Genomic DNA, 133,557 nt, shown 5'->3' with positions numbered 1-133,557 from the left:
ATGATACGCAGATGGCCAATGCTTCATCTACCAAGGCATGTTGATTGCCATCCAAGTATAAGCTTTCACATAGCTGTAAAGAAGGATCTTCCTCACACAGTCCAAGGAACTGCTCACAAAGGCTCTATTTAATCAGCGCAGCTCCATCTTAGTGGCATGGGCACAATAAAACAATCATCCTTTTAAGAAAAACTAAGTCCTGGAATTGAAGAAACCCAGTGGGTGCTGTGAGGAACGCAGGCGGCGGCGAGTAGTTATGCTTTCTGGACATAATTTATCGTGAAAAAGAGTTGCTGTCTCTATCAGTACAATTGCACAGCCCCAAAGAAATCACAAGAGCATATTTTCTGAATAACTTCAGTCATTCCCTAGTCTAATGTTGCCAACAAAGAGCTTGATAAAACAAGTTCTTCTGTGAGCAGCTGAACTAATGAAACTCAGTTTCCTATGGATTTCTGTTACATACCCCCAACACTACTGCTGAAATTAACCTACTACAGCCCAGTGTCCCCTCCCTGTTACACCTTTGGGTTTACTCTGCACTCCTCAGCCCTCCTCTCTGCCACAATATTCTCAGGTTTTCTTATGTTTGCTCGTCCTTCGAAAATAGTCACATCCCTGAAAAACTGTTTGTGCGTGATACCTTCTAGGTATCCCTCCTTTCTTGCCATCACCTATTCACCACAGTGGTCTCACTTATTTCTGTTTTCCATCTGACGCCCTACAGTTCCCCTCCAATCCCTTGCAAGTGTCCAGTGACATCTCTGACTCTCACAAAACCTTTATTTTTCCATTGCTTTGGCGCAAGCAAGAAACAGCCCGTGCTGTAGCTGGTTTAAAGCCACTCACACAATAGGGCAGATGGGTTTTTGTATGCTGGGGCAAACAGAAAGAGCAATGGCTGAATGATCTCAGCTTTACCTTGAGGGGACATTAATCAAGCCTTTGGAAAATTTCCACCCGTCTTCATGAAATTCATAAAAATGGTAATGTCTTTGAGATGCTTTCCTTTCCTTCCAGATTGGCTGAAATTTGCTGACAGTTTGAAAGTTACAGGGAGGAGCAGGGGGGACCAAAAGATGGACAGACAGCCACTGCAACTGTATAAGCCTCGTTTTCTTGGGAAACCAGACTAAAAATAGAAGAAAAATACAGTGGCTGACAGATTTAATTAACATAAACATACAAGGTTTTTAGTCCATTAACCTTCTTACTGGTCTAACTATTGCACGAGAGGTTCAGTTGCCTTTTCTGATAGAAAATAACTCAGCAGTGCAACGTTCTGGCTGCGAAGAGTCCTGCAGACTCTGAATTCCTAGGCAAAAGACACCCCTTCCCGCTGCTTCTTGGCATTAGTCAGGAGTTGCCTCTAACAGACACACAGAAATCTCTTAAGCTTGTCTTGTGGGTTTTTTCCCTTCTCTCTCTCTGTTTATTCGTATTTAACTTGGAAGAGCTGCAGACTGGATAAGGACATTAAGACTCACATTTGAAACAATGCGTTATGTATTAAGGGTATAAATCAAAGCCATGATGTCAGTGGAAAGACTCTCATTAAATTCAATCAGTTTGGAGTGTCAGTTAATAGAGCTTTGAAACTCTTGGTGAGAAAGTGTCAGAGCATCTCATGTGACTGAGGTCTTCCAGGCATCTCAGCTGGGCCACCCTTTGTGTGCTGGAGCCAAGCAGAGCATGATCCATGCAGCACAATGCAGTGACTTGCAGGAGCACTAACCTGAAGGAAGACCTCCAGTAATATAGCTGCTATGGCTGTTTCTAGCATTAGTGCAGACTGTGGTACCTCTGCTTTCAAGGGATACAGTCTAAAAAGGGTGTATGCCCTGATACCACAAAAATTAATAAAAATCCTCCTTTGCTCAATCTTGCCTTTGGGATTAAACTTCCCAGGTTTACCCATTTAGGCGGTAGCTAGGATGTCTATCCAAATGCTGCCTTGGATTTTCAACACCTAGACCACATATCAGGTACATTTTTCTTCGGTAATTCAACACAACCTTTAAGACACTCCCTTGTCTGTTAAATGACCCACTAGAGGAACCCATCCAAACGAAGTGGAATTTACCCAATGGAAAAAGCCAGTAGAAGTCCCATCTAAAATTCACCTTGAAACGTCCTTGATAAGTGATGAGCAGACCTTGTTTAGGCAGGGGTACGAAATTAATTCCATCTAAATATCAGAGGTGCTCATTCTATGGGATGCAGACATATCACACACATACACGGATCTAGCAATTTTTGGTTGAACTGTTATTAACCTTTTTGGTTCTGTGATGGCAGTAGGGCAACTGAGAGACTGCACTGATGATTGCAGCAATATGCAAGGACAGCAGAAACTAAAATCACTATAATTCATTTGAAGGTGCTTAATCTTCTGCCCAAGGAAATTAACGTCATAGAAAAAGATTATCTGAAATAGGATACTGCTGGGAGAGCTCAAATCTTTTTTGATCTGCTGCTCTGCTCCAGGCAGGCTTTTTTTCAACCCATGCAGTACAATCACACTGAGGAATTCTTGAACATTTTGTGACTCTAAAATTTGTCCCATTATTTGGTTTTGCAGATGCAATCACCTTACAAAGGCCCTAGCCTTCCCCGGGGGTCTGGGCAGACCCAACAGCCCTACAGAGACTGTGAGATTCACCCTTACAGCCTCACCCTGCCAAACGTTCCAGAAGCAAACAGTCACCTCCTGCTCTCATGCACCAGCACCTCCATCCATTCCCAACATGCCGGGGCACCTGCTCGCACCCCTCAAAGCAGAGTTCCTCAAAGCTTCCTCTCTGCTGCTTCTGCAAAACATTTCCTATGGGGAAGGAATGGACAGATGTCAAGGCCAGCCCATGACAACAGCTTTAATTTCTCCTCCCTCGCTGCCTCTTGCTCTGCTACAGTCAGTTTAGCCTTTCCACAGCTGTTAGTTTCACTGACTGCTACACCTTGTCATATATTCAGACTATGAAATATTGAAGGCAGGCCTGCCTTCTTGGCTATTTGCCAATCTTCAGTGCACACGGACACCACAATGGCATGAACACAGGTCAGCAGCGAAGTCAGTGACATGGGACTGGTTGGGAATGGAGCTCACGTGAGATATGTGAGAAATTCAAGTTCTTGCAGTGATTTCTGAGATGATGAATAAACTCAACCTCAGCAAAACCACCTTCTGCTGTGAGTAGTTCAATGGCACAATAACTTCAGAAATCATCTTTGTTTTTCTCTTATCTTCTGATATTTTCCCGCCAATCTGATATAAAAACTTGCACTTTATTTCTACAAACTTCTTGATGCGGGCAGGAAGAAAACACAAACAGCTTAACTACTTGCGAGACCTGCCTGAGGGATGAGGCAAAGGAAAATCAAGAGCTAAACTTAGCTATGGAAAAGGAAACAGGCTATAAAAACTGTTGTCAGGTGCAGAGGAACCTCTTGGGAGCTGCAAGGGTTTGCTCTTTCTAGAAGGAGAAGTACAACCAATTAGAAAAATAGCCATAATATTATTTATGTTGAGGGAAATGGATGAATCCTCACTTTTCCAGGTTGCAGAGACCTGGGAAGAAGACAGCTGTATGTTTTCAGAGCTTGAGTTTGGGTAGTTATGCATCAGAGAAAGTTGCTTTTTTCTGACACTGTGAGTATATCATAAACACTCATTTTCCACAGACATCAATTACAAGTATCTTCCACCTTCCTCTTTCTCAGCATGTTCCCTGGGTTGTGAATAGTGAGGGCAACTATTCAAGAAGAACATGGAGATGGCAGACACGTTTGTGTAATAGCAGCTGGAAATTTTCTGGTTGTTCAGAAGGAATCTAAATCTCCCTGGAAGGCACCAAGATGCTGGGAAGGAAAGCAAGACATGTCAGTGGACTAGAGAGGAGCTGGTTGCTCCCAGAGGTGTGCCATCCCAAAAGCACCCCGACAAAGCTCCCAAATGATTCAGCAGCCAGAAAATGCCAAAGCTGTCTGAAAAGCTGAGGACAAGGCAGCGTAGGGGGAAGGAGACATTTGCACCATATGCAAGTGGACACCAGATGAACGTTTCACTAGAAATCTCACCACATTTCTCCTTGATGAATGCTCAGACCAGCTCTACAGGAAATGCTGTCAGATGAAGCAGCCTCCAACTTTAAATGACTTTTACTTCAAAATCCCAGGTAATGCTGGCAGCACTAGAAAGCCCCTTTGACAGCCCTCGCCGAGGCAGAAATTTTTATCTCACAGGAGAGCCAGGAGCTGGAGTTCCTGAAAAAACAGACCAAAAGCAGTTTCCTTGTAAACAGCAGTAATATCAGAAAGACCTCAAAGAGAAACCAGTGGGCCAAGGACCTGGTCGCTGGGCTACACTGCTCCAGGGGAGGCTGCTCAGGATATGAATCATGGAAGCAGGGCAGTCACATCCTGTTATGAGACCGCTGTTTATTTTTCCTGCTCCTTCAGCCCTGGACCTCTCTGCTGTGCCTGCCACCGAGGCTGCCAGTTGTGGAGGTTGTAAGGTGGATGCCTGTCAACAAGAACTGAACTATAATCACCGATTCATTTCACAGAGGCTCCTGAAGCAGCCATCAGCTGGCAACCGTGTTTGGAGAGGAGACAGGAACCTGCAGGTCAAAAACTTTTCCTGATACTGACTTTTTTTATCTGACAATGGGAGTACAAAGCATGGGAAGGTACTGTTGTGATTTGGTAACCTCTCCATAGCCACTGGCCTTACCTAGAAGTAAATGGTTGGCCAAAAACAGCAGCTGGGGAAAACCAGGCTCCCTACCTCGTACACACCAACTCTGAGGTAGTTTTGGTATGTAAAAATCAGTTAATAGAGATTAGTTCTGCTTTCATATCAGTCTTTAAGATTGTATGATAGACTCTGGAGCAACAAACATATTAATTTTACACCCAGGAACTTCATAGGTGATTTTCTGGTGGAAGACAACAGGACAGTGACAAGCACAGTATTTAAATTGCATGATGCAAAGGTAGAACTGTAGCCCTGACTTGTGCTGTTCATCTCATGCTCCTCAACCAAAGACTAAACGAGGAATCCCTGACTAATTTAAGCACAGTAGGAACTTTCCCAGTGCCTTCCATGGAAGCAAAGCTTCGTGGCACAGCTATATTAACACCTTCCCAGCCACTGCAGTTTTACAGGATGCCAGCAGACCTAACATGGGTGACACTATTTTTCCAAGGAGTGCCCTTGTTAACAGTGACACCATGGCTTGTCCAGACAACGCAACTGTGCAAAGGTCACCTTGAAAGGAATTGTACTGATGATCCCAGTGCTTCTTTCAGCTAGAAGGTGCAATTAAAAATGTATTACTTTAAATAACTCTCAAGGTTGTGTCCTCATTGCTGCAGGATACTGGGAAGGCAAATATTTAAGGGACTTCTCTTTCTTTGTCAAGATCTTCTTAAAAAATGCTATTAATGCTTAAAAAGCTCTCCTTTGTGAAATTAGCCATTTAGAGCAGAAAGGTAGTGGGACTTGTACAAGCAAGCATGCTGCATCAAAAGCAAGACTTAGGTTAACTGGCACACACAGCAGAGCACTGAATAAGGCCAGAGTTTCCATAAGGAAATAATTGTACAAGATACCCCCTCTGAAACACATTAAGATCCAGTCTTCCTGCCACGGACATAATTTCCCCTGACCACAGCAGGACTGAGCCCAGAGGGTGCACACCTTGCAAAGCGCTTCTGCTCCCCTTGCTCCATGAAGCAGGATCAGCCCCAGGTCCAGGCATTCAGGGACCTCCTGTGATGGCTGTGGCTTCCCATGGGACCCGGGGACCCAGCAGGCAGAGAAGTGGCATAGCAAAATTAGCAAAATAATACATTTGTATCAAGCCAGAAGCACCTTGTCCCCACAGGACAATTTCACAGGTATTTTATAGAGTGTCTTTTGTCTTTTTGTCACCATCGCTGCCAAAGTGTCACTCTGATGTTTTCTACTTGAAGCCTGGTTCAGCACAAACCGCACAAGGCAGTTTTTTATCTGCAAATTGACACCTGAAGATCTTTTCAAGAAGGAGAAGCTCTGAGGCTGGAGAGCATGCTGCCATCACTTGCCCAAAATTCTTCTTTGGGATGTATAGATACACCTGTCCTCTGGGGATACTCTATCCTTCCCAGGTGGAGATCATAACACAAGCACAGCTGGTAAACTAGTAAAATTAAGAAAAGCATTTTTTATCCTACATGCTCCAGAGAATGCTCTTGACCACAAGCAGGGGTTGAGCAGCAGTTTCTAAAATCAAAGGGTCACCTTTGTCAGGAACAGCACCTTCACCCACGCTGTCTGATTCCTTGGGTCAGTTAAGACTCTGTGAGCAGAGCAGTGAAATCTTTCTAGCCCTGTCTGTATCACAACAAAAAACCCCAGTGACTTCTGCCAGGTCACCTTCAAGTCTGGAAAGGCCAGCCCAAGATGGCGTGAGACATTTCCATTCCCAGTGGACTGCACGCTCGTCCAGCCGTTCCCAAATTCAGGGTCACGACTCCATATGGGCTGCAGGAATTATGAGAATATTTACAAAGCTGCCTAAAATTTGGTTCATCCAATATCTATGCTAGTGATACAGACCCAGAGTTATCAGGAAAACTTCTGCTTGCCATCCCACTGGAAGCACTGTTCCCTTGTTTTATAGTCTTGTTGCTGATTTTTAAGCAAGGTGAAGAAACAGGCAGAGTAATGTTGCATTTCTAACACCTGTTTCTCAAAATCTGTGTTACTATGAAAAAAAATCCCAAGGTCACCCTAGACTCACATCAGTATTTCCTTTATCTCAGCAATGATATCAGAAAAGAGAGTGAATATGAGAAAATTTGGCTTCCTTGGTACTGTTAATATAGCTGAAGAATTTGGAAAGTGGAAAAATAGTACCTATGTAAGTGGCTTTACGGGTAAAACAACCTCCCTCAGACAAATGACAAGGAGCATAGATGTTATTAGAAACAAATAAATACAATTTCCTTATCAAGGAGCTGTAGAACTCCTCTACGAAGCAACTATTTAGGGCCATATGACAGCAATCTACTTACATACCAGCAATATGCTCTGGTAGGGTGCAGATAAAACAAACATTAGTTAAAGATCAACATCTCCCTGCAGGCATTTACAGATTCAGCCAGAAATTCTTTATGTACCAGGCCTGTTAGGAAAACACTCTTTTTTAAAAAACATACCCTGAAAACAGCTTAACATTAAATAATCCCAAAGCCTGTAGAGCTGCTTTTCACTCTTTGGTTTGCCTTGGTAAAGTCTCATTACTCAGCTTGCTCAGTATAGATGGATGGTATAGAGAAATGAGGAAATGGGAAAAAAAAAATAGAAAAAAAAAAACTGGGATGAGAAGGTTATTTATGCCAGCTGGCTTTGTCGTTCCCTAAGAATAACAAAGCAGCAGCACTCCAGGAACAGCAGCAACAAGACCCTAAATCCTTCTTGCTTTTGCTGTGCTCTTCAAAAAGTTGTCATTGTCTTTAACAAACACAGCTCCAAAACGTTCAAATAGAATCTGTCCCAAAACGATTCACCCACTTTTCTATGTCAGGTATATAGCTATATGCAATAACTATGCTACAGTTAGTTCTTTTCACATGGGGATCTTCCTGGAAAACAGGCAAGCGTGATTATACTTCTTTCATGGATGCCTGAAACCACCAGGATGCTTCCATGTGACCTTGCTAAAAGGACTTATACCATGCTCCTTGGAGGGGAAGCAATAAGGGATCCTCGGTGCAGTGCAGGACTTTGTCTTTCTTTATGAAGGGATTTGTCCATGAAATTCACAGAGACATATGGACACCATGCTGATACTACAGCCAGGAGGCCTCATTCTTCACTTTCTTCTCTAATTTGAAATAATTCACAGCAAATTATACATCCTAGAAGGTTTTTACTGTACTTGTAATTTTAAATCATTTCAAGCATGTGAATAACTGACAGATTCAGAAAAGGGCTGAATGGTGCAGGGAAAGAAAGGCTCATACTACTCAAACAGGCAAGAACCATCCTCACCAGTACCACAAACTCAAAGTCAATTCAGTGCCTCATCTGCTATAAACACAGATTCAACAGAAGTTCAGGAAGAGTGCATCGGGCTCAACATGTGCCCCAGCACAAGGTCCAGGCACAACTCTAATGTCCTTCTGGGTTTTAAAACTCACTCACAACAGGGCAAGACAGAAGAGCAAGGTTGCAGCCTCTTCTAGGACAAGCCATCCTGGAATTACCCTGGAGACAGGCTGCTGCATACCAAGCCAAGGCTTGATGGTACTAACTGGTCCAAAAATGAAAATATAGAAGATATAAATCAAAGGTCAGTGACAGCTTTGGAAATCAGCTAGTCCATTGCATCCTGCCAGCCCGAAAATCTGTATCACCTCAAACCCAGAGGAACTGTCAAAGTCATTATTGAATAACTAAGGAGAACAAAATATTGACTTCAAATCCTTTGTGCTCATAAATTTCAGGTTTAATTTTCCAAGCTGCAACAGCTTCTTTGCTTATGCAAATGCAATACCTCAGGAAGTCTTTCCCCACCAGTTTGTTCATACCAGTGGTCATTCTGGTGGCCACAGAAAGTACCCCTGTTACATAAACTTCCTTTGGCAAAACCCAATTATTTTTCTTTACTACTGTGTCCATCCTTCAAAAAAAAAAAATCAACCAAAACAATTATCTTCCCATTCATTTTGTTTCATTCTGGTCTTCATACACATTTCTGTCACAAACACACAAAATGAACAGATAACAAACTACTTAAAATCCAGGGTTGCATGAACATTGCTGCAAATCTTGGGCCCAAAGGCTGAAGTATTGCTCCAGCAAAAGACTCCTGGGCTTCTATTGCTAGTTTGAACCACAACCTGCAGCATGAAGGTGATAACATTAGTAGTGGAGACTTGGACAAAATTTATCTATGAGGAAGCACAGATGTAATCTTGCTAATGCAAACAGATCTTCTCGTATCGATGGTAAATTTAATCCATGATACTAATTTCATTCCCCTTGGAGGTCCAGAGAACCATCTGGTATAGATCAGTCTGATTCCTTTGACTTCAGTAGGATTATAATGCTCAAAGCCAGTTAAAGATCTCACCCAATGTCTAAGGAATATTTACTCACTTTCACTTAAAGCTGGCAAATACTGTTAGCTTTAAGTTTCCAACCAAAGGCAGAGGGGAGCTGACCAAAAAACACTTTTTCTGAACAATGCAAAAAGGAAAACCAGATATCATTTCAGCTCAGCCTGAAAAATATAGTTCAAATTAAAATTAAAAGGATTAAACTTACAAATGCTTTTAACTTTTCTTCAAAAAAAACCCCCAATATAATGGGGGAACTGGGCATGAATCCCTGTGCTTAACGGTACTGTGTCAAAATGGAAAGGCAAAGTTTTGTTTCGAAAACACTGAAATTAATTATTCCATTTAGGGAACATCAAAGACTTTTTTTAAAAACAAAACAAAACAAAACAAAACAACAGGGCAAGTTCTACTCTATGTGATGTGTAATTCTTCAAAAACTCTTTTTCAGGCTCAATATGACCTGGCCAGAGGGGCAGAAATGTGTCCTTTCAAGCAGAAGCTAGTTTGTATTTTTTTGTGACAACAGCAGCAGCAGCAAGGGAACCTCACAATCTCATTCCTCTCAGCTGCTCTGCTTTCAGAGTCTGTTCCATACCTCTGATCCCCTTTGTAGCATGAAATAGTCTAGTAGCAACCTAATGTTAGCAAATCTAGGAACTTGGAGAGAACCTGGTTTCCCACAGCTGAGCTGTGGTTGATAAAGACACAAGACACAGACCCATTCACCTGCAATTGCATAGGAGTGTGCATGCTTAGCTGTTGCATTCATCTCCTACATGACCACTTGTGTCACCAGGTACTTGCACACACAGCTCCAAATGCCACCACAGGACATAGGAGCCTTGGCACATCAGTACACAGCTGGCACTGAGCGTGTAGCTCAGTCTCCAGACTAAGTCACCTGGAGGTACCGGTCCAGCCAGTACCAAAACACAGACTCCTGAAGGTTCAGCAGCATCAGGAATAGACTGTTATGTCCACTGTGAGCTAAAGGCTATCCAAAACCTTTTAGTTGCTGAGAGGGACCAGAATGCCTGGCTCTTTCATCTGTTTCTGACGCCTGACACGCAGAGATATGGTGCTGCTTCTGAGAGAGGAGACCTTTGAAAAGTTCAGCTGTTGAAATCGCACCCATTCCCAGTCCAGCCTACCTGTGGTGTGCCATGCTCTCAGCTTCTGCTGTCTCCTCTCCCCTGTGTCACAGCCAACATGGTTTACTGTATCCATCTTCCCTCCCTCCCCACGCACCTTCTCAGGCCATGGCCAGATGCTTCTCCAAAAACAGCTCCTGCCTGCTCCCCAGTCCCCCCCTTCCCTGCTCCTTGTCTCCATCAACTAACATCCAAAGGATAGGATGTCCCCATACATCATGGTCAATACAGTTTGTCAATATAAAAAAAAAAAAAAAAGCAACTGCAGTTGTTTAAAATGAGGCAAAATTTGGATAAAACAATCTCTCACCTTGTGGAGACTGCCATGGATTCTCTTGAACCATTGAGAGCTCTTGACTCCAGGGAAAACATACCCAGTGCCCAAATGACTGGTGGCTGCACCTTGGTATTGCTTGACAAAGGTTTCACTACTACCAAAATAACATTTCTTTTGGTACATGCTACATAGTGTGACAGCAATCAGAAAGAGGATACTCATACCAGGGACTGTGCAGACCCTGGGGGTGTGTGTCCCTTAAAACCAGCTGAATTCAGCAGACACAAAACCCCCAAGTGCAGCAATAGCAGCTTGGCACAGCCTATTTCTTTTTAAAAGCAGAGTTTATTACCTCCTCACGGCTGGTGCCTGGGTGGTATCAGCCATCTGGAATTTGAGCTTCTTTCTAGGAACTTCATTTTACTGGTTACATTTTCATTTGCTCTTCAGAGTCAGCAAGCAAATGAAAATCAAGAGTGAAGTCTGTTCCAGGATCCTCCAAATGGTGCTCCCCATTTGACTGCTACCCTCTTCTGTCTAATTTTGTTGCCAGGTGTTTAATGGATTGATTTGATATTGCCTTTCCAGAGCTGTTTTCTGTCAAGGAATTTTAATTTGAGGTGACTTGTGCAGAGTCACAGCAGACCTGATCCTGAGAAGTGCTCGGTATCAGCATAGTTGGTTCTCCTGGAAGAACAAGACCATCATTTTTAATTTGTGAGGCAGACAAAGACAAAAGCACCAGCCATTTGGTCCTAGGAGACTGTGATTTTCAGCAGAAAACAAGTAAAACTTGGCATCGTCTTTGGGACGTAAAATTGACATCTATTTATCATCAAATACATTTCTAGCTAAGCTAAATGGGAATCATCCGATTCAAGGAGAACAGATTTGTGTTAGCTGGGCAGTCAAAAGAGACCCTCCTAAAGGTCCCTTCCTTTTTTGGGGTTGTTTTTTTTTTTATTTTCTTTACCGACAAGCTTTAGAGAATGTCTCAGTCACGGCTCAAGCCATTTTATGATTATTTTCCAATATAAAGAGATATTCTGAGTCCCAAATGCGGGGACTGGAAGGGAAAGGAAATCTGATTAATCAGAGAGCTTTTGGAGAGCACTAGAACAAAAGAACCAAGAGGGTTGTCACCCTCCAAAGCTTTCAGATGGATAAACAATCTTCTAAAGCAATATAAATTCAGTGTCTATCTGGTTCCATAAAATACACCTGGATTGGGAGCATTAGTTTCACTACCCAGCTTTCAGACATGGGTGGCTACTCCAGCAGAGTGCAAAGGTTACCCGGCAAACATCTGCCCGCCTGGGGAATAGCATCCCCAGACACACCTGATCTCTGTGCACGTCAGACACTGACCAACTGCAGAATCGATCATTTTCCAAGAGGCTGAAGCAATGAAATTCACTGTCTTAGTTGTCGTATCTACACAAATCTCATGTCTGTAGTATTTTTGGTCTTTCTTTTACCATAGTCTTACACTTTGCTTCGCCTGTGAAGACTGCATCGTACATACTCTTACCACCCTCTTACCACACTTTTATGCAAAGGGAAGTAAATGACATTTCCATGTGGTTTGCATAATCTTATCTGTATTTATAGCTCTATGCGTTTTGATGCAAGTCTTTCCCTATCCCTTTCCTTTTCCTAATACAAAGAACCTGTAAGGAAGAGTCCCAAGGAAAATCTGAAAATTTGTTATAGGGACTCACATTTATTATGCCCCATCAAGACGTTTCTTATATAAGGCTGAGTCACTCATTAGCTGAATCTTTGCAAAGAAAGAAGAAAATAAGAAGGTTTTTTTTCAACAAACGTTCAGGTCTGCTTTCTCTGTTATAGCAACACACGTCACGGCTTCACCAGAATTTTGATTTAATTTCCTATGACTTCCCTATTTTTTTAGTATTTCATTTATCCAGCAGCATCCTTTGGGTCAGCATTTGCCTTTTCACTTTGACTCATTTAAAAATAGAAAAAGCTATGTACCCGGAAGTTTCTGTACATCTTCTTCCATTTCATATGCTCTGAGCATTTCATATTTATTTTTCAAAGCCCCAACAACACATATGTCACTGAGATGCGTTTGTCTCCCTGTGCATACAAATCCTGTTGTTTGAGAAGTTATTGCTAGTTTAGACTTCTAACTTGCATTGCCTTATCTGAGCCATTACCCCACTAGCTGCCTAGCCTGCCTGATTTGGGGAAACAGAGCAGACTTGTGCAACTGCTAATTTGCTGTGAACCTGAACAAGTCTCCCAAGGGCTGCGATTCCTGCAGAGCTCCTCCCCAGATCTTCCCTGCTGGGCTCTGTGAATCCAACACATTCGAAACAAAATGCTAGGGCATTTCTGTTTCTGATCAAACTTTATTGTGATCAATTACTTTATGTGGAATTAGATGAAATTGTCATCTTCACACTACCCTTAATATTTTTTTTTCCTCTTTTAGGTTCAGAGCACACATGTTTTCCCAGGAGAAAAGAAAGTCATGGTCCACATCATCATTCCCTAGGCTTCACTGGCAAATGTTGACTATGATTTTGGTGGGTACTGTCTAGATTTACCAGATTTCCACAAGAACAGGATTTAGGAACCCATGTGACTTCAGCTACCCGTGGAAAGATCATCTGGAAAAATAACCTGCCTTGGCCTTTTATAATTATATAGTAAAATAAAATATAAATAATATACAATAATTTATAATTATATAGTAAAAATCAATGCAGTGCCTTTGTCCAGTGGGAAAAAAAAAATGAGTATTTAAAGATGTGCTGGTTAGGCGACTGGCAATTAAATTATACTTGGTGTGGTGAAGTGTAATTTATATCTTCCAAGGATTTGACGCTTGTGTTTGTGCATACACTGCTCAGTAGACAGCAGTACAACTCTGTGCAAGCCTCAGCATGTGGCAGCTGCCAATGTGCTTCACATTTATTTGGAGGGGAGGATCTCTAGGTTTAGGCAGAGAGTTCAAGCCCCACATTTAGTGTGAACCTCACCCTGCAGTTGGCTCCCACACCTCTGAGATTTCCATCTATCATATCATATCCATCTTTCCCCGGACGAGAAGATGTCCCAAAGTGGCTAATCACTGTCACGTCTGCTCTCAGTCAAGAGCCAGTCAGGGATTACACACATCTACCTCATTTAGACAATTGTATCAAGTATCTCTGTTAATGGACAGACACCAAATATTTGGCTCCAAAGAAAGAGATGCTTCTGGCAGAAACACTCACAGCGAGGCCACGATTTCAGAGAGACTTTAAGCCAGGATGCACCAGTGGTCCCCTCCTCAGCCCAGTGGCCACCACTCATTCCTGCCCTTCACCTGCCCTTTTGCTGGTGTTGACCCAAGTATTCCTGCAGTCTCACAGTCCACAGGGTGAAAGAAGTGATCCAGTGAAAGATAAGCTGACAACAACAAAAAGTAAAGGTAAGTCTCAGTATGGATGGGTGGTCTAGTCCCTACCACTGCACAACCCACCAGCATATCCAAGGCCACCATGGAGGAGGTGGCAGGGCAGGACTCTGTGGGTAGGGGCAGGAAGGCAGTGGGATTGCTCCTTGTGGTGACAGCTAATGCCAAAGGACATTGTTGGAGAGCTGTGGCCACAGCTGAGGAAGATGAGCAAAGCCTCAAGTGAGGGGTGAGTCAGGAGAGCACCAGCCAGATGACACGTCGAGATGAGTTCTCAAAGGCCCTAGCACATGTACATTTTTTTCCATTTAGGTCTCACATGAATATCTGTGACTTTTTTCTACTGTGCATGCTGTAAATAAATACTTCTGCTTGTGTTTTACCTTAGTCTTACTGAAATAACAGTGATTTCACTGTAGCTTGCAGACATTTCTTGTCCAAAATGTGTAGTGAAGTGTAGTGAATCTGCAAGCGCTAGATCACCTTCAGAAGTGTCCAAGCCCTGCAGGGTGTTTTCCAGAGTATCCAAAGGGTACAGCAATGTGCCCCAAAGAAGCTGCATGAGATGGTTTGAGAGATGGCAATGGGGGTCAGAAGAAGAAAAAATGTGTGCAGTGCCTGTCTGGACCCGGAGCATCCCAGGGCATGTGACATGTCAACATCTTACACAGAGGCAAGCTGCGGCAGGAGGGATTTCAGCCTCTTATTATCAACATGTCAAGTTGAGCTGAAAGGAGAAAGAATACACCAAAAGTTTATTTTGAAAATGAAATTTGATCTGCCCACAGCCAGTTTTGCACTTGCTTTTCTGTTGACACAAGAGGGTCAATATTTGCTATTCTCTGGCTCCAGTGGGCTTGCCACAAATACATATTTGCATGAAGCTCAGCACTACCAAGGTTTCTTGACAGTAAGCCAGAAGAGCAAAAATGTACTCAGAGGTTTTATAAATGAGTGGGAAACCCCTCCCCAAACTACTAATTCTTGTGGACAATTGTTTTGAGGTACTTGCCTCACTTAAGTACTCTGTAAATATGACTTCCAAGAAAAAAAAATGCTGTATTTTAGCTGTAGATCAGTCTGAGTCACACCATAGCTCGAGTGTTGAAATGAACTTTTGAAAAGATCCCCATGAATACAATTCTGTCAAGCAGCGTTGGTGCTGCAAGCCAGGATCAGCTGAAGAAATGTGGATTACATCTGCCTCATTGAATCCTGTTATTATCATTATTACTTCACAGCTCATTTTTCCTTTCCAGCACGAGGCTCTCCAAGTGCAGGAATTCGCTGAGCTCCTGGTAACTTGCCACACACACTAACAGAGCTGGCATTTATCATCACGGCTTCTCGAAGCGACATGGCAGCCACTGTGCTTGCAGTCCCTGCCCCTGTGTGCAAAGCCCCCGGCCTCACAGGCGGGCATGGCGAAGCCACACACTGAATATTGCCACATTGCTCATTTCCCTCTTCCCCAAAACCCATTACCTGCGCCTTGCCTCTTTTCACTTGCCCCCCTGCTTTGGTGAGACATGCGTGCATAAGACAACCCTCTCCGCAGCAAAGGCCGGCGGTCTGCTCTCCCCTCCTGCTGCCCATTTTCCACGGGCACAGCTCCGTTTCCCTGGTTGGGCTTTTCCATCTGTTCCCACACCCTGTGTTAGCAAACACTGGTGCTGCAACTGGACCAGCTGGGGCTGGTACTGGAGGCAACGTAAAACTGTAAAAAGCAATTTTGACAAGCACCAGAAAGATCTATTTATCATGTCCTACACTGGGCATTCCCCATGGCTACCACCTTTTCTGCAGGTTTATATAAAAAGGAAAACCTGCAGCCCCTGTCAGTGTTGCCCTCTCTCTCAGCTGGCGAAGTTTGTGTGATGTTAATGTATAATTGAGCAGTTAGGCTTCTTGAAAGCTTCACCAGCAGCCTCTCTAATTCATTTTTCCATTTACAAAACATATGTTTTTTAAAGGTCATATTAGCACAGGCTGTTGGTGTTTGCAGCACATCTAATTCCACAGAGGTGGTGTTTGGTTTGGCTGTGGCTACCCACCACAGAGTTTGCTAATTCTTATATTTTCTCCTGGTGTATTAATGAGCTAATGGCTCACCTTCTTATTGTTGGTGCATTTGCTTTAGCATGCTTTGGAAGGAACTACACAGCTCCTAAAAAGTACTAGAGAGACCTAAACTAGTCATGAAAGAGACTACACACTCAAAATCAGCTTATTCTTTCTTTGCCCTTTTAAGAGCTTCTTTGACAACTCCTGAAGACAAGACAACTCTTCCCCCTAACTTGCAACACATTGAATTTCTTTTTTAGGCATCCAGAATTGGAGAATGAACACTCAAAACTGCTGTGTCCTGTTGCTCATCTTCTCTGTTCATCTCTAGAGAAGAGTGAAGTGTGGGCAAAGAAAATAATTATGAATACAGGCAATTTTATATGACGACTAAGATTTAGTAGGACTGAAAATATCTTTTAGACTTCTAGCCTTCATAGACTGCTGTGGTTTTTCTTTTCACCATGAACTTAACTTTCTTATTAGTTCCTTGTATTTCTGAAGTATCTGTTGGAGAACTCAGATGAAGTAAGTTTGTTGACTACATGTGCCCAGCAATCAATACCTAGGATGTCTGTGATATTTAAATCCCCACTAACATTAATAGGGCCATATGTTCTTGGAAAGTTTGCCCACACTCTGTAAACTTAGATAAGCGACATAGTGGTAGGTTCAACAGTTTCAGGCTGAGGAACTTTAAGAAAGGCTACATCCGTTCTGACATATTTATGAAATGTTTAGCTTGGGAGCTTACAAATAACTTCAGATACATGTTGTACATCTCAGAGATGACCAGCCGTATCTCACACCTATCCCTGCCTTTGCTGATTTTATAACCCATGACCAGAAAAGACGAAGTTATACCAAACCTTCTGCTGGAAAGGCAAGACACGAAATTGGACTCGGGGTGGAATTTAGCACAATACTCTTAGGTCTGATGGTCCTTACGTAATGCTGAAGCTGAGAAACCGTGTTCTTGGCTCTCTGATGTTCAGCGTTCTCCCTCTGTAAAAACGGATTAATATTACTTACCTATCCCACAGACATGTTGAGACAAATTGTCTACCACATTTTGAAGTCCGCATCTGGAAGATGCTTCACAAAACCAGACTATCATTAAAAGCACAGTCCTTTTGGAAAAGCAGTTAAAAACCATAAGTTGTGCATTCAAGTGTATTCTGTAGTCTTTTTTTCCCCACTGCTGGTCTTCATTGTATATTTTTTGTATATTTTAAGAAGGACATGGCTGCAAAACAAATAACATCTGCCCAAGAAATCTTCTTTCAAACAATACAAAAAAAAATGGGCAGATGAAACAGAAGGAGGTTTTTGCCATCTCTCGGGTCTTTCTGATCAGGTACAAGCCTAGAAGACAATAAAACAGAGCACCATAAATCACAGAAATCTGTGTGGTATTGTCTCATTTGATGCTTACTGCAGAGAACATGCATTTTACAGTTTTTAGTCATCATCTTTGCATGAGTAATAATCCATTTTGTTACTAAGGACCTCTATTGGTGGCAAATTAATGTATGGGGATTCATTAAGCATGTTTTCCTTTGAATGTGTGATTGTTTCGCTTCCCGCCTCTCAGAATACAAACACTGCTGTGCATCACCGCAGTGCAAATCGGTAGGGTTCTTCCAATCTTACAGGCACAACCAGAAAACAAAAAATGGCACTAGTTTTTTTTAACACAAGTTAAAAATATCTCAAAACAAATTTCTTTGTCACACAGAGCTGGATTCTGATCTTAGGAAAAGCATGAAAGAGGAGTAGTTCCATAGAAGGGAAGGAAATTATTATGTACATCCCCTAGCAGAAGTGAGGATTTTGGTCCTCGGAAGATATTAAATATGCATGAACCTCCCTCCGCTTCCACCTCTTCCCTGCACTGCCCCACCACCAGCCCAGGCCCCACTGGCTCCACCTTGATGCTTTTCCAAACCAGCAGCTGCCTCTCAGCTACCACCTCTTTGGCATCTTTTCACCTCATTTTCCCTGGCCACACACACACTCTCAATTAGGGAGATCTTTACTTGATGTTATATAGCTACAGAATCTTTCTCCTCCAAAGGAAAGCTAGAAAACGTAATTGGTATATTTGCCCCTGCTTCCCAAATGAATATTGAAAACATCTCTCAAATAACCTCATGGTACAACCTAAAAAAAACCCTCTCGTGCAATTTTAAGTTACTTTATGCCTGACATGGCTTTTACTTTTTTAAGCAGAAAGACAAACCATGACAATGAGCTGATAATGCAGAGTCAAACGTAGCTTTAAATTTCCTGGCTTAACTGTTGGTAGTTTGTGTCAGAAATTCAGTACCTATGCAAAGAAAAAGGAAAAAAAAAAGAGAAAAAAACCAAACCAAAACAAAACCCTTTCAGCACATTTCGTATAAATCTTGTAGTACTTACCCTGAAGATCAGAGCAGTTCCTTGGGTGAGTTTGTAATTAGAAAGTTTTACAAGTGCATTTCATTTACTTCAGAGAGAACAGCAGCTCCACCAGAGCCCTTCTGGTCTGTCAACTGCATAAATATCTGCAATTAGATTTTTTCTTTTTACTAGACAAGACATGTTATGAATCCACTGGAAAAGAGCAGTCCCAGCCCCAGTCAATATATTCACTTGATGCTTATGTAGCATGCCATTAATATTTTGAAATCACTGGATCTCAGATCTTTTTATGAACAAAAGACAAATGACATCTCCCCATCAGCATCAACATGAGACATCAGGCTTTTCAAATACAATAATAACAATTTTCAAATGTTATTCCCCCATCCTCTGTTTCTTAGAATATCTTACCAGTGACTGTACTGATGCACTTAAAACTACTAGGGAAAATTGTTTCTTGGCTGTCACTTTGCCAAGTTTCACTGTGAAATGTGTTTTTATAACTCCTTTATGAAACTCTGGAAGTTGGGATCAAAGAGCAAAACCAAATTAGGAAGGATAGTGAGCTGCAGTCACAGTCCAGAAAAGCAGTTCACTGTGGTTGTAGCTCATCTGACCCTGCCTGTTTGGGGCCTAGAGAAAATGTATTAGCTGAAAGACCAGGCAAGAAGCAATAAGGAAGCTTTCTTGGGAGAGCAGAGCATCTGTGCGTGCCTGCCTGTGCTTCACAGCTGCCTGCAAGCTGAGGTGAGGATTTTGAAGAGCAGCAATTGCAATTTTGTGATAGTGCTCTATGGCACAGCCGTTTTCTTTCATGTTAAATTCAATCTGAGGCAAGACACTGAAGAGCCAGCAACTATGATACCGAGTGTTAAGTCCTACAGGTGTCTTTAAGAATATCACTGTCACTTGCTTTTTCAGGAAGGCTTATACACATTAACAAAAAGCAAACTGTTTCACTATGAAAAACATCTATGCCACTGTTTGCCTAAACCCTATTATTTTTAACTTTAAACTCCCAAAACAGTTCGTTGTCTTAGAATGTGATTGACATGTTACAATGAGATGCACATGCAATTATGAAAAATTTACTGTTTCTTGATATATACCATTGCTTCATTATTTCTAGCTGTGGAACTTGGACCGACCTGGTGGAGCAAACAGATTTTCCAGCAAGTAATTGACTTCAAGAGAAGGCCTGGAATAACTCTGGCTGTCTGTTACACAGGGAACGAGTCTCCTTCCATTAATTAATCACTTTGTGGAGAATTTTTCTTTCTGAGTAAACTCATTATTTTTAAACATATGACATTTAGCTGTATAAATAAGCTCTAGAACCGTGATTTAAAATGTGTGCTAACTGCAGACACAGCATGCCACAGACAGCAGAGCCTCCTCTGCATTTTCTGGAGTGACTTCATCTTTGATTACAAAGAAATGGGGGCAGGGAAATGAACCAGCTTGTGGTTTCACCCACTTATTACCAGTTTTATTTACTTGCATGACTGTTGCATTTAAAGATGCACGCAAGGAGACATCAGCTGTGTAGCCAGAGAGGACCAAAGTGTATCCAAAGAAAAAAGAGGCATACTCAAAAGAGGACAAAACCCAACCAAATCCAAAATAAGATGCAACAAAGTAATCTTGCTAACACAGAGATGTTCCCTCAGGTTCAACTGGACTAGTTCAGTGAAAGTCATTCAAAGCTTATTTCATTTTAAAAGCTGGTTTTCACACTATAAGGCTTGGTCAGATGTTCTTTTCCACATTTGGTTTTACCATTTGAGGATATTACTATCCACATTGCTAACAACAGGTTACAATCTCCTAGCTAATTTTATCTCAGATGAACTAGAGCTGGGTGGAAATCTGCCTCCAATGGAGAAGCTGATTTAAAAAAAAATCATCCTGCTAGTAAAACAGACACTGAGTGTCTGGTAACACTTTCTGGCTGCAAGTCTAAAAAAAAGCCAACAAAAAATTTTTTTCATACAATGAACTATTAAATGTGCAACTCGTTCCTGTATCTGACTAAGGGAATGGGATTAATCCTAGTGCCCTTTGCCACAAAATGTTGTGGTGGCAAGAAGTTTATGTTGAGTTCCAGAGATTAAATACATTGTTGGAGGGTAGATCCATTGTTTGCTGGACCATAATGGTCCAGATGCTGAGGCTAGAACCTCTGACTGCTGCAAGGATGTACACTGATGTGCCTTTTTTAAGCATTCACTACTAGCCAGTCACCTATAGGACATTACCCTGACCCAGCAGGGACATTTTTGTCCTGCTAGAGTTACTCAGAAGCACCAGTAAGTGAATACTGGCTTTAGACTCAGTCTGGACCACTTGGCTTTTGTCTTTTCTTCCTCTCTGTTTTTTCCTAGTCTTCTTACAAAGGAAGACTACATACCCAAACAGTCCCCCACACCTGTCCAGGCTGAACTGGACTCAAGGCAACTCTACTCCAAAAAACCAATTCCTGTCACTTCTACCAAAAAAAGAAACACCATCAGTCACAGCACTATTAGTACTTCGTTAGAAGTCACACAAGTAGTTTCCATGGCTGGTACACTAGGCCACAACAGACAGTAGTGCACGTGATTGGCAATGTGTGCAGACTCTTTATAGACTAGCAGACAGGCAAAGCACTTGACCCACTTGCTGCAAGTAGGCATGAAGCCATTAAAAGTAAAAAGTCTTAGCCTCCTCAGGTATTGACATGATGCTCCAGAGTGTGCAATTAGAACAAACATTAACAAAATTATGGGGTTTTTTAGGGGTCCCATTTTAAAGCAGAATTTTTCTAGCAATAGCGCTTCGACATCTCTCCTACATTCAGCTACACACACCATATTAAACTGGGCCCAAGCCAGTAACAACAGCAGAGCTGTCCCGCCTGGCAGTCCCAGCAGTTTGCTCCATCAGTTCCCACAAGCCTATTGAGCAACATGTATAGGAAGAGAGCTACAGCTGCAGCTCTGGCTGCACTTCACTCAGAAGGTATGCATTCACCATTCCAAATCATCCAGTGCTTTATTAAAGCCCTAACTAAAAAAGAAAAAAAAAAAGGAAAAAAGAGAAAGAACACAAAATTCATTAAATAAATTTGAACTTTTTTCAGTCACTGGGGAAGCTCTAGTCTGCATGATGACTACAAAAGCAATGCATCTAACAGCCTTGCCAAGCAATTTGAATGCATCTGTACGAGACGAAAATTCAAACCTTTCCTACTTGAGCTATCAATCAAAGTGAAGTTAAAATTACAGCTTAACAAGCAGGTATACATGGTTTAGTTAGCAAATGAGGCAAGCAGGGCACATTATTTTTAGTTGCAGTGATGAGGAAAAGAGTGAAAAATAGAAGGGAGAAGGAAGGAAGGAAAAAATGTGTCTCAGTTTGGCTCAGGCTTCTGAAGTTTTAGCTAACATTGGCAGCATTTGGATACGATATGTCTCCTAATGGCATTCAAGGAGTCTCTTGGACTGAACTATTGCTGTGCCTGTAATTATATTGCAATTTTTTTTAATAAGAATGAGCTAAAAAAGAGTGATTGAACTCCCCTCGTACTTGCAAATTAATTGTGAACAGCTTTATTAGGTGTGCCCACAGGACCAGGATGATCATAAAACACTGCTTTCTCACCAAAATCCAACATACATCAACACGCATTTTCTCCTTGACTCCAAATGCCTTCCAGCTGAACCCACAGAGGACTTTCAAATGACTTATGACAAAATCTGGATCAACAATGAGCTGATTTTCTCTCTTAAATTATGGAAAGAATCTGCCCAAACACAGCCATCATTCATCTTCCCTAATATCATACAATAACATGCCAGTTGCAGGACCGTTAATCGGACTCTTTAGCCTGGGCCCTTGGACCCAAAGTTAGCCAAATTTCCATTCTCTGCGTTGTATCAGCAAAAAAGCTTCCCGTAACATTGGATGATGGAGGAAGACATCTAATTTATCTTGCAGGTACACTGAACTCATTGCTTTATTAATGAAAGTCATAAATACATTCCTGCCTACCAAGAAGCCTTAATTCCACCAGGGTTATATGGTTGCTGTTGTTTTTCCTAAAGGCTGCTTGTAAAAGAGCTCACCCATACAGCTTTAACTCTGCCCTTGACATACGTACAACACACACAGTCACGACAGTGTTAGGAACAAACTAGTTCCTCCCAGTACTTCTTGCAACGTAGAAGATCATGACTGTGGATGCTAGAACTCTGTCCTGGCCTCATCTTTTGGCACATTTTGCTCTAGAATCTCAATCCTTTGCTTTGGCTAAGGCATATCCATCCATGACAGCACTGAATTCAGGTCACAGAAGCTGGACATTTTTGCTAGACTTTGATTTAAATTAGATTTGTCCCGGTAAACTGCTTATCATAAATAATGCAAGGCTGCCTTCTCAAAAAGATGTGGCAAAAACCTCTTTGCCAAAGACAAAAGGTCATCTGTGAAATGTAAGCTGTTTTTCATAGTAAAGTGATTTCTTTTTTTGCTCATGTTCAGTGGAAAAGGAAGAAAAAGACTCAAAGGCGCCACTCAATCTATTTCCAGGATAATCAGCCAAATAAAATTGGAAGCAAAGTCTCATGATATAAGAATTTTCTGAATGCCATTCTCATTGGTTTGCTGAATGGGGAAGGGGGGATTTCTTTTCATAGTTCTTTCCCAAAAGAAATAATTTCCCAAAGGAATTATTTAATCATAAATTGCAGCTAGTAACTCACTGAAGAGGGAAAAGAAACCAGTTGGTAGTGAAGAATCAGCTTTCTGGCCCCAGCAGAGAACTGAAACAAGAAGCTTTTTTCTATTACTATTTAGCCCATCCTGGGGTGTGACTCTTTAGTGCCTTCATGCCTCATTGGGATGTTTTGGTCAGTCTTTTAATTTTAAGAACAGTCTGATCCATTTTCCTGTTGCTTTCAGGGTGCACACTGCATTTTCTTGCTGCTTCTAGCACTCTCCTAAGTGCTGGGGGTGCTTTAGGTTCAAGACTGCACTTAAGGGAAAAAAAAGGTCACTGAAGCAAAATGGACAGCTTTGGCAAGCTTTTGTTCCCCACTGGGAATCAACTCAAAATTTTTGTTATGGCAGAAGTTTGAATGTCTGAGCATCTGGCATCCCATGGGTGCGAGCGGATTCAGCAGGGCAGGAGGGTCCTGCTGGAGAGGGTCTGGAGTACACATGGAAAAAAGCCCCAGGTTGTGTTTGAAGAACAGAAACATGGGCGGGCTGGATTGCTGGTCTGACAAGAGACTGTTTCGCTGAAGTGCAATGTGTGCAGAAGAGACTGGGGGTGGGATAAGGCCATTGTGTTTACCGACTTCGAATGGCTTTTGATGGGTTTTCAACATAGGGGTTGAGAGATGTCAGCCACAACTGGCAAGTCTCCTGGAAAAAACAAACTTGTCCAATGGGTGTTAGTATAAACAGGTGCTCTCCCCAGCCAAAGCAACCCAACAAGCAAACAGCATGGGCAAAATAGGAAAGTTTGAGAATGAAGTCAGAGGTATGAGTTGCTGGGGAATGGAAAAGTGACAGCTGAGAGCCAAGTAAACTACCTGAAACAAAGTCAAAGGCCTCCATTTTGCGACTCCTCAGCTCCAATCTATATAAGCATCATATTTAAAGTGTTTAATTATCTTCTGAAACCTGGTGAGTTCACAGCCTGGGTAACAACTTTGACAGCAATTCTCACAGCTTCATGGGCCTTTTGTCCTGCGTTGCCTTTCTCTGTGCAGGAACAAAGCATGTGTAAGCAGGATCTGGGTACAGAGAAAGACGAAGAGGGGAAATGAGATGCAGATTTTTGATAGCTTGGAGAGAAGCAAGAAATGTGATGGTCAGAGAAAAGAAAGGTTTGCTGTGGAAGAAAAAAGAAGGCAGAAGAAGAGCAGGCTGTTGGACACAACAAGAGTACCCTGAGATGTGCCCTTGCAAGGTGCTGGTTGGGGGCCTGGCAGCTGAGAGCCATGCTGGTGAACACGCTTTTGGAGGTGGATCAACCCAGGACATACCAGTGCCAGAGAGAAGCATTCCTCCGAGCAGGCCTGTGCTGACTCAAAGACCAATGCAGAGGCTGCCTTGGGATTTTCTGGCTGAATTGGGTCCTCATGGTTGCAGGGAAATTCTGTTGCTAAGCTGCTTCAGCCACAAATCTTGATAGTAATTGTTGTGTGCATCTCCTCTACCACATTTATTAGCCTGGAAAATTAAGAGACGAGGAAAACAACCAATGCCATGTGTCCTGGTTTGGCCCAAACCAGGCCAATTAGTCTTAGAGAAACCAAGGTCACTGCTAAATTCCTCACTGCTTACGAGTGAAGAGCCAAAGGGGGGTCACAGCTGCAGGGGGGAGCAGACAGGGCAGGTGACCCAAGATTGACCAACGAGGTATTCCATCCCACATACGTCATTCTCACTTTCCTATTTATCACTAACCCACTGCCTCCTGGAGGTGGGGCCCAGGAGGGAGGGGCCCTCCTGTCTCCCACTGATTGGTACCAGCTTTGCCAGTTTCCAGTTAAAAGCCTGCAGGTGTGATGGCAGGGAGCTACTGCATTTTCCCCTCTGCCCGTACTGGGGGGAGCTACTGCATTTTCCCCTCTGCCCGTGCTGGGGGAGCAACTTTGCCTGAGGAGGATTTCCAAGCTCTCAGTCTTGGTTTTGTATATATTTGTATATATTTGTATATATTTGATTATTTCTATTATTATTGTTATTATACTCTTTTTCGTTATTATGGTTTATTAAAACTGTTTTAACTTTCCAACCCATAAGTCTCTCTCCCTTTTCCCTTTCCCTTTCCCTTTCCCTTGGAGGGGGGAGAGGGTTAACAGAGAGCATCTGCCACCTGGTTAATAGCCAGCCCAGCTTTAAACCGTGACACCATGCTATGATCCACTGGGTCTTCCACCTTAACATGGAGCATCACCAATGCCAGCTGCAATGAACACAGGGAAGAAAATTTGGGCAGCTGCTATTTCCACTGCAACCAGGCTCATTTGTGCCCACTAAAAATATTACCTCTGATACCACAAGAGCAGTTTACTTGAACTCATCACAGTTGGAAATAGATCTGTCCCTCAGGAAACAAAACTACCACAAAAGAGTGGGGTTTTTTTTGCCTCTCTGCCCTAGCTGGATTCTTACTGTTGGATGTTTTCAGGCACTCCAGAATAAGCACTATTGTAACCAATTTCTTTCATATCATGAAGCCTGGTAACTCAACATTACTCGTTTTGCCAGGCTGTAATCACTTGGTTTGAATCAACTCTGATGGCTCTGTCCACCCTGAACTTTTTTTTGGAATATTTTCAGCAAAATAGTTGGTCTGCTTCCAAAGCAGAAGCTGTTGTTTGCAATTTTATGCTTATAAGATTCTTGCACAAGCAACTCTGAACCACATGCTCTGGAGCAAGGACTTAATATTTGTCACTGACATGGCCTTTGCATCTAAAGAGTAAAAACTCATGTAAAAAATTCTCCTAAATATGAGTCTTTGCGGGGGGGAAGAAAAAGAAACTGCAAAACCAAACCCCTCCTTTAATAGTTCACACATGCTCCATAGAAGCTTCTAGCACAAATGCACATTCCAAAGCTTCATCCATGTTTGGCATATTTCTGTTTTTTCTGGTGCTCTGGTGGAAAAACACAGAAGACCCTGAGGGGTCTGTGGCCACCAGACAACTAGGTAGAATGAAAGGAAAGAGAGAGGGAGAGATTTTGCTTACCTGAAGACAACACTGTGCTACAAACACACTGCAGAAATACACTAGATGTGTACTCAGCAGCTTTTACAAGTACGTGTAAAGCCAGTACTATGATTATGATATCAAGCAATTAACAGTGTTTAACACTCCCCAGTTCCAAGATGTATTTCTAGCAACACAGGAGTTAAACAGGCAGCAACTGAGCTGAAAACAGGGATCAGTTGTTCAGATGTAAGACAATAGGCTACAGAGGGAGATGGGTGTGCTGTGTGATCTGGACTTGGAGAGAATATCAGGAAGAAAACAAAATAAATAATAACGAATTATAGTGCTTCAGACTTTTCAAACATGGTACAAATATTAACTGATGCGATTAACTCGAAGGCAAATTCCAGATGATGACAGTGTAGGTAAAGAAATGAGCGTAGAGAGACATTTAGCCAGCAAAAAGAGAAATTAATTTGCTCTGGAGAAGGACTCTGTTGGCCTTGAAGGGTCAACCCGCTCTGGTGCATGCCTTCAGATGGATACTTCTGGGAGTACTCAGAAGCTGAGCACAGAAGTGGGAGGTTACAGGGGCCATAGGTCAGACTCTTTTACCAGCCACTGGAACAAGCAGGTTTCACACTTTGCTTTTAGAGTAAGCAAAAGGTCCTGGACAAGGAGGTTGAAGAACATTCACACTGCCATACCTGTACAGACAAATGACCCATTTGGTCTGCCATCCTGGGAACATCTATCCTGAACTCACAACTCTCTGTGTTACGGGAATCTGCCATCATTAATCCTGGATTAACTTTTTTTTTTTCTCACAGCTGCAGAAGGAAAGTTCTGACCTTGGTGTGCCGATGGAGTGGAAAGTATCACCGCCCTCCACTCCCCATCACCAGTGGACTCCTCTACAGCACCAGTGTTTTCTCCCACAGCAAATCTCCCTTTCTCCTCCCCTTTCCCTGACCTAACAATGACCTATCTATTAGATTAACAGAACTTCAGTGAAGTGTGACTAATCAGTTTGCACACTACATTGTTAAGAGAGGCATGTGCAAGTCAGAAGAATGGAATAACAGTATTGATGGGCTGATAATCTCAACACAAACAGGAAGAAAGGATAGATTCATTTGTAAAAACACAGTATGTTTGGAGCTGAGCTCAGTAAAAATTTCTACTTTGGTTTACTCTCACTTCTATCGTTTCACAGGTAAAAGTCTGCTTTTTTTGCAGCAGACATCTGCAAAAAAACCCCACTTCGATTCTATGCCCATTTTAAGATGGCTAGGAAGGAAGGTGGAGTGATGGAGAACAGACTGGTAGGAACTATAGATTTATATGGAGCATAATAGATAGAACTGTGTAATAACTGATTTGTCAGCTTGACAACTGTCCTGGGAAAATAGAATGGGGGAAAGATTTATTTCAGGTTGGCCTAAAATTATTTTCAGTTTTTCCCACCAAAATGAAAAAAAAAAAATCTGAAAAACATGAGAATTTCCATCCAGAATAGAAGCCTGAAGCTGACTTCCAAACTGTAGCTGCTGAGCAGAGCTGCGGTGCTGCCAGTTTTTGGCTTCTTGCCTAAAGGTCACGAGAAAGAATTTACATGGAAACCCATCACTAATACAAGTCATATTTTAAACATTTGATCAGCAATTAAATTTTGACTTCTCAAGAACTGACAACTAATTCACGCTCTGTCCCAACAAACTCAGTGTTATTGAAAACATTCCAGGCCAACAATACCAATAACGTCACCAGCATGGTTTCTGTCGTGCCAAGAGTTATATTAAAAAGAAACCCATGCATAACTGGGAACAAGAAACATATGTAGGTGATATAGACACACACAATTGTTTGGGGGAGGTTTGCTTTGTTTTGTGATGTCTTCAATTATGAATCCGCAGGGGATCAGTGCAAGTATCAAAATCATCATAATGAAATATTTAACTTCCTAGCTCATTCAGGCAACAATCATGACAACAAAATGCTGCCACATCCAATCTCTGCGAAAAAAACAAATGGTAAGCAGTCATTGCTGTGCTCATCAGGCTGCAACCTCCTCCTCTGAGTCCAAATATCAGCAGAGACAAGTGAGAATTATATACATGATCATAACAGCCAAGTCAAGAACTGAACATTAAAATGAGAGATAATTTTGCTTTACTAATTACAGTCACTTGTCATTCTACTGGACTTTTCACTTGAAGACCAAAACCTTATTAAAAGCATTAGTAAATGAAGTCCCAGAGCACTCCTATGTGAAAGACATCATAAAATCCTCCTCCTCACTTCTGAAGTCAGGAAACTCAAAGACAAAAGACAAGCTCTAAAATTCGCCCATGGGCTACTTCCAAGGCCTCCAACAAAAGATAAGCACGTTGTGTGATTGTGGATGATTTTGGCCCAATTTCTCTCTTCCGTGGTCTTAGAAATGACAACACAGTGTGCAGTTTGGAACTGGAAAATTAAAGCATCTACTATTACATTGAATGTCCCACTCTTACCAGAGCTTTTCTTGTTGAATAACCCTCTCTTACAAGAGTTTTGCTTGCCTCTCCCAAGTCCTGTCAAGGGCCAAGCCCCAGACAAAGGATTGCTTATATCCCGCATATTCCCTCCCATCCTCTTCATCTACTGGTGTCCACCTGCCTTGTGCTGCAAACAGTTGTCCAGGCTGGTCTAGAAAATTTAGACTGTAGGACTGCAAATGGCCATGCAACAAAATGAAAGTTTGCATTTGTATTTGGTACTATAAAATCCAAAATGGAGCAAGCGGAGTCTTAAGGAATTAAGCACTTCTAGGAAAGTGAATTACTGAATAAAGCTGCATTTATACCAAACAATGCTTCTAATCACTTCCTACTAATAAATATTTCGATATTAATTCTGAAATGTGACCCACATTTTAAAGGATGCTCTGCACCACGTAAGCAGTGGGTGGCACGCATGCACATACACCTGTTTGTACCCACGTATGTCTTTTAGCACACACATGCTTTCATTGAAATGAACGAAGGTGAGACAGGAGCAACCTGACGTGGTTGTATGCATGTACCAAGAGGCATTTTTGCTTTGGTATCAAAACCTGGATTTGGTGTTCTTCATTCTGCCAAGACTGTGGAGCAACACAGCAGAGGAGCTCTCAGAGCCTCAGTCTCACTCCCAAAGCCCAGACCAAATTACAGACAGCCATTGAAAAGTGCAACAGCTTTTCTGCTCGCACATGGAACATAAAACACATTGTCAAGAGACAAATCATGGAGGGCCCAGGACCCTGACTGAAAGTCTCTCTGAGATCACCTGGCAAATGTCTGCCCTCACTCCCGCCCCTGAGCAGAGAGCACGTTCCTGAAAGTTACAGCAAATACAGCATCCCTGGTCAGACACCAGTACCATCAGTGTTATTTGCGACAGATGCAAACCCCCAGGCCGGATTGCCCCCTGCCCAGTACCAAGGAGAAGAAGATGGCATCCCTCACCCAGGATGCATACAGCACTGGCTTGGTCCTGCCTAGCGCTGTGTGCCCTTGGCTGTCATTAACTTCAGAGAGAACCACAGGCATGCTGTCAGGCCCTTTTAGTCTGAACATGTGTTTTTTTAAAAAAAGCCTTTGGCTCTATTCTGGTACCACTGAACTTTCCCTTACTGCGGGACTGGCAGCTTTAGGAGTCTCCTGTTCTGAGGGGCAGCATCTGGACGTCCTCTATTGCCTTTACCTCCTCCTCCTCTGTACCAGGGGCTTTCCCCATCTTCTCAGCAAAGTCCAGTGCTACCCCTTCTTTGTTCCGATGTGATCAGGGGTTTCTTCACCCCCTCTTACCTTGGTCTTTATACAGCATGTTCCTCATGAGGAAAAGCAGAGGAGATAGCGGAGCAGTACAGGTGGGTGCAATAAGGGCACTGAGTACCCCAGTAGCCTCCTGTTCAACACAGTTTCTTCATCTGTGTCATTATCCTACTTTCACACCTGCCGGAGGCTTCCCCCAGCCTCTCTCTCCCCCTCTGCAGTGAGGATGGAGACCTCCTTTAGGACAGGAGGGCTTTGCCCTGGGGTCCTTGAGACATGAGGGGAAACGAGACAGAAAATAACAAAAAGTATCTGGGAATCTGCCAAGTGCCGAAGGAAACAAACAACAAATGGCAGAGGCTTTATAAAGAGCAACATAACTGGTCAGACTTGCCTGCTTTATTAATATTAGTGGTAAATAAACCCTGGAAAAGAAGATTGTAGGTTTGAAGACTATCGCAGGCCAAATTCAGAAAGGTGTTAGAGAATATTTGGTAACCTATCCCTCTTCCCTTTCTCCAAGCATGGCCTAGCACCCAAGGTTTGAGCACTCACTTAAAATTAAGACCACAAATTGGTTAACTTTGCAGAAATGCAAAAGAAGCACACAGCAAACCAGAGGAACACTGTATATTGTGTATATGTGGCAATAGGTAAGACTCAAAGGTAATAAGCCCCCAGCTGTTGACCAGAGAAAAGTAAAGCCCTGGGTGCTGCCAGGAGATAACAGGGTAAGGGTGCAGAAAGCTGATCAGATAGTGCTGCAGTCCAACACAGGGGAAACTGTTAAAAGGGTTGGAAAAATAACAGTACAGAAAACTTGTCCCAGTACCCTTCTCCTGGGCTTCCCACCTCCACTGATGATAGCCAGATTCATGCTTCTGCTGAGTGGAAGAGCCTGAGCTGCCATCTGAACAGTTTCCAGCTGATGCTGGAGGACATGTTTTAATAAATAAATAATTCATTAACTTTGACTAATGCAACCAGATAGGTGGTGCAGCAAGCCTTTTGTTTGCAATTAATGTGACGTGGCACCTGTTTAAATGACTTACATCAGGATTCAAATCCCCATGTATTGCTAAACCAATTGCACTCTAAATGTAAAGCTTAAGGCCAAAATTTCCACACTAGATAAAGTTAAGAGTGGGGAAAAAATTCTGCATTGTTCCCATGAACAACTGTAAGTTTACGTCCTCTTCAAAGAAGATACTTGTTTGTGGCTGGAGGGGCACAGCCTGCAGCCCACTTCAGCCAGATTACAAAACAGGGCTTTCAGTAACCAGGAGCACTGGGAATGTTCATAGGCTGCATTTTACAAAAAAACCCCTTGTGAATATTGACACTTACCTTTATTTTGATCTCTTTAGGTCCTTCTTATGTCTGAGCTGACCTGTTCACTCTGAATTTACCTGTTGGCCAGTCAAGCAAAAGCAGGAGAATAAACCATGCTCCTTCTCTGCAAAAAGAGAAAGTACACTCCCAGTTTGTCCAATGCAACAGAGGTAAGGGGACTCAGTGTAGAAGTATGCTGCTAATACCCAGTACCCAACTGGTCCTAAAATTTCTGCAGCTGAATTATTTTTTATTATTATTTTTTAAAAGAAAGAGAGGAGAGCATGATTTTATAATTTCCAGCATCCACTTAAATACACAGCACACAAACTTCTCAAAAAACAACAACTTTAAAGTTCTTTCCTGTCTACCACACTCTCACTTAGAGTGAAAAATATCTTTCTCATGCGCATCTCTGTTCTCCTTTTGCACTTCACAAGATTAAAAAAAGCTCTGTCCAGTTTGTTGTGCATGTTGTATGACAGGTGTTTGCAGGGAAAGCCAAAATGACCTCATATGTGCCAGTCCTTCCAATGAGCACTTATGCTGTGTCAGCCTCAGGTGGTCTTGAGTTATATATTCTGCCAAGCCACAGACGGACAGAGCACACCTGCAGTCTTTAATGTTTTTGCTTCTTGACTATCTTAGGACAGCTTTGGTTCACCCGTGTCCGGTGCTTATGTCTAGGATAACCCCGGGATCTTAAGCAAATGCCTATCAAACCATCTCTTCAGGTAGCAGCTGATGAGTGCCAATGTACAGCAGCTCGTGAGATATTATATCTCAAAGATTCACATATTCACTCCAGACTTGCGTTACATTTAATTGCAGTACTCCTTAGAGTCATGTACAATTTTCCTGCATGACCTACCTGAAAGGCCAAGGTAAAATTTGATATTCAGAATCCTAATGAGTTAATGTTCCGCATTTTTACATTAATGGCAAGTTTGAAAAGGTTAAGGCAAGGTAGGATTTTAGGAAATAATTGCTTAAAATAGTCTCTGGGTTATTGTGTTTCATTTGTGTAAGATGACTAGGCCAGAAGATAGACTTTCACCTGATCCTCACATTAATATTTTTATCTGATATCTTCCAATCAGCTGCTATGTGTTATGTATACATTTACACACACTTCATTCCAACACAAATTCTTCCATCACTGTGAGACCATTTCTAAGTCACTTTTGTTGATGTTCCAATCTGAAGCCTGTAAATCAACGTCCCAGGAAAAGATTCCATTCACATTCTCTGTGTTGACACTGTCCCCATTTCTGCTCCTGACAGGATGTCAGTTACTTTAAGTCTTCAAATACTCAGTATTTGCACTAGGATTCTGAATGGATACCGTGATACACGGGTCACTGCACAGTACGTTGCATTGACTTTGTCAGCAGTTACTTCTAAAGCCAGGCAAAATGCTGACTGCAGTACCTAAGCTTCATTTCACAGAAACTTCAAGGCCCTTTTTACTCTTGGATTTGAATGTGTGAATTCTACCTCTAGTGCAGCCTGGCATGACTTTGGACATTCCTGGATTAAGTCTTTCAGTTCTGTACTAAAAATGACGCAGCCTACTCTTCCCCTCAGGACTCATCACTGCAGTATGGGACAGAATTATTTACTTTGATGATTTTCTTATAGGAAATTCCCAGCCAGTGAAAAGTACAACAACAGAAGTGAGCCAATGAAAGTATAACTACAGTCATTTTTACCCAAATAACCTCTAGACCCAAAATATTAAGGAATACCCAGTCAATGCTCCCCTGCTACTGCAAAAAGGAAGTCAATAAATGAGGGCCATTAAGAGGATCAATAACAACATATAGGGAAGAGAATGGTGTTAGTCATCACTGTGTTGAAATGTTCTCATGCTTCTCCCTAAGGCTTCTAAGAGACACCTATTTTGCTGGTACTGAAGATCACGCAGAAGGCATCTGCATTATCAAAGATTTTACAAGAAGAAACCTGAAAAAATCTCTTCTCATCACTTGTCACAGGCAGGAAACATCTTAACTCCAGTAAAACCTGTAGGACAGAAGCATTTGTGTATTTCATCACATCCATCAGCTGTATATTACTTTAGTCAGGGAAGCCTGCCCTTACCTCTCGTCTGTCACTCTGTTCAATTTATCCAGCATGGGATCACTTTAGCTCATTTCTTTGGTTTTCATCACCTTTTCTTACTTGATGAAACTGAAGCAAAGTGACAGGTACATAGATACTAAACAGCACAACTGAGCTGGACCTCCAAAGGATTCAGACCTTCTGATAATGCTCATTTCATTTAGTCAGCTTGTTTGAAGATGCAGCCACCTGAGAAGCAGCCCCTGAGTTTCATCATGCGTGTCCTTGGAGATGGCACAGCCTTTGCTTTTATACAGTCCTAAGTGGGAACCATACAAAGTGATGCTACAGGAAACGATGTCCGTGACTCACAGCTTTCCCACAGTATCCACAAGATCTCACCAGTTTGGTGACACCTGTTGGCTGTGGCCCTGGGCTTGGCAGGGGGAGCTGGTTCTCAGACCTGCGACAATGCTGCCTGGCGAGGACTTCTCCGGGTGTCTCAGAGGCCAGGCACAATACTGGGTGGCTAATGGGGAGCTGTCTACATTTAGCCTGCATCTGGGGGCTAGACTATAGCCAGCTGTTCTATCACCCAGTGATACTGGGTTCTGTGATCTGTTTTCATTTCAACAGATTTAATAAAGTAACAAAACTAATACTAATGCTAAGTACACAGAGTTATACTCAGCCCAATGAATGCTAGATGTTGAACACTGTGTGACGGTCACAACGAACAGGAAAGTAGGCCTAGGGAGCAGAATGATGAGTAAATCCCTCCACAGATGGCGACCATCGGGGAGGGGGGGGGCCTGTCGTCAACAAACTTTCTAATTTCATAGAATCATAGAATTGTTTTAGTTGGAAAGGACCTTTAAGATCATCAAGTCCAACTGTTAACCTAGCACTGCCAAGTCCACCACTAAACCATGTACCTAAGCGTGACATCTACCTGTCTTTTAAATACCTCCAGGGATGGTGACTCCACCACTTCCTTGGACAGCCAGTTGCAATGCTTGACGACGCTTTCAGTGAAGAAATATTTCCTAATATCCAAGCTAAACCTCCCCTGAGCATGACATTTATGGTATGGAATACACCTGTGGGCCAGCCTGGGTCAGCTGCCCTGGCTTTTGCTCCTCCTAGCTTAAGCACCTGTCTAACTTGAAAACTAACAGCCTTGATCACCATGGAAACCCGCATACCATGGCTGGCCATGAGCTAAAACAAAGTGTCTTATCAACTTCATTCCTGCCATATTGGGTGCTGCAGTCCTCTCAAAAATGCAGCTTTTGGGAACACAAAATTGATTCTATGATTCTATCCCAGAAAAAACAGGACAGGAGCCCATGTCTCATGCTGAACTATGGGGTCCTCCCACCTCAATACCTTTAAGTTTCAGAAGCTGGTATTAAAAGCCTCACTTCTCTTTGTCCTTGCCACAGGGAAACCTTTTAGAATAGTTTTTGGCCAAATTCCAGAAAATTAATCCTATAACGGGACCAGCTACTTGAGGTAGGAAAGAAAGATCCCTGTGGTTACACATCTTCCTAAATTCCCCCAGACTGTGGCTGGGAGGAACTGCACAGGCATCCATTTGTCTCTAACAGTTATCTCCTCACCTGCAATTATAAGCCATTTTTAGAAGTTTTCTATAGAAAGGCAAATGAAGAACTCAAAAAAAAACCCCAAACAGCCAAACAAAAAACCCCCCACAAAATAAAACAAAAAACAACAACAACAACAAACCAAAACCAACCAAACAAAAAACCCCAAAAAACATTAACCCCACTTACCTGTGCTGTTTAGAGCTTCCCTAAATCTGTTCACCCCTGTGGGGGAGGTAAGCCATGAGTGAGTTTGGCACACCCCTGGAGATTTCATAAGGTGAGAATGTGGAGAAGTAGTGCCATTTTTCAAGTAGACCCAAGCGAGACCAGACACTTCGCTGCTGTAAATTGAGGTAGAGCTACTGATTTCAGTCAGTAGCACTCAGCCAAGAGACATGAGGTAAATGTGTTGCCATTGGTGTCCAGTCTATAAGTCACCTGCCGTTACCCCTCAGGCCTACACTGAGCTGAAAACAGATATAACAATATGGAGAAAGCGATATGGGAAAAGAGGCAGAAAAATATGATGTACAATCCTTTGCATTATATTACACATGCTCATGCTGACTTCAGGGGCACTTAGTGAAGCTTTGGCTGGGTAGGTCTCTGACCCCAGCAATAGTTCTCCTTCAATATCAAGCACATTGCAGAGCCCATTACACCACAGACTCTTGCATATGTATATAGTCGTCCTAAGTTGAATAGGCCCTCAACAGACATTAAAAAGCACTTGATAATTAAAGTGCATATGATGGTGCACAGTCCACCACCTCCCGGTCACGCACTGCCCATCCCGCCAATCATAAGCTTAGTTCCCAGCCCTTGCTTATGAGTCCCATGCCTCTACATTTTTCAACATACTGCTCACATTAATTACCCAAGAGCTCTGCATAGGTCTGAAAGTTGGTCTATGTTGAATCACTTACATTAATAGGGCTAACAGCACACACAGCTCAATTTTTTTGTAAGCTCAAAAGTGTGTTTCTGTGTCTGTTTACCCTCTTACACTCTTCGTTTCTTTATTTGCTACAATTAAATTAGCGAGTGAGACCTCCTGAGTCCCAACTCTGCAATTTTGACTGCAGAACTGGGCTACACTGACTTCACCAGCTTTCTCTATTGTCTGGCTGTGAAGGTCTGCTTATCTGCTCAGGCATCCACTCTGCAACCTTGGCACTTCTTACCACTTTCACTTACATGATCTATAAAATCACAAATGGGAATTAAAAAAAAGGCAGCTGTTCTGAGACCTTTGAAGTAGCTGAAATATATCTTACAGGCAGCAAACAGTTTTTGTGGGAAGAAAAACCAAGAAACTTGAAGAGACATTTGGCAGTCTTCTGTCAACTAACCAGGCACTGGGGCAGCATGTACAAAGAATACCCATCTGAGCTGAATTTCATTTATTGGTGAGCTTTGTTTTTACTAAAGAGAAAAAAGGGAATCTGAGAAAGAGTTAAGTTTCCTCTTGTCTGATTACTGCTGTCCTTCCATTAGTCATCGAAAATGAAATGGCTTGTAATGGGACCTTGTGGTTTCTATGGCTCTAGAAAAGCCATTTTTACAAGGTTGCAGCTAGATCACTCTAGTGAGTCACGCCTTATGAAAAAAAAAAAAAGAGGCAGATTTGAGAGCAGCCAGTTCCAGCGGTTGAGGATGTGAAGGGTCCCCCAGGGCCTCCCTCACGGAGGAGCGCTGCCAAGGGCTGGGGAGCAGGTCCACCCTGGTATCCTGGGGATACCGCCAGCTCATGTGCCCTCGGTGTCGGGGAGCACAAGTGGAGCCATGTTCACAAAAAGGGTGAGGAGGAACAGAGAGGCTGCTTCTCAGCACGTGCTTAGGTTTATTTGCAAGAAACCATATCAGACAGCACAGCAGTCGTTGTAAAATGATGTTTTTCTCTCTCTTACTTATGGTTTACTGTGGCATCCACAGTAAATTAGCCTAACACCCAGAAGAAAACAAAAAAGGTAAAAAATGAACAACCTGGTGGTTGGTGCTGCTGTTGCCACCACCACCATAAAAAGCATCTCAGAACCTCATGCTACCGAAAGGTTTTGGATAAGCAGTACAATCTATATCACGTGTATTGCATGCATCAAATGATGTGATAACATTTAATTGTGGTTGCTCCAAGTTGAGTGTGTTATCCATACCTAGCACAAATATCATTGCCTTTGTAAAAGAAATTTCTTTTTCTGCTACTTTTGTGTAATACCTACTAAAAAGATGGATTTTTTTTTTTTTTTTTAGGGGGGACTTAATACAATAACACTCCAAGGATGAACATGAAAGAGGCCTTGAACTATTTAATTATTATGGAAAACTTTAAATACTTTTATAGGAGTGAGCCACTTTAATTCAACCAATTTTTGCTGGTGACTGTGGATCAAACCAAAGGCCATAGATGCTAGTTCATAGTCATGCAAAATCAGCAGACGCAGAGTTGCTTGTATCATTAATCATAGTTATTACACATTTAATCTAAGTTTTGTTAATGGGTCATTCACAATATGAATTTGTTCTTTAGAAATATTGATTAAAGAGCTTTCACAAAAAAACCTGCAAACTACTCTTGTTCTGAACTCCCTACTCTATTGTTAAAAATTTAATAACCTCGATGTGTGGCGACTCACCTGTTCTATGGTATCTTTTCTGCTCTATGAACTGATGATTATTTAACTAGGAGTCTAGTAAATCACAGAATGGTTGAGGTTGGAAGGGACCTCTGGAAGTCATCTTGTCCAGCCTCCCTGCTCAAGCACAGTCAGCTAATGCAGGTTGCCCAGGGCTGTGTCCAGTTGGATTTTGAGTATGTCTATGGATGGAGAATCTACAACCTTTCTAGGCAACCTATGCTGGTGTTTGACCACCTTCACAGTTTTCTCCTGTTCAGATAGTACTTTCTCTTTTTAATTTGTGTCCATTGCCTCTTATCCTGCCAGTGGGCACTACTGAAAAGAGTCTGGTTCCCTCTTCATTCCCTCTCATCAAGTATTTACACACATTGATAGGATTCCCTCTGAGCCTTCTCTTCAAGCTGAACATACCCAGCTCCCTCAGCCTTTCATCATATGAGAGATGCTCCAGTCCCATAATCATCTTTGGGCTCTTCACTGGACTCTCTCCAGTATGCCCAGGTCTCTCTTGAACTGGAGAACCCAGAACTGGACACAGTACTCCAGCTGTGGCCTCACCAGTGCTGAACAGAGGGGAAGGACCACCTCCCCCAGCCTGCTGGCCACACAATGCAGCCCAGGATGCTGTTAGCCTTTTTTTGTCATGAGGGTGCACTACTGGCTCATAGGCAGCTTGTTGTTCACCAGGATCCCCAGGGCCTTCTTTGCAAAGCTGCTTTCCAGACAGTTGGACCCCAGCGTGTACTGGTGCCTGGGGTTGGTGCAGGACGTTGCATTTCCCTTTGTTGAACTTCATGAAACTCCTCTATGCCCATTTCTCCAGCCTGTTGAGGTCTCTCTGAATGGCTGCACGACCCTCTGGTGTTATCAGCCACTCCTCCCAGTTCAGTATCACCTGTGAACTTGCTGAGGGTGCACTCTGTCCCATCAACTAGGTCATAAATAAAGATATTAAACAGCATTGTTCCCTGTGTTGACCCTCAGGGTACAACATTAGTTACTTGACTCCATCTGGACTTTGTGCCACTGATCACAGCCCTCTGGGCCTGGTCATTTGGCTGGTTTTCAATTCACCTCACTGTCCACTTATCTAACCCGTACCTTGTCAGCTTGTCTATGAGGGTGTTACAGAAAACAATGTCAAAGGCTTTACTAAAGTTGAGGTAAGCAACATCCACTGCTCTCCTATCATCCGCCACACAAGTCATGTCATTGTAGAAGGATATTAGGTTGGTCAAGAAAGATTTCCCCTTCGTAAATCCATGCTGACTGTTCCCAATCACATTCTTACCATTCATGTATTTGGAAATGCTTTTCAGGACAATTTTCCCCATCACCTTCCTAGGGACTAAGGTGAGATCAACCAGCCTGTAGTTCCTCAGATGATTTTTCTTGCCATTCTTGAAGATGGAGGGATATTTGCTCTGCTCCAGTCATCAGGAATCTTTCCCACTCACCATGATCACCCGAAGATCATTGAGAGTGGCCTCTCAATGACATCAGTCAGCTCCCCCAGCCCTCATAGGTTCATCGCGTCAGGCCCCACGGACTTATGTATGTCCAGTTTGGTCAAGTGCTCCCTTACCTGGTGCTCCTCCACTAAGTGCAAGTCTTCCTTGGTCCAGATTTTCCCTCTGGTCTCAGGGAGCTCGGATTCCTGGAGGATGATTCTCCTTGTAAATACCAGAGAAGGAAGGCATTGAGTACGTTGGCCTTTTCCTTGTAATTTGTCACCAGTTCCCCTGTGCCATTCAGCAGCAGGCCCACTTGTTCCCTAGTCCTCCTTTTGCTGTTTGTGTACTTGCAGAATCCTTTCTTGTTGCCCTTCACACGACTTACCAGATTCAACTCCACGTCAGCCTTGGCGTTCCTAAGACCCATCCCTGCAAGACTGGACAGCACCTCTACACTCCTCCTGGGTCACCCGCTCCTGCTTCAACGTCATACACTTCCTTTGTACATTTGCATTCAGTTTGGCACTTCTTGCTCATCCGTACAGGCTTCCTGCCACTTTTGCTCTGTTTCCTACTCTTTGGGACAGCCCTTTCCTGAGCACCCATCTCTCCTGGACCCCTCACTCTTTGGGGCCATATTCCATAGGATTCTTCCAAGCAGATCCCTGAAGAGGCTGCATTTTGCTCTCCTGAAATCCAGGGCTGTGGTCTTGCTTTTTGCCATGCTCCCTGCTCTTAGGGTCTTCAACTCCACAATCTCATGGTCACTGCAGCAAGGCTGCCTCCTACTTTCATGTCTCCAACAAGCTATTCTTTGTTCATGGTACCAGGTCCAGCAAAGCACCTTTTCTTGTTCACTCCTTGATCACTGGTTTGTACAGGATCATACCTTTGCTTACTACTGCTCTGTGTTGATGGATATCTCCCTCTGAACATTGTTTTGAGTTTGCAGCACTGACAGTGAAAGCTGTTCTCACTAGGTACGAATGCCAGGAAGCCACATGCTGCATCGCTTGTTTCCTGACTGTACCAGCATAACTCTTAAAATGAGACTTTTGGCACAAATAACCACAATTGCACTGAAGGATATTCTATCATCACTGTTTAAAATGTGATGTTTAGTAAAAACTCTGCTTGATGTATCTTTATAATTATTCACACAAAAAAATAAAGTAAAAAATAGGTGTTAAGGCCCTGATTCAGAAAAGCACTGAATATTCCCTTTAAAGCTCTTTTTTATACCTGAGTTTGGCAAAATATTAAAGTCAGCATGCTCAAGCCCTCCACCTAACGTAAGGTTAATTCTCATAGAAGATAAGATGAATGTTTGCAAATACAATTTTACAGCCTTCATTCATCTCTACAGTGAGAGACTGAATACTCTTTAAAATATCAGGTCTGCAACACTGTCAACAGAAAGCCAAGAATTTGGCTGCCCAGACTGAAATAGCTAACAGTCTTCATTTCCAAGGATGGGTGCTCAGAGTTCTTAGAATACGAGACCTTTTTTAAAGGCGTTAAAGGCGAGTTCCAAAAAAAACCAAAGGCAATGAAAATCACTAAATAGCTTTGAGAAGCAGTCTGTAACTTTAGTGTTGCCTGATTTTTAACCATTGAAAACTGGAACCTTAATGTTATACTAACACATGTTTTTACATTTTCCCTAGAAACAGATGGAATAATGTTGCTCATGCTATGCCAACACCATGTTGTTACATAGTCTTTATTAAAATTGCTTCAAGGCAAAAAAGCTGTATGCACAAAGGCAAGGGGTGAGGAAAGTTGGCAACTCCTTTAGACTTTTAGACTTGAGTTTTTTAACTCTCAGCCAGCTCTGTGCATCATCAAGAAGTATCCATAGCTTCACAAAGGGTAGGGAAGCTGGGTGCAGTGCTGGGTACTGGGTGAACTGCGTCCACGAGACCCTTGCCCTGCTAAAGGCAGCCAAGACACTCAAATAAAAAGGGAGAAGAGGAGAAAGAAGAACATGTACAAAATGAAGAAAGCCAAGCTTAACAAGTTAAAGAAACAGAGAGAAGTATGAGAGAAATGAGATTTAAAGGAAATTATAGAATTGGGGAATTAACATCAGCTTCCAGAAAAAAAAACCAACAAATTTTCCTGCCTTATCTTGCTCAGAGATTAAGCCCAATTATGACAAATGGCATGTGGAGCAGATAGGCATCTCTGTGTGTGTATACATATATAAATATATCTTGAATATGTGCTTCTGAAGCATGATCCAAAGCCACTCAATTAGATGGAACGATTCCCATTTGGCTTTGGTGGGTTTTGGACCAGGTCCCCAGACTTTGTAGATTCAGCTTTGAAAAAAGGAAGGGACAATAAAATGCCAGATAAATTCTCATTCTGAAAAATCTGAGCTGATTTACAAGGGAAAAAAAAAAAAAACAGACAAAAAGGAAAAAAAAATACCAACAAAAAAACAAACCCAATTTTTAATCTTCCAACCACATAAATGCCTTCAATTAACTAACATTGATTTCCCTTTGTCTATATTGAGAATTTTTATGTCCCAAAAGGAAGCAGTAAAAACATTTCCAGGATAACCATAAAAATCACTGGAGAGAAAATAAAAGTTTTCTTTTCCATTACCTTTTCTGTGTGGTAATCAATTACAAAGGAATAACAGTGCAGGTTCAATTAAGTAACTAAATAAAAAGGAAGTAAAAGCCACAGGGGATCTTTATTTTACTTATGTTAAAGTAGGGTCCAACTCCAGGCCTCATTGACTTGTTTGTACCGTATAATAGGGTTTGATTTCTGTGAACCAGTTTGTCAGCATTAGCTGATCATAATTAGGAAAATGGGGTTAGAGAAAACAGAGCTACTGAAAATAGCTTTTCCCAAGTGTAGCCTTTCCTCCTCTCTGCTTCTCTCCAAATGGGATTATCCTGAGATCTCAGCGCATAGCAAAATAGAAATGAACCGTTTAGCAAAACAAAGGTCCTTCCCTTTGAAACAAGATGCAACTCAGGAAAACACTGAATGCTCTGTCCCAATTCAGCAAGTGCCCGAGCACGCGCTCACCTTTAACCACTTGCTTAGATCTTCCACTGACTTCAAGTTTAGCATCTGCTGAAAAAAGCTCTCCGTGTCTTGCAGAACTGCAAGTTCATACTAAGTGGTGAGAGATTCATTTAAAAAGGAAATATGATTTTTTTAGAACTTGAAAAAAATAGCTGTGGGTTTGGTTTTGGGTTTCTTATTTTGAAGTCTGAGTTCTTATTTTAGCCAAATAACTCATGACTTCATTACAGACAGTTAGCTTCACATGGACAAAAACGAGACTCCTGAAGACATAGGCAGTATTAAATTTGTGCAGATAGCTGAATGGAAAATTTCAGAGGAACTGTTGCCTACAGGATGCTTTGCCAATGGAAAGCAGGTTTGTGTGGCTCTTGGATTCACATATACATGTATGCCAGTGCATATATGCATGCAAAAATAAACACAGGAAAATTAGGGATTCCACTGAAAGCAATAGTAGAAGTCTATAAGACTCCAATAAAGCCATGGTTTCATCCACAACCTTTACGCGCGTTGGCTGGGACTCATCACCTCTAACCCTGCAGTCTCACGGTCACTTGTCCCAGTTACACCAGCCACGTGTGTGTGCGTTGGGGTGGCACCTAGAAGGGGAGGCGCCCCACCAGTCACGGGGGCAGGGTGGACTGTCCCTTTGGCACTGCATACCATAGTAAAGGGATCAAAACACCTTTTGACCTCCTCAGTCTGGTCTTGAACTCACAAGACTCCCATTCAGCCTCAGCAGGGACCTCTGGCATCTCTGTCCCCCCATGGTTTGCTGTCCCTCTCTGCAGCAGGGACCCCAGGGCTCTGCTCCCCTGCAGCCAGCCCTCCTTCCTGTCCTCCACAGCCACTAGCCAAGGAAGGCTGGAGGGTAAGAAAGCACCAGCACCCCTGTTATGGCAGCTGACCATCCACATCCACCAAGAACTCCACCTAGTTGTATAGAGAAAAACAGAACCTGTCCCATCACCTTTTATGAGCAATAGGCACAACCGTACATCTCACCAAGAGCTGCCCCTCCAAAGGGCATGGGTTGAAAAACCACTCTCAGAAATCTGTTTGCAGAAAGATAACTTGGTATTGCTCATAAATCAGGCCACTCGAATTCACTGCCAAGATATTCAACAAATTTCTTTTTTGGGCTGCTCATTTTTCGTTCCTTCAGGCTACGTTTAACCAAGTAATCTCCCCATAAATCCCGGCTCCCGCTGCCATTCGCAATGTAGTGGGTCTTGTTTAGAAATTCTTAGAATTGGTGCATTCCTGCTGCATGACAACCCTCCAACCTCTTCCCTTTCGAAAGGAGCAAAATGGAAATCGGTCCTTCTCCAAGTTTATCAGAAGGGCAGCCAAATGTTGATGTTATACAGTAAGATCTTGAAGTGGGAACTAGGCAACTATTTTAATCAGTGGGCTTATTTCACACCTGTCAAGGACAGTATATTTAGAGCTGGACAAGCTGTTTCTCCACTGCACCTATGATCTAAAAAAATGACCCAAGCACAGCATTTCTCAGATGGACTCTTATGCACTTTGGCAAACCCCTGTGAAAGAGAGTTTGTACAACACATCAGCTATCGACAGGGCCAGCATTTAAAAAGTGCAAAGAAATGTCCGTGCAATGTGGAGCTGGAGCCATCACTGTTGTTTAATCAATCATAGCTATTTAATCACGCCTTCTAGGCGCCATCAGATTATTTGAGTGAATCACTCAGGTCGAGGCACCAAAATAAAACAAGTTCTTTTATCACTGCTTATCCGCCCAGAGTAAAGCGTATGAAAGTGATGCAAGTGATGATCTTCGAGTGACTGACAGTAGACAGAGGAAACCTCTCCTGCTGCACCGAGATAGAGCATGAGCCAGAAAGAAGGAAGAGCTTCTTTAAGGTACCACCTCCCAGTCACGCCACCATGAAGTAGTGCAGCAGGCTGTCAGCATTTTCAGAAGAGCATAGCTCCCTCTTAGAGCATCAAAACAAGCAGAAGGATTTTGGAAAGAGCTTGCCTCTAAACTAGCTGTCCTTAACGCAATGCAAAGGTGAGAACAACCAGGTGGGGACCAGTCTGTGCTTAAAATCACTTTTGTTTTTAGCTGTTGAAATAGGAATGAAGCAGATGTGAAAACAGGATCCTTAGTGAGTGTTGGCAGCGTGAAGGGTCTGCAGCATCTGCAGAGATGACTGGGGTTTGTCCAGTTCTACCTACAGCAGGAAGAAAAGTCATCCCATGCCTCACTGCTTGGCTAGAAACATTTAAAAAGTGGATTTAGCCACCAGAAACAAACTGCTGCTACATTTGATTGCAAGCAGTTTTCTTTCTTTTTAATCAGCCATTTGTACAACAAAGGGATTCAAAGATGAAGGCATTAATGTCCAGCAAGTTCCAACCAGCTGAGTCAAAGATACCACCAATGTCACCCCATTACTCTCACCCAGTCTGACCAGTTGAATGCTGTGGGCTACAGCAGGAAGAGAAGATGCCTGTGCTATGATCACCAAAGATCTCTGCAGCTCCTGCGCTGCCTGCAGAGACTACAGCTTATCTGCTGCAGCTCAGGTCACAGAGCCGGCTACAAAAGTCAAGGTAAAATGCAGGTACTTAGAACTACATTCTCTTCTTCATCCCCGCACTAGTAGCCAGGGAGCTTGGATTTGGGACCTGCTGCAGTCAAAATCTAGAGTCTATGAGCCTTTCGGACTTGCATCCTATTGATAGTAGGGCAGTGAGAGAAAGGACCACCCTCTGCACTCATATCAGCAGATTCTCTGTCCCTTAGAGGACTTCTCAGCATGCCTTTACAAGTATATGAGTAGTAAGAAAACACTTGAAGTACAATGAAATCTGGACCAGTCTCCACCTGACAGGAGTCTGCAAGGACTTCAGTATACTTCCTACTTTTCCACTCTTCTACTTCTTTGAGTTTTAAAGGAAGAAAAAAAACTAAGGTAGGAGTTTGGGTCTCAAATATGCCAGTGAACCAACTGCTTAGTAAGGCTGAAATGAAATTACCCATTCACCCACCATACAGACACCGCAGTCCAGGGACTGCTCCAGACTCACCCAACACAGCCCTTCAGGGTGCCCCACACTACTCGCTGCACAGAGACCACTGTGGAGGGACCTTCACAGGTAACCACCAGAAAGAAAATGCAGAAGAGTAGAAAAAACAACCAACCAATCAAAAAACCCTCCCTCTGTGCCTCCTGCTCTCATCACAAGCCACCACACACTCTCTAACAGCTCTTATCAAATCTCAGGGAAAAATGCTCCGATGATCCTTAGAAGCTAGTCTTGCTCCAGGGTGCTGAGAACAACAAAAACCTGCCTGCCGCCCTGAGGTGAGGAGGAAATCCCATCCTGATCTGACTATCAAAGTCACTGGGAGCATGACAATCTGACAGGCTGTCAAAACACCTCCCCTTCCCTTCCCTGCGCAGCCCCTGCCTTCCCCTGAAGGGGAGGAGCAGCATTGTCCCCTGCCATCCCTTTGCCTCACCTGCTGTAGCACAAGCTTCAGCCTTGGACTGTCCCTGGAATATGTTCAACAGTGTCCAGCCCAGCAGGACCCTGGCTCTGGCCTCTTGGAGGGCTGCAATGCAAACCTGTACTTCTGCTGGTTTAACATCCTTCCACTCTGCTGCTTCCTCTCCTTTTCCTGCACATCAGCTCCATTCCTCCCACCATGCAGCTCTGTCTTTCCTTTATCTCCCTTCCCATACCCCATCTTGGTTTTTGCCCTCTTTGCCTACATGGGCCACAGTTCTGTAGTCACAGGAGTCACTCTTCACTGCTGATCCTCTCCGTATGAAAGTGCAACATGGAGTGACACCTACTTTTCAGCAACATGTTTTACTGCAGCTGCAAACTGCAGTTTCAAGATTAAGAACTGGGGTCCTAACCACCTCCTCCAAACACCCGCCAAACCTGAAGTTATTTTTAAAACAGCATTTCACTGGAAAGAGGTATAATGCAAGCTAGCAAAATGCCATTTCCTCCATTGATGTCTGTGGAGTTATAACATTCTTGCCATAATCTGCCTGCAGATGTACCGTAGGTATTGAGGAAGAGCTCAGAGACTCGACAGAGTCAGGAAATGACCACTTTCTGGGGTACAGAGTCAGCTTGTTTCGTACAAACCGTCTGGCTTACTAAGACAGACTTATCTTAGACTTGCCAGCCAAGCGATATGAGCTACTGATGTATGTCTGAAAAATATTTATGATAAAAATTATGGTTGCAAAAAGAATAGCAAGTAAGTAGCTGATCCAGCTGGCATGCAAATTGGGCACAATGTTTATCAGCACAAATACGTTCATCAGCACTACCACCTACTCCTTCTGGAGAACAGTAGGTACCCAGGGATCTTCATGACCATTAAGCAGTTGAGTATCTTGCAGCGCCAATAATAAATATTATTCCTGTCTTACATAAAACAGGAGATGGTGTTTAACTGCTTATCATACCACCTGACACAGCGGCATCAGGGCTTTTGCCCTGATGCCCTCTGAGATGGGAACTGAGCAACTTAAAGCCTTTGACTTAACTGGTATTTCATCAGACAGTGCAACACCTCGAGACTTCATTGAGCCCCTGGCACTGGGTAGAAGAATGTGCAGCAAAATCGACATTATTGGAAAACAGAGCAACAGGGCATCATTATAAAGGCATGGTGCATGCTCTCTGACATCCCTCCTCCGCCTAACCAAGCTCTGCAGGTGACTGGAGACACACTGCAGCAGAAGGTTGCATTGCAAAAGGGACCTCCCCAGACTAGTACATGCATGGCAATGCCAGCCTGCACTGAGTGGGCACTACGCAGGTGCAAAAGGATGTAGGGAATCAGAGGGGATAGAACTGGGACAGGGAGGTTTCGTCTGGGCATGGCAGCCTGCGTGCCCTACTGAAACTGCTCTTCTGCACATGGGAGGAGGAGGGAGGCTCACCACTGAGAGGTGTTTGGAGGGTAATGCTGGGTTAAAAACAAGGCAGTGCCGCCGGTGGGAGCTGCTGGCTCCACATGTCCTTCGGCTCTGCCTGTCACTGGGGCTCCCTGGCACTTCACGGGCTCCCCAGAGCCCCCTTTCTGGGGCGAGTCCTCTGCTGCCTGTGAGCGCTGCTGGGCTCACACTGCTCTTGGGTCTCTCCCCTCTATGCAGCCATCTGTTTTCACAAAATTCAAGGAATTGAATATTTTCCTCTTGTTTTAAGTGTGGTCAAAAGACAGTCTGACACAGCATAATCAGATAAACTTTTGTTTCCGTTGGAAACCAGGCTAGTAACAGCCTGGTAAGGACCCATAGTCTTCCATGGCCAGTGGATAAAGTAATTAATCTAGAAATTGCTGTATTAGAGCACACCTTAATGTTGCCGAGGGAGGAGAAACCAGCTCCCAGCCATCTTTCGCATTACCGTAGAAAGGTTGAAGGCAACATCTGATGAGAGCTAAAATGATCAGGATCTGCTTCAGCATCTGCCCTTTCCAGAAACGTCCTGAAACCCACTCTGCCAGCGAAGCCCAGCAGAGCATCGATGCTCCCTCACTAGCCCAGTAGACTCCAGTCACACTAGTTATTCACTGTAGGTTTTCCAGCCCTGTAATGATCCTACATTAGACTGTTTTAAAATGGCCAGATAACTACAAATCATATTGCCAAAAAGTACAATTTGGCTCTAAATCCATAAATGCTGCGTTCAGTTCCTTGATGGGCAAGGTCTGGTAGTGCGACCCGGTTCCTCGTACTCGCCCCATATTATAACAGAAAGAAAACCTCCCTGGCCATCTGATTCCAAACAAATGTTACTTCTTTCTCTCAGCACAACTTGGCCAGCTTTGGGATCCAAGATCGGCTTTGTGCCTACCCTGCTCAGGCTTTCTAGAAATGACTTTGTTCCAGTGCGGGTCACTCAGACTGTGGGATAACTGGAAACTTCAGTGTTCATTAGTTTTCATTTTCAGTGCTGAGTGTATTTTCAACGTTGACTCACAGAGTGATTTTTAAAGGAATAATTGCTTCCAGATGTCATGCATATTTTGCTCTGAAGGAATACTGCAATCTTTGTTAAGGTTACAGAGCTAGAAAGACTGTTTTCCCCTGTCTGAGTGGCTCTCTTGAGAGGATTTGGGAACATTATGTGTCCCACGTGGATGCTACAAATGAAGGTAAGAGTTAGACCCAAGGTTTCTGAAAAACACGCTTGGTTGGTATGACGCACTTTGTAAAGCAGAAACGTTGAGTGTGCATCCCTGATACAATTTTTGGTTTGCTCTGTAGTGAGAACATTGTGTTGGGGTGGTACAGGCCCACTCAAAATCAGACATTCCTAGAAGACCTAGATCTCCAATTTTACAGGAACATCCTCGGACTAGATGCAAACACGCATCTGATGATGCCAAGTCCTCTTTGACATCAGTGTGCAAAGGCTGGAAAATACAGAAGTTCTTGAAAAAGAGGCATGGGGAAAAAAATAAAACTCTGCCACTAGGGATATGGTCTGTCTTGACTGGTTTTAATTGCACTTCTTTAGTCAGCTAATTTCTGGGCTTTCTCTCTCACTCTTAAAATATGTGCACACATATCAGAGTAAGGTAAAAAATTTATATAAAATGGTTCAAAGATAAGGTCAGAGCACAGAAGAAAAACAATTTTAACCCTTCTGGGAGTCAGTAGCTACGCTATCCAAACTTTGAGAGCATGCTCTAAATTATTCCTGAGCAGTTTCAAAGTTGCATCTGTTTGGGTGCTGTGCTTACAAGAGCTGTGTTCTGTTCTGAATCTGTTATCCTAAATTCCCAGTTCCAGAAGGCATTATTTCCATAAACATAACTGCTTGTTGAAAGGCAGATGTGTCCTATACATCTGGCACAACATAAGCCTGAGCAAGATTTCATGCGAGGTCTGTTAAGTGGAAAGGATAGGAAGAGATCGCCTGCTCCAGGACATGTTGAAAAAGCATGTTTTGGACACAGATAGATCAGCTAAAACACCCATACAGAGACAAAAAATGACTGATGAAGACAGAATAGTTGCAGTTTGTTGTTTATGAAGTCCTGCAGGTTTGCTTATTTGCGAGGAAACTTTGTATGGTACCCAGCCGGGGTTGTCGCAAGTTGCTGGAAAATGCTGAACAGCTGAAAGTGAAATGTGGCAGTTTTGGGGAAAAAAAAAATCAGTTTAGAAGCTGATAACACAGAGTTTTAGTAAGATTTAAATGTACTATTTCAACCTTTCTGCAATGGAATGATCCATTTTCTATTTTGAAAACATTTTTTTTAATTCTATTAAATACAGTCAAATCCACTATGCATCATTTGATTAACCCCATGTACCAGTACAAGTTGGGGACAGAGCTGTTGGAGACCAGCGTAGGGGAAAGGGACCTGGGGGTCCTAGTGGACAGCAGGATGACCATGAACCAGCAGTGTGCCCTTGTGGCCAAGAAGGCCAATGGCATCCTGGGGTGTATTAGAAGGGGTGTGGTTAGCAGGTCGAGAGAGGTTCTCCTCCCCCTCTACTCTGCCCTGGTGAGGCCGCATCTGGAGTATTGTGTCCAGTTCTGGGCCCCTCAGTTCAAGAAGGACAGGGAACTGCTAGAGAGAGTCCAGCGCAGAGCCACGAAGATGATTAAGGGAGTGGAACATCTCCCTTATGAGGAGAGGCTGAGGGAGCTGAGTCTCTTTAGCTTAGAGAAGAGGAGACTGAGGGGTGACCTCATTAATGTTTATAAATATGTAAAGGGCAAGTGTCATGAGGATGGAGCCAGGCTCTTCTCAGTGACATCCCTTGACAGGACAAGGGGCAATGGGTGCAAGCTGGAACACAGGAGGTTCCACATAAATATGAGGAAAAACTTCTTTACGGTGAGGGTGACCGAACACTGGAACAGGCTGCCCAGAGAGGTTGTGGAGTCTCCTTCTCTGGAGACATTCAAAACCCGCCTGGACATGTTCCTGTGTGATATGGTCTAGGCAATCCTGCTCTGGCAGGGGGATTGGACTAGATGATCTTTCGAGGTCCCTTCCAATCCCTAACATTCTGTGATTAGCAAGATTTATGAAGTTTTCCGTTTTTTTTTTTCCAACCTGTATTAAGAAAAATTCGAAATTGCAAGCCTACTCACAAAATGAAGTTAAATGATCTCATTGCTCTACACCTAAGAGTGGGTGGTGTTGAAAACTACTGTCCTAATAACACAGGACAAGACTGACGGCACTAAAAAAAAGAGCTAGAAAAAAATACAGCTAGAAATAAACTGTCCTCTGCATCAGAGCACTCCATAATAGGTAGGAAAACATGTTCCTTTTCCTACAGAAATAGATTGTACACAACACCATAATTTTGTGTACAACACCTACTTCAAAATGGCCCAAGAAGCTGTAATACCTAAAATAAGAAAAAAAACAAACTTGTGTCCATGTTCAGCAAAACTCCAGATTTCATTCTAATACTATAGCATGTGAACAGTTAATAAGTAGATGCTAAAATATACTGAAGAATGCAAGGAAACATAGGTTTAACTTAAAGGCTTAACTGGGTAAGTCCCAAAGACACTTGAAAGTTTAAGTCCGTGTTTAAGAGACTTCTTGAATAGGGCCAATTAATTTTAGTCAAAGACATACAAAGCTGAAGCTCTGCAAAACTTATACTACTGATGGAAGCAGGCTGTAGCCACCAAATCTGCACCCCTAAATGCACATAGTATTTGGCCCTCTGAGCAATAAACAACTAAAATATTAAGAAAGTCTGAGAGATGATATACTAAGCATTCAAACAGTTGATTTTATCAAAGAATTATTGCAAATGGTGGAAGGGCCACCTGTTATCACAAGCTACGAGGTATGTTCCATCATATTCTCCTACTTTCAGCTCTTTATAACTTTGCCAAGATATAGCCAAAGTTTTTGATACCATGTTGATGCAATTAGATATTTCTTTGCAATCAAAGAAGACCTCTCAGTCATCATCAAGATGAGATTCTGAATGTACTATTTTGCCCACCTTGAAGTTGTTCACAATTTTACCCATTTTGTTGAAAAGTCTCATTGCTGCCAAAATATTAAAGCCCGGGACTGGGATTTGGCACAGACTACCACAGAGAGGAATGCCGTTTTTGGCATCCCCACAAACATTATCCCAAATCTGATCATGCCAGGAGCCTGGTGAAAAGCAATCACAGTTCACACATGTCCAAAAGGCCCTGTCCTCGAGGTACAGGGCTAAATCTTCTGACATCCAGCTGCACTGGCACACTGCACAGCTCTTCTCTGTGTACAGCATAGCCACAGACTTTGTTGTAATGCACAACACAAGGGACTGAATTTACGTAGGTCATAATTTAATCTGATTCCTTTCATTCTGATATTCCTAGTGCTTGGGTGCTTAACTTTGTGATCTTCAAGTTCTTTAAAATATATTAGCACATGGCATGAAGGATATCAAGCCACCCCCAAAGCTTTCACACAGAAGTATTTAAAAAAAACCCAAACCACTGTGTCACCAGAATGTTCCTCTAAACATTTGCATTTTAGCTAAAAGCAATGTAAAATAAGGGTAAGAAATCGTCCACAAAGAGAAAAATGAGTTTCCTTTTCCTTAACAGCCAAAGGAGCTACACGTCTGGACAGCCCATGTTGACCACAGCTCACGCCTGCATAACAGGCACTTGCTCTGCATTAGAGTTGCTTCCACAGGTCCCATAGGCACAAGCAGCGCCAGGAGAGACTATGCTGTGACTCAGTACGGGGGATACACACTGCTTTTGCACATTTTGAATAATACTCGGTACTATTTATTTATAGCTACACTAACAGGTGTTATTGCAGCAGCTGGAAGAGGTGCTATGTAAAGACCCATTTCAAATTAACGGTTAGGCTCATTTTAAAAGAAAGCCTTCACTTTAAAATGGGACTAAGTCTTGACAGTGCCCAAATCTTGCAACATGACTAACTTCAAGAGGCAGAAATCCTAAGAGACCTGCTATTTCACAAGATTCCCCATCCACATGCCTTCCCGCTTGAGAAGCAATTCAGAATCACAGCTATGGGGCACGCATCCAGCTTCAAAGATATGACATGGACTAATCTCTATTTTAATCCCCCCCCTTCTCTTCTGCTGGGTATTACAAAACACAAGTTTTTTGGCTTTGAAGCTTCTGATTTTATCATTCTAACTTTGGAGCTAATACCTCTTGGTTCAGTTGAGAATGAAACATTTAACGACCTTACCTGGTAATTAGCTTTACCTGCTCTTCTGAGTTGCATGAAGAACAAGGCGTTGCCCTGCCTAGCCTGCACAGGTCAGCAGTGCTGGCAGCTGGTGGAGAGCAGAGATCGCTGTCCCTCTGAGATCTCCCTCTCTCCAGCTGTGACCTCTAGAGTCCTCTTCTCACTGCACCCGAACATCTCAGAAATGCTCTAAACCTGCGTTTGCTAAGGTGGAAGCAGTGGTTTGAGCACTGCAAGACCACCAGATCAAACCATTGACATTGTCAACATCCAGACACCTGTTAAAATGAACAATACTGAGTTCTGTATGCTGGCACTCCATATTCCAGCTTGAGACTGATGGAATATCTTTAAGTATCTGTCTTCGGTTAGCCCACACCCAGGGCTAAACAATAACCAGTTGTTCTATCACCCAGTGTCCCTTCCCTGACCTAGAAAGCAAATTGGGAAAATGAGAGAAACTCGTGGATTAAAATTTAAACAGATTTAATAAAATAAGGAAACCAGTATCAATGCTAATACAAAACACACAAAATTATACTTAGCCCACAGAGTGGTGGCAAGTTGCTCCAGGGATAGCAATCATTGAGAAGGAGAAGAAAGAGGGAGGGAAGAAGAGAGCACAGCAAAAAACATACCACCACCACCACCCCATCCCCAGCAAGTTTCCCATTTATAGTGAACCGACATTAATGTTATAGAATACACCTGTGGGCCAGCCTGGGTCAGCTGCCCTGGCTTACTGCTAACAGCCTTGATCACCATACCATGGCTGGCCACAAACTGAAACAAAATGTAACGGAAAAGTGATTCTATAAATTTTATCCCTTCAAAACCAGGACAGTATCCTTTGATACAGTATAATAGCAGCTTGTTTAGATTGAGTTACCTTGCGATGGGGATTAGATCTTTTTTTATATAATGCAGGACACAACAAGACTTTGAAAATCTATTGAAGCCTCTGAGCTTTTCTGCAACATAGATTACGTTGTGGAAGAGCATAACAGTCCCAAGGATGTGTCAGTGATCCAGTGCACCATGCTCTGAGCAAACATGCACGGGGGACAATGCATACCAGTGGTCTGACAACATCCCCACCCGTGCAGCATGCTGCCACAAGGGTCATTTCCCCAAGGAGGTGGCAAATGACATTTCCTGCAAGTCTCTTCGGATTCCCCTCTGGGCGGGGACCGCTTCTTCTAGCACGTCTCATACAACAGAGGTTTCTGAGCCCAAGAAGGAGCCCTGATTTGGCTTCCCTGACTTACTCGGCAGGCCCCTGGAATCCTGTGGCAGGGAGAGAAGCCTGCATCTCTAGCTGCCAAAACCAGCATCCCCCTCAAAGTGCTCCTGCAGCCCTGCCTGGCCCCGAGGCCATCAGCCTGCCTTCAATTCATTCCCTGAGCAACGCCTGCTGCAGCAAAAGGTGGTGGGACCAGCAGGGGCAGGAAGCAAATTTGTGACCCTGTAGGTGAAGGCTGTGCCATCAGGAACAGAACAGAACAGAATATTTCAAGTTGGAAGGGAACTAAATTGATCATCTAGTCCAACTGCCTGACCAAACAAATTGCCTGACATACAAAATATTAAGCAGCAGCCTTAATTCTGATATTTCCTCACTTTTAAGTCTCAGAACTTGCAACTGAACCTACCCAAAGCGTAAATTTGCATGTGTAATTTATTAGATTATTTGCACTTTCTCACCGCTGGATGGTGAACACGATGTCCTTATATCCTGATGCTTATAAATAATTAAGGACACAGAAGAACTCTTTACCAACAACTACTGCAGCCTTTTCCAGAACTGATTTCTAACCCTTTCCAGGACAGCTGTACAAGTTAATATAAAAAAAAGAAAAGTTATGCTGATCCATATTTTGTAACTTGCCAGCTGCCGGCCAGCACGACTGGCGTGCATGGTCCCGACAGGGAGGGCAGAGCCTCGGCACCAGCCTCCCTGGAGGACCCAGGTCTGCTCGGTGGCAGTGCCTGCAGCAGTGGTTCAGGAAGGACCATTTCCCAGCTCAGCCAAAAGTACACAGGGACTCACCGGTCTGGCCACTGAAAGGAGGCAGGTGGTGCAATGGGAAGGCTCCCACACCCCCAGTTTGGGGTAGACAAGAAGGCACAAGTGTGGCTGAGCTGGAGGTGCCAATCACCTCAGCCACCTCTGCCCCTCTCATTTGTTAGGGCTCTGCATCTTCCTCTCCCTGTAGGTGATAGCAATAGCTAATGATGGGTACCTGAGGGAAACAGCTGGCCATCCTCAAAGAAGCAAGCTGGTGGGCTGTAGTTTCAGTAAGCTGACTTACCCAAAAAATACCAGAGAGGGCCAGTAGTAGGACCCTAGCATCAAAAACACCTGCTCCCCCTCTAAAAGTGCAGCCGCTCACACACTTTTTCTCCTCTTGCTTTGTCACTTGTCCTTGTAGATCAATCCATCACCTCCATCTGCTTCAAACCAAACATGCCAAGTAAATATGAAGATTATTACAAAACTTTTTCCTCCCCCCTAGAGCAAATTAGATAGCTGGAGGTTACATTAACAAGCCATTACCAGGCATAATGTAAAGCAGTTGGCTGCACACAGCCACGCAATGTTCTGCTGGGCTGATACAGCAAAACCAAGGAACTTGTGCTTTGCACCCAGCTGCAAATGCCAGAGAGGCTTCTGCTCGCCACCAATTTAACAGCAACCGTCACACCAGAAGAGCTGATCCTCCCAGACAGTGGAAGTGCACAATTAGGTCACATTAAACACTGAGAAAATACCGCAGTTGTTCTACATGCCTAGTAAAAGTGAGTGACACAGGAAAACAGCTCCTAGGTGGCAAAAGCCACCCCTGCATCGGTGTGTATTTTCTGCTAAAAGTTTACAGACAAAGTCCACGGGTGCAGAAGCGTGAGCAGTCACCCAAAGCAGAGAGAGTCATAACGTTTTCCCACGAGGCAGTGAAGCAAGACAGCCAAGCACCACACGTAGGCAGGTTTATCCCCTCCGGGAGGTCACAGAAGCAGAGGCTGGGTACCCCTCTCCTTCACTGCTCGTTTTTATGCCTCCCCCATGTCCTTCAGGAGGGTTTTCTTTAGGGTCAGAATGAACAAACTGATGCAGCGATGCTCGTGCCTGAGGCTTCAGATGTGGGTAGGGTTTTTTTCTGTGTACAGCACCAAGCGTAGCAACTGGAGCTCCCAGCCCTACCACAGTAGGAAAAGCATTTGCAATATCTTTATCGTTGCACCCACACACTACAAAGCCTGTCCTTGGCTGGAGGTGGACCACCGAGAAAAGCACAGCCCACTCTGCCTACAGAAACCCTTTTGCGTCCTGTCAGCATCACCTAATTACGCTCCGTTGATTTCAGTCTTGCAAAGCTGAAATGAAGGTAGTCATCGCTTAGGCTATCAGCTCTGTCACAGGTAACATACACTGTTGCATGACATTTGGTGCTCATCACAAAGATGTGCTAAAAGACTTCTATGCCATTGCCACACCGGTGGTAATTATTTAAAATGTTGATAAAAGGGCTCTGTGCAGGACCTCAAAAAGAGGGCAATGCTGTATGGAGAGAGCACACACAAAAAAAACGCTAACTTCAACACTGTGGAAAGTGTTGGTCTGTGTATTTCACTCCCATGTACCACAAAGTTACTTGTGGAGTCTGTTGATTACAAAAACATGTTTAATTTTACCCGCGATCAAACACATGCCCATGCTGAGCAGCAATCAGCACACCTCGGGGAAATGTCACACAGTTTTGGGGATGGTGAGTGGGCAGCACAGCTCTCTCAGCACATGAATTAACACCACAATTCTTCAAAAGTTTCCATTTTTCCATTTCTTCGCCATGCTTTTTCAGTAGAAGCACTAGCTGTCACGATCAGCATTCCTGTCGCAACATCTCATCTGCATGCATCCTCACAGAGCACCTCCATGGTTCACACCCAAACACAAGAGCAGGACTACTCTTTGACACTGTTAGGTCAACAGCTGAAAAGTACCCAGAAAAGCCTTCAGCCCAGGCCAAAAGCAGCCCCTCATCCCACACGCAGACACCAAAAAGGTGCAGCCGGAGGCGCGGGCAGGAAGCGCCCTTCTGAGGTTTTGCTGCTGCTGCTGCAGTGCCTGCAACCAGGGCCTGAGAGCAAAGCCACCCACCAACGCACGCTAAGAACCAAGCTGACCACTTCAAGGAAATAACCAACCTCCAAAATATTTTGAATTGGGAAACTTAATTTAAGCTCCAGCCCAGAGCAAATTAGTCAGTCACGTAACAGCACCCTCATCAATCAGATTTGATATGGCCTGTCGCGGTACAAGACCACGACGCCACATTTCGTCTGCAAGGAGGATGTTGGTAGGAGAACTCCCACGATTCCTTTCCTACTGCCTGCTGCCACAGCACTGCCAAGCAAGGCCCCTGTGCTGGCACCCCCGAGCAGGGGGAGCGCCCGGGAGGGTGCTGGGACCTGGAACAGGAGCAGCTGGCTGGCGGGGCTGCGCTCACGGAGCTCTGGAAGCTCCCTCTCGCGGCTCCGATGCTTCGTGCTGGAAAGGCACAGAGGACTCGCACAGCTGCCATCTGCACCCTCCAAACTGGGCAAACCCAAAATGCTGGGCCCTGGTGTTTACCTCTCGCAGGGCAGCGGGGCAGCCCAGGGTGCAGCACAGCTGCTGCGGGACCACCCGCGGCTGCTGTGGCCTCCTGGGGAAACAGCCGCCCTTCTCATCTGTCCCCCTGCCCCCAGTTACAACAAATTAAGCAACTGGTGGCTGGTTTTTGACAAGTTCAGTGAGGAGAGCATGCTGGAAAAAGAAAATTAAACAGAAAACTCTCCCCCAAGTTGTAGGCTAGTGTATTGAGAGCGAGGCCTTATCAAAACCCACGTTTCAGAAAATAACTCCGGACAATTTAAAAAGCCACTCCTAACCCTGGGGGGGACCTGGGACAGAAGAGCCTGAATAGCTGATACCTGGCAAAAGCAGACAAAAAAAAGCAAGTTAAGTGGTTAAATTCACTTCTCTTTAGCTTAACTTTTGCTTTGTAACTCACCGTGCCACCTTCACAGCCTCAGCCTGTGCTGGGGTTTGTGCACTCATTTAATTTGTGTATCCTGTGTTTCTGATCAGATCTCATCTACTGCAAGTGCTGTGATATGTTAGCATAACGTGGCGAGTTAAGCCTGGAATGCCTCCAGCCCACAGACACCCAAGAAAATCTAAGATTTCTTTGCTGTTAGTGCAGTTTTCTCAGACTGTTTGACAAAAGTTATTGGTGGCTATTTTTTAAATGAAAGGAGTAGTGAGAAAATAACTTTGTGCCATATTGGGCTAGCAGATTGTTCAGACATTGTACAGTGACAATAAAGCCTTTAGGATCCTTTGATTGACATATATAATGAATGTAGCTGTCAAACTTTTGTGCAGCAATTTCATTTTGCATTGACAAGCTATTTCACTGGCCAGGGTTTTGCACAAAAGGAATAATTCACATTGTTGTGGTGCTGCTATTTACAGAGCCTGGAGGACAGTGGCATTGCTACAATATAAATATTAATACCCAAATTTATTTTGAAATACATAATTCTGTATGCAACGTATACTACGTGCACATCTTCATAAAGGGAAAGAGGCATTGTTCTGCAGAGAGAAGGGGGGCTGGAGCTGCTGAGGGTGGTTGTTCATTCACTGATTCATTATGTGGCCTTTGAAAAGGCACTTAGTCATTCTGCAGTTTAGTGTTTCTCGCTGTAGAGTGGAGAACAAAGCCCCAACACAAACTGCACCCGCTGGTATCAGTCAGAGTCGCAGAGGTCACAGAGAGGTGCAGGGTCGAGGGGCTTCCCGGAGCAGCCCTTGCACACACAAAGCCCAGAGGCACACTCAGGACAGCCGTGCTCTTCTGAAACAGCTTTTCTCCTACCAAAGCAGTGGCAGGGTCAGTTTGGGCTACTTAGCACAGCAGCTACCTTACTTGGGTTACGAGCAATAGTTTGCCATGGATAGACAGACTATTACGCTGAAATCACTAGCATGGAGGAAAACAGGCAGAAAATGACCCAGCAGCAAAGCAGAACATAAAGGAGGAAAAAATGAGTATAAGCAAGGATGACTCTCACACTGCATTTGCTAGGCAGTCAAGCCCACGAGCGTGTTGTGCATCTAAAGGTAGGAAATCACAAAGACATGTCCTGTTCCCTGGGGAAAGGTAAGAAGCTTCTGAAATTGTCTTTAGAGGCTATTATTAGCCCCATGCTAACACTGAAGTACCCTGCGCCCAAAGACACATTGTGCAAACACTGTATACATAAAAAGAGATATTCACAGCTCTGCAGCTAAAAAAAAGTGCTGGGCCCATGCTATGGTACCAGTATCGTTTGAGAAAACTGCCAAGTAGCAAGAGAAATTATGGAAAGGACTTGCACAGCACAGGCTTGGAAAGGGCACGATAATCCAGCTTGGGGTGCTGAGGTCAGTAGGCACACCATTTTTTTTTAAGAGTGTAACTGGTTTTGTTTGTTCAGTCATTTATTCATTTTCATTTTAAAATGAAGTACCAAGAAATTTTAGAATTTAATACGAAATGTCAAGAAAGCTCTACTTTCTGTGACAAAGCCAATTTGGTAAAGGGTGCTAGGGCATTTCACAATTCATTTATGTGCCAAAGTGTTATATATACCCAGGAAGGAGAACAGGAGCTGTATGTCACTGCCTTGGGTCCTAAAGACAGAGGAAGAAGCCGGGGCATAGAGGAGAGAAGAGGGAAGGAGCCTTGTCCTCATTCACATCACAGCCCTATAAAGGCTTTAACCCAAAAGAATGGGTGAAATGGTGAAATGTCTGTGGGCGACATTCTTGCTTGGCACAGAGGGGTTCTGCAGATATACTTCGTGGGTGGAAAACAAGCACCAAGGTGGCCATAAGGTGACTTCGGGCTAAACTCCAATACGCACCTATAGATTCCACATATAGATCCAGACTTAAGCCCAGGAGTGATAAAGACGGAGAGGAGGAGCCAGGATGGTTTAAAGGGCAGATTTAAGCAGTTCAAGGTAGCTGGAAGCAGCACTGACACTTGTGGGTTGCCATGTTCGCTATTTAAGAAGGTAACAACCGCACGGTGCATCAGGCACACAAGGCACAGGGACGTTCCTCGCTGGCTTCAAGCTGACAGTTTCTTAAAAGCAACACTTGTGGTTGGAGTTGGTTTTCTGACTGGCAGTGCCACGTCCTCTTCCTCCTTCCCCAGTGTCAATGGCAAAAAATGGCACATTACTTGACTTTGGCAAATTTTAGACCTGAGTATTTGATTCCAAGCAGTTCGGCATCTGCTTTAGCCAAAACAGTTCAGCCATTTCCAGGAATATTATTAGGGGAAAAAAATATTGCTTGGCACATGATAAATAAATCCAGACAACCTTTTATATGAGGATCTCTAGCTTCAGAAGGGGAATTTTGAAATTTGGCAGAGAGGCAGCCTTTGTGGTAGAAATGTGTCTATCCCTATAAAAATCTACCCGAGTTTGGCCAGATTACATAACAAGGGAAAAAACCTGCAGTTAAGGGCTCAGTAAAGGCTTTTCAGACTAGCAGTTACCTGCTATTTCTGCTGTGGGCAAGAAGTCCCTTATCTCCTGCAGAGACACAGGAACATGGCTCGCTTTGAGCTGTGAAGGAGGAGGTCAGACACAGACCTATCGCAGCAAGAGGTGCAACTGAAAACCAAGGAGCTCGGGAGCAAGGAAGAGACAGGGCCTGGAGCCCTGGCAAGGGAAGGACTGGTGGAGACCAAAAGAGATAGAGATTTGTTTCAAAATGGGCCTGCCTTCGGGAGCTAGCAGGGGCAGACAAAAGGGGAGGGAAGATGGAAAGGGATGGGGAACAGGACTGGTGAGGGATGGAGACCTGGACTCACAGAGCTGGAAGAGGCGGTGAGGCAGGTGAGAAAGGGGTTTGCTTTCTGCCAGCTGGCAGCAGCTTGTGCTCACCAATAACCTCGGCCAGTTATGCCTGCACAGCCCCTCCATGGCTGGATGGTGAATGTATGGAGCCAATGGCGGGCTGGGGAGACCAGCATTTCCATCTGACATCTCCATATTTTTCCAAATTCGACTGAATTTCAATGTGAAACAAGCCTAAACTTCTGTGACAATTTTTTAGCTGGTAAGAATTGAGGAAACACTTTTTCTTGCTCCTCATGAAACAACTGCATTCACCCATCCTCAGAGAGCCAACAGGAGCAGCAGTTTCCACTGATGGCTGGAGGACACCCAGCTCCTCTGCCCCACCAGCCAGGTACTGCTGCTCCTTGCCGGGCTGGTCCCTGTGACAGCCCGAGCATGGGTCTGCCACACCACAGACGTGTCTACCACACCACAGCCCCGTCTGCCACACAGCCTGGGTTCAACCTCAGCCCCATGAGCACTGAGCAGGCAAGGGGATGCTGCAGAAAAATGAACTGCGACCAAATAAATCAGGGCAATTATAATAGATAGAGGCACAGCTGGAAGAATTAAAGTCGAACAGACAATCTTTTTGCTGACATCTCCTAATAATGAAGGCTTGAATGTGCCTTCTCAGTAAACACCCCCCCCCCCGCAAACAGGGTTTGTGTGCAGTTTAGTGAGACTTTCTAGAAGAAATATAAATATAGGCCCTCATTCTACAAACCGTTTCATGCACCCGAACCCTTGCATTCAGATGGCATCTCACTGACTTTGCTGCAAAATCAAGGCCATTCGCTCTAAAAGCGCAGACAAGAACAACTGCTCAAACTGGTGCAGTGGTAACTGTATTAGTTAATTATCCAGACAACACTTCTTATATCATGGAAACAGTTTGAGGACTGGCAGATAAATGCTCTTGCATTTAAAAGGGAGGAATCTGTATTTACATTTTATCTGTGGCATGAATGGGATTGATGGTCTATGAGAAGGTGGGCTCTGGCTCACAGGGCTCCTATTCATCTCTTACAAATAGGGGTTAAGAGGATTTACAGATTTACAATGAAAGCACTTACCCACTTAATAATGTTGCAGCATTTCAGTAATTCTTCAGTCTTGGCTCATGGCTAAAGGAAAAAGCCAATCAACCTCCATCTGAATAAGCATGTTAAGTAGAGTTTATCTAGACTATGCTGTTCCTTCATCACTGCCCCAGGGATTTACAGCCCAGCACACTAAGGCAATGGTTTCAAGGCAAGCAGAAAGATCTGTGGAGGAAACACACACCTGAAGCAGCCATCAGACAAAACCACCCCACCTTTCACAGAAGGGTATCTTGTCTGTGATCTTCAGCAGACTACGCAGTCTTTTCCTGTGGGACCTCAGAAGTCATTTTCCAGGTACAAAGAGCTGGCATGTCAACATCAGTCTAGAGAACAGTTTCAATTCATTAACTGCTGTTAGGAAAAGGATTATTGTTCCTTTTACCACAAAACTCATGAGTAGGCTATAAAGGATGAATTGAAGGAAAAGTTAACATACTTCTTAACTCCTTTCCACAGGACACTTACACCATTAATTTCTTCACCCCCAAAGCAGAACTTTCATATATATATATACGCATATATACTTCAGTATATAAATGCACTGGAAGTGCAAGGTCTGGTTAAAGCACTGCAGTGAGCATAGGGACTCGGCTGTGCTTTTGTTCCTGTGGGAGAGGGGAGCCATTCCTCCTGCAGAAGGCCAAGGCTCCATGCAGACTGCAAAAGGCACTCAACAAACACTTTTGCTTTGCCAGACTCAAGCACTTGGTTAATGATTCACCCTAAACAACCAGGCAGGGAATTAAGGCATGGAATAAGAGAGCTTGTTCTCCCTTCCATGTATTGTCTGCGTTAAGGAGAAAGAGCCCTGATGTGGAACCAGTGCAAGAGAGAAACTTCACACCCTTAAGTGCTGCAGTGAACTCTTCCCAGGAGCATAAACCAGGCTTATGTATCACAACAGTCAGTATGGCCAGACCTAAGAAGTCAACCCAGCAACATGTGGACCTCGTGTTATATTTTTCATTAGCAGAACCCAGATGCTTTACATGGTCATTGTCTCCCAAACAGGGAAATTGAGGCTTAGAAAGCACATTTGGGTGACTTTCCTAAGGGCAACTGAAGAGACACATGCACAGCTCAGATCTTCCCCAGCCTCAGGCCTGGAGTGTCTGCAAAATCCTCATTCCCTCTTATGCCTCTTTATGGCTAAGGCAACATGGCTAGCCTTTTTACAGGGGATTTGAAGAAAATGACATGCTGCTTGTTTACATGTTTTTGCCTATGAGACAACTTTGATATGCCTTGTGAAACACATGTTTTCACAGAAATACAAGAAGGAAAACCACATAACCAAGAATTCAGTAAAACATCTGTTTGGAGCAGATAATTTTAACAAGACTGTTTTAATTGCTAAATATTCAGGAGCAGGCTGTCCCAGTCTGTAGGAAGGCAAGCCGTCGGGGAAAAAGACTGGCCTGGTTAAACAGGGAACTTAGACTAGAACTTAAGGAAAAAAAGAGAGCCTACTTGCTCTGGAAGAAGGGTCAGGTAACTTGTGAGGTCTATAGGGACGTGGCCAGGTCGTGTAGGGAGAAGATTAGAAGGGCCAAAGCTCAATTAGAGCTCGATTTGGCTGCTACAGTCAAAGATAACAAAAAAAGCTTTTACAAATACATCAACAGCAAAAGGAGGGTCAAGGAGAGCCTCCACCACTTGCTGAATGAGGAGGGTAGTGTAGTGTCAGGGGATGAGGAAAAGGCAGAGGTGCTCAATGCCTTCTTTGCCTCGGTCTTTAATGTCAAGACCGGTTGTCCTCAGGAGACTCAGCCCCCAGAGCCTGAAGTTAGGGACGGCGGGCTGTGTGAACCTCCCATGATCCAGGAGGAGACGGTTAGTGACCTGCTGTGCCAGTTGGACACCCACAAGGCTATGGGCTCCGATGGGATTCACCCCTGAGTAATGAAGGAACTGGCAAATGAACTTGCCAAACCACTCTCGATTATCTACCGGCAGTCCTGGTTAACTGGAGAAGTTCCAGCTGACTGGAAATCAGCAAATGTAACGCCCATCTACAAGAAGGGTCAGAAGGACGATCCAGGGAACTATAGGCCTGTCAGCCTGACCTCGGTGCCAGGCAAGGTGATGGAACAGATCATCCTGAGTGCCATTACACGGCACATGCAGGGCAATCGGGGCATCGGGGCCAGCCAACATGGATTCATGAAAGGCAGGTCCTGCTCGACCAACCTGGTCTCCTTCTATGACAAAGTGACCCGCTTAGTAGATGAGGGCAGGGCTGTGGATGTAGTCTATCCAGACTTCAGTAAGGCATTCGACACTGTCTCCCACAGCATCCTCCTGGACAAACTGGCTGCCCGGGGCTTGGATGGGTGGACTCTTAAATGGGTTAAAAACTGGCTGGATGGCCGAGCCCAGAGAGTGGTGGTGAATGGGGCAAAGTCCAACTGGCGGCCAGTCACTAGCAGTGTTCCCCAGGGCTCAGTTCTGGGGCCGGTGCTGTTCAATATCTTTATAGATGATCTAGACGTAGGAATTGAGTGCACCCTGAGCAAATTTGCAGATGACACCAAGCTGGGTGGGAGTGTCGATCTGCTGGAGGGTAGGAAGGCCCTACAGAGGGATTTGGACAGGTTAGATAGATGGGCCGAGACCAACGGCATGAGGTTCAACAAGAACAAGTGCCGGGTCTTACACTTCGGCCACAACAACCCCATGCAGCTCTACAGGCTGGGGGAAGAGTGGTTAGAAAGCGGCCCGGTGGAAAGAGACCTGGGGGTGCTGATCGACAGCCGGCTAAACATGAGCCAGCAGTGTGCCCAGGTGGCCAAGAAGGCCAATGGCATCCTGGCCTCTATTAGGAATAGTGTAGCCAGCCGGTCTAGGGAAGTGATCGTCCCTCTGTACTCGGCACTGGCGAGGCCGCATCTTGAGTACTGTGTTCAGTTCTGGGCCCCGCACTTCAAGAAAGATGTTGAGGTGTTGGAGCGAGTCCAGAGGAGGGCGACCAAGCTGGTGAAGGGTCTGGAGGGTCTGACCTACGAGGAACGGCTGAGGGAGCTGGGGTTGTTTAGCCTGGAGAAGAGGAGGCTCCGAGGTGACCTTATTGCAGTCTACAACTACCTGAAGGGAGGTTGTAGTGAAGTGGGAGTTGGCCTCTTCTCCCGGGTAACTAGCGATAGGACAAGAGGACACAGCCTCATGCTTCGCCAGGGGAGGTTCAGGTTGGACATCAGGAAGAATTTCTTTACAGAAAGGGTTATTAGACATTGGAATGGGCTGCCCAGGGAGGTGGTGGAGTCACCATCTCTGGATGTGTTTAAGAAAAGACTGGACATGGCACTTAGTGCCATGGTGTAGTTGACAGGGTGGTGTCAGGGCAACTGTTGGACTCGATGATCTCAGAGGTCTCTTCCAACCTGATTGATTCTGTGATTCTGTAATGAGAAGAGGATTTGGTAGATATTTTAAAATATTGGCAGCAGTTTTTGCTAGTCAGAATTTTATGATATCATTCATCGTATAGATTGCTAATGTGCAAAAAACCATAATTTGAGATCGAGTGAAGACTGTTCTAATGGTACTGAAGTCCTATGGTTTCCATGTGCAGTTTGGGAGACAGTGGCATGAGGTCAGGCGAGCTCCAAGTGTAAGGTCTACTTAAGTCTTCCAGGTCTCACACACTGTGCCACTTGGCTGTTTGAAGGACACCTTGAGCTATTACAATGATTCTGCAAAGGACTGCACAGAATGACCATGCTCTCCTTCCCTTTTAAGAGCTGCATAAGCAGATAAGTGATTCCATATTCAATAACTAAATTTAAAATTCCCTCTGCCCGTAGCCTCCTGCAAGAATGTGGCTATTCTGCTTGAGAAACCACATCCCGCTCTGCATCGTAGTCAGATGGTTCCTCGTCAAAAGACAGAGCCCAAGTTCAGCAACCTTCCAGGACTGCTGCTGATCTCTTGGAGTCCACAGCAAACACTTCTTTGCAGTCTCAACAACTGAGTCAGATCTAATGAGCTATAAAACTTCACATCACCCAAGAAAATGTATGGGACTGACTTTTTAACCAAAGCAGAAGCAGGGGTGCACTTACAGGCCAAATATACTCAGCATCCTCCAGGAAAAAAAAACAAAACAAAACAAAAACAACAAACCAAAAAAAACCACAAAAAACTCTTCCCCACTCAGAGCTTCTGTCCAGATGGACAACGATTGTTCATGTTTTCCCAGGACTTCTGTGTGTCTAACAGTGGTTAGAACAACCACGCAGTAAATCGACTCAGGCTTACCAGAAAACTGGGAACCTAAGGCATACTTGCACTGTAGTGCATATACTCTGCCTCCACTGAGGACATAATAACACTTCTGGAAAGTCTTACTCCACATATTGTTCAGAGCTGCATGGTAGATTCACATAAGTCTGATCCTGAGGGAAAATGGGTCCTACTTAGTAGATGCAATTCACACACGTACAGTCAAGGACCTCCCAAAGCATCAGATAACCCATGTAGCACCTGGGCTGCATTCCCAGCTTAGGCAAGGGAGATTTGACATTTCTTGTATAAAGCCCTGTATTTGCAAAATCAAATAGATATTAGTACAGACAGTAGCACTACAGAGTCCATTTTCAGACCCGACTGCTTGAGATACCTTCAAAGGGTTCTTTCCCCACCTCCTACATGCCTCAGCACATAAAATCAGACTGAAGTGCCTAACCTCTGCCTTTGGCCAGCTGGGTTGCACAGACCTAGTGCTTTGCAATCTCCCAGAGCACTAGCAGCTGGCCTCCAGCATTGCTGACATGGACAGGCAGGCAGGGTGGACAGTCATGTTGGCATCACAGTGAATGATCCCCTGGGTCCCACCACACTTCACTTAGAGGATGACTCACGGGTGTTTTGACTTGAAGGTGATCTTCACCCCACCCAATGAGGCCAGCAACAGACTGAGGATCAGGCTCAAGTCCCAGACTTGTGCAAACATCTGCCAGCAATCAGGCAAATGGCATTTTGCTGTAGAAAAGAAGTCTGATTTTGAGGTCTGCCCTAGCTATCAGTAGGAGACAGAGCTTTTGATGCACACAGGCTGAGGCATCACATCACAGGCAGTCTCAATCAAACATGCCTATTTATGGTGGCAAGTTGAAGGTGCTATGACTCAGGTACTTGAACAGGGACCTCTAATAATACCTTCCAACTACATGTAATATGTAAATACGCTATGTGGGCAGGAAAGGTATGAAATAAGGTGTCATTTATTATAATTATTTTAAAGGAACTTAAAAAAATATTTAAGTATTTAAACTTTATTTACAGCATGGCAATAGCTGCTGGGAAGAGAGCGGGAAATGGATAACCTCCTTTTCCCCAGCTTTCTTGCTGACCACTTGGCAACACAAGGAGAGCTCCACTTCTCTGCCTCAGTTTCTTTACTTTTACAGCCACACCAGGCAATACTTAGCTGTTTAATACACTGACTTGAGTTCTGCTAATGGAAAGGAATTTATCAAGCCTGGTGAGATTTATAAAAGTACAATACAAGGGCATTTAAACTGTGGCTTCTTCTGACAAAGTGGACAAATTCCTGGATTTCTCGGTGTTTATAGCAAATTAACCTACTAGGGAAAACGCTGGAGTGGCAGCAGCGAGGAGCAGAGCAAAGAGGCAGAAGCAGCTCACAGTTCTGCACAAAATGGGTGAGCAGCAGAGGTGGGAAGGGTCCTCAGGCCCACGCCTGCCCTCAGGAGAGGGTCCAGGGTGACACCGGTGACTCATGCAATGGCCCGCGTGTGACGTGGGGATTTGTCTGCTGTGCTGTGAGACTGCCACACGTGCCCATCACTGGCCGAGCCGCGGCTCCTCGGGGACAGCTCCTCTGTCCCTGGCTCTGGCTTGGGAGCACGCAACATGGGATATGCCTATGCAAACTCCAGGAGATCCATCTAAAATGTCCACAATGTAGCTGCCTGACCAGAAGGGGACTTCCTGATAACAGAACAGAAGATAGTCAGGAGAATTTTAGAACTGCCCCTTTTAAGAGGGGTTTGAACATAAGGGATGTTTTTGGACAGTGACTCATGGTGTCCAGTGCACAGCTGGAGCAGGACTGCACACACAGCTACAGTTATTAAAGCCAGTCAGCTATAAACAACCGCTGCTTCAAAGTGGGATCTGAGAAACCACAATTATTTCCCGTTCAAACTGTAGAAGAAAAATGTGGTGTTTTTTGCTACCAGCACACAGCAGTGTTTGCAACAGCTGTACATGTTCAAATGAAAGGGAAATTATGTTTTCTGACAAATTTAGTTTCTGATATTAAAAGCCTGGTCAGTACAAGAAGATCCATCAGCCATGAAACGTATGCATTACAGATGCAATGTTCAGTCCCTCGCTGTCAGGTCAGGCTTTGGACCAGCGATGTACTCATACCTATGGTAAAGTACCACTCAGCAAACCCTGGCATCATCTGTCCCCTCTTTTCTAATTTACAGAGGGAACAAAACTCATTGATAGAATTACAACTTTCTAAAGAACATAATAAATCCATAAAAGTTAGGGACAGCAAAGAATTCAAGGAAAACAAATGTTAAAGTAAACTCTCACATGAAGCAGAGAACCTTTGACAGCAGCTATGGCTTCAGACTCCCAAGACAGAGAGAGAAGCAAAGTGAAGCAGTCTTGTACCCAGCTTGTTTCCAGACATGCACCTGGGGAACTCTTTGCATGGGGCTGGCATGAAATCTTCACAGCAGGATGACCACTCAGAGACTTTCCAGCAAGCATACTACAGAGAAGAAAGCTGTCCTGTGCCGACCAGAGGGATTCGATGAAACCATCAGTCCAGAGGAGACATCAAGAGGGAGGATTAAGAGTGAAGAGCAACCACATCCAATGTCCTTGGGCCAGCTAAGCTGCAGTGCCCCTTGTCCAGTTGGGAACTGCCCCAACACTTTGGGTTTTAGCAATTTTAAACAGTCAGACTGAGGTGGGGCAGGGAGGAGCAGTCTGAAATAACAGTTGTGCATGTACTGTGCTCTCCAGCTGCTTCTGATAGCAAAATTATCTAATTTGGAGGGCTTACTACTGCTTCTACTAGCTTAAAAACCTGTCTAGGTACAAGAGCTACTGACCTGGGCCTTTTTCCTCCCATCAAATTTGTCCAGAATGTGATTTTTACCTTGCTGGAATCACACACCTGACAGACAAAGAAAACTTGAAGCTTTGAGACAGGCTGTTCCAAGGTGCCCACAGTGAAGTTTCCTCAGAGTCTCTAATGAACATCGTGGTAATGGAGTGACTTTGCTGGAGCAATACACTCTGCACCCATTCAGCAGTCCCCAGCTTCTGTTAAGGTTTCTCAAAGAAGCTCAGGTGCACGGGGATTTGAATTATCTCCGAATTTAGAAAAAAAGCTGTTGTCAGCATTCAGCCACTGTAACAAGGACAACAGCATTCCTACAACAGCACTACGTCTCTGCTTATCTCCACACTTACTTACACTTAGAATATTTTCTCCTTTACCTGAAATCATTCAGCACATCTCTAAGAGTATCTTCTAGTTTAACCAGCCAGATTCTGCTCTTTAATGTGTCAAACCTGGAGATGAATATAATTTTTATGTGATGAATTCAGTATTTTCAGGCCTCCCTGGCTTCAGGAGAGACTTAAAAAAACCTGCAAATAATGCAGGTTGCTTTTTAAACCCCCAAACCTGAAACACGCACTTTTGGGGCTTTGTGTACTCAGGAGTAATCAAGGTTAGATCAGTCTGACTTCCTTCATTATCACAAACAAAATTCAATGTAAAGATGACACATATTTAGACTATTATCTCTAGCTCTGATAACAGAAAGATTGTTTGGTTAATCGATTTTTTGCTTTACTTTTTACAATACAAGATACTACAGTACTCTCACTAATTTTAATATGCTTCTTTACAGATTAAACTTTTCAGGTGTTGCCATTAAGGGACATTACTGCTTCATGTGATAAATAGGATTTACAAATAAGAGATTTCATCCCAAAATGAGTTGTCCCATTATGAATGGATATGTGGGTATGCCCCAGTTTGCAGTGCAAAGCTCTAATGTCACAGCTACTAACCTGCAATTTAAAAAAAACCACAATTTCTGAAGGTTTTCTCCTATATACTCATTTAATATTTTTAGAATAAGTAAATTTTACATAAATCTTAACTAAATAGATGTTTAAAAAAAATCCCAGCAAGCATCACCACCAGAACAGCAGGTCTAGTCTGTTTAAATTTCAGCAATCACTACATGAAAGAAAAGGCAGTGAATTACTTACACTGTTTGTCTCCATACCAGCTTAAAAAAAAAAAAAAAAAAAAAAAAAATCTGAGTTTAAGTATGTCCACATTTTTAGTCATAATTATACACTGAAAGCACAGAGACACATAGGACCCATTCAAGTGATAACATGTGTAGGTGAGTTACCATGCTTCATGTTGCCAAGACCTGTTTTAATTACCGTTGGGAGGTTGAAGACCCTTTCTGTTGCACGAGTGATTGCTGGGATCATGATCAAAACTCTTTGGGGTGTGTCCTGAGGGAGAAACTTATACAACTAACGATTACCTACAACATCTCCCAAAGCCCATTTCATTTGTTGGAAAATGGCAGGCTAAACCCTCGGCCATCTCAACTCCATTAACAGTATGATCTGAGCACGAGGCCTTTGCTGAGGCCATATATGACTGCTTTTGACAAACATGTTCCAGGATGACCATGTGTGTCATCCCCAAAAAGTTTGTTTGACTGTAAATACCCACAGAAGACCTGGGAGCAACAGGGAATGCTGGAGCACAACCCTAGCCAGTTTGCTGAGGACAAAGAGCGAGCTGAGACAACCCATAATGTAATAACATGACAGAGGATGAGTACACGGGCAGTGTAACAGGCCACCAAATAGCACTGGGTCCCAAGCCAGATGTGGTAAGCAAGGAATAATGGAGGCCCAGGCTTTCCTCCAGCTAACGCACAACAAGAAATCTCTTATTTGGACGAGTGACCTAATACTGACAGGGAACAAAGCACAACTGTGTTCCTGAAGGACTGTGGCCTCATAGAGAGGGTCTGGGGCAGCACGTCCATGCTGAGAGACATTTTGAGGAAAGAGGTGAGCGTGCACCTTCCCCACATCACAGCTTCCGTGCCAACAACATACAAACACGCAGCTCAAAAGCTGCAGTAATTTGACAGGCTGGCTGGCTGGGGAGCTAGGGCTGCGGGGTGCACCCCAGAAGGTAACCCATGAACACCCCACAGCCCCAGACAGACATGCAGTGCTGCATAACCCAGTCCACTGCTTCCAAGTCTAGTTACTCAAGTTCCCAAAATAAATCCACACACCCCCTCAAAGCTTTCCCTTAAAGTCCCCATTGTAAACTCATAGTAATTTCTCATCTCAAACAACAGCATTTAACCACTGCAGAATAAACCAATTAAATCAAGACAATACACATAAATAATTAAAACCTGCAGCTTCAAATTCCATATTTCTCAATCTAAAAACCTACCCTACAGAAAATTGCAGGCAAGGTGCCGATCCAGGTCTGGTTGGCACTTCCAGGATCTCATACAACTCAGAAGGAATGCCAGTCCTGTCATTTTTCCCCCCAGGTTCCAATACCTGTTGACCCATCACGCACGTGCCGAGCACAGTGTCTGACTTTCACCTAATGTGCATGCTGACCAGCAACAACTGCACAGTAAGTTGTGGAAGGGGGGAAGCTGGCGATACATATCTGCACAAGTACATTAGATTAAGTAAGCTGTAGAATGAAGATGCAGCTTTGGAAGGTCATTCTGTACATCAAAATGTTGTAACAAAGTTTTAAACTCCTTTTGCATATTTACTAATTAGTTCAAAAGCTTTAAGTGAAGGCATTTGCTTGAAGTTTTACAGCCTTTTCCTCATCCTTGCAAAGAGATTGGTTTGGCACAGAAACCACAAGTATGACTTCAGTAAGCTTGAAATTTTTCAGGAAATTAATTTTAAAAAGTGGAAATCTATCTGTTAAGGAACAGATTTGCTACATCTCAGTTGAAATGTATTGGAGGAGTACTGTGACCATTTACACAACTCCCAGTGGCATACACTTTGCTTACCTTGTGTCTGGAGCAGATGTAGTGTATATATTCCCATCCTCATTAAAGTCACTCTGATTAAATGTATTGTCAGAACAGGTCACAGAAATGTGATTTTTCTAGGAGCAACATCCATTTCCACAGACTGTTCACTTGATAGACAACCCTGCTACCCCCTGAACCTGAGCAAACGATGCGATGAAGTATTTCACAGTCCTTAGGAGAGCAGTGAGCAGGGTGCTGTTCTGCTGAAACCACACCATACCTGCAATCCCTCACAGCAGCAAGCTCCTCAGTAAAGATGCAACCACTGTTCCAGGTAGCTGCTTGCCTCACCCAGTCCATCCAAGTTGTCCAAACTTCGGTGGGTGGTATTTTAACGACATTTAATATTTCCATCCTCTCACTTTTGTTACAGGTGGTGTCACAGACAGCTCTCTAGTACCATAAAGCTTTAGATAAAATAGCTGAGCCCTGGACTTCAGTTGTGGAAGGTCCACCCAGCCAGTTTCATGGTGTTCAAACAGAAAAACAAAAGGTTCCTCAATATCAAAGATAAAATGGGACGATTCAGATATGAACATCTGCAGTTTTGGAAAAAACAGTGTAATCAGCACAAACAAAACTCACCTCAGATAGAAAAGAAAAGCAAGTCCAAAAGGTAATTTTGTCAAGACAGACAGTACAGGGAGTGCCAGCTGTAACGGCATGTGTTGCTCACCCTTTTCATCGATTTGACAGCCATCAGAATGGTTGCCATGGGCTCAGTGATCTCACCTTCACAGATGTCTAAACCAGTTTAAATATCCCCTAAGGAAAGAGATTTTAAAATAACATAGTGAGAGGAAAATTAAAAGAGAATGGAAGGAAGTGTTTCTAAATGCTTAAGGTTTCTCATCATTGCATGATGAAGGAGAAAAACAATGTTGGAGCAGCAAAGATGGCTGTAGACAAACTTTTAACTAAGAAGCTCAGACACCAAACTGTGTGCCAGAACGAAAGGGGAGGAACACGTCCCTGGGGAAAGAGATAACTAAACTTCAAGCAGAGAATCTAATTACTTGTCTTTGGCATTCATTCTACTGTTAATTAGGGTATCTCCCAACAGAAAAGCAAAGCCATGATTTAACACTGAGGACCTATGATTCACGGACTGAGGGCAATGAATGGAGCTTTGAGTGAAGATGGTGATTTAAAAATCTGTGAGCAGGTCTGAAACATAATGTTGATCAGTGCCTACTTGATTTACCCATCAGTAAATTGCTTAGTTATTTTTGACAAAATTTTCGGTAGCAAAACAAAGCAATTATAAGCTATTACTGACTCAAGTTACAATGGACATGATGAGACTAGACGTTGTCTTGAGAAAACCAAGAGAAGCCCTTTGAAATGACCTGACAGGGATAATAATCCTGCAGAAATTCTCCTTATGCAAAACTGAAGGCAGCTCACCGCTCAGACCGCAAATTGCTCATGATATGGGTGCAGAGGCTTTATCTCTATATTCCAGGAAAGGCAGCCTGAAGAAAGCCCTGTTCTGTTACTTTTAACCAAGGCAGTGGGGCAGAATCTCTTACCGGGCACATGACAAGGGGGATGCCAGAACTGGCCCCGTTAGGACAGAGGGATTTGGTCCACAGGCTCACTCAGGCAGAAGCCAAGCCAGATTTTTCTCCTGTGAACCTGAGGCTTCTGGCTACAGGAGGACAGTAAAATCTCTCTAACTACAGGAGATGGAAAGCAGGGTGGGCAACTAGATTCATTCTCTGCCTGGTCTAAGACTGGGATCAACTCTTGTGCCTGGCCCTCTCTTTCCACCTACAATATGTCTCCCCAAGAAGCAAAGGAAAGTTGAGCCGCATTCAGAGCCTCAGACCATCTTAGGCTGTTTCCTTAGGTGGCATTGGTCCTGAGAGGAGTGCAAGGATTAGAAATGGGACCTTTGTCAAAACATCTAAACTGCCAGAAACCAGGACCTAGGGCAAGCTCTGGAGGGCACCAACGTAGTGCAGTAAGCGATGACCTGCTGGAAAGTGACTTCCAAGGCATTTACCAAGAGCTGCAGCCAAGGAGCGTTTCAGGGCACTACTCAACTTTTCTGGGCAACTGTATCTCTGGAGCTGGTGCCAGTCTTAAATTCCTGTAAGAGATACCAGACAACTGAGAAATTCAGGAGGTCTTAAAGCAATACAGATACCAGTCTTGGAAATAGTTCTTTTGAAGTTTGTGCTGGAATTATTTAGATTTTCCCTTCTTTTCCTTTCCCCTCCAATGTAAAAAATTCTAGTTGAGGTGACCCAGCATAAGGATTAAGACTCCTTGAAGTATGGAATCAAGATGAAGCTAAAATCTTCCAGAAAAAATAGCTGAAGCAGTAGATGCTTCTTGCAAACTCTTCGCTTAAAACCCCTGCTCACAGAATGCTTCCCACCGGCTTTTTCCTGAACAGCATAAACACTGGCAGTACTCATCTCTGATGGTCAGCAGTGGCTCCGACACATCTGGAACAGCTTAAAGCCACAGCCTTACGCAAAGCCATGCCCACAAAGCCAAGAAAACAAATTTTCAGTTAAAAAGAAAAGTTTGACAGCTCCGCCTCAACTGGACAGTTAGAACAAAGGTGAAAGCGTCCTCCAACCAAGAGTACATTAACACGTGTGCCAGACTGGGGAGAAGGGAAGGAAAGTACCCTTACAAACATTACTAGGGCAGAAAAGGATTTGGCTTAAGTATCAGGCATCCGAGCGCCCACAGTATGAATGGTTATACAAGCAATTGCTCGAAGGAAAAGTCTGGCTTTTTTCTTCTTGGCACATAATGAAACTGAAGACAAATGGTGTATAAATAAAACGGGGTGCTTCTATAGTACAGAATGATAACAATCTCAGCAATTCATCTGCTCGTGCCAGGAAATTCTCCTCACACACTGCTTGCAGGTTATTGGCCTTATCAGATTGGACACAAAAAATAAAATGACAGAAGTGAGGAGGCAAAAGCAGTGTCTCCACAACAAAGCTTTAAGGAGAAAACAACGCTCTAAGTGGGGAAAATCCGAACTATGGCTTGACAAAGGGCTGGGTTAGGAAATTAAGGGTGTATGGCACTCAGTACCCTACATACTCGTGTATTGTATATATCGCGTCCACAGCCGTCAGTTATCACTTGAGCAAAAACACTGAATTGCAAATACTGAAAGACCTACCTCAGGTCTACTGCTCGGTGAAGGAAGGGTGTCAGACATTCCCAAATAACTAACACAAGCTCATTCTTCTATTATGCTGCTCATCACTAGAGCGCAAAGTATTTCACAAACGGATCAAGTATCATCATTCTTCTTTCACTAAAGGGAAACCCGAGCTAGCGAGCAGCAACACGTCCAACTTACCCCACATCTAGCAAGCCCAATTCCAAGCAGCTCTTTGTGACCCTCTTACAAAGACTGTGTCCCACTCTTAAAACTGAGATGAATTTACATATTCCTCCTAACATAACATAACCCTATAAATAGCATTTTTTATTCATTTTGTTAATTTTTAAGAAGACACTACGCAAGTCCTACTGAAGGTTTACAACCTTGACTTCCCAGATGACACAGGACACCTGATGGGAGAGCAAAGTGAGAACAGTTTCGCAAGCAGGTCGTGCCAGCGCTGTTTCACCCACACCTGAGCTGTCCCATTGACTGTTGGGAAGCTCGGATGTGGAACCATACTAATGCCCCTCACACCACCAGCTGCTTCAGAGGCGAAGTGACACCACAAACACTTCTTAACGCATTCATTTGTCCGGGTCCTCTGGGTTCGGCGGCAGTAACGTTACTTCAGGAATCTCTACCGTGCAGAAACTTCTTGCGTTGCTTCTCAGCATTTGATCTGGATGACCAAATAAATGCCTATGTGGACAATTAGAAGCCCAAGAAACACCACTACAGCTACATATTCTCTTCTGCACAACTTGCACTAGTGTAGCCAGCCATGTTCATTCTAGGGCCTCTCCTATATTTATTTGATATACCTATACATCCTATTCTAGATACTGATGTACTTTTGACATCCTGCAAAGTCACAACACAAACAGCTGAGACAGACTCCTAAAATTTCCTCCTCCAGGGAAAGTGACACAGAAGAGACTGACTCTAGAAATCTTGCCTTCAGATCACCTGGTGTTTTGAAATCCTTTTGAAATATTATTGTGCCTGCATCTTCCTTACCTAAACACTCAAAATACTTAATAATACTATGAATTATGATCTCTGCCATAAGTTCAACAGAATTAGTGTTTCATATTTTAAACACACCACTGTAATAGGTAAGTTAATTCCCATAACTTTCATTTATTGATCAACTATGGATTTATTTTAGCCAAGTTTAAGAAAATTAACCTTCTGCGTGTTTCAATGAAGCTAAAACTACAAAGGCAATCTCTGAATAAAACAGCCAAAAAACCACAGTTTTGTTTCAGGGTTTTGCTTTTCCATTAATTCACTAGTGATGAAAGACAAAGACTCCAAAGGAGCCTAGACTAAATGTATTTTTAGGAGCAATGCTCTAGAAAAACATATAATTAACAAAGCCTGAAATAGTTCCACAGAGCAGCCCACAGTGCTTTTTCAGCTTGTTACATGGCTGTTGTCGTGCTCAGCTATAACTGCTCATCAGCAGCATTTTGCCCAGTTTTCACAATCTACAGAGTTTGAACTACTTTGCTTTAGGAGTAGCTCCCATCAGGCACAAAGAAAAAGTCTCTTGGTTTACAGGACAACAGCTACACCTGTTCCTTAGTTCATTCTCATGGGGCTGTGCTCCAGAATAGAGGTTTATGTCACAAAAACATGCACCCAGCCCACAACTGGGGAGAAAAAAAAAACCTTGAGATTTAAGTGAAAACTCGCTAAATTAAGAGCTTGCTGGAATTTCAGAGTGTGATAAAACTTCTAAAGATGATAATTATCAGTCTTGATCTCTTCACTCAAGTATTTTAGATGCAACAGAAATGGACTGGAATAAAACATGAGTTACTGATTATTTTGATCTAGCTACTTATCCCTTTGACACACATGACAACTAAATATTTGTAAAAATATGTATTTACAGTACAGACTTAAAATAAACTCACTAAACCCACAACTTTTTGCTCCCAAACAAATATAAAAGAAAACAATGTGGTAGTTTATACCCCATTTATTAAGACAGCGTCATCTATTACTTAATACACCGGTTGGGTAGCCATAAATCACATTATTTTCTTACTAGATTAAGATGCAAGACAGTCTGGCAACCAGATAACAAAGACAAATCAGGCAGGGTGGAGAAACATTGAAGCTGCAGCGGGTTAAAAACCATCTAAGCTAGGCAGACCTAAACCAGCGCAGTTACACAAGGTGCTGGTGTCAGGCGACGCTCGGAATGGCACGGCACGGCACGCTTGCCAGCCAACTCCTCGAGTGCCCGGCGGGCCTGCCAGGGCCCCTTCAACTGGAATGTTGGGAAAAGGTCCAGGGACCATCTGGGTGACACTTTTTTGGACACCTACAAAAGAGTGCATCAACAAAGCTAGTTTTTCTGTGCAGGGATCGCAGTTTTTTGTTAAGAATGAAGGCTTCTGGTAAGAAAGTTGATAGTGCAATCTGAATTGATTTGTGCCCACAGTGTCATTATTCATTCTCTCAAAACAGTTTAAACATAATCGTGTAGGAATCTGCTATCTCTGTAAAGGTATTAAGAAGTAGTGCTCATACAGTCAGCGACTACATAGATTCAGTTTTAATAAATATCTCTCTTCATGCTTTTGCAAAACTACAAGTATGAAAGCAAGAAGTGACAAAGCAGCCAAGTAGTTTTGTATCTTCCAAAAGCTACTAAAATTCTCAGGGCTCTAAACAGTTAATACACCTTATCGAACAGGAAGCGCACACCGTGTTCAATTTAACAGCTGCTCAGAGACCAACAAAACCGAATCCCGCTTCCTCTTTGCCAACGTGCCACCAAGTTACAACTCCTGCTGAGAGATCAGAGAGGTTGCTTTACTCCAGACAAGCAAGTTCAGATATGTTTCTGCTTGTCAGTGTAGCTGTGTGCTTAACAAGAAAATCTGCAACATGAGCTACACCACATGTACACAATTATGTATTTTTTTTTTTTTCCTACTGAAGACAAAAAAAAGGGTCAAGCACCAGGAGCTTCAGCTCATAAATACATTGTGTAGGCCCTAAGAAACCTATCTTGATAACAGCTGTAGCTTTAATGCAACTTTACAAAGTGAACATTTATTCAGCTTGAAAAGCACATACACCATAGTTACCTTGATAACAATAGATTTAAAGATGGTATCAGGTTAACATCCTATTGATACACGATTTTTGTAAACGGAATATTTTATAAAAATAAGAAATGGCAATGCTTCATTGAAATAACAGATTTAAAATTTGCTTCTTGAAACAACTACTAGTAAATCAGTCTGGCAACATGCAAGCAAAGTAAGTAAAAGCGCCAGATTTATTTTCAGTCTTTGAATGACTAAGGTTAAAGTCAAAGTCATCAAGAGGTGGTTTTTTTTTTTTCTTTTTAAAGAGTCTTGATTTAAGAGATAGTGAAAGGGGGAAATCTTCTTAAAAAGCATCTTTAAGAGATCCTTACCTCATTGCAAAACATTTACTTTATGTATCTTGCTGTGAAAACATCAAGCCTTTTCCTTTTCAAAGCCCTCATCAGTAGCATTTTTAATTAAAAAATTTTTTAAAAAGCTTAAAATTCAGACATTTTAAGTCAACTGCATTTGGTAGACGCAACCCATGGTTAAGCTAAATGATTCTTTGTAGCTCAGTACTGCAAAAAGGGAGAGCAATTAGCAGTGTTATACCACACTTTGTAAGAGTTAACACTTTAAAAGCCAACTGATTTGATTTCTATTTTAAGATTTTTTTAAAAAGCAATTATGAACAAAGAAAAAATCTCCTTTGGTCACAGTCAGGAAACAACTGTTTAGGCAAGTGCAGCAACAGCAGGAAAACACACACCAATCAACTGGTTAAAATACATAAATACAGCTAAAGATACAAATAAAATAGTCCTTTTATTTGCAATGCACGCCATGCACAGACAAAGTTAGAGAGAGAATTTTTAGAATTCCAATATATTAACGCTCACCATATTGGTGCACTTCAGGTATCTTCAAAAAAAGATCATGAATGCACACATGCTTGGAGGCATCTCATTAACATATATATACGGGCTATGTAGATTCTTGCAGACTAAGGTTTGGCACATACATGATAATTTCACAACACTTCAGGAAAATAAGACTCAAAAAGTGTTTTCATTATTTTAAATGTGAATGATTTTAAAAAGAGAAATATTGTTATGTCAGAAAGAAACATGGAAGATTCAGTTCATAGCTTTCCATTAAATACTGTATTTCAAAAAAGAACCATTCTCCCTGCAGATTCATCTCTCTGGTACTCAGCAACTTCTGACTTGACAGCTTCAGTCTCACACACAACTTTGCAGAAGAGATAAGCTTTAAGCATTCTGCAAATATTTTGGCTTGCAATGGAGACTAATGCAAACCGGTGTTGCATCATAGAAATCCAGAATTTTTGATTGTTTCTAAAGTAGCACAGAACCTTAAAGTTAAATATGGACTTAAGGATGTGAGTGACAGTCAGTATGATGTCTAGCAAAGGCTTGAATTCATCTTATGAAACACCACGGATATACAGACAGGTCTTTCAAGGACTGTATGCTTCTGATTTAAAAGACTATAATTTTGAAAGCAAGAAGTCTTCAAATACACACAAAATGTGCAGTACATAAATGCAAAACATGGCTTTGTAACTAATTTTCTTGATAGAAGTTTCATTCGGACAAGTAAATTATCTGGACGAGTGTCTACATGTTCTTAAGAGTATTTTCAGAAGAGTTACACCTTTAAAACTGATAAAAAACCCCCAATCTGTAGACCCTCATAATACATAGTCAAAATATAGTATAGTCACTTTTCTTCAATTCCACAGGGACATAAAGATAGATTTCTAAAAAGATTTGGATTTAATGCCCTCATTTTTTAAATTGTAATTCTGCTCTACAAACAATAACCCAGTTAGAGTACAAAACCTCCATGCACTATATGTCAATGCATTAATGACGTTGTTTTATTTACACAGTAATTTTTCAATGTTAGATAACATGTTATATGAAAATTAAAATAATTTCCATATCTTGGTAAACTGGAGCTGTTGCTGACTGTCTAAAATATGACGATGTGTGTATTTATACACAACAAAACCACCAAATTGTGCTAAGTATCCAAAGATCTTAATTCCCACATAGCACCACCACCCCGTTTTTTTTCAAATATGGTCAAAGATCTTTGCAGGATTTTTTTGCAACATAATCCTACCAAGTAAGCCCTTTCTATAGCCCTTTCTGCAGAAATGAGAATCACCTCGAAAGAACACAAGACTGAAGCTCAAATAGTTCTCTGTCATGTAACCAAATTAGATGGAATCAGGCTAGCATACCTTATTACATTGAATCCTATTGTTAAAAAAAACCCCAAAAAACAACCCAGTGGTTTGTGCACATCTTTTGAAGAAATATATAAAATTTTCTAAAGAAAATCAGGTTAACGTTAAACCATACTCCTCAAACAGATAGGAGGAATCAATTGCATTCTCAACATACTAACGTTTTAGTGCCTTTAGAACTGAAAATGTGTTAAGAAATCCAACTTGAGTAGTCAACGCTCAAGTCTACTACAATTTAAAAAGTGATTATTTTTAGCATAACCACACTAGCAAGTTATTCTGTATATTTCAGTGAAGCAAAGCTTTAAAAAATTTGTAGAGAAATAGATCCTTCCTTTTTTTGTATGTTTTAAGGGAGCAACAAATCCTCTCCATAAAGAGTATTTACACAAATGCAAGAGCAAACTTTCTGAGACAAGGGTTTGGGGGTTTTATTTTTTTTCTCCAAAGATTCCACCACATGATAAAAAGTTAAATGAATGTGTATTCCGGACCACACTGATAATGTCACAGCTAGAATCTCATCAGCTAGTTTATGACAAGCAACTGCAATGGGTGTCATAAACATAACAAAAAAAGGTCCCTACATTGGGACAAAGCTTGGTTGCAGGTTGACTGTATGATACCAATATTGAAAGTAAGATTTAAAGTAAACTCATCTGGAATTCAGATCCAGCTGAGGGAACAGTGAGAATGACACAGTGAAGGTACACTTGGGTGCAATTTCATGCTGGTGACTTTTTTTTCCTCTTTTTATGCTCAGAGCAGATTTTAAACCAGGAGTTGCATATCCAATGACACACACACGATTCAAAACTTAAGTGACCATTAGCACATTTGTACACATACTTACATAAACTTAATATTTACATATTCCAAACAAAGTTCTATTTTAACAGCTGAAGTCTTTTAACACATGAAAGAAGATAAGGTACTCCAAAGAATGCATAACAGGATCACAAATTTTGCACAAGCATATAAACACATGTTTTAAAGTGCTTTCTGAGTGCTTCAGATTAACCCCTTGCAGTATGAGCTTCTATGTAGTGCTGTTCCAGTCATTACAAAATTATTTAAATCATTCCCCTTCAGGTGCATTGTGAGTTCAAGAAAAATTACAACACCGTTGACGTAAAAGTTTTAAGCTCTACCAACATAAATGTATACATAATACTTAAGTTCAGATGAAGTTGTCAAATACTTTGGTTTCTCATAGCTTGGGATAAATATTTGATAGAACAGAAATTGCACCTCTCCACTCCTAAGTTTTTTACTAAAAAAATACCCCAACATAAATTGACAGTATTCTTTGGTAATAACAGGACATTTGGCCAGTTCACATGTACATCGATTTATTAAAATAGTCTAAAAGTGAACAAATGCCACTGCTGTACTGTCAATTTACAGGAATAACCATTCCTCAGTCAGTGGGGAGTAGCAAAACATTAAGTTTAGTAGTTAGCCATATAACAAGCTGAAACATCTTCAGCAACCGTTACGGGGGGTCAATAAGGTTTCAGAATACTTTTTGCTTAACACTTATCCTTTACATTACAAAAACTGTAAAATGCTCTATGCCTGCAGACAAGTCTATTACTTTGCAGTGACTCCAGAAACATTATTCCATGCTGCACACTGTTAGGTTTCTGATAAGCACGTAACAAAACCCAGGAATATGGTGTGCTGACCAACCAATATGCAACTGCACAGTATTTGTGCATTACCTATACTAAGTACTAAGAAAAGCCTATTAAAAATTCAGCTAACTGCTACAAGTTACGCGAATATATAAAAACAGAGCAGATATACAAGTATAACACTGAACATACTGTACTTTATTAGCACAAAAAGCCAGAACAAGGCACAGCAAGCAGAAAAATACGTCAATAGAAGGGTTAGTGTAGCATACAAGAATAACGTTTATTGTACTTGCAGCCAAAATGTTCCCTACCTCGCACAGGTCACTGCCATAGAGAAGTAAGTAGTAACATACTGTAGCAGCTGGTAAAGAAACTAGGGAGCACTCGTAATTGGTACAAAACATTAAACAGGGGTCAGGGCATTCCAACAAAATTTTAGTGCAAAAATGTCTTAAGATGGAACAAAAGTTCCATCTCCAATTAAATAAGCAAACAGAACTTAGAATCTTGTTTCCAAGTGATCTGTTGAAACTATAATCAGTGCATATTACTTTAAAACATTTTTAAAAGCGCAAATGGAAGATATTTACAAGTAAAGTGTAACAGTACCTTTGAAACCTGACATTTATTTCAGATATGTCAGATTTTGTATTCTGTTTATAATAATGCAACCACTTGTAATTTTCTCCATAAAAATATCAGATAACTTTCAATAACTAAACATTTTTTCTGTTTTAGAAAAAACCCTCAAACTTTTGTTTCACAGCAATAATCTAATCCCATGTCCTGCCACTGAAACAGTAATTCACACTGGAAGGTATTTAACTGTCCAAGACAGTATCACTTTTGCTAACAATGCCACTTAAATCTCCAAGTGTTTAAAATAGAATTACAGTACTGAGCAGGCATATTCAAGTCTTAATGATTAGGAAACCTTATACACTGAGAAAAGCATGATTCATCTGCTAGCATCAAAATACCATTAACTCTTAATGGACTGCTTCTAACGAACTGCTCTTCATTAAAAGAAAATACTCTTATTCACTAGTATTTGGAAACTTGTTTGTGAGCTAAATTAGCACTTTGAGTAGTGGAAAGTTTTCAAGAAGGTAATTTTAAAAAAATACTTCAAATATTAGCAAAAATGCTCCTCTAATAAAGCCTTTCTTTATTAGCATTACATGAATGCCCCACAGAAAATGCCTCATAGTTTCTTCATCCAATTACTACAGCTATAAAAGGGAAACAAAATATTTAGAAATTAGCAAAAATATTTTCATTAGGCCTTAATGAAAAACGTGCAGAATTGTGTCTGCTTATTGTTTCCAAGAGGCATCACAACCTAGTTTGATTAACAGCAGGCAGCATCTGACAGGGTACTAACACTCAGCTTAAATAGGATATTGCAGAAAAGCTAGACGTTGTTGGTGTGCTCGCTGCAGTTAAACTGTAACACACAAAGAAAAAGCACATTCTAGAAGCTTATTCTGATTTCCATTTACTTTGTTTTCATAGGTTCCCGCTCCAGCCATCGCACCCTGACTTTTTGTTTATAGTGATACTCCTTGAGAAAGTCTTGCAACATTGAGGGTAGAGGAAGGTCATCGATTCCATCATACGTAGTGCACCTGCAGATCACTGCCCGGCAGATATACTGCAGACTAAAGGGGAAAGTCCTGTTCAGAGATACAGTAAGTAACGGTTCAAAGAACATGCAAGAGCTAGGGTCTTTGTAGTGTTCCAGAAGCCCTGTAACAGTGGAGGAGTGAAATACACAGGGATCGTGGGCATCGAAACTAAAGTTGTGATTCCACTGCTCAATGCGTGCATGTAGCGATCGGTTGTAACGACGGAAGCTCACAGAGAAGAGGTAGTCCTCTTGCGCAGAATCCCTGAGCAAAAAAGTGCCTTCGGGTTTACCCTCCAGAAGTGCTTCTGCTTCATAGCGGTCCATCACACCCCAGTAACATGGGTTACCTGTGATCTGAAGTAAGTCTGGCACAAGGCAATGGATGTAATCAATTTGAGTATGCACTTTCCAAGCCCCCTGCCTGCTGATATGGCCATGGCTCTCACCAGACATCTGACGCTGCTTCTGCCTGCGTGACTGCAGACAAAGGGTTGTTGTGTCCTCTTCAGAATCACAGTTTCCTGGAGGTGTTATGTTTTTGTCCCCGGTCAGCTCAGTCATACCGGGGGCTAACTTTGGTCCTAGTTTATACAATGGATTAACCTGTGCTGTAGCTTCAAAAGTATGTATTTGGGCATTGGGAGGGGGATCAACCCCTTCTTCAATACTAAGCCTACGTCTCTCTCTGAGCCTGTCTTCTTCATCTTCTGTGGAAACCAAGGAAGGATCAAACGTGTCAAAAAAAGTTGAATGAGGACTCACGGGCGCTGTGTGTTGTTTAATCAGATGCCATTTCTGAGCCAGATCTGAGCCTGCAGGAAAAGGGCATTTCTCAAGCATTAGTTCAGAGAGATGGATCTTTCTTTTGTTAGAAACCAGCGGTTTGGACTGTTTGCTGTAAGTTCTCATGGGAAAACACAGCCCAACAGTATCTTGTAGACGCTGTCGCAGAGAACGGCTACCTACTGTCCTGTTCGATACTGCATCCATATCATGGACAGAGCTCACCCCGTACCTTCTCTCCCTCCTCTGCAAGCCACTTCGCGTTCTACCAAATCTTTTTTCAGTATCCAAAGAGCTCTGGGTTTTGGTAGAGCAGGAATGCTTCTTCTTCCCACCCCAAGGAGCATGCCGAGAGTAAGAGTCCCTTCGAGCAAGTCTAGCTCCTGTGGTGACACACGAGTCATTCTCTTTCTCAATGCTTATTTCAACAATCTGAGGAATTTCTGTGACACAGTTTTGGTTCCGCCTTGCCGAATTCTTTGAAGGACTTAAACCCAACTGCAAACCAATATTTTCTCTCAAAGGGCTGCTGGGTTGTTGTTGAGCCAAATCAGTTATCTGGATAGCTTTCTCTTTAGCAGATGAGCAACTATTGGAGTTCACAACTACATTTTCATTTTGGCTTCCACCCTCATGACTGAAGAGATTCTGGCACCTGTATTTGAAATTGTTCCACATCTTTCCCACTTTATCCATGGATTACGTTATCTAAATTCAAGAGGAGAAGAAATATTAAAATAAAAATACAATTTAAAAAAATGAGGATACATCTTCAGCTATCAATTAAGTTACAGACAAGACAACTGTTAAGTGAACACACTATATTTGAAAAAGTACCCTAGTGTTTGTGTGGTTATGTAGAAGTGACATGCATCACATCATTTTGATATTTAGAAAAATCACCATGAAGAAAATGTTCAGAAAATAACAAACACTTTATTTACAAGCAGGCCTTCCTATTTTTCTGTAGGCATGTAGGTAGGTCCGCATAGTTGTATTTGATGGACAGGAAATATGCTGTCTAAAAGTCTTCATTTTAGGAAGAATTTGTAAGCCATATATAAGGTATGACTCCTGATAAGCTTCCAATAAGCTGCAGTAAAACAAATCCTGAAAAAGAACTATTCAAGTCACTCCAAACTATGAGAGCAGTTAGTGAAATCTAACAAGTGCACTGCAAATGTCCAGTAAAAAAAGTAAAAGCTCCGGCTGCAGGTCAGATAAATTCCAAGCTATAACTGACAAGATTAAAAAAATTAGCACAAAAATAGAAATTTAGGGGAAAAAACCCATTCAGCATTCTTAGATGAGGCAATCACCAAAAGACAAGGAAAGGCAGTAAGGCATCAGCAGAATTTTAGAATTATAAAGTCTCTGATATATTAATAAAAGCCACACATATGAAACATCTAAAAAAAAACCTGTCTGGCTTTATTACTTAAGATATAAAAGAACGAAAGAGCCCAAGGAGCTTTTCTATCTTTAGTAAGAGCACTTAAAAAGAAAGCAGCTCCACAGCAGAAACACAATGACAGTGAATCATGAAGATACAGCAAAAAGATAAAAACATTAGCAGTGTGTGTTCTGCAACTACTTCTTTAGAAACAGAGCTTGATAATTGGAACAAGACTGCCAAAAACAGAGAACTGCCCTAGGACAGAGAGAAACAGGCTAATTCTGTACTAAAAAAAGTCAGGCAATGCCAAGCTAAATTAGATCTAATTAAATTCTGAGAGAAGTGCTAAACTTGAAGGACTAAAACATGTGGTCTTATCTAATTTAACTCTTAATGCAAACTGCTCTGTTCTTTGGAAACATCAGTCTAGAAGTCCCTTAAGACAGAAGCGCAGCTGTAAGACCATGACTTCCTAGCAGAATCCACTGAGACTGGGGAAGAGTCGGAGGTATAGCTTACATGAGAAACATAAAAGGATAACGAACATGAAACACCTAACTGTTCTAACTGTTATAGGAACAGAAAGCAAAAGGAGCAAAAGCTTTCTTCCCCACCCCCTCCTCAGATACTTCAGCAAACCCAGCAAGCTAAGTATCTACATCCAATTGCATAAAATAAAACCTTAAGAATTTAGTGTGGATGCAGCAAGATAGGGGGGGAGGGGCGGGGGAAGTGGGGAAATCAGGCCTTAACAGTCTCTGGAGATTACTGGTAGAAGTTACCTAGAACACAGTGCTAATGACAATCTGAACGACACCCAAGTAGTTATTAAGGAGAAAATGTTATACATAGAAGATGCTATAGAGTTATGTGCATACATAAAAGAGAAAGTGTGTACGCAAATAAGCAAGGAATGTGTTCCTGATTAAAAAAAATATTCCTGAATTTGTTTTTTCTGGAGTTGTCTGGACCAAGTTGGGGGACTGAGAGAGTTATAAGAGCAGCAGAACTAATGAAGTCAGATCACGGACAGATTTGTAGGAACCATACAACCATGTATCATGCCACTGCAATAATCATAGCTGTTTGCAGTGTCTCAGAATATCCAGACTGACCAGGATGCAGCATATATTTGCTGGCTGCCAGCCTATCAACACTGTATATATAAGGTTGACTTCTATCTACTTTTCTCTGAAGTGTACATTTCTTTCTCTTCCCAGTCACAGAGATGTTCAAAATTTTGGGGAAGGGAAAAAGAAGAGAGAGTATACAACCTCCATTCCCTCGGGAAACCAGGCTAGCAACACTACACATCTTTGCGACAATGAACTGGAATTGCTTCTCTACCCAAACAGCCATACGCTATTCAGTGATGTCTTTTATTCTAAAGTTGCTCACGATAGCTCTTCCTTTGCACTATTTTAGAATGTCTTTAGACTCTTAGATGGGTGGAAAGCTCCCTACACTTGCCCAGAAAGCCTCAAGAACAAAGAAAAAACAAACAACAAAACCCACCACCCACAAAACCCCCACTGTACGGGCTTGACAGACTGTACTTTTTAAAAGTTAAATTTAAAAGGTTAACTACTTTTTGTCATACTCAAGAGAATATAGATATCCTTCTTACCCAGAAAAGCATACCAGTCACTGTATCTTGTCTTGAGAGTACACCTCAACATGAACTTGCCAGATTCCTTCTCTGAGTTGTGGACATGCTTACTACAAAGAGAAAAACAGTATTTTTGTTAGTTGTTAGAATATCTTTTAATTTAGATATTTACAATTAGTCACTGGTATCAAAGGAATATTTTACTAATTATATCTTAAACGTGTGCATGAAACTGTCTGCTCATTATGTATTTTTAATGCATATTAACATAAACAAAAAGCTTCACAGAACTTTCTTTTTCATCCATTAACAACATTTGTCAAATGGAGTCCAGGAGAGGACCCTCAAATGAAGCTTTTGAGAACCAAGAGCGAACCCATAGCATCTGGATCACTGATGTGCCAGGCACAATGGGCATACTCAGGCCTGTAAAAATGGTTTCCCCACATTTTGGTCTCTAGTCCAAAGCAGTGGTTCCCAAGCTGTGGTTGGCTATGCTGTCAGATCACCTCATACCGCCTCTCCTCCTTGTTTCCAGCTGCTACATCACATCAAAAGGCAGCTAAAAATACACACTTTTCTAATATTACTTTTCCAGGTAAGCAATTGCTGTACTCGCCACAAGGATGTTATATGATTGCGACGCAAGAGGAATATGAACCATGATTCTAAAAATGGGAAAGTAAGTGGAATACAAGACAAGTTCTTTATTAAAAGAGTAGGTCAGCACTTCCCTAAAATAATCATCATTGTGTTTCAGAAATCCAAGAGGAGTTGAAGGATTTCATATGCTCACATCACTGTCAGAAATCTAACAGTAACAGGACAGAGGAGAATAATTTGCTTCTCCACACTAGAACCAAGCCCAGGACAGAAGTAAGAGTTAACGGACAACATTAGGAACTTATGTTAAAGCTTTACATGCAGAACAGGAAGAAAAATATTTAAATATGATGCATATTCACTGGAATAAAAAAAAAAACAACTATTGGGCTGAGCAATCACTAGGTGAATATTAAAAGTTAATATTCCTAGGCAAAAACTCCAGAGTAACGTCAGAAAAGTACTAAACATTATTAGTTTCCATTCACCTCTGGAAGCACTAAAATTGCTGAAACGCTTTTAAAGTTAGGCCATACTACTACTACTGAGAGATTCCATAAAAGTAACCTTTCCAGAGAGCAACAGAATTACAAGTACAAAATCTTAGTCCAAAATGAAGATTAAAGCGAAAGTAAATTTCTTTTGCAACTTTAATGTTTGCACCCATTTCTTTGTTCCCCATTATGTTCCTAGCAAGTCTACAAAACACAAGACAGTAAAACCTACTATAATTGGTTCAGAGCAAGGCCTTAACAGAGTAAAGGAAAGGTAAAGCTGATAGAATAAGGGCTATACAATTTTCAAGAAAGGCTTACTTAAAATATTAGGTCATTCAGGCCTCTGAAGACATACCCGCATTCCAAATAAAACCAGTAATGCTGTTTTACTGGGCACAGGTGGCAAAGGGGCTACACGCTAACCATTTTAACTCATTAAAAATACAAAAAGGACAGGCAAGCTTATCTTGAAATTTCACACTTAATGGTGCTTAACTTTATACACGACTATTATTTCTCAGCTCTGCTCAGAAACATGAGCAGTCCACGTACCACCTATCACCTCACCATTGCCAGCCAGAGGGAACAGCCTGCTGGACAAGCTGCCTAATGGCTCCAGGAGGGAGTGGTTGCTTTGGGAACCATCCTTCACTAATGGAAAACAGTTTCTTGAATCTGGGTGACTGTCTCTGTTAAACCTCTCAACCTTGTGTTACAATTAAACTTGAGTCACTGGTAAAGTATTTAATATTCAGTCTAGTAATTTTAGTTTAAATCGATGTGCAACAGATGTTTGGTTTCACAGATTTCTTGTGGCAGCGCTAAGGTTGACAAAATACAAATTACTTCTGAACTGGCCCTAAGCCATCCTGGTTCTACAAAGGAGCACTGACAGTGGTTATTTCAGCCTAAACAGAAAATAAATTTAATACCACTAAAATCCACAAAGTGAATTCATCAATTTGTAGATCTTCTAAGAAAAAGAAAAGCTATACTCATGTTCCTAAAACAATCTCTTTTCAACTAAAAATTATTTCTATCTACTTTAAACTGGCATAAGTTATCTTAAAAAAATAACACGTAGTAAGCATTCTACAGGGATTACAGAAGCAAAAAGCATCAGTATCTTAACACTATATTCCCATTTGCAGCAAATTTAGAGACATTCAAAGCCATGAAGTTTGCATGAGTGTAGTCTTCAAGTATTCTGAGTGTACAAATGATGAAACAACAAAGAGAGCTAGGAAAACCGTTTGTGCAATATGACTGAAATAAAGACAACAGTTACCACCTGTGTGTAATCCTGAAATGCCACATATTAACAGGTTACTGTGAAAACTCAGACCACTCTGTCCAGAAGTGTGCCCCAAGATCTAGCCAGAGCTTTCCACCTGTGACTTCCTAGGAAGGAGGAACATTCAAAGCCAAGGTTGTGCTCTGTCCTAGAGGTAACACACTTGTTTCACTCTCACAGTGTTACCTAATTTAAAAATTAGTCAATATGGTAAATCACATTCAAAATATTAACTCCTAAAAATGTACCACCTTCGCAAAAGCTGAAACACTGCATAACGTATGACACCTTACAAAACAGGTATAGTATGCTTATTTAAAAACAAGAATCTACAAGATCCTTTGTTTTGGTATTTTCACATTATGATAGCTTCAAAACATTGAACGATAACAAGGAGAAAACATTGAATGAAAGCAAAACCAGACAATTCTTACAAGTCAAAAAACCCCATAACCTGAAAGGGGAGGGAAAAGAGAGGATGGAAAGAAGTCACAGTCTCTCTGCTCCTTGCACACATCGTGTTCGATGCTAGCACGAGCCCACACAGGCAGGCAGGCTAACACATTCAGTGACACTGGGGCACATCGCCTTGGACCATGGAGGCAGCAGTAAAAGGAACGGAGGCAGACTACACTTCTGTTTGGATTGTTCCTTATTTTAAACTGATTCACTTAGCAGTGATGAGAGATTCCATTACTAAAGACATTTGCTTTCTTTAAGGTATGCTTGCTGAAGAGGTTAATGTCCTATTTGCAAGTTGCCAAATGCCTGCTATAGGCTACTGCTCCTAGGGGTGCACAAACAAAGCTGCTCACATAAGCACTCCTCAACCTTATTCAGTCAAAATGAATAAGGCTGGCAAACACCTACCATTTAAAGTAACCCACTTGAGGAAGAGAGAAAGGGCAATACAAAGGATTACAAAGCAATTTCCTCCCTTCCAATACACATTCCAGAAATAACGAATTACTACTGTAATACCAGAGACAACGTTTCTTAAAAAACGAGGAATACGTTGGCTTAAGTGGAACCACCATTTTTACGCACACACACAAAAACATGCTCACTGCAGACAGCTTGAAGAACTGATTTGGAGGGCTGGAAGGAAGAGGTGGCTGTTATTTTTTTAACTAGACAAGGTAAAGGGGCCAAGTGTCTCAAGTGTTCATGAAAGCCTTATTAGGGCAAAGTACTACCGTTTTTTTTCCTAGTAGGCTCTGATAATCTGGAAGTGCAGTTGCGCAGGGAGAAGAATCTGAAGGCCTGAACCACCAAATCAAAACTCAAACCTGCCAAGAAGAGGTAAAGGATACCAAGCTGTGATTCCAACAACACACAAAATGGGTTCAAGTCAGCATTGCAACCAAAAGACATGGCATCAGCATCTTCCTGGCCACCTGCGCTGGTGCAGGAGGTGGTCTGCACACTGTATGGCTGTTCAGTGAACCAGCTCAAGGAACTGATCCAGACTAAAATGAATTCTGAGAAAAAATCTCAATCATTTACTCCATCTGGTTTATGACTTCTGTATAAACATTCATGTTAACACAAGGGAGGAGCGGATGAGGAGAGGGGAAGCAGCAGCCAGGGCAAGACTGCTTCCTTCCAGCAGCACTGGTTTGTTCTGCTCACAATATTAAGACCTTAGACTGCTACTTTGAAGAGAAATCAACTGTGGGGCTCTGGCTGTGAAGAGATTAGGACTATTTAACCTGTTGCTTTGAACATTCATGTTGAAAGTTCAGGCACCAAAACATTCACTTCAAAAATAAAATGCTGAGTTGGCTTGATGCGTCCTGCTAAAACACAGGGAAAGCTATGAGTTTCAAGGACTTAAGCTGGCAGACTGTCAAGTCAAAGAAAAATAATGATATTTTGCCATTGTTCCAACCTGAAAGTAAGAAGTAATCTCCTCCCCCTCCTTGGTGCAGACTCACAATGAGCAAAAAGCAGTTTTAACTTGGATAGCTGATGTTCTGCCAGTTTCTTTCCAAGCAGCTACACATTGCTAACTTCAGTTCAAAAATACCATTTCAAGGTATTCTGAACAGTGGAATATATCCTTGTAGTCCCTTGCTAGGCTCTGGGGCTCAAAAAGGACAGTGTCAGGACTATATGTGTTCACATGTTAGATTAGAAAATAGTGTACAGCTGGCATCCATTTTTCTCTACAGAAAATCTAAAACCTACAAGCCAGAAAAACATCAATGGAAGAACAGAACGTAACACTGAAGCAAAAATAAAAAGACAGTTGTTTCTGAAGTACTCTTTCCCCTGTACTTACACAAGTCTAGTGGATAATAACACAACCATCATGAACAAAGCTAGTATTTCTAATTCTATAAGGATCATGAAACTACACGTAGCAAGCATAAGTTTCAGATATTAATATAGAAATAATGCTGTACAAATCTGCTGAGAACTCCACATACTGGTAGACATCTATGGTAGAAGTTCTGCAAATTCAAGACGATGTATATTAATTCCAAGTAAAGACACCCTCAAATCATTTAGGCAGTATCCTGATGGCCACTCATAATATCATGTAAATCCACACAAGCAACATTAAATGGAAGCAGTTTCCTTTAAATTACCTCCATACACCCTAAGCAGGCAACTCATAACTTCACCTTATCCTTTAAAAAGAAAGAGCATTAAGTTAGCAAAGTAAGATACACACTACATGGAGAACTCTAGTGACTCGCTGAAATAGTGTTTTCTGTACTGCTATGTTTAACTCTCCTCAAACAGAAGCTGCCAATATCCTTTTTTTAAATTCATGTGGGCAGAATAAATGGTTCCAGGCAGTGTTCAAGTTAAGTACGGCAGCCCTCTTGATGACCTCTGCAAAAGCCGTAAGTACTCTGAGAAAAAGTTACAGAGCTCTCCCTAGCAGGACAGAATTTGTTTCTACCTTTAAGAACACTGACAAAGCATATCCTTCTCTATCAAGTTCTAAAATATTAATAGGTCTCAAATTGATATACAGAGTGATCTAATGGTAATTTGTATGTAATTCTTGGGAGTCCTGAGTTAAGGAAAAGCATACCTTAACAGCTATGCCTCACTAAAAGCAAAGGAAATTGGAAGTAAGTTGAAAAGATGGGTCAATCACATACCACATCCTTGACTAGCTCAGTAGGAACATCCAATTTAAGATATTTTGTAAACAGAGCATTTAATTAAATTGCAAATTGGATACTTTGCAAACACTTAGTTCCTGTTCTAGGATCAATTTATACTGTTTTAACAGTCTTATTTCTTCTCACTTGAAACTCTACATTTTTCAAAACCTCAACAGCCTGCCCAAGGCCTCTCCCTCACCATACTACCCTTGCCCACCACCAGCTTAAAAGCACCTCCTACACACACAGAGCTCTTTTCACGCACCCAGCTACTTCCCATGTTTCCTTTCTCTCATAAAGAGAAAGATCATATTCTCTAATACAAACTAGCTAGCTACCACCTCTTAAAATTGATAAAAACAAAGTTCTACTTGTCCTTCTTCAGTGATGTATCTACAATGATAACCACACAGGAAAAAGCAGTATTGCTATTCATGCAATTTGCAAGACATATTTAAAAAAAGCTGCCCTTCTTTCAAATTTGAGTGAAATTGACCCAAGAGTTCAGAAGTTTCTAGAACCACAACTGAGAAGACTGATAGCCTAAGCTGTGATTTCTTAGGAACTGCAATTAAAGAAGTTAGCATTAACCTGAAGACTAAATATTGCTACATACACTTAAAAAAAAAAAATCTCTTGCACTACGAGTTGCTCAGTTCATAAATTTGCCATTTCTGATGAAAATAAAAAACCCAGTGAGGTTTTATGGATAGCATCTGTATTTTTTTGTTCACTGCTAACTTTACTGGAGCAAAGCACTTGATAGTAGCAAGGTCATAGGCACATGTAAAAGACAAGAAAACTCAGGAAAATTCCACAACTAAAAACGAGCTTCTCTTTACAGCAACATAAATGACTTGAAATGTTTTAAAATATGAAACTTTTAATTGTAATTTATAGTACAACTATACTAATGGATCACCTGTAAATTGATCAAACTCCCTTGTGCCACTGCAATACTAAAGAGAGAATAAACTTCAAGCTACTGGGAGAAAATTGCTGGACCAGCCTGCTGTCTTATCCACTACAGCAACGCTCTACATCAAGTAGAAGGTGGCCTGGGGTGGACAGCTCTGATAGCATCCACAAATTTATAAAGTGACTTTCATAATGACTTAAATCCCAACTTACATTCTTTCATGCCAGAAGTTTGACAAGTAAACTCTATCACTATAGTACCACTGGCAATCTTAGATCACTTTCTGTATAAAACATGTTTTCATAAACTAGAAGCATATTTGAACAACTGCAGAATGAGACCAGGGGATTTAACCTGCAAAGTATTTGGCAAGCAAGGAGTTAAAATCCTGCCTAAGACTACCCCACAGCTGCTGTCAGCAGTCAGGCTTGTCAAGAGAAGCTCTGGGCTGTCTTGACAAGACTAATTGGCAGCAAGCACCTGGTTCCATAGGCTGGGCCATGGTAGGTAAAAGGATACAAGCCCTGCAAAGAAGGAGAAGCAGAAGCAGCTGGAAGGCTGCCAGCAGGTCTAGCCTGTTTCATGTTTTCACTTTGATCCACAGGCAACTTCATCCTAGACTATACCCAGTTAGAGCCATCAGAAACATTTTGCTGCAACTTTCCAGCTGAAAGGAACCTGTGCTTTATGGTGCTGTACCTGCAAGCGCTGCCACTGAGCGCCCACAGAGCCTTGCTGTGCAGGGTCACACTGCAGCACAGCCAACTCCAACGTTAACACTATTATTAAACTGCAGCAGAATTGAAAATTTGGTTTTCAAATGCCACCAAAAACTAGCTTAAGGTGTTATTATAACTCTAAAATTACAGACTAATATGCCAGAAAATCAAAACTAGGACTGTCCTGGATATTCTGTATATTGGACATATAAAGCAAGTGCAATGACAGTTTATGATACATCACAAATTACAGTGCATCTTTAAAGGAAAAAACGTAAAAAAAAAAGCCCAACATTCTGGAAACTAGATAAAAGTAAGCTGCATGAGGAACTTAATGAGAGCTTTAAACTAGATTCGAAGGGGGATGGGGTGGTAGCTGGGCTTGCATCACTGGGGCAACGCTCTAGTGTTGAGGTAGACCAGGAGGCCCCCCATCCCCCTGGGGTGAATTCAGGGGGTGAATCTGGGATGAAACCGGTGTGCCCAGCTCGCTCCCTGAAATGCCTGTACACCAATGCACGCAGCATGGGGAATAAGCAGGAGGAGTTAGAAATCCGTGTTCGGTCGGGGGGCTATGATTTAGCGGCAATCACAGAGACTTGGTGGGACGCCTCGCATAACTGGAATGTGGTCATGGATGGCTATGTCTTGTTCAGGAAAGACAGGCCGCTAAGGAGAGGTGGTGGAGTTGCTCTTTATGTGAGTGAGCAGCTAGAACGTATTGAGTTCTGTCCAGGGGCGGATCAGGAGCGAGTTGAGAGTTTGTGGGTGCGAATTAAGGGGCAGGCTGGCAGGGGTGATACTGTTGTGGGTGTCTATTACAGGCCACCGGATCAGGATGAGGAGGGTGATGAGGCCTTCTACAGGTAGCTGAGAGCAGTCTCGCACTTACAGGGCCTGGTTGTTGTGGGGGATTTCAACTACCCTGATATTTGCTGGGAGGCCTACTCAGCCAGCCATCCCCAGTCCAGGAGGTTCCTCCAGTGCATTGATGATAACTTTCTGATGCAAATGGTGGATGAGCCAACTAGGAGAGGAGCGCTGCTGGATCTTATCCTCACTAACAAGGAGGGTCTGGTTGAAGAGGTGAAGGTTGAGGGCAGCCTTGGTTGTAGTGACCATGAGATGGTAGAGTTCAGGATCTCATGTGGCAGGAACAGAATAGCTAGCAGAATCGCAACCCTGAACTTCAGGAGGGCCAACTTTGGCCTTTTCAAGCAATTGCTAGGGGAAATCCCATGGGACAGGGTACTAGAAGGTAAGGGGGCCCAAGATAGTTGGTTAGCATTCAAGGACTGCTTCTTCCGAGCTCAAGATCAGAGCATCCCAACAGGTAGGAAGTCAAGGAAGGGTACCAGGAGACCTGCATGGTTGAACAGGGAACTGCTGGGCAAACTCAAGTGGAAGAAGAGGGTGTACAGATCGTGGAAGGAGGGGCTGGCCACTTGGGAGGAATATAAGTCTGTTGTCAGAGGATGTAGGGAGGCAACTAGGAAAGCTAAGGCCTCCTTGGAATTAAACCTTGCAAGAGAGGTCAAGGACAACAGAAAGGGCTTCTTCAAATACATTGCAGGTAAAGCCAACACTAGAGGCAATGTAGGCCCACTGATGAATGAGGTGGGGGTCCTGGAGACAGAGGATAAAAAGAAGGCGGAGTTACTGAATGCCTTCTTTGCCTCTGTCTATACTGCTGGAGGCTGTCCTGAGGAGCCCCGGACCCCTGCGTCCCCAGAAGAAGTCAGGATAGAGGAGGAATCTGTCTTGGTAGATGAGGGCTGGGTCAGGGACCAGTTAAGCAATCTGGACGTCCATAAATCCATGGGCCCTGATGGGATGCACCCGTGGGTGCTGAGGGAGCTGGCGGAAGTCATTGCTAGGCCACTCTCCATCATCTTTGCTAAGTCGTGGGCAACGGGAGAGGTGCCTGAGGACTGGAGGAAAGCGAATGTCACTCCAGTCTTCAAAAAGGGCAAGAAGGAGGACCCGGGTAACTATAGACCGGTCAGCCTCACCTCCATCCCCGGAAAGGTGATGGAGCAACTTGTTCTTGGTGCTGTCTCTAGGCACATCAAGGACAGGGGGATCATTAGGGGCACTCAGCATGGCTTCACCAAGGGGAAGTCTTGCTCAACCAACTTGATAGCCTTTTATGAGGATGTTACCCGGTGGATAGATGATGGTAAAGCTGTGGATGTGGTCTATCTCGATTTCAGTAAAGCGTTTGACACGGTCTCCCACAGCATCCTCGCAGCTAAACTGGGGAAGTGTGGTCTGGATGATCGGGTAGTGAGGTGGATTGTGAACTGGCTGAAGGAAAGAAGCCAGAGAGTAGTGGTCAGTGGGACAGAGTCCAGTTGGAGGTCTGTGTCTAGCGGAGTTCCGCAAGGATCGGTTCTGGGACCAGTTCTATTCAATATATTCATTAATGACTTGGATGAGGGATTAGAGTGCGCTGTCAGCAAGTTCGCTGATGACACAAAACTGGGAGGAGTGGCTGACACAACGGAAGGCTGCGCAGCCATTCAGAGAGACCTGGACAGGCTGGAGAGTTGGGCGGGGAGAAATTTAATGAAATATAACAAGGGCAAGTGTAGAGTCCTGCATCTGGGCAAGAACAACCCCATGTACCAGTACAAGTTGGGGACAGACCTGTTGGAGACCAGCGGAGGGGAAAGGGACCTGGGGGTCCTAGTGGACAACAGGATGACCATGAGCCAGCAGTGTGCCCTTGTGGCCAAGAAGGCCAATGGCATCCTGGGGTGTATTAGAAGGGGTGTGGTCAGCAGGTCAAGAGAGGTTCTCCTCCCCCTCTACTCTGCCCTGGTGAGGCCGCATCTGGAGTATTGTGTCCAGTTCTGGGCCCCTCAGTTCAAGAAGGACAGGGAACTGCTAGAGAGAGTCCAGCGCAGAGCCACGAAGATGATTAAGGGAGTGGAACATCTCCCTTATGAGGAGAGGCTGAGGGAGCTGGGTCTCTTTAGCTTAGAGAAGAGGAGACTGAGGGGTGACCTCATTAATGTTTATAAATATGTAAAGGGCAAGTGTCAAGAGGATGGAGCCAGGCTCTTCTCAGTGACATCCCTTGACAGGACAAGGGGCAATGGGTGCAAGCTGGAACACAGGAGGTTCCACATAAATATGAGGAAAAACTTCTTTACGGTGAGGGTGACCGAACACTGGAACAGGCTGCCCAGAGAGGTTGTGGAGTCTCCTTCTCTGGAGACATTCAAAACCCGCCTGGACGCATTCCTGTGTGATATGGTCTAGGTAATCCTGCCCCGGCAGGGGGATTGGACTGGATGATCTTTCGAGGTCCCTTCCAATCCCTAACATTCTGTGATTCTGTGATTCTGTGAACTTCAAGTGGGACATCCAGAAGTGTGAAAAGACACTTAGAACATATTTGGACCTCTACTGGGAATCATTTCAGTGAATTTGAAGCTTTCTGAAATTCTGCCCTTTGTTTTTTTTTCAATATTAAAACTCAAGTTAAAAAAAAAAAAAAAAAATGTAAAGCATTAGCCTTGCAGGTTCAGCCCCTGAGATAGGGAGATTTTTCTGAGGAGTAGGGGAAAAAATATATCAGTTTGCTAGCTTTACCAGAATTTTATATTATTGAACCAACAAGTGTCTAAATATATATACATACACAAAAATTAATACATATAAAATATACACGACATCAATATACTTCAGATTTTTATTTTTTTTGTGCAAGACAGTTTAAGTATCAATATTGAAAAGTCAGAACTAAATTTCTTTAAAGTGCTCAGCACAGACCCATATCTATGCCTTTGCCAAGTTTCACATTTTAGGTGTTCTACATTTAGCTTGCTAGTCAAGAATTCCAACACTGTCCAGTAGCACAAATATTTCCATAACTTAAATAACTGGAGATTTAGAAGTGTTAAAAGGAAAAGTCAGCACTTGTACATAGTCTCTGTATGAAACACATTTCAGTCAATAACTGTTAATGCAGAATTATGGAGTTCGTGAAATCAAGAGACTGTAATGGAACTGCTTGATAGTCACACCACTGGTGTCACTAGAACAAACCTGCCCTAACAGCCATGGCATATGCTGCTCTGTTTTCAGTTGAACACGTTATATAAACAATTGCACCATTCCTTTAACTGATAGTGATGTTAAACAGTACTAATATAAAGATCCATTAGCAATCTTTAAACAGAAAAAGCTCAGTGTAATGAGATTATAAATTACTAAGTTCAGAGTTAATGCTCTAGCAACAACAACAAAAAGTTTCTCAGAGTGATGGCAGAGCAAAGAAGCCAACTCTTTGCAAAAACTGCTCTCGTTTTGTATTCTGCACCTTTACACAAAGACTAACGAGTAAATTTAGAGGCTCTCTTGATCTCTACTCATGAGCAAGGAGACCTCCATGTTTTTAAATGGAATGCCCATGATTCAAAACATAGTATCAGGACGTACCATAAAAGCTGCAAGCAAAAAAAAAAAATCTAACTCTTCATGTTGCCAAAAATCAAAGATTATCACTAAATGCACAGGATAAGCATCAGAGACTGAACAATCATTGATTAAAAAGTCAGGACTGTCTTTCCTCTTAAGAGCATCTATTGCCTCAATCCATTACAACTGAGGTGTTAACTAGATTATGATGTTACTATCTTATCTTTAGGAAGCCAGATCCTATTGCACAGTGAGATGCAAAGTGATGCTTTTTGTTAAGATGTGTCTACATCTTTGTTCTTGGCTTACATAATGCAACCAGTTACATCAAAACTATCTGAATGAAACGCTTATTCTAGCAAAGCAGCACCTTTGTATGCTAAGTAAGGGAGACCCCACAGGATAAGAATTTTCTAAGAAAAATGTACGTGTTTGATTAGCTCCTAAATTATTCTGAAAAGAAAATATATAAATGCTTTGTCTTTTGATGTCATCTATCCAATCCTAATGCCGCCTCCAGTTTTCACTAAGGATTGTTGCACCAAGCCCTAGTCATTGACCAATAACCCACCGATTAGTTAATGCGCATTCCTATTAATCAACAGAAAAATGGCTTATCTGAAAGAGGCAACTCACTAACCTGTGATATCACTCTAATACCCAACACACACAACAGCTCATTCAGTATTGGAAAGTTGCTAAGTATCTATGGGCTCCTGTCCAATACGGCTAAGTATAAGTTATAGGTCACAGGAGCTTCAAGAAGATGCAGCAAAGGAACCGACTAGAAAAATGAATCTTTACAACTGCACTACCAGCTGCACGAGACTAATAAAACTAATAATCCTCTTTTGCCCTTAATCAGATTTATGAAAGCAGAGATTGAGTTGTATGAATGGTTTAAGAGACTGCACTTCATGCAGAAAGTTTGCAGCACCACATAAAACTAAGCAAACCTAAAGCAGGTGATTACTAGATGATGAACTTGTCAGAGAGCAGGTATTTAAAAAAAACCCCACCACACGCAAAACCAAACCTACCCCAAAACACAAGGGGGACAAAGTGAGCGACTGATGCTATTTCACCATATTAGCTTGATACGATCGATACGATCATTTACCACCCCCTGCATGAAAGGAACAGAAGAGCACAGGTCTTTCTAGGTTGTTTCTCATTAATAGAATTTAGCCATAGCCAGGATAACTAATCTATCATCACTCTGCTGCTATGAAAAAGGATATTCCTGCTTCCCTCCCATCCCTTTGCATCAGCTCCAACATTCACCTGACCTCTGTTTTCACTATAAGCTAATTAATGGAAGCACCAGACAGACAAACAGCACTCCAGCTAGGAAAAAGAAGCCAGAAGAAACAAGTGACAGCATAAGGGTAGGAAAAGCTCTGGGGTTTTATGCCAAGACTGAAAGAGAGAAGAACCATCTCTACCAGCAGCAGTGAGTTGTTAACACTGGTTTAGCCATTTCTGTGAAACCCCACTCCTTCATGTTAAACCAGATTCTCCTTATACCAGGAAACATGTTTCATTAAATGAAATATTAAATGAAAGTCATAATTGTGCAGCAAAAAAGATAAAATGAAGCCTTGAGACTAAGACTCATCTGGAAAAATACTGTACATGTCAGAAGATCCAGAAGCCATAACACTGTTAACAGGAAAAACTATTAACAATACAAGAACTATTCCTCTTCATTTTTTTCAAAAAGATGGTTCAACTGTTACTTAAAATACCAGACAATCTACATAAACATTTTCAAGACAACAGGGATAACCTGTTCAATAAATGATTTCAAGAAGCTATGATCCTTAAGTATCCTTCATGATGAAAAAGAATTTAATTCTTGATGTAGAAATACAAGTTGCCTCAATTAATCATTAGGAGAGATGTGGCAGTCTCCACACCTAGCTACTGTCACATTGTGGCCAGGAGTCCCTGATGGAAAACATGCAGGGTGATCAAAAGAATGAGAACATCGAAATTCTCATTCTCATTAGCAGATGGAAACTAAAGAATTTTCTTGGGATACCCATGATTAGCCAGAGCTTGAGCACACCCCAAACCATTAGATAAAGCTGAAGGTTCTGAATAACTAAAGCCAGTTGTGCAACTCCACACAGATCTCAAACTCTTCTGGTATAGCTTGGCAGGAGTCTACTGGAGCTGGGGGGAAGGAGAGGAAAACCAGGGAACACTGTCAGTGTTTGAGATCTACAAGAGACTGCAAATTTCTGACAGCACTGGCATCTGTGGCACATAGGCATACAGGACTAACCAGCAGGTAATGTAAAATCTGTCACGATTTGAAGAAAAATGAAGATTTACCTTCATAAGAGTTCTGATAACCAGCCAGACTGGAACATCTTTCAGCAAAATCAGTCTGTTCTCTCCTAAACTGAACAAACATGGAAAAGAAACTCCTGCTCAATCGGGTACTGACTTCCTGCGAAGTTCACGCTGCCGCAGTGGGCTCTGCCGCTAGTTCAGAGGACGGCCAGCAATAAAACTCAGTGAAGGTTCTCTCACACAACTTCAACGGTCTACATAATTGACATGGATTTTGCTACATGGGAAATGCATTTAAAAAGTGTACTTTAAGCTGTACAGTACAACAGGCAAGGCCATTCTTCTTGAAGTTTGAACTAGCCACCTCAGAAGTAGCAGAGAAATTCAGCCTACTTGGTGGGCTTAAAGTCTTCTTCCCAACAAGAGGAACATGCCTTTGAAAAAAGAAAAATTTGTATTTTTTAAGTTTATTACCATCACCTAATGCTTCCCATTATCAGGACATGTTCAGTGGCTTTCTGCAGCTTACTGATTTGATCTGAATTTACAGCCCTGGTAGCTACCTAAAATAGTTTTTCAGTGTTGAAGCAGTTGTAGGAAAATTGCACAAAAAAGTCACCTTTTGGGTGTCTTAAAAAAAAAAACCCAGCAAACAACAATACCTCCTCATCCTATAAATTCAGGAAATGTGGACTTTGTGTGGAATATCTTCTGCTATCCTTACAGAAGTACAGCCAAACTTGGCCCAGTTTGGAACTCCTGAAGAAAAAACTCTTTATGTTCATTGTCTCAGTAGTCTTTCCAGATTTTATCTGTTAAGGTCTCTAAAGAATCATATTGAGCTTTTTTGGATGACTGTCACAGCAGTCAGTACTGACCAAACGCATACACGTTACTCGTACAAAGTGATTGAGTATGCTCCCTACAACGCACAGTTCCACACCAGTATGAAGAGTGGCATCCTTGTTATGCTCAGAAGTAACAATATCTGTTTGCATACAGGAGGAGCCATCGCTGTAAAGAGTACAGGTGTTGGCTGGAGTTCAAAGGTATTTGGGAGCTGACACGACAGGAAAGGAGAAGGAATGAGTCCATGATTCTGGAGCTGATCCATTCCAGGGCTGTCTCATGGAGATTTCCCACCTGGCTTTGTGCCATGAGACTCCCCTCAACCCCCCAGTTAACTTCGGCCAATTCTGGTTCCCAGCCTCTGCACAGCTTACTGCAGTCCAGAGATCTACTTGAAAGATAAATCCTGCTGAGCACACAGAGTGCAGACAGTCTCCAGGGAATTCCACAAGGAAATGTTGCCATGTCCAGATCACAAATTTTCAAAAAGAGAATTGGCTCAGTTTTGGCAGATTTTCATATAAAATTAAAACACTGCATCTCAGCCAGAGGTCACTCATTGACAAATTTCAAGTACATGCTCCAGTTCAGAGACGCACTACAATATTTCAAAGAGAACTGCCACACAAAAATGGCACAGAATTATTCTAGTTTTGTTTCCGAAAACAGATGAAGAATTTTGGCTGAAAGCTTTAAAGAAAATTAAACTCAAGGCAAAGAAAAGACAAAGTATTTCAGTCCAAAAGATTAGAGTTCAGCAAAGTTATAAACAACTGAATACAGCATCTCTTAAAAAATTTTCTAACGCTTCCTATTATCTATGGAAGTAAGAGATGAAGGAAGAACACCAGTGGGAACAAGGAATCGTCTGAACTCCCATTCTCACTTATGCAGCATTGCACTTCGCTACAGAAGTTTACAGCTGGGCAACAAAATAGCACACTTTGTTAATGATACAGAATCACAACCATTCAAATTGACCATTAAGAGTTTGCAAACTGATGGGTGAATAAGCAGATGCTGTCAGAATATGTAATGGCCAATGTCAGGTTCAGTTAAGTGACAGAGCAGGATGATCCAGCAAACACAAATGAAACATAAAACTATCCTCCTCTCTAATGTTTACAACTGTTTACTCATTGAGATCAGGTAACATTACCACTCTATGCCATCTTGTTTTCTGCAGAAAACATTGTATGAAATGCAAATCAGAGCGACCTTTGTAAGCCTCAGAGCTATTACGTTCAGTTGGAAGACTTCACAGCCTTGATCTTGTACAATGGTGTACCCCATCCTAAGAGCCCTGAGTGGAGGCAGTGAACAAGAAAGTGAACATGGATATACACAGAAGACAATATTCTCTTAAGTTATTACAGAAAATAGAGGACTTTTAGGCCCATAGTAAGCAGGAGCTGAAGTCCACAAAGGACCAGGTAAGACCCCTCAAAGAGTCTGAAGAGAGGAAAAACCCCACGTCAACAGTAAGCCAACCCAATGACTAGGAGAGCTTTTTCTTCACTCTTCTGACTCTTCCAAGCAGTCCTGGACATCCTATTTAACCTCAGATCATATATAAACAAAATCAGAAACAGCCATGGCCACTAACTCTTCACATCCAGTTACCATTGCTCAACTTCCACTATGAGCAATGTAAGGCTATTTGAAGTATCACTAGAAGAGCATTACACACAGCCAGCCTAACGTTGCAATACCTTTGAACATAGATACACCTGGTTCAAAGTTATACCTTTGTCTAAATACTGGTTGGTTGTTGTTGAGTTTTTTCTTTGTTTGTTTTGTAGAATAAAATAATCTATTTCAGTTGGAACAGACCTACAATGGTCATCTAGTCCAACTGCCTGACCACTTCAGAGCTGAACAGAAGTTAAAGCATGTTAAGGGCATTGTCCAAATGCCTCTTGAACACTGACAGGCTTGAGGCATCAACCACCTCTCTAGGAAGCCTGTTCCAGTACTTGAACACACTCTTGGTAAAGAAATGCATCCTAATGTCCAGTCTAAACCTCCCTTGGCACAGCTTTGAATCATTCCCATGCGCCCCATCACTGGACCCCAGGGAGAAGAGCTCAGCACCTCCCTCTCCACTTCCCCTCCTCAGGAAGCTGTAGAGAGCAATGAGGTTGCTCCTCAGCCTGCTTTTTTCCAAACTAGACAAGCCCAAAGTCCTCAGCCACTCCTCACAGGACATTTCTTCCAGCCATTTCACCAGCTTTCTTGCCCTCCTCTGGATGCATTCAAGAACTTTAACATGTTCCCCCAACAGCCTTCCCCCCCAACAGATTTCCATGGTCATATGTCCTTTCTGCCTGACAAGAGGGGAGGAAGATGCAAAAGCAGCAATAATTCTTTTACCAGCATCACCTGTTAAGACCACATTACAGCCCAGGGATCGCACACAAGTATGGTATCACCACCGCCGCTGCCAGCGGTTATGCTACTGCTGACACACTGCAAGCTTCAGCTCTGCGGACTCCACACACACAGAACTTGACCTGACCTCCTTCTCCTCCCTCACTTTATGATACACTCCCTTGCTGCTGCTCCTCACCAAGGATGCTCACGTCTATCTTCCTTCTGTGCACTCCCATACAACAACCAAAGTACCTGAATAGTTTACTCCTATCTACTTAATTCCTGCACATATCGGATAGGTATGCTTGCAAAGCCTTCTGAGTACTAGTTTTCTGCATGCATTTATTTGAGCCCTAGGCTTAGCTCCTGTATAGAGGCATTTAACTACCTATGCTGCCTTGAATGTTGAAGTACAATCACTTCCCATTAGAGCTAAACACATGGTTCAACTCCAAAAATAGTAAAAAGATTATAAAATACACATGCAAGGCTAAATGAGTAGGAAACAAGGCTCAGAAGCACTGGATTCATCTATGCTTAAGGGATTTGCAAATGGTGCCATATCAGTAGGCCTACCTAGTAAGATTTTCTAACAGAGAGGTAGCTTTGTATATTGACATTATTTTCCTGATTTGGCTTCCCTCACTGTCCCAAATCAAAGACTACAATTTTTGCCAACATAGCTGTACCTGTAACACCACCATAACTCCTGCAAACCATGAGGGTTTCTGACAGCACAGTAATGACAGCTAAGATCAAGACTACTTTTCCATGCTAATAACAAACTCAGCTATGTTTGCAAAATGTTTCCCTCTAGATCATTCCTTATACCAGTATTATGGTATTTTTATAAAAGAAAAGTGCATACTGAGCATTAGGAAAACTTACAGTGATTAATGAAACTGCAGATCTAAAATATCCTTCAGAAGAGAGGCATCAGCTGGATACTACGACACACTATTCAGCGACTAAAGTATATTATCCCGCTGCCACAGAGCACCACCATTGCCTCCTCAGCCCCTCCAGGACACTAAAGCAATGTTCATAAACTAACAAGGCAGAATAGAATTCTGCTAGGTAAGTCACCCATGATGTCAGCATATTCTTACATCAACAACTGTTAACTCACTGTCCTCCCTGGATTCAGAATAACTTGAAAAAAGACAGGGTACCATGCTTTAGAGATGACAACCTCAATGTTGGCAGGAAGTCTGGAGGCAGTAGGCTTTAACAATGCTTCAACATCAACTTGTTTCTAAGAGTGAAAATAAAAAAAACTTCCACAAAATTGCTATCAATTTTACAAGTAAGCTGTACCCCAATAACTTCCTCACTAAATTAAATCACTTTTATGCTTCCTTGAGCAACAGCTCACAGTAGATCTACAAATTACATAGGTAACAGTTTTGAAAACCTTACCAGCCCCTACTCCTATGTTTGCCTTTGGCAGAAAGAAGTTTTTGACTCCTTTTTATGTTCAATTAATCCACAGCCACATTCTGCATAGAAAGACTGCTGGAAAAACTCAACTTGTTGGAAACAGTAACTATAATTACTGACCCTCTTCAAGTCAACCAAAACTAAATTGCAAAGTAGATTTTTTGGCATTAGAGCTGTAACTTAATGGTACAAAGAAAAGCAAGTCTGTGAGTAACAGAAGAAACCAAGCCCAACATCTGTGAGAACTCAGAAAATGAGATACAAGCAGTGAGCTTAGAGGAAAAGATTGAGAACAGACTCTGAACAAGGCTAGCCTCTTTCTAGATTTTTAGTGCATAACAAAAAGGGCAAAACTATTTCTTTGCACACCTTTTCGATATCAAACTTTCGTCAAACAAAGCATTAATACTAAAAGAGAGGAATATAATTTTATTGAATTTCATAATAATAAACAAATTGTAAACCACACTTGTACAACATTTTACCTCCTTACATAACAATATTCTCTTTTCTCCACAATTTTCAGGTTTGCTTTACTCACTGCTCTCTGGGATTATAAGGAAAGAAAAAAAAAAAAAATCTTAGTGCCTCTGTATTTGTCAGGAAAACAGAAGATGCCATTGCAGGTGCCCTATTAAGAAACTTCTGTGAAATTATACACGTCTCTGTCGATGAAATTGGCAAATCAAGATTCTTATCACTTATTACAGGCTTTAAAGCAAGTACAGGGATGACATATTCCTCAGCTATGCATAGATGTACTACTAGTATGCTATGTTAACTTTACCAGCATTGAGATGATTGGCTTATCATGGTACAAAATTGATTCATCTCTCATATGACTAAAGTTTAAAAAAATATTATAGAATTCATGGGCTACGTAGGTATTTTGCAGTCTTTGTTTCTACTGCTACACAGTCAAAATAAGGGAATTATTTGCATAACTGAAACAAAATGTGATTTTATAACATGATAATTTTTCAGCCTGTAAGCAAGAAATTACAGGACTAAGACCAGAGTCATTTATATCTTAAGAACCATTTACAAAATAGGTATAACTGCAAATCTTCAGCTTATCTATTGTCATCTATGATGCCAATGTTTGAGAGAACAAAACCATGTCATATGTATATAAGGACTAACAGTTCTACCAACAAAAATGCTAAATCCTCTAACAGATGCTTCAGACCCCAAGCAATTTGAGAGAACAAAACTATATCATCTGCCCATGAGAACTGACACTGGTCAGCCCAGACTCCCAAGGCAAAGCAGTTTTCTCACTTCTTACAGCACAACTGTATCAGCATTATAAAAATTAAAACTTCTGACAGATTCCCAGATTTTCTCTCTGTAGGTCCAGTAAAGGGAGACAGCAGATCAGCAGGTCAATCTGAAAGAGCCCTTATATTTATTCAAATAAATTTTGCTACAATACAATTCAATGGGCAATAAAAATACCTCTAGAATATAGATTACCACCATATAGATTTACTGAACTTGCAAAAATTTTGAGACATGAAAGCACCATAGAAGACAGTAAGAGAAGTTATTTTGGAATTGTCATACCGAGGGACTAATTGCTAGGTTATCTTTGTAATAAAGAACAAAAAAAATTTCATCCTCAAAGTGAATAGGAATTAGAAACTCAGTATTTCTACCAATTTTACCAGTGTACAATACATTAAGCTTCCAAAATAAATGTAGATTTGCTCCCAAAGTCCAATCTCAAACATCTTCTTCTAAAGATAACTAGGTCATCAAAAGAAACCAACAACCACAATGTCATAATCCAAAATGGAACAGAATTTTGTTAACAGCCAAATCAAGCTGTAAGCTAATCAAGTCAGCAAATACTAACAGGCAGACGATGCACTCCTGAAATACAAGTAATGGGATATAACAGACCATCAAAGGGCACACCTAGTACAAAACCCATCAGGCAAATATGTGCTGCTCAGCAAAGAATACAAGAACAGGCAAAATATTTATTAACACATCCCTGATATCCTCTCCCAGAGTCAGCACTTTACAGTTCAGAGACTTAAACCCAGAGGTAGTATCTTTGCATTCTCCAAGATCATATTAACAGAAATTTTGATCTCATAATCTAAATTATGACATAATTTGTCTTACATCTGTAAGAACCAGAGATCCTGTTGTCAAATTTCTTACTTCCATAAATAACACATCCAGATCTTAAGGACAATAATTATGAGGAACTTCTTCAGTAGATAAACCACATATATTTTTGAAGATAAAGCTGGTCTGATACCAAAACTTTAAATTACAATTTATATCCAAAGCTACCCAGTATTGTGACAACCTGCATTAAGGCCTTGACTTACTATTAATAAACAAATAAAGCAAAATCAAAGCAGATCATGTTTGTTGCCAAAGTTTTAAAGAATGTCAAATGTCCAAATGAGTTAAGCCACCGGCGAGAACTTGCAGAAATACACAGTGAGATCTTAGCAGCAGAAGCTTTGCTCACTGGATTCGGGAGACTTATCTTACATTGAAGGTGTGGCTAGATGAGACAGACTTAAGAGAGAACAAGTCACTGCAGTCTGAAAGAACACACCACCATCACCCCTCTGCACCCCCTTGCCCCTACACACACCCCAGACCACTCTCTTATGCCAACACCAGCACTCAGAGTTGGTCTCCCTAAACAAGCCATCACCAACTAACCCAGAAGAGGAAAGAAAGGAGAACATCATGGATTAAACAAACTGGTTGAATAAAAATTGAGAAACTGTGTCAGAGAATCTGGGAACTCCAAGTGCATAATAACACAGGTACAATTTAGGGCAGGTCAGACAGAAGCTTTATTAACTACGATCACAGTGACTGAACACTGATAGCATCTCTCCTGTTCTCTGCCAAGTCATCACAGAGACCCAACCTATGTACCATTTGAGAAAAAGGAAAAAGGTGAGGAAAAACAATCATTTCACTGTTAAGAAAGCCAGGTACCCATCCCTGGGAGGAACAGACTCCTCAAGTCCCTTGCTAACAGTCACAATTCTAAGAAAGACTCAAGCAGTAAATAATGTGACAATACAGAGCGATGGCTCTCGGTGGAGCCTACAAGGAGTGGCACACCCACACGGTATTATCCTAGGCTCAGAAGTGGAGAGTTGGAAACAATCACAGACTGCTAGCTTTTAGTTGAAAGGAATGTTCTTTTAGTAAAGATAACCGCTTAGCCAGACCTCTCAATCTTAAGTATTAATAATTTTACCACCACAACTGTTTGGCAGCTTTTAGCCAGACCTCTCAATCTTAAGTATTAATAATTTTACCACCACAACTGTTTGGCAGCTTAACAATACATAGTTATGTTCCTCCTCCAAGCCACGAGTAAGACCAGTGAATGAGAAGCGAGATCTATCAAGTCCAAAATACTGCAAGACACAAGTGAATAGGAATTTTAACTTATTGAGCAAATTTTAAATAAAAAATATATTTAGATAAAATTGCTGGTTTTACTACTCATCCAGCACATCTGAAGTAATAAACTACAAACCAGTTTTAAAATGCTATTTGTATATTAAATTGAATTCCACTTTCTATCCAAGTGAGGTTTAACAAGTTAAAAAAAAAAAAAGTATCTAATTCACCATTCCACAACCGAAATGGGGAATTAAAGATCTAAGAAAAGAAAGCATTAACTAAGCAGCATAAATGTTTAACCAAATCTATCACACAAAGATTCCAGTCAGCTGAAGATTAAAGATAATTTGCTGTCTAAAATTCATTCTCTTTATCCATACGCTACTTCAAAAGAATAAGAGACCTCTTATTGCACTAGTGGAATGATTAAAATACTTCCTTCTTCACAGAGGCCAACTGTAAAAGCTCTCCAAAAACAAAGTTTAGTAACGGGTACTTTTTCCATAAGCGAGTCAGTCAGTAAATCAGACTCTGCTGCACAGGCCCTACTGCAAACCCAAAAACCTAAGGTACAGAGGCAGGGTATATAGCTAGATATAAAAGCAGATGTACCTAAGCAGACAGAATTCAATGTACCAGAAGTTAGAGACGTCTTGGAGATAGAAGTCTGGTGTTCCTTTCCAAGAACCAGGGTACTTGCACGTTTGCCCTATTAAACCTGTTCATCCTTAGCTAGCCAAGTTCCATGAGGAAAATTAAGGGAAACTGGCATAAGCAATCACTACAACCTAAATTTTCGCTATTAAAGGCCAAATATTCTACGAGATTACCTTGGTCGGTTTTATCAGTCTTGATCAAGCCTAATTAATTCAACTGCAGTCCTTGAGTCCCTACTAGACTAACGGAAATACGTAAAAGGTGCTAAGTGCCAGACCTTTTTATCCCAGAATTACAATTCTTAATCCCATGATTGACATTCTGGACTGCAATACAACAATATTCTAAGAATGGTTCATGCATCTTTAACAATGATAAGAATATTTAGTATAAAAACCCTGAGTTTTCAAAAGCGACCTTATGCACTGCACTGATTTTTTTCTTATTCTGCTGCACCAAGAAGAAAAGGAAATTCCTGACCTCTTTGATTCAACTACTGCAGAGACACAAACTTTCACAAGAAAGGACTACTGGTTTAAATACTTCAGCTGATACCACAGTACATAATCAAGTCATATCCAGCTAGCCAGGAACACACCGTATATGGCTACATAAAGAAAATTCTTCAGAGTCCTCAAGAAGTACTACTTATCTGGGCAGCCTCCATCTCCCCCTCCTTCTTATCCCAATCTTTCAAAGATAGGCTTTAAATGTTTTGCAGCTGTCCAACATTAAGGCTGAAGAATTCAACAACCATGGCTGTGTAAAAACACAGGGTGAAAAGCAACTACCACGTTTTCCAGGAATTCAGGACGAGTTACAGATCCAGAAGAGGTTCCTGACTGCAAACTTCTTTAACAAAATCTGGATAATGTCCCAAGAGCAGATAAACCTGTAAAATTATTCTTTCTTCCTTCCAGATAATTCTTCAAAGGAGTTTCTACCATATAAACTAGTGCAGACTATGCATAACTACATTGAGTTTTAGCCAACCTCTCTCACAGCCAAAAATATCAACCACCACCACTGCACACATTTTCTTACTGAGATTTTCAGAAGGTCTGCATAATCTTATAACCACAGAGCTAGTGAGCCATTTCATATTTCCTGAAACTAAACTGCACATTAGATGATTCACCAATTAGTGTATTCATGAAGCTTTAAAAAGCAATCAAAATTTCATTTTTGCTGAAAAATTTAAGAGAGATGTCCAGCTGTATGCATGGAGAGAGCATGTGGGCTTTTCTCCTTTATTTAACTTAACTAACAGCTATGTTAGCTGGTGAAAAATATTCAGTGTGTCAGAGTTAATTTATAGAGCTGACAAAGTATAAGGGCTCCAGAAGGTATAGCATACATTGACTAAACTTTAAATACAATATTTTAACTAGATATAGCTCAAAGATTAAAATAAGCTGTCAAACAACCAAACCACGCAAATACATACCCTTTCAGAGCACTTCTTATTTAATGGAGCAATTGCATGTTTGTTTCAAACCAATGCATAGGTTAACAGTATCAGAAAAGCTGATAATCCTTCTGACCCCAAATCCCATAAATCAAAACGCATTTTTTTTTAAACTAGGTAGAGATCTTTAGAAGACAGCAGGCATCTCAGTGCAGTGCAGGCCATGATCAGTTGGAGGGGAGGCACTGCCTATTGCTCAACACAACCAAGCCTTTTGGCCTTAATGAAGCCTCTAGGCATAAATACCACAACATAAATACTACGTGCTAATTTCCCCTTAAGGGTGAAGAAACTACTAAGCACAGCTCTTGGGGAAACAAGAGGCAAGGAAATCAGCCCAAAACAGACAGCTACTCAAGCATTACTTAACTAGACAGCCTATTCCAATATTTTAGAATAGCAATCTATTTTAGGAGTTTATGGTGAAGCCTTTACATCAAAAGTTCTTTCTTTCATTCTATAAAGTCAGGAATGTACATTTCAGTGAAGAAGGTATCCTGTTTAGATTTTATGTTTGTTTTCACTATTTGTAGCAGTAAATGAAACATCACCACTTTAACTAAATCTTAAGAATAAATAAACCTACTATATGAAAGTTGCATGGAGTCATCTGAATCCCATGAAGTATCTACCAAAAAATCGAGCTATTTAGCAACAGGCTATCATATGACAAGGTGGTTTAAAACTATTAACAGCAATCATCACTATCCTTTCATTAGACTAAAATACATCTTTTACTTAACTTTAAACATAATAAATGAGACCAGAAAAATGCATGCTATACCATCTTGGGTTATTACTCCATCACAGAAACATGTGAATTGCCACATCAAATACGATGAACTGTCATCTCTAGAACCTTACCCCAGAGTGACAGGTTTCACATGTTTCAAAGATTAAAAAAAAACATTCTAATAGAACACAGTTGATTTCTAATCCCTTCCATCTGCTCTCTCTTTCTTAGATGTACCTGCCATCATTAAAAGAGCAATAGAAGAGAAATTCTAGATATTCCTCCAAGGACTAACACAGCCATTCTTCCAATCTCTCATCCATATGAAGTCATGTCAAGTTATTGCATGCTACCCAGATGTCTGAATTCACTAGCTGGTTGTATTGCTAATGTAATTCTGAAACCAGAGTAGATGCAAGACATTTAGACCACCTGAAAAACCAGAACAGATTTCAGCAGCTCAGTCCATCAGGTCTTAAAATTGTTTTGTATTCCTTTTTACAATTTGCTTTGAACTGACAAACCACGCGCCCTAAAAGTATAGCTAATTCACTCTGCCATAGTTATTAAATGTACCAAAACCACAAAAAGACAGAATGAAATCTGTTCTGACAGAGACCCTATTCCCAAGGCTTTGATAGCAGGTCCACTTGAATATCTTGGTTTACAGATTGACAACTCAATGAATGAGGAGGTTGTTAACTTGGAAACTTGCCAATATCTCACTGTAGCCACCTCATCAGCTGGCGATATTCAAGGTAAGAGGGGTTATGTTCAGGCTGAGGGCTACACGACATCTTCAGCAGGAAGCCTTTAATGTCATGACACGAGATCTTGAGGTGTGTGAACCACAAAGATTTCTATGGATGTAACACAATTTAACTACAAAATTGCTCTAATGTCATCCGTATGCGTGATGGCACATGAGAGATTTGAACTCAGAAGTTACGAGATCTAAGCGAGTAAGGCAAACAGCATTTGGGGCTATGATGTACTCCGTAGTCATTACCTAGTAACACAACCCCAACTTCCCTTCCTGAAATGGACTTACGAAAGGACATTCCATCATCCTCAATAACTTGCTGGACTCAAAACCTCTGGTGCCCATAAATTACAATTTCAATGTTGCAAAAATACACTTTGTGGGGAGGAACAGGACTAAAAAGTCTCTTTTGTACTGTATCTTGGAGTAACATCCCTAAACTGAAGTTAACCAGGTTTACACGAAAGGAAATTAGGAATTACACCCTTGTCATATAATCCCGTAATAAAAATAAAAGCACTTCTAGAAAGGCACATTAAGACACCGATTCTGTAAAGAAGTTCACACTAAAGGGTCCAGCAACTGAACAACTTCCTTCCAGTATTGGGTCTTAAGTCATATGATGTTAACAAAATTATTAAAGTGAAAATACTTTAAAGCTGCATTTTAAATGTCAATGCACTTAAAATCTAGTAAAGTATTTACTATGGTACTTGCAACCACAGAATGGTCTTCTTTGCCATTCACCCAGAAGGGAAGAGAAAGGGGGGCCTGAAATGCAATTGCTCATCTCTAAGGGAATTTTAAGTTTAAAAAATAATTAAACAAAAGCTGTTAAGACAAACTAAAAACTGAAGAAAACAGAACACTCAAATGTATTTGAAGTATTTAGATAGCCATGAAAAAGCAGTTTGGTCTTTAGCACAATGTTTTAAAGCCAGGAAAAAAAATCTCCCAAGATTTTCACTCTCTTCTTGATATCCAATGCACATACTTAGTTCACCTGTCTTCTGAAGGAGGCAGATCAATTTAAAATGAGATCTAGTCAACTTCTGCGCAAATTTATGGAATGTATTTTTACATAATGACATATAAAAGCAAGCTTTAGTAGTACTTCCCATTCATATCATCTCCCTGCAAATAGTTCACTTGGGCTACATCTATCCCCAAAATATTTTCTTGTTACAGAAGTATACTGCACCAACAAAAGCACTCCTGAAGTTGTTGCAGTTTATGCGAGAAAAGCCATACCTTTACCATACTCACAAACCATACTGGAATTGGCTTCAGTGAAAAAGCACTGTATTTGTCACAATAGGGTTTGTGTGGCATGGTCAGGGATCACACCCCACATGACGGGATACTGTTACTTCATATGATGACTAGCCTAAAATTTATACCTTACAATCACAGAAACATCACAGAAAACTTCAATAAGCTTTAGGGGAGTCAGGGGGAAACAAAAAAAAAAAAAAAAAAAAAAGCAGCACTCTATAAGTATAGAGGGAATAGAAGTGTAACTATTGTTCATAAGAATATATGCTCAGATAGTACACAAACCCGATGAAACAAACATACCTGAGACAGAAGTGTATTCCACGGAATTAAGCTATTGTGAGTCAGTGCAAGTATTGAATTACAAAGTTAACAGCAGAAATAACACTACTTACTGCTTCTACAATCCCAAGAAACCATTCATAACTTTGCGTTAGATGCATTTAAAGACGACTTCCAAACTTCTACGAGTGCTCATGAGGTAAACAACCCGATGTTTAACGCGCTGCCCTCCGCAGAAGGGGTTAATGGCAGGTTGTGTGCCCCGAGGACGTTCTAACAGCAGTTTCGCAGGGTCGATTTCCATACGGACAGACACGCTGCGAACTCGGCTCCCGGAGGCCGCCGAACAACCCCCTCCGCCCGCAGCCGCTTCACAGTTCACCCGGCAGCCCCAGAGGAGCCGCAGCCCGCGGCTGCCGCCCCGCCAGGGGACCGTGTGACACGGGGCACCCCCGACCGACTGCCTCGGGGTGCCGGTACCCGCGCCGGGCTGGGGGGGGTGGAACCCCAGCCCCCCCGGGCTGCCCTGCAAACGCCAGCCCCGGCTTCCCCCGCCTCTCTCAGAAAGGTGGCCAGGACCGAGCGGAGCTGCCCGCCCCCACCCCTGCCCCGGGGCGGCCTTCTCCCCCGCGGGCACCCCGCCGCGCCCCTGCCCGCCCGAGCCCCGCGGCGGCGGCCGCAGCCCAGCCCTCCGCCTCCCGCTCCTGCTCGCCCGGCCCCGTCCCTTCCCCCGGCTCCCCCGGGCGCTGGCTGCCCGCGGCCGGGAGACGGCGGCAGCTCCCCGCCTCCCTCACGGAGCCGCGGCCTCGTCGGGCAGCAGCGGGGCCGGGGGAGCGGCCGCCTCTCGCCGCCGGGGGGCGAGCGGCGCAGGTCCCGTCCGCCGAGCCCAAGCCGCGACCGGGAGGCACCTACCGCTGCGCCGCGGCGGGGACAGCGACGCCTCAGCGCCGTCCCGGCGGCCCCAACGGCCGCAGCATCCTCCGCCGCCGCGCCCGGGCCCGCCGCCTGCCGCTCGGCGCGGACAGAGCGATCGGCGGAGCCCCCTCCCCGTCCCCCCTCCGCCGAATGGAAAATAGTTCCCCGGGCCCTGGAGCGGAGAGAGCGGGAGCGACACCTCGCTAGCCAATGAGAGCTGGCCTAGCCCTCCGTAGAGCCAATGGGAGCGGCAGGCTGGCTGAGGCGGGGCATCGCCCAGCCTACCGGGCCGCAGCGTTCGGACTGACCCGCTAGGCTGTCTCCAACTGGTCTCACTGGCGACCATCTTGGAGTCGGGCACGATGCCCAGACTGGGAAGGGGCTCGCCGGCGGCCATTTTGGGTTCGGGCGAGGGGCGCGGGGAGGGGCTGGGTCACGTGGTGGGGGCCGACGGGAGGAAGCGGCGGGGGCTCAGCTCGGCTCAGCCCCGCCCCACCGGGCTGGGTCGGAGCGCGGGTCGGCAGCCGGGTCTGAGCCCTGGCCGTGGGCCGCCTGCTGCACGCAGAAGCCTTAGCTGGGCCGAAATTCACCCACGGCCCTCGGTGTCAGCGTAGGAACGGTGGTGGCGGCCAGGGGCAGGCCGGCGGGAGCCGCCCCGCCGCCTCTCCCCCGAGCGGAGGCCGAGGGGTGCCCCGCGGGCGCCGGTGAAGAGGTGGCCGGCGGCCCTGGCCCTCTGGGGCGGTCCCAGGGAGGCAGCGCCTCGCCCGGCCTCAGAAATCCCACCGAGCGCGGGCCCGGGACGGGGCTCGGCCGGCCCCCGCCAGCGGGCTGGGGGCTGCCCGGGCCCGGCGGCGGGGCGCGCCCCGGCTCTGCTCGCCGCCGCCAGACCGCTCGCCTTGACAAGCTTCTAAGAAGTGTTCGAAGCCGCTCCCCAGCGTGGTCCGAGTGCACGTATTGTCTGTTTTACAGAGAGGGCTGCCTGGTTGACACACCTGCTGTGGCTGCTGCCCATGGCGGTAATGCCTCCAGGTGCCCGAGCTTTGTGTTTGGAGAAGTCATAGAATCATAGGTTCACAGAATGGTTTGGGTTGGAAGGGACCTTAAAGGTCATCTAGTTCCAACCCCCCTGCCATGGGCAGGGACACCTTCCACCAGACCAGGTTACTCAGAGCCTCATCCAACCTGTCCTTGAACACTGCCAGGGAGGGGCATCCACAACTTCTCTGGGCAACCTGTGCCAGTGTCTCACCACCCTCACATTAAACAGTTCCTTGTAAGCAGACGGGACTACTAAATGCTTACACATTGAGACTCTTGAAGACATGTGGGTATTGTTGGAAGGGAGTAATACCCCGTTCAAAACAGTTTCCTCTCTTTTCCCTTCCTCTGTATAATGGGGAGTAAACTCATAGCTTGGCTCAAGTCCAGATGAAGTACATCTGATCGCATGGGACAAAGGAATCACTCACTGCACCACTACAAAAAGACAACTCAGTATTCCAAGTACCAGCGCACATCTCATCTGTCTGCATCTAGCAGACAATCTGGGACACTACAGTACGAAGGGCGGACAGTTAGATGGGAAAAAAGATGGTTAGATCATCAGGCTTAGAGGGTAGGGGTCAATGGGCTGTACTCAGAAGCCAGTACCAAGCAGAGTACTGCAGGGGCCGGTTCTGTTTGACATCATTCTTTCTCAGTGACTTTTGAGGAGGTGATGGAGTACATGCTCATCAAGTTTGCAGGTGATGCTGAAGTGGGACAGTGGACATGCTGGACGACAGAACTGCCATTCAAAGGGATCTAGACTGGTTGAAGGAATGGTCTTACAGGAAGTCTATGATATTCAATGAGGACAAATGCAAGGAAATTCAACAAGTCCAGCACCTGTGAAGGAAGAGCCCTCTGCAACAATACAGGCTGGGGACTGGTGGGCTGGGGAGCACCTTTGCAGGAAAGGACGTAGGGTCTTGGTGGACAGCAAGTTGGCCACAAGCCAGCAGTGTGTCCTGGCAGCAAAGGAGGCCAAGAGCATCCTGGGATGTACTGCCAGGAGCATAGCCAGTAGGCCAGAGAAAGTGATTATCTGTTTCTACTCAGCCACATGTAGAATAGTGTGTTCAGTTGTGGGTCCCCAATGCAAGGAAAACCTCAACAAACTGTAACAACTTCAGTGGAGGCCACTAAGTTGTCCAGGGGAAGCTGCAGCACTTGCCCTGTGAGGAGAGGCTGAGGAAACAGGCCTCATTCAGGTTGGAGAAGAGGCAGCTTCAGAACACTTCTGCATACAGAACACAGCCCAGCATATATATTACCAGCAAAACCCCCAAAGATGAAATAATACACTGTATAAGCAATTCTGTACTTTGGAAGAGGATGAAAAATAAAATGAAACATACATAATTGATGTTAGTTGCATTCAAAATGATACTGATGAGGCCAATGTGTGAATTTACATTTCTAGAACAGGGTAGCACTCATGAAGGATTCATGTGCACCCAGCACGGATGCAGCTAAATTGCCACTTGGCAGTCCTACATAAATACTGTGAGAAAGAATGAGCTAACAAGTAGTAACAACAGGCAAAATAAACATAGAGCCAGCGTAGCCAGGATCTAGTTAGTCTTAACAGTTCAACAAGGGGAAATGTAAAGTCCTGCATCTGGGGAGCAACAGCCCCAGGGGCCCATACATGCTGGGGGCTGACTGGCTGGAAAGCAGCTTTGCTGAGGAGGACCTGAGGGTCCTGGGCGACGCCAAGTTGAACATGAGGCAGCGGTGTGCCCTTGCTGCAGAGAAGGCTAACGGTATCGTGGGCTGCATTAGGAGTGTTGCCAGCAGGTTGAGGGAGGTGATCCTACTCTGCAGTGGTGAGGCCACACCTGGAGTACTGTGTCCAGTTCTGGGCTCCCCAGTACAAGAGAGTTACGGAGCTACTGGAGTGTCCAACAGAGGGCTGCTAAGATGATTAGGGAACTGGAGCATCTCTCCTTTGAGGAGAGGCTGGAAGAGCTGGGACTGTTTAGCCTGGAGAAGAGAAGGCTCAGGGGATCTCATCAATGTATATAAATATCTGAAGGGAGGATGTAAAGAGGACAGAGCCAGGCTCTTTACAGTGGTGCGCAGTGACAGAACCAGAGGCAATGGGCACAAACTGAAACACAGGATGTTCTGCACAAACATCAGGAAACGCTTTTTCACAGTGAGGGTGACCAAGCACTGGAACAGGGTGCTCAGGGAGACCGTGGAGTCTCCATTCTTGGAGATATTCAAACGCCATCTGGACATGGTCTGGGCAGCCAGCTCCAGCTGATCCTGCATGACTGGGGGAGGTCAGATGAGATGAGCTCCAGAGGTCCCTTCCAACCTCCCCCATTCTGTGACTCTGTAACATTTAATATCGCCACATCACCTGAGAGCTTTTGCTTCAAAAGCATCACTTATCTTTGTGCTGGTTTTGGCTGGGATGGAATTAATTTTCTTCATAGTAGCTGGTATGAGACCGTGTTTTGGATTTGTGCTGAAAACAGTGTTGCTAATGCAGGGATGTTTTAGTTACTGCTGAGCAACACAGAGCCAAGGCCTTTTCTGCTTCTCACCCCACCAGCAAGTAGGCTGGGGGTACACAAGAAGTTGGGAGGGGGCACAGCTGGGACAGCTGACCCCAACTGACCAAAGGGATATTCCATACCATATGGCGTCATGCTCAGCATATAAAGCTGGGGGAAGAAGGAGAAAGAGAAGGGGGATGTTTGGAGTGATGGTGGTCGTCTTTCCCAGTAACTGTTATGCGTGATGGAGCCCTGCTGTCCTGGGGATGGCTGAACACCTGCCTGCCAATGGGAAGGAGTGAATGAATTCCTTGTTTTGCTTTGCTTGTGCACGTGGCTTTTGCTTTACCTATTAAACTGTCTTTATCTCAACCCACAAGTTTTCTCACTTTTACCTTTCCGATTCTCTCCCCCATCCCATCGGGGGGGAGTGAGCGAGCGGCTGTGTGGGGCTTAGTTGCCAGCTGGGGTTGAACCACAACAATCTTTTCTGTAGTTACCCAGTACTGACTCCATTTGTATAAAAGTTCCATAAGTCAGTTTTAACTTCAACTTGTAGGCTGTTTCCCTTCATAATTACTTCTGTAGCAAACTAGCATTCATTTTCATTTCTCGTGTGTAGTAAATATTTTTATGCTACATACTTACAAACTTCTCAGAAGTATAAAGTTTTAGTAACATAAAACCCCAGATTTGCTATATCTCTTCTTATTCATAGAGCAAATCCTCTTGATGTTACCATTTTCGTCAGGATTAAGGTTCAGCAACAGTCTTCATCATCTAATGAAAAGACATTTCTGGTCTGCTACTCTGGCAAAGAACTGGTAACTGAATAGAGGGAAATAATCAACTGCTTTTTTCTTACTATCATATGTTTTATTTTGGGGATCTGATGATAGGATGGAGGAAATGAAAGAAATCAGGCTGCTACTTGCTATAAACAAGAAGAAAATCTCCTAATACCAGAAGAGTTACGCTGTAGCCAGAGCCCAGCAGGATGGAGACTGTGCGACTGGTGATTATCATCTCCAGGTTTCACCAGCCTGACCTGCACAGCTGTGGGATCTACTTAGATTTTGTGAGGAAGCATTGGTACAAGGGGCCAACACTGAGACCTCAAAGCATGATGCGACTTGCTGTGGTATTTCTGTATTAATGTGTTGGTATGGACACCTTAAAGAGCTGTATCAGTAAGACTCGGAAGGATATGAGAAAGCCATGGGCAATTGTGGCTATGAGGCTGCAATGAGTCTATTAAAAGAAATCAGATCACATTCTTTCTCAGGAAAATTCTCAGGTGTGCACACACCCTGAAATGCAATGCAGTTCTCTGGGGAAACATCTGGGCAATCCCTTTTTTCATAAGTTAATTCATTTTCCTGACAGAGGGCAATGATCCATTCATTGTGGGAGGACAAGGGGACACTGTGAAGAAACAGGGCTTAGAAGAAGGTGATCAGAGGCTGGAAACCAAGCAGGCTGCTACCTTCTGCACTGGCCTGCTTTCATCTTTTGATGTTTATTTCCTGGGCGTGCCGCCAGCTCCTGTGTGTGCTGCCAACAATGCAGCGCAGCACTGCTGGGCATGCCACACACAGTGCCCTCAGCCTGCCACTCCTGGGTGACACTGCCCACTTTCTGTGCTATCAGCCACCATGGTTGCTTCACCAGTCCTGAGCTACCACACTAACTGCGTTTCCCTAGCCCAGCTCTGTCGGATTGTTCCTTCTCAGTGTGTCCCTGACTGAACCTGATTCTGCGTGAAAAATTGCCTGACCCTGGCAAGCTCTGCAGCTCTGGCTCCGAGCACGTTGTCCCACTCCCTTCTCCAGGGTTTATCCTCTCTGCAGCCTAGAGCAATTCTAAGAAAGCAAATGCAGGCATAGACCTTAAATAAAACTTTTTAATTCCAAACAGAACTTCATAAAGTTTGATGAAGTTAGTCAAGGCACACGTTCTCCCCTCACTCCTAGCAGCAGCACCAGTCACACACCAAACACCAGTTAGTGTGTCAGGAGTTGTAAAATCGAATTGTAGTTCAGCAAAGCAAAACAGCCCCCTTTCAATTCTCGCTGGTGTAGCAAGCAGCCTTCTCTGCAGACCCAGCATCCCTACTCTGTGCCCAGAAGTCTGTGTGTCTGTGAGAACTGTGGTGCAGCTGTAGTGGTAGGACCTTCCCGTGCTAGGATGCTTCTTCTAAGCCGTAGTGACACACAGCTGGAGGATTGCCCATGAAAGTCAGAGCAGTCATCACAAATGTGATCATTTGATGCTGCCTCCTTACTTCCAGGCTTTTTCCCTTCAGACTGGAACTAGATGAACACTCCTCTCTCCTTCAGCCAGGCAGAGAAGAATTAGTGATGGAAAATCTAAGATAATAGCAAGGAAAGAGAGCTTGAGTAAAACAATAACCACTTTCATTATCCTGTTGAGGAAATCTTGGTGTCTATGGATAAATCCTGTCAGCAGAGGACACCTTGAAGCAAAAGGATAACGAGCATGTACTACATAAAACACAAGATTTGGGAAGTGGGACTTGCAATAGTGACAGGGACCTCTGCAAAACAAAAGTGGACAATCCTGGTGAAGGTAGAGCAAGCTCACACAAGTGCAGAGCCTTGCCTGGTGTCTAATCCAACAAAAATAATCCCAACATGGGACAGATTTAGGATTAAGAACCGAGGAATGCCCATCAGCAAGTCAGCCAGCTCCATGCAGCTGGGCACCTTGAGCTACCAAGTGCTACCCTGCTTTGCCTCCACTGACCCCGCTGACAGTTTTGCTTGCATGTAAAATCAGCCACAGCACGGCGAGCTGGTAGTTTGCAAGCATACTCACCATTAATTTTACAAGACCAAAACTTGCATCTTGCCCAAATGAATATAAGGCAAATTTGCACTTAAAAATGTGAGAGCCTCGGGTATCAGAAGAGAAATTTATTTTTGAAATGTTGACCTGAACATCCAGCACACCTGCCCTGGCCAGGGACTGCCCTTCAAAGAAAAGGCAAGGCTGCTTACATGACTGGAACCAAGCTGCGGAGACATAGGTCCACAGGGGTTTAATCTGGGCTAACTGAACATGACTAGAAGTAGAGGGGTGTGAAATAAGGATACCTTGGTGTAATCACTGTGGCGGAGGAAGAGCTCAGAAGGAGTTACTTGCTTTCTCTTTCAGTCCTTTGCTTTCTTCTGCCTGCTCCAGTGCAGCTGAGCTGGGGGAAAGACCTGGAAGCCTTTCTGGATTTTTCTGAAGCTGAGTCATTTGGGTGGATGAAAAAAGAACATCTATGATGCTCCCTTCTCCATCGTTGCGTACCTTGAATGAGCATTGACACCAAGGCTGAAATACCATCTTTCTGATTCAGTTGCAGGTTCCTCACTTTGCACAGGTGTTAATAGCGATTCCTCCTGCCAGACAAAGGACAGCCAGGCTCCAGGACAGCTTCAGGCAGATGCAACGCATACAGTGACATTCAAAAGTACTCTGACATGTCCAAGCATCACCCAAGACTGTAGGATGTGGTCTTGATCTTTCTTTTACTGAGTAATACAAAACAACTGCTAGAACCGGTACCTAGCCTACCTTCTTTTGCTTACACGCTTCTTCATTAAGTAGCTTCCAATCATCCCAAGAGTCTAGAAGTCTGTTCTTGCAGGTGCAAGGAAGGCATAATTTTAAAATATTTTCTTTTGAAATGGATTTATTTATGATCTACTCTGGTGCTCTATTACTAATTTGTGAATGGACATACTTTTCTTTTGTTACCAGTAAACAGTATCTACCATGACCTTAAAATGACAAGGTCTGAAGGTTTTAAGGGGAAGGTAGACAATTTGCAGAAAGTCAGTGCTTAGCATTTTTTGAAAACTAGGTCCCTCTTTAAGTTATTTCAAACTGAACACAGAAAAGAAAAGAAACACCAAATCATTAGTGGCTTTTGAAAATTTTAGCCAGGGAACAGTTTTTTAGTGCTGGTTGTGGAGTCATTAATTATCATTGCATAGAATGCAATAACAATCCAGAGCTCCCCAATGGGCAAAGGCAAACCACTTCTCCTCTAGCCTTTCTTTTTATTTTTTATACAGCAATAATAAAACATACTATTATGCACTTCCAACCATGAATGTTCTCCAAAGCAACTTGATATTAAAACCCAGATCATCTGACTGGATGAGTTTTTACAGATTGTTACAGCAGGGCAAGCCAAGAACGTTATTAGAGTGGCCTGAGGCACGGTGCTATTCCATGGAAACTGAAAAACAGTTAAAAATTTAAGGTGTTCCAAAATTAATTTTCTCAAAGGGGATTTGTGGCACTGCTGAGTGTAGAGCCATTCCTGTTCAAGCAGCTACATTCCTGATGAGACCTTCATTTGTGCCTATTTTGTCTGAATGATCTGGTTTATTTCACCATGGCAGAATACTAATGTGAGCAGGCGGTTCTGTTGTCTGGACTTGTTTCATTTTCCCTCCTTTCTTCAGCAGCAATGCATTTGCATAGTTTTCCAGGCTACAGCAACAGTAGGAAAAGATTGGGTTGAAACCAAGTTAATGCCACCCAAATACAATCCAGGTTTGTATTTTCAGTGCTCGGTCCCTGTGACTGCACACTGTGCCGCAAGGTTGGCAGACCGTGCCTTCCGCAATTCAACATGGAAGACCCGTTTTCAGCATTGATACAGCACTTTTCATCTGCAGAAGTCACAGTTAGTTAGAAAGAGGCTAAGCAAAATGATGTGTAACTCAGGTGCCTGAACAGGGTGGCATTATTTCATCTCTCTGAGTTTTAGAACGAATTTCAGGTGCAAACAGGTAAGGAATCAGTGCAAGAGACATGGGCTAAGGTTTTTGAATATAGGTATGAGTGACCTTCAAAGTTGCTTTAAAACAACTCTTTGTTCCCCAGGTCACTTGACTGTCAGCATAATTGGAGTATAAATTGAAGCAGCCAAACAGTCCCCAAGAATATCTGTGCAGGCTATATTCTTCTGTGGCAGTGCCTACCAGGAGGTGGTTTGGGAGACATTCTGGTTGGTGGCTTCACTCCACTTGGGGATTTCCACACATCCAGCAAAGTCTTTTTGAACTTGCTCTGTGTTTTCAGAGCACTGAAGATCAGTGAAGTAGGACTGAGGATTTAGATCTCTTACTCTCATAAAAATATGATTATAATCAGTAATGTTCAGTGTTAGTGGCTACTAATGTGATTTCTGAAAGCTGACAGCTAAACTTCAAGAATGGAAGAAAGTGTTCAAGGAGTCCATACAATGTCAAAACACCTGAATGATTTACCTTAAATGACCTTGCGTCTGAGCATGTGCATGTGTATATGCATAAATATCAATATAGATTAGGAATCAATAGCAAGGTAGTAAAAAAAGAGAGAACACATCTCAAAATTTCTTAACTCTCCATCAAGAAACATAGAAAATACACAGTATGTTTATTTTTGCTTGGTTTGGTTTTTGTTGTTGTTGTTGAGGGGAAAATACAAACTGGGAAATACAACCAAAATCATAATTGAAGAGAGCTGCACAAATGAAAATTATAGGCAAATGAGAATGAAAGGGATAGAATACTAATAAACATGCAATTCATGTGAATCCAGTGTCATTTACATAAGGGTAAACCAGGTTTATGTTAAAATTAGTGCGTATTTTCTGTATCAGGGCTGTCTGGATTTACTACAGATGGGACATCAAAAGATGTTGTCCTTATAGTACCAACTCAACAAGGACTTGAAGCTTTCTTTCCTGAAGCAAATTCACAGAATCACAAAGTCACAGAATGGTTGAGGTTGGAAGGGGCCTCTGGAGGTCATCATGTCTCAACCCCTGCTCAAGCACGGTCAGCTAGTGCAGGTTGCCCAGCACTGTGTCCAGTTGAGTTTTGAATATCTCCAAGGATGGTGGTCTCCAGGGATCTCAGGGTCACCAGGCTGCCTAAGGAGGAGTGAACCAGGCTAGGTTGGAAATGGAGAGGGTCAAAATTCATTGCAATAGACAAATTAAAGAAGCTGAGAAAGTTTTAGATGTGCATTTTAAACCTAGAAGGGAATTAAATTGTCTTAAATATGCTATATTTTGAAAATATTTCGTGATAGTTTTGACTTATTTTTTAAATAAGGGGAGACTTTTACAACATGTTTAGCTAACTAAATAGTAGCTGTACATTTTCTAACTTAGTATTCTAAGCCTTATCTCCTAGGTTAGAACAGGATGTATTACCCTACCTTCTTGCCATTGACACAAAGGGAGCATAGGTGACTAGTTTAGGCAAGATACCCGGTGTCCAGGTAATAGAGGTAGGTAAGACAACTCCCTGAGCTCCTACCTCACACACCCACATACACATACACATACACACAGTGGTTTGGCAATGTAATTAGCACCGAACCGAGCACATACCTCTTCCCAAGCCTGAACAGCTGGGCAGTGATATACGACCGCCGTGGCTGTACTTTCTCAAGGTGAGGCTAGGCACTGCTTCATCCACTTCTGTGTCACCCTGTACTGTTGGAGTGACACTGAAAACAGTGAGCTTTGGGGCACTGTTGTTGTTTCCCACGGGTATACCACACTGTTCAGGAAACTTTTCCAGTTGCTCTTCTGGACTTCAAAATGGGTTGTTGGGATTGACTTTGGTTAAGTCACTCAGGTTGCAAAATGGGCTGAACAGCAAACTGCATGTCTCGTCAGACCTTCACTTCACCAGCGAGTATTTCCATGAGTGCCATGCTTCATTGCCAGTCACACAGACCACTTTTGCATCTAGGATGGAGTCTGCTCTTAGGACATACCTATCAGTACTAACATTGACTCCAGGAATGTAGACATAGACATGTCTGAGAAAGCAAGCAGCAAGTTATGGTTGTTTTCAAGCCTCTTCTGAGGCAAGAGGAGGCCTCAGGGGCAGATCTCAAGTGTAAAATGGTGACCAGATTAAAGGAGATTTAAAGCACAGATTAAAGGAGCTCTTATTAGAGTACACATTAGAAGAAGTAGGACAACTAGAACATTTTCTCAGGATGTGCTCAGAACCACACAGGAATCATTTCAAAGACCAGTGGCTTATGACTAAAAGAGACAGTTTAAAGTGTTTTTGGACATCATATGTCTCTCATCTTTACCACAGGTTTAGCCTTGCATGGACAAACACTCCAATTCCAGCACAAGGGGCATTTAATTTCTTATTAAACAATGCTATTTACATGTTGGCAGTTTGAAGCAATGGTGCAATGCTAGATTTTTATGCTCTGACTCTGATGACCCCCCTTCTCCACCCTTCTTATGATGAAAGCCCATTTGGGTTAACCTGCGCATATTGGCTGGGTGGGAGCACAACCTATGGCCAAATAATACTACTGGTTCCAGTGCTTATTTTTCTAAGCAACCCTATTGTCTCCAGCTGGGCTATTTCCATTGATAAAGACCATTCTTGTAGTAAAGGAATGTATTGTTAGGTTTTTTTATTTGTAACTGACAAGTAGATGCCCTTTTAGCTGGCAATAGCCCTAAAGTGTATGTAGCTATATAACTAGAATAAGATTTACTTGAAAAAACTTCAACATTCATGCCAATCTCTCCTTAAAACATAAATGTCAGAGTTCCCTATCTCTGAAATAACTACCTACCACTGAGTCCAGTGAAATAGATACTAATTACCCTTTGAGGATTTGTACCTGGAGCATAACAGAAGGCAAAAATGTAATTCACAGAAATGCATAGTAGAAAATTATGATATTATAAAAATAACTTGTAGTGCTGTTGTAGTGAATATTCTGCACTTAGATGTTTCCCTTAAAAGGGTTTACAAGATTTATAAATCTGGTTCTACAATGTTTTAGAATTCAAATCTGAGCTAGACCATGTCCTTTAAATTGCAACAACTGCCTGGATTTAGTTTAAATCGGTTCAACTTACAAGAATGAGCATGATTTTTTCAACAGGCTCTATTTTCTCCTATAAGTATTTGATAGTATAAGCTACAGAATCACTCAGTTGTTCCTATAAAAGACTACGCTTCTGCAAAGTTCTAAAAAAAGGCACTCAAATCAGCTTACTGCAGTACCTGTTAGAGAGAACAAGCTATATTATTAGGAACAAGATATGTATCAAGCTTTGATGTTAGCTACCACCTGTGGGAAACATTAAAAGAAATTGTCAATAGTCAGCATTTAACTCTGTATGATAGGAAATGCAAGCTATGAGGCTACTCCCAAAGTCTAGCTGATTTTGGCCCGCTAAGTCAAATTTTCGTTTTTAGGCACAAAACACTGTAGTTATAAACAGCCAGTTTGTATCTGCAGACATTGAACTTTCCAGTTGCCTAGATGACACATAACATTTTTGATGTGCTTTTGAGTGAGATGGTTTTAGATATACTGAATCTGGATATCCTTACCTTGTGTTCAATAGAAGATAACAGGTTTTCAGGTGCCTTGTGGTCTCACTTTGTGAAATGCAAGCATTCAGGTAGTTTTCCACACTCTTCTTCATCATATATATTTTATCACTTGTCAGCCTACTCAAGGCTATATATTATAATCCTTGGAAAGACTGCTACTTCTTATATTCCTCAGAATCTCCCCAGGCCACCCAGGTAATATTTAGATGGTAAATCTGAGCTGCCCATTCACAGCTGGACCTGAGTCTGTCTTTCCCTGGGCTTGGCCTGTGCTTCTTGAGTGAAAATCACTGTAGTGCCATCTAGTGCTACCCTGCTGATCGCTGCATTCGCTGCATAGCATTTCCAAGGACATTGCTCTGGATTCATTACTTCTAGCTCTAAACACTCTGAAAATCTTGAAAATGCAATTAATTTCCTCAGGAACATTCCCCACGCTGCCCCCCCCTCCTTTTTTCTCAGGCAAGTCGTAATATAGATTATATAGATTTCTATAACAGACCTTTCAGCAATGCTGTGCATTAAAATTGGCTCTGAGCAGCGTGACTGTGTGGAATGGGGAAGGAACTGGAGATTATCTTGCAAAGAGCATGTGTTCCCGTATCTTCAAAATGTGCAGCTTTTAAAAATAGGAATGCAGAAGTTGCTCAGGAAGGCACGCCTGGAGAAGGGGCCTGACGCCTTCCAGCATGACCAGTCTGGGTGTGGGGCTGGAGAGCACCAGCAAGGACAGGGGAGGTATCCTTGCTTGCAAAGATGATTTTGAAGCACCAAGCCCAGCCCAAATGGTGACAAAACTGTTATTTTCCCTGTATATATGGGGTGCTGTCTCTGTTGAAAAATCCACAGGGATTATCACACCCCAGGAGATGAAAAAGACTTCCAAGACTTTCTATGCAATTCTGTTACCTAAAATATACCTGGTTCATGTCACAATTGTCCCTGTTAGCTCACCCAGGTCTCCTGCTTTCCCAGACTGGGAGCCCTAGAGGATTTTGGTATGGATATGGAACAGCTGCCCTAAAAGCAACTGTAGTTCAAAGCCAGTTACCCAAACCAGCAGCTTCTGGCTTTCTGCAGCCTGAAGCAAGGCAGTGTGCCTTAAGACACCTAATGCCATATTTTTTAATTATTTTAAAAGTATTACTACAAAGACGGTCCTAGTGATAAACCAATGGGAAATAAGCACTTAGGGGCTTGTGAAAATCCTTCTGGGTTCCGGTCTACATCTGCAGAAGCTTTTAAATCAGACCTCAAGACACCTTGTGGTCACGTAAACGTGCTTTGCTAAACGTGACACCGATTTTGTGTGCTGTGGTACAATGTGACCTGTGGCCTGTGTGATTAAAAGTAGCTGCTGTCGCCAGATGTTCCATGTGCCTCCCTAGGCCGCTTATTTAAAGTGCTGGCAGCATCTACCACCAAGCAGTCCAGCACCCAGTGGGCCAAACGACTATTTCTGTTTTCTTGAGGAGCTATAATGTCGAAGCATTTATCTGAAGTAGTTTGAGGCTGTGCCCATGATAACAACTGGGAGGTAAATAATTTCAGGTATATAACAGGTTCCACTTGGACCAGTAAAGTCTATTCTATGATTTCTTTCATCTCACAATCATTGTAGTTCAAGCACTATACTGGGCTTGCTCTTGAAAAGTCCTGCTGACACCCCCAGCATTCACATTTTCATCGTACCTTCAATACCAATCTAAAATTAGACTCTGCTCCTGAAATGAATGTATTGCTCTTCAATATGCAAGCTGCAAATTGAACAATAAATTCTTGTCTTATATATTTAGTGTTGAATTAGCTTCAAGTAATATAGGAAGATTTGCTTTTGCCACATCTAAGGTCATAAAGTAAATAATAGAAACTGTTTTCCATGCAGTCTGCTTGAAAGCTAGAGCAATTTATTAGGTAACAGAGCAAATTTTGCCTGGTAGCAGAACTATAGGTAAGATAGTAAAATAGGTAAGAGAAGTAATGTTATAAAACTCTAAATAAATATACATCGAGAATTTAACCCAGCATACAAATCTAGAAGCATTATTACTATTTTTTTTTTTTAATTTAGGAATAGGCACAAACTTCCACGTACTTGATATAAATGTCTAGACCTTATCTTGTTTGAGTGAATTCATGTCTGTTTAATAAGCAGAACGGTGCCAACAATTTTATAGAAAGCCCCACATAGTTTTTTTCGTCTGGAATGTCTCCAAGCAAGTCACACTCTCCAAAAAAATTTTTGGCCCTCATCCTGCAAGATGTGTATGTGTCAAGTTTTACATGCTGTGAAGAGCCTCACTGATTTAAATGGAGCTACTCACAAAGTAAAACATTAAGCATCTGCACATATTTCACCAGGTTTAGGACTTTTGTTTGAAATACATTTATGTGTTCTTAACCTTCATTTTGAAAGGGCCCCTACTGCCCACTGTTTGGCTTTTGTTTACCCATCACTTTCTATAGTTGTTCTAGTATTAGTCCAGCCTGAATTTGCTGGAACATTTCACAGGATCCTGTAAACTGTGCAAGAGGAAACTGCAAGTACGAAACCTACCTGGTCTATACTTTTCACAGATCAAGAGTGCAATACATGATTCTTCAAACAATATTAACAGATCTCTGTGAGTTAGCGACAGATAGAAGAATTTGGTCCAATAAAAAGTGTCTAAAATCCACTCAGCAGGAGTAAGGATGTTCTCCCATGAATGCCAATAACTTTCATTTTTTAAAAAATTTTCTAGTGGTGATCCTGAAAAGAAATTCAAATGTGACTTGAGAATGACACAGTATAGTACCATCTTCCTGAGTCTGCAGAAGATAATTCCAGAGTCTCTGCTGCTGCCCAATGCCTTCTCAAATTGCAAAGGAGTGAAAAAACCTGATGTGAGAAGACACTTTTCAGATTTTGCCATATAAGTCCTAGAGCAAACCTGGACAACAAACCTAATGTCCTCCTGAAGTCTTCGAGGTGACTGTATAAGCTATTTCAGAGGTGTTCACTGTCTGTCTTGGATAGTGAAAGCAATGATTTATAATTACCATCTGACTGCCACCCGTTTGGAACATATCACAGGAACTGTGGGAAAGACTGATACAGTTTAATTTAGAGACATTCTTACTGAATGTTACTTTCCGCTCTACATTAGCTCTGATAAGAGTCTCAACTTTAGGACTGTGCTAAATATGTCTTAGCAGTAAAATACACCAAATGTGAAGTGAACTATCTAGATTTCACTCTTTTTGAAAGGTCAGGATTACATTCCCATCGCGTCTAGAAAACATTTCACACATTTTGTGAGCACAACGCATTAAACAAAAATGTGCTGACTGACAGTGTCACAGCTAAAGACAGTACATAACTGTCTCATTCTTTTAAATGTCAAATAGATGTTCCGCTCCAGTATACTTCATACTGGTTAAGAGATTTAGATATAACAGGTGTAGATCAATTTTTCACTGTCAAGCAATAGATATAACTTAAGAAACAATATAGAAACAGGCTTTAAATATAAATATTTCCTTCCCCTAGGAGTTGTACAGAGGATGTCAACACATGTGACTTCTGAAGATTCAGTGACATCTGGCTTCACATTTTTACCACATATGATGTGATATTTGACATATAAAATTCTCTTCTGTGATACGTTCCTACTGCTAAACCTTTGACCTGGCCTAATTTCTGTCAGAAGGACTTTGATCTCGTCTGCTCTCTTTTGCGTGGTTTGGATTTTTTTTCTCTCTCTCTTTGCTGCTTTTACTCTCAGGACAGAACTGGTCTAATCTGTCCCATCCTTCCTGAATGATCCTGAACATGGTATCAAGCAACGGAGTAGGGAACCAACCACTGCTCCAATGCGAGTCCTCTCCAAGGAGCAGGTAGGTACCTGTGTGAATAAATCGTCTCTCTGCACTCAACCTGATGAATGAAGATAACTAATCATTGACTTCTGTATTAAGCATGTCTTTTTACATGTAAGAGTCACATAATGGGCGTGTGCGCATGTGCACAACGTGAGAGGTCAAAACATACTGTTACAGAAGATATTGGTGTTGGATGTTAGAGGGGGATGCGGGGAAGCACTGAGGTTTAAGGAGGTGAAGAAAGGAAGAAGCAACTGTGTAGGAATGTGGCAAGTGAGGCTGGAGAGAAGAGGGTGAGAATGAAAACCAGGATGGGCAAGTAGAGTGAAGAGTGGGTGAGTAAACTAGAGGAGAAGCAGCAAACAGCAATGGGCCAGACAGGCTGGTGCAGAAATAGCAACTCTTCAGACGATGGGAGAAAGGAAGGTGTTTGAAGGCTGTGGCTGTTACTCCCCAATCTCAGCCTTAAATGGCTCCATTGAAGAGGAATAAGATTGTAGAATGTTGAGGGAGAGAGAAAGGAACAACAAGGGAGTGGGAAATAGTCGAGCTTCAATGTGACTTTTGATTTTATTTCAGGCTGCTTGCCAACACATAGTTTATTTATTTTTCTGGTTACTATTGGATAATATTAAGACATGAAAAAACTGTGAAATCTCTGCTGTGACACAACCTGTTGACTTTTAGCATTTGGTACCTTTAAATTAGAATGAGAAGCTAAAGCAATCCACCCAGAAACCTGTCTTGTGACCTGTTAAAGTCTTTCAGTCCTTAGCAGGGAAAAGATTTTGCCACTCCCCAGGTTAAATATTTAATATGGCCACAGGATGGCTGTGAGTGCAGTGGAGGATCCAGGTGGAGCGGAGCAGGGTGGAGGTGGTCTCTGATAAAAGAGAGGTGAGAGCAAACTGGAAACTGAGCTGTGCAGAAGCTTGTAAGTGTGAATGTCATCTGTAGCCTAACATCACATTGAAATAAAATACATTTATAATGAATTCTTCCAGCCTTAAGAAAGATTCGGATGCCTTGATGCCCTAGAGCATGGCAGATCAGTGCCTGGGATCCTCTTCCCAGCTGCTGCTGCTGCTCCCACAGTGGGAGGGAGGCTGTCCAACCTGCACTGTCTGGCCAGCTGGGGCACAGAAGTTCAGAAACCCTGCTAAGCACCTGGAACCCTGACTATGGCTAGTTTTAATGGCACCAGGGACCCCCTCTCAAACTCTCTTTCACTCCAGATACCTTCTTTATCCCTTATCCCATCACCTTTAAGAGTGAAGAGGAAATTGGTGAATGGTCACTGGATACTGTCACTAAGCTTCAGGGACTCAGGGATCCAGTGCAAAGGTGCTGCAGCACCCATCTCCCTGAGGCGTGGGGTCCTCTATCAGCTTTCACTACTACAGCAGGAGGCTCCCAGAGTCGGTACTGCAAAGCAGCTCTGCTGGCCAGCCTATGGAGGAAGCCTATGTCTTTCTGCAAGATTGGTTTCATTCCATTATTCTTTCCTCTTTTATCCCTACAAACATAAGAACCGTGTTAGCACAGACTTGCCTCTTTACCAAAGCGCTCGATTAAAATCAGCTAAACCCTTCTTCTCTTTATGATTTCTGTGCATGCGGAGCAGAAAGCAATAAACTCATTCAGGTCCAGGCTCCATCCTCTTTTTCACAGGAGTAAATCCAGAGATCTCTGGTGACTGCTCTGGAGTTGTGGTTGAGGTATCTCAGTTCAAATGAGACCAAAATTTCTGCTTTAATGTGCAGCCAGCAGTGCAATTCTGTCATTGTCAGGAAGATGTTTATTCCTATTAGTGTTTGAACTATGTTTTCAGAATGGTTACAAAGATGGTCATATCTTTTTTCAGCATGCTCTGAACTTACATTGATAATTAAGGGTGTTTTACAAAGTACTGCAGAAATTCATTACACTATGAATAAAGACAACTGATTTTTTCACTTTCCCTTCAAATTTGAATGCATTGAAATCTCTTTGACTTTCTTGGTCATCCTTTCAAGCAGTATAGAATTATGGTGCTGTTGCAGCAGGTTGATGCCTACTGGTGCAGCAAAACAGCGCTCTCTGATCTGAGGGATTGTCTGTAGACCTCTCAACATTTTTGTTCTTCCTTGGGACTAAAATTTGGCAGATTCATACTCTGCTCAGAGGGCTTTCTGTAATATGACTGAAATGTGTTTTATCATGAAGTGAGCCAAGAAACAGACTTAGAAATTATTATTTTTCTTTTCTATTCATTTAGCACTGCTGTGTGATTCGAGATTCTCTGGCAGAAAAATAAATACTCTGTTTGCTGATGTGAATTCTGTGATCTGCAGTAAATACAGTCAAAATTTAAAAGCTTGAAAAGGAGTTTTCACTCTCCTCAAATTTTCAATAGTCTGCTCTTATCCAACACTGTAGGTTTCATTCTGGGCTTCTGCATGTAACTTGAGGGAATTCTGCCCCAATAAATGGAGCTTTCCTTCTGCACGACGGACTCTGAAGGAATCCTTCCTACTTTCCTATGCTTTTGCAAGTCACTCACTCCACACAGGTAAGCTCCCTTGTTTTGAGGGGCCAGAGCTCTTGGGCTTACCTTGAGGGCTGCAGGGAAATTGGAGAAAGCTGGCTTGCGGACCTCTTGGCATTTGCCAGTTCCAAAGCCAGGC

General features: G+C 42.6%; 1 protein-coding gene across 2 annotated transcripts; it reads right to left on the bottom strand.

Annotated features, from left to right (window-relative positions):
- Window positions 1–76,614: 76,614 nt before the first annotated feature.
- SOCS5 (suppressor of cytokine signaling 5) lies at window positions 76,615–115,150 on the bottom strand. Of its 2 annotated transcripts, none has more exons than XM_068409195.1 (3): window positions 115,066–115,150; window positions 87,050–87,141; window positions 76,615–84,734 (listed from the first exon to the last, which is right to left on the bottom strand). In XM_068409195.1, exon 3 carries the CDS (start codon window positions 84,720–84,722, stop codon window positions 83,112–83,114), a length of 1,611 nt encoding a protein of 536 aa, XP_068265296.1. In that variant the 5' UTR covers window positions 84,723–84,734; window positions 87,050–87,141; window positions 115,066–115,150; the 3' UTR covers window positions 76,615–83,111. The 2 variants fall into 2 exon arrangements, with proteins under 2 accessions (XP_068265296.1, XP_068265304.1); XM_068409203.1 differs by lacking the exon at window positions 115,066–115,150 and adding an exon at window positions 114,267–114,510.
- Window positions 115,151–133,557: the final 18,407 nt, after the last annotated feature.

The sequence above is a fragment of the Nyctibius grandis genome, chromosome 1, assembly GCF_013368605.1.
Source record: "Nyctibius grandis isolate bNycGra1 chromosome 1, bNycGra1.pri, whole genome shotgun sequence".
NCBI lineage: Eukaryota > Metazoa > Chordata > Aves > Nyctibiiformes > Nyctibiidae > Nyctibius > Nyctibius grandis.
The sequence above is the reverse complement of the archived record's forward strand: the minus strand, read 5'-3'. Positions and strand labels throughout refer to the sequence as shown.

Coding starts and splice junctions, on each gene's coding strand:
- SOCS5 (XM_068409195.1), bottom strand. CDS start 84,722: ATGGATAAAGTGGGAAAGATGTGGAACAATTTCAAATACAGGTGCCAG.